This window comes from Pristiophorus japonicus, chromosome 2 (genome assembly GCF_044704955.1).
Source record: "Pristiophorus japonicus isolate sPriJap1 chromosome 2, sPriJap1.hap1, whole genome shotgun sequence".
Taxonomy (NCBI): Eukaryota; Metazoa; Chordata; class Chondrichthyes; family Pristiophoridae; genus Pristiophorus; species Pristiophorus japonicus.
In genome coordinates, this window is record NC_091978.1 from 307,305,328 (window position 1) to 307,449,506 (window position 144,179).

General features: G+C 50.0%; 1 protein-coding gene across 1 annotated transcript; it reads right to left on the reverse strand.

Annotated features, from left to right (window-relative positions):
- Positions 1-2,180: 2,180 nt before the first annotated feature.
- On the reverse strand, positions 2,181-88,192 carry ctso (cathepsin O). Its single transcript, XM_070865243.1, has 8 exons — positions 87,904-88,192; positions 72,652-72,769; positions 62,477-62,613; positions 32,553-32,720; positions 23,605-23,726; positions 18,231-18,394; positions 5,435-5,527; positions 2,181-2,984 (listed from the first exon to the last, which is right to left on the reverse strand). Exons 1-8 carry the CDS (start codon positions 88,123-88,125, stop codon positions 2,950-2,952), a joined length of 1,059 nt encoding a protein of 352 aa, XP_070721344.1. The 5' UTR covers positions 88,126-88,192; the 3' UTR covers positions 2,181-2,949.
- Between the last annotated feature and the right edge of the window lie 55,987 nt (positions 88,193-144,179).

Sequence of the window (144,179 nt, forward strand, 5' to 3'; positions counted from 1 at the left end):
CTTGCATGCATCCAACAGCACACCCTACAGACTTAAAAAAACTTTTATCATCTATTGCAGCAAGCCATTACTACAATAAAATCAAAAGAAACCCAGTCCAAATGCTTAAATCCAAACTTACCTGAAAGATGTGTGTGTCTATTTAAGAGGTACTAACATTGCCACTGTAGAGGTGAATCTCATTGAAACATATAGGATTCTGAGGGGGATTGATAAAATAGATGCTGTGATTGTTTCTCCTGGCTGGAGTGTCTAGAAATAAGGGACCAAGGGCTAGAATTTCCATAGCCTAATGCACGTTTTACCGTGATTTTTTTCGCATTAAAAGTGCTTTTGTTCTTAAAATGAAGTGCACAAAATTCCCCAAAGTCTAAGAATGGATTTTCAAAATATCGCCGAAAAGTGGATCACCAATGTGCAACGCGAAAAAAAAACGCACCGTTTGGCCATTCGGCGAACCCGTTCTTGGATGAAAAAAAACATACGAGAAAAGCAGGCGTTGCAGCCTCAGAAACATCTGAAAGTAGGAAGACCTGCAAAAAAGGTAAGTTAAAGTTTAATTTTTTTTTATTCTTTACTCAGTTAAAGGTCTTGTAAATGTTTTGTGATTTTTGATTTTTTGCAATTTTTTTTTGTGTTTTCTCCCCTCCCAGGGCCTGTATTTTTTGCCGTTTTTTTAACGACAAGCTTATTCTGGTGATGTTTTTATTCTTATTTATTCACTAAAATTACGTTATTTATCAAATAACAACAGGCTGGGGAATTTCTAGCCCTAGTCTCAGGATAAGCCTTTTAAGACTGAGATGAGGAGAAATTTCTGCACTTAAAGGGTTGTGAATCTTTGGAATTATCTGCCTCAAAGAGTTGTGGATGCTCAGTCATTGAGTATATTCAAGGCGGAGAGGGATAGATTTTTGGATACTAGTGGAACAAAGGGATATGGGGATGGGACGGGAAAGTGGAGTTGAGGTCGAAGATCAGCCATGATCTTGTTGAATGATGGAGAAGGCTCGAGGGGCCATGTGGCCTACTCCTGCTTCCAATTCTTATGTTAAAAATGAGGACCGAAATTAAACATTGCAGGGTATAACATATTTAGAAAATATAGAGAAGGAAAAAGGAGAGGTGGAGTAAGTGTACGCATTAGAGATAATATAAAGGCAATAGAAAAAAGTAACACAGCTATCAGTAAGACAGAAATAGAAATCATGTGGATAGAGATAAAAGATAATAAAGGATTAATCACACTAACAGGGGTAGTCTATAGATCACCTAATAGTGGAAGGGAGATGGTGGAAGAAACATGTAAACAAATTAGGGAAATTAGTAAAAAAACAAAGAATAATAATGATGGGGAATTTCAACTACCACAAAATTGGTCAGAGCATGCGGAGTCAGGGCACAAATCGCAGAATGGATAGTTATAGCTGGCTTCAAGATAGAAATAGCAGCAGGAGTAGGCCATTTCGCTCCTCAAGCCATTCCACCATTCAATATCATGGCACTATCCCCATATCCCTTGATATCCAAGGCTAGATCTATCAGGAAAGGTGAACAGACTGGGTCCCTTTTCTCTTGAAAAGAGAAGGCTGAGGGGTGACCTAATTGAGGTATTTAAAATTATGAAAGGTTTTGATAGAGTAAATACAAAGAGAATGTTTCCATTTGTGAGGAAGAGCAAAACTAGAGGCCATCAATCTAAGACAGTCACCAAGAAATCAAATAGGGAATTCAGAAGCATCTTCTTTACCTAGAGAGTGGTGAGAATGTGGAACTTGCTACCACATAGAGTGGTTGAGGCAAATAATATAGATGTATTTAAGGGGAGGCTAGATAAGCATATGATGGCGAAGAGAATAGAGGGTTATGCTGATAGAGTTAAATGAGGAACGATGGGAGGAGGCTCGAGTGGAGCATAAATACCGGGATGGACTAATTGGGCTGAATGGCCTGTTTCGGTGCTGTATATTCCATGTAATTCTACATAAAGTTGGCAAACAACATTTTTTTTTAAAAAAAGAGCATTGGAGTATCATAGTTTGTAAGGAATCCATTTTGGGAACAATCGTTGTTAATCAGCATAATTTTAATGCATTGTTTTACGTCACAAGGCAAAGTTTTGTCATTTTGTTCCCTCTTTCTGTGGAAATCTACTGTGCCCAACAAAGAAAGACCAACAAATGTGGTGCCCATAAAGTGCTTTTATTCATCAGACACCTTCATGGAAAATTAACACAAATGAAAACTATTTTGAAATTTAAAGGACTTCACATTTATTGTAAATATGCACATTCCTTGGCACAATGGCATGTATAAGAACATATTCAAGAAATATCATAAAATTTTATATCAGCACAAATTACTTGATGCAATCACAAGACTTACTGAACTATAATGTAAAAGTTTTCCCCATTTTCAATGAAGCACCTTTGGGGATTCTCAGATAATAAATGTTATGAATACTGACAAGTGATGCTAATACCTGACTAATTCAATGCAAAGGCATCTTGGTATAAATTTTCTGAGGCTTTTCCATGGTGAAGTAGCTTGCCTACTGTCAGTGCATATCATAAAATAGTGAGCTTTGCACTGATTCATTTTCTGATGCGTGCTGGACGTATGCAAGATTCCTCGCCACTAACGCCGGGTTCAGCGCATTTAAAGTGAAACCTTCCTGTGTCCAGGCTAACATGATCACTTGAGCACAGGTGGTATTGGGAAATTAGGTAGGTCAGAGCGCATGCCTCTAAGGGGACCGGCATGAATCTCCTCCATTGATTTAAGTGGATGGAAAATCCAGTGGGTCCCTTTATAGGTGTGCACTCTGCCAACCCAATTCTCCGATCTTCGCTGCAGACCGAGTATTATCACCCCTCAGACTCATATTCGTTTGGTAGTAAAAGGCTGTCTCGCAGACAGACCAATGTCCAGGTAACAACAATGTTCTTCTCACACAATCCCTACTGCAACTGAATCAGCAATGCCTAGGAGAGTAAAGACAAACAATATTGAGAGAAGTTTATTGAGAAACTGTATTTCCCATTCGTAATAACCTTCATTCTTTCATTTCAAATTATTTTCCTACTTCTTCCCACCCAAATGAAAATGAAAAGAAACTTGCTCAGATGACTTATTCAACAGATCTCTCTCTGGTCAGCTGCTTTGAGGACATATGGAATTGGCATTCTTTCTGCTCCTGGATGTTGATTCCATGTCAAAGGAATCAAATCTTATTGATATCTTGGAGCTCAACATGGCTTGTATTGTGGAACTGGGATTATATGGACACAGATGATTAGCACTGGGCTGTCAAGGGTCAAGTCACAGATTTCCCATCATCATGCTCCAGCTGCTTAGGCATGCATTTGAGCTGCAGCATGAGATGAAAGGATGACAATTCTAGTTCTCAACAGCAAGAGGGTACAGCCCCATTATTTATTTGAAGATTTCTGTAACAGCCTTTTAGGGAAGTATTTTACATTAAAAGTACCATCACCGGGGTGGGTGTTAATGGCGGGGAGAGTGGGGGGGGGGGGGGGAAACTGAGTGATGCACTTTGTTCAACACTATCCTATCACCTCTGGACCTAGATTTAAGTCCAACTGAGATTAGTGGGATGATCTTTCCCTGCCAGATGTAAGGGTCGCAAGTGAAATAAGTATGGACAGTGTCAATCAAGTTTCTGATGGAAAGAGCTCCAAGGACAAACCTATCCTTAATTTGGCACTAGGTCATAAGAACAGGTGGTGTGTGAAATGGAAATGTTTTCCTGAGGTTGATAATTGGGTGCAATTTGAGGGGATAGTACAGCAAGCTTTACTCTGATATTTCTGATTCTGCACTGCTCAGGTGTCAGCCTCAGCCCATTGGTAGCACTTTCACCTGAGTCAGAGGGCTGTGGGTTCAAGCCCCACTCCAAAGACATGAGCACAAAACCTAGGCTACCACTCCAGTTCAGTACTGAGGGAGTGCTGCATTGTTGGAGGTGCTGTCTTTTGGATGAGACATTAAACCGAGCCCCCGTCTGCTCTCTCAGCTGGACATAAATGGTTGCATGACACTGTACAACGAAGAGCAGGAGAGTTCTCCGTGGTGTCCTTGCCAATATTTATCCTTCAACCAACATCACTAAAACAGAATATCTGGTCATTATCTCATTGCTGTTTGTGGGACCTTGTATGCAAATTGCTTGCCATGTTTCCTACATTACAACAGTGACTACACTTCAAAAGTACTTCATTAGCTCTAAAGCACTTTGGGACATGCTAGATTTTCCTGTGATTACCGCCATTTTTGGATGTACTTGGAGAGGCCAATTGAGGAAAATCTCATTTTGAGCCCTAATGCTGAATTCTCGCAATTAAAAACAGCTATTTTTCTCTTCCCTGCTGGGGTCGGCCCTTTACTCCCATTGCAACGCTCTACACGCATATAAATGAAGGCTGGTCGGAATGGTTAGCTGCAGGACTCCATTTCCCTCCTGACTGTCTATTGGTCACTAGCAACAAAAATACTTAATGAAAAGAGGTATTGGAGCCAAATTGTAGTGGACCACAAATACTTTTTGAAGGCCATAGAATGTTACAGAAATGGCCTCCAGAAGGTTTTACAAGAAGATGCGTTGCTGTATGTTTGAACAAAGATCCTGTTTATTTAAATTAATTTTCGGGATGTGGGCAATTTGCGCAAGGCCCTGAAAAGATAGGCCAGAAGCCTCCCAAGGTGCCTTATCAGCCTGGCTCTCTGTTATAGGGTTCCTCGTTTTCCTCAAAGCAGAGAAGCAGGGGAAGAAGGCCTCAACTAAACCCCATTATTTGAGGGACAGAAGTCTGCTATATGGAACTTAAAAATACCTACCAGCTACATGCCAGGACTGCCTTCTGATACGGTGGCTGCCCTGCAGAGTCAGTAGCTGTGTGGGGGTTGCATTCATTGCAAAGGTCACCTACTCATGTCCTTCTTAGACCTTCTTTCCATGAGGCCAAATAGCTGGGATCTCCTTTGACAGATCACGGACACATAAGTCAAATGAAGTCTTTAATTTGTGGACTTGGTGGCATGAAGAACCACAAGTCTGACACAGAACAAAGAAAATCAGGTCTTGGCTCTTTCCGGTGCTACAGCTAGTTTAACACTGCTGTGACATCTGGTTTTCTTCCTTCTGAAATGAACTCCCAATAGAGGGCTTCAATGGCATTTCTACTTCACTATGAATATTTAATGATGTGGAAGGAGGAAAATTGGACTGGTTCTTAACAGGGTGACACTGTTGCAACTTTTGGCACTAAACTGAACAAGGATGAAAATCCAGTACTGAGTATCTGAAATAGGAAAATGTTGTATTCTAACATTCATTGCCTTGACTACAAAAATTCATCAAAGTACATTCCCCAAATTTCTATTTAATGAACTGCACACTGCATAGAAAACTTACCACAAACATTTTTTCCCATTTTGATGTATACATAGCCATCAATTCCCCATTTGGTTCCCCATGAATTCCGTACAATCCAGTAAGGAATATCACCTGTTTTCAAGAAAAAAGTGCCAGATGTTATTTTTATGTCACATTTGCCTAACTTGATTCATGGAAGCCAATATCCACAGACCACTAGTGTCAACCATTGCAGGACTGATCAAACATAATCAGAGCAGAACCTAAATAAGATTGCTTCCATATTGAGTACTATGCTTGTCTCTAACTTCAGTATGGAGATTTCAAGATATGTTGATGTAAGTAATTATGTGATATAAAAATTAATGGTTGGAAAATCATGGGATTTGTACCTGTGATTCCCCGTGATATGCTCTCTGTAAATACTGCCCCTCCTCTGGGAGCATAGGATCGGCTCAATATATTTCAATGTCATTAGAATTAAAAGCAATTGAGTTTTATTTTCAATGAAAACTATTTGAAATGTGCAGTTTTATTATTACATTTTAACAATTTATTATTTGGCCAGCAGCTTTAAAAACTCCATATTAAAATGAGGAATTAGGACAAGTATACCACTCAAAACTGTACATTTTCCAAAAGCACTGCATTATCCAATAAAGAACTGAAGTGGGTAGAGTATACTTTTACTGATGCTTACACACTATTAAGTGTAAAATCAAGTATTCAAACATTTGCAGAGCCAATGAGACATAAAACTGAAAATTTAAACAGGCATCATGATAAGTACTAAAATTAGCTTTTTAAAACCATGAATAAGAATTGATGGTATTCTGGTCAAGTTGCAACTGTGCATCAGTGATAATTAATGATTATTTTTGATATAAAAAAAGTGTTCTATTTTGATTTATGTTACTTTAAAGCAAACAATTCCGATGCCCCGATATTTACCATTAATAGAGTTAAAGGTGGAGGATTTCTGGACAGGACACCCTACAGGAATGAACTACAGGAGGTCTTGTAAATTTTCTCCCCGCCAGATAGCCAGCCAAATTGACAGAGTGACTGCCTATCGGGGGGGAAGCGGCCGGGAAGCAGATGGCATGTAAGTAGGAGATTGCAGGTTGTGGTGGGGCCGATTACAGGGGATGGTGGGAGTGGGACATGAGGCAGGGGTGGGGGGTGGAGCAGTTGGAGATTGTGGGTTTTGGGGTAGTCGAAGATCGCGGAGGGAATTGGACATGGGGGGTGGGCGAGTCGGAGATTACGGGGTGGAGAGCATTGGACATCGCCGTGTCTGTAAAGAGGTTAGTTTAGAAAGAGAGACTTACATTTATATAGCGCCTTTCATGACCACTGGACTTCTCAAAGTGCTTTAGAGCCAATGAAGTACTTTTTGAAGTGTTGTAATGTGGGTAATGCGCCAATTTGCGCACAGCAAGCTCCTATAAACAGCAATGTGATAATGACCAGATAATTTTGTTTTTATGTTATGTTGATTGGGGGATAAATATTGGCCAGGACACCCGGGATAACTCCGCTGCTCTTGTTCAAAATATAGGGTACTGGGGGAAATCGCACCTGCTCCTCCTGACCCACAAGCAGTACTGTAAATGCAATTACTTCATGGATTCGGCCCTCCTTTAACCTGCCGGGATTCCCGAGCCAAGGTAACCCTGGCCTCCATGGGACATAGCCTCCTTAAAAGATTTTACTGACTGACCCAACTTCTGAGAATCGATGGGTTGCCACCCACCCCCAACTCGCCTCCGTTAAAACCAGAAGTCCCACATCCGTTAAAACCGGAAGTGAGTGGGATGGGGTCAGGTTTCAGAATTAAATTTTTTTTATATTATATTATGTTATATTATATTAAGGGTAGCATTACTGCCAGTATTTAAGACACTATCTTAACAATGAAATTCCTGAAAACTTTTGCCGTTCCTGTAGTATGGCTATCAATTATTTAAGCTCAAATTCCACAGAATGTATAATATCTACAGACCAATAAAAATAAATAGCCAAACTGGAAGCAATACGGTGGAGGAGGATTTCCTGGAGTGCATAAGGGATGGTTTTCTAGACCAATATGTCGAGGAACCAACTAGGGGGGAGGCCATCTTAGACTGGGTGTTGTGTAATGAGAGAGGATTAATTAGCAATCTCATTGTGCGAGGCCCCTTGGGGAAGAGTGACCATAATATGGTGGAATTCTGCATTAGGATGGAGAATGAAACAGTTAATTCAGAGACCATGGTCCAGAACTTAAAGAAGGGTAACTTTGAAGGTATGAGGCATGAATTGGCTAAGATAGATTGGCTAATGATACTTAAGGGGTTGACTGTGGATGGGCAATGGCAGACATTTAGAGACCGCATGGATGAATTACAACAATTGTACATTCCTGTCTGGCGTAAAAATAAAAAAGGGAAGGTGGCTCAACCGTGGCTATCTAGGGAAATCAGGGATAGTATTAAAGCCAAGGAAATGACATACAAATTGGCCAGAAATAGCAGCGAACCTGGGGACTGGGAGAAATTTAGAACTCAGCAGAGGAGGACAAAGGGTTTGATTAGGGCAGGGAAAATGGAGTACGAGAAGTAGCTTGCAGGGAACATTAAGGCGGATTGCAAAAGTTTCTATAGGTATGTAAAGAGAAAAAGGTTAGTAAAGACAAACGTAGGTCCCCTGCAGTCAGAATCAGGGGAAGTCATAACGGGGAACAAAGAAATGGCAGACCAATTGAACAAGTACTTTGGTTCAGTATTCACTAAGGAGGACACAAACAACCTTCCGGATATAAAAGGGGTCAGAGGGTCTAGTATGGAGGAGGAACTGAGGGAAATCTTTATTAGTCGGGAAATTGTGTTGGGGAAATTGATGGGATTGAAGGCCAATAAATCCCCAGGGCCTGATGGACTGCATCCCAGAGTACTTAAGGAGGTGGCCTTGGAAATAGCGGATTCATTGACAGTCATTTTCCAACATTCCATTGACTCTGGATCAGTTCCTATCGAGTGGAGGGTAGCCAATGTAACTCCACTTTTTAAAAAAGGAGGGAGAGAGAAAGCAGGGAATTATGGACCGGTCAGCCTGACCTCAGTAGTGGGTAAAATTATGGAATCAATTATTAAGGATGTCATAAGCAGCGCATTTGGAAAATGGTGACATGATAGGTCCAAGTCAGCATGGATTTGTGAAAGGGAATTCATGCTTGACAAATCTTCTGGAATTTTTTGAGGATGTTTCCAATAAAGTGGACAAAGGAGTACCAGTTGATGTGGTATATTTGGACTTTCAGAAGGCTTTCGACAAGGTCCCACACAGGAGATTAATGTGCAAAGTTAAAGCACATGGGATTGGGGTAGTGTGCTGACGTGGATTGAGAACTGGTTGTCAGACAGGAAGCAAAGAGTAGGAGTAAATGGGTACTTTTCGGAATGGCAGGCAGTGACTAGTGGGGTACCGCAGGGTTCTGTGCTGGGGCCCCAGCTGTTTACATTGTACATTAATGATTTAGACGAGGGGATTAAATGTAGTATCTCCAAATTTGCGGATGACACTAAGTTGGGTGGCAGTGTGAGCTGCGAGGAGGATGCTATGAGGCTGCAGAGTGACTTGGATAGGTTAGGTGAGTGGGCAAATGCGTGGCAGATGAAGTATAATGTGGATAAATGTGAGGTTATCCACTTTGGTGGTAAAAACAGAGAGACAGACTATTATCTGAATGGTGACAGATTAGGAAAAGGGAAGGTGCAACGAGACCTGGGTGTCATGGTACATCAGTCATTGAAGGTTGGCATGCAGGTACAGCAGGCGGTTAAGAAAGCAAATGGCATGTTGGCCTTCATAGCGAGGGGATTTGAGTACAGGGGCAGGGAGGTGTTGCTACTGTTGTACAGGGCCTTGGTGAGGCCACACCTGGAGTATTGTGTACAGTTTTGGTCTCCTAACTTGAGGAAGGACATTCTTGCTATTGAGGGAGTGCAGCGAAGATTCACCAGACTGATTCCCGGGATGGTGGGACTGACCTATCAAGAAAGACTGGATCAACTGGGCTTGTATTCACTGGAGTTCAGAAGAGTGAGAGGGGACCTCATAGAAACGTTTAAAATTCTGACGGGTTTGGACAGGTTGGATGCAGGAAGAATGTTCCCAATGTTGGGGAAGTCCAGAACCAGGGGTCACAGTCTAAGGATAAGGGGTAAGCCATTTAGGACCGAGATAAGGAGAAACTTCTTCACCCAGAGAGTGGTGAACCTGTGGAATTCTCTACCACAGAAAGTAGTTGAGGCCAATTCACTAAATATATTCAAAAGGGAGTTAGATGAAGTCCTTATTACTCGGGGGATCAAGGGGTATGGCGTGAAAGCAGGAAGGGGGTACTGAAGTTTCATGTTCAGCCATGAACTCATTGAATGGCGGTGCAGGCTAGAAGGGCTGAATGGCCTGCTCCTGCTCCTATTTTCTATGTTTCTATGAAAGGTATCTAATGGTAGGGTTGCTAACAATAAAGGCAGTAAACTTTAACAGTTGAGGTAAATCAGGACACCGGAGACTCGGCGGAGCGGGCAGGATGGGGCTACTTTTTTCGGCGCCGTTTCCAGCGCGCAAAGTCGGCGCATTTAAGGTAAGTGCGCTGAAAAAAGGGGTTGGGGAAATTGGGCCCAATGTCTGAGTGCTGCAGTGGAAGCTTTGACTCCTGTCATGCAAGCTCAGACTGCTCTCATGCAGGCTCAGCTTGCTGCCATCGTGGCTGTGGTTACCAGTGTTGAAAGGGGCTTGCAGACTGTCACGGCAGTTCAGCAATCTGTGTGCCAACAGATTATTAGTATTGCTGAGGTGCCACCCTGGGGGAGTAGCACTGGCTACGTGGAGCACGAACCTGCTGCCCTCTCTCAGGATGATCATATTCATCCTCCCACCACTGCCACTTCGCTAGTTCGCCAGTTTCCTTGTTGTTGCCCATCAGCCAGTCAGTGACCGAGTAGGATGGGGATTTGGGGTTGTGTTCCGTGGAAGCATGGTCGAATGAGGTGGCAGCCTGTCCGGAGACAGGATGTGCTGGTTGCCTCCTCCGTTCCTCCTCTTCCTGCTTTCCCACCTCCTCCATGGAGGAATTAAGGGTTACGGGGAGCGGGCGGGTAAGTGGAGCTGAGTCCACGGCCAGATCAGCCATGATCTTGTTGAATGGCGGAGCAGGCTCGAGGGGCTAGATGGCCTACTCCTGTTCCTAATTCTTATGTTCCTCCCTTTGCAAGAAGCTTGTACACTTCTTCATTGCCTCTGCTCCCGCTCCCCATCATGCTGCAGGCCAAGGGGGATTAGAGCAACCATGACTGGGAGCAAGTGGTCTGACCAGAACCCTTAAAAGTCAGAACCAAGCCCTTCTCCATGTGCAGCACCACTCCCTGTCACCCCACCAACATTAAACAATACTGGAAAGCACCAAATACTTCTACAAAATTTCCACAGAGCCAGTAGAAATTAATTAGCAATTAACCTGAGTGTGGTTGATGATCCCTTTAAATATTGTTGGTGGGGGTCCTTGCTCCTGCTGGACACATGTTCAGCTGTGCGAGGTTAACACAAGTTTGAGGATCGAAATGGCAGTGCTGGCATCAAATTAGCATTGCACACTGATTGACATCACAATCTTCTGACCGTACATACTTCCAGCGCACCCTTCTAACGCTGGCCCTACCGCCCTCACCAAAATGGTGCCTGGCATGGTCCATACCAGAAGTCGACACGTGTGCGTGGATGCGATTTTTGACAGAAAATGGCACCCGTCGCGCAAAAAATTGGGTGCTACGGAGCCAAATTTCTATCCCACTTTCTTCCCCAGCAGTGGGAGGAAGAAACCTGTGGCTGACACCAGGAAGGCGTGGTTGGAGGTGGCCAAGGTCAGCAGCAAGAGGTCAGTGCCATGGATTCAGTGCAGGAAGTGCTTTAATGACCTAAGCAAGTCAGGAAAGGCGAGTACAGTTGCACATTCACCTACATCCTGCTGTGCACATCACCCCAACCCCTCACTTTGCCTTCGCAAGCCTACTCCATCACATCACTTCTCACATCCACTTACCTTGCACACACCCATCCTTCTCTTTCTAAGCACTTCCCCACATCCCCATCTATCCATGCACCACTTCCACTCACCATCGTCCTCATGTAATTTTATGCCTTTCCGTCAGTCACCCTCACCAATTGCTCTCCATCCATTGGGTGAACACATGCCGTTACTCTCAATCACAGGTCTGTTCTTTCCCTTGTTGCAGGAAAAAGAGCACCGAACACGAGTGAGAGGGAGAGAACCAGAGGTGTGCTTCTGCAGATTTGCCAGCACATAAATGCAGAGGAGGATTCGCTGGAGGTCAGTGGTGTTTTGGCATCCTTACCCATTGGAGATGGGAAGCTCCCAGCCAACTGGTGACATAATTATCATGCAGAGACCCACATATCATATAGCACTGTCATATTGACTTGATTTCAACAGCGAGTGAAATATGATCATCTTCATGATGATAACTTGCCACATTCTTACCTTGCCAGGACTAATTCACGTCTTTTATCTTCGACTGGACCTTCATGCGTGCAGCAGAAGTCGGGAGGAGGTCGCAGACGCTGATTATTCAGAGGAGCTGATTCCCTCTGAGGGTGCAGCGTCATAGGACTCATGGATTCCATGCTCCAGCTCAGATACGCAACAAATTGTATTTATATAGTGCCTTTAACGTAATAAAACATCCCAAGGTGCTTCACAGGAGCATTGTAAAACATTGACACTGAGCCACATAAGGAGATATTAAGGCAGCTCTTGGTCAAAAAGGAAGGTTTTAAGGAGCGTCTCCAAGGAGAGAGGCTGAAAGGTAGAGTGAGGGAATTCCAGAGCATAGGGCCTTGGTAACTGAAGGCACAACCACCATTGGTGGAGCAATGAAAATAGAGGATGCTCAAGAGACCAGAATTAGAGGAGAGTAGATATCTCGGACGGTTGTAGGGCAGGAGATTATAGAAATAGGGAGGGGTGAAACATGCAGGGATTTCAAAATAACGATGAGAACTTTAAAATTGCTTAATGTAGGTCAGCGAACACAGGGGCAGTGTGAACGGGACTTAGTTCGAGTTAGGACACAGGCAGCAGAGTTTTGGATGACGTCAAGTTTACGGAGCGTAGAACGTGGGAGGCGAGCCAGGAGTGCATTGGAATAGACAAGACTAGAAGTAACAAAGGTATGGATGAGGGTTTCCGCAGCAGATGAGCTGAGGCAGGTGTGAAGTTGGGTGATGTTCCTGAGATAGGAATAGGCGGTTTTAGTGATGGCGTGGATATCTGGTCAGAAGCTAGAGGCAACAAAGGCAATAATGAGGGCTTCCGCAGCAGATGAGCTCAAGCAGGGGCGACGTTCCGGAGATGGAAATAGGAGGTTTTAATGATGGGAGTAGATATGTGGTCGGAAGCTCATCTCAGGGCCAAATATGACACCAAGCCTCAAGACAGTTGCCAGGGAGAGAGATGGAATCAGTGGTTAGGGAACGGAGTGTGTGGCGGGGACTGAAGACAATAGCTTCGGTCTTCCCAATATTTATTTGGAGGAAATCTCTGCTCATCCAGTACTGGATGTTGGGCAAATAGTCTGACAATTTAGAGGCAGTAGACGGATCGAGAGAGGTAGTGGTGAGGTAGAGCTGGGTATTGTCAGCGTACCTGTGGAAACTCACACTATGTTTTCGGATGAATTTGCCGAGGGGCAGATATAGATGAGAAATAGGAGCGGGCCAAGGATCGATCTTTGGGGATCTCACACTTTGGTGGGACCATTTAGACATAATTGGGTTCTCATCTGCTGACTCACACATTACAAGTGAGCAAGAGCAGATGGTGGTGGCTGGCCAGAAGAGGAGAGTCTGCGTCGGAGGGTGCAGCCCTCTCCAAGCTCTGCTCAACTGGACACAGACACTGTATCCCAGGGGTTGTGGATGAAAAGGAGAATCATTGAGCAGCAGCAGAGAATGTGCAATGTACTTATTGGCTTTCCAAGCATGCCAACTATGATTACAGAGACAAAGGAGGCGAATGCCTCATGCATGAGTGAGTTGATTTCGTAGAGCATTGGGATGATGTGTTCTTCCAAGGATCGAGTGGCTAGCTCCGTAGAACATCGAATGCTTCAATCCAATGAGTCCATGCACCCGTTGATCACAACCATGCAGACTCTGGATGCTAACATATCTACCCACCTTAAATAGGATGACAGATACCTCAGTCTTGGTCTCACTGCGCCGCACTGATCTGCACCAAAGCACTCTCAAGCAGAGCGGTAGCTATGAAATGCAGCTGGGCCATGTGAAGGATGATGGCGAAAGGGGACATGGAATGGGGACTCCACTTCACTTCGTTCCCGATGCCCCCCCCCCCCAGTATGCTATCTCGTGTCCCAATGGCCCAGTCTGCCCCTGCACAGCTGCAGGTGGAGCAATCTTTGGCAGTGCCCTCAAGGGCTCCAAAACCCAGCGGTCGTCGACCAACAGCATCTCAGCAGTCAGAGCAGGGATCCGAGCAGCCTGTCTCCAGTTGTGTTCATGCCACAGGTGTTGCACCACATAGGCGAGGAAAGAAAATGAAAAGGAAGAGGAATGCTTCGTAGTTAGTTGTACAAAGGGTAGGCACATGGGTGTATGCTAAAATGTAACATTGTTTACATAGAAACATAGAAACATAGAAAATAGGAGCAGGAACAGGCCATTCAGCCCTTCTAGCCTGCACCGCCATTCAATGAGTTCATGGCTGAACATGAAACTTCAGTACCCTCTTCCTGCTTTCTCGCCATAACCCTTGATCCCCGAGTAGTAAGGACTTCATCTAACTCCATTTTGAATATATTTAGTGAATTGGCCTCAACTACTTTCTGTGGTAGAGAATTCCACAGGTTCACCACTCTCTGGGTGAAGAAGTTTCTCCTCATCTCGGTCCTAAATAGAAACATAGAAACATAGAAAATAGGTGCAGGAGTAGGCCATTCGGCCCTTCTAGCCTGCACCGCCATTCAATGAGTTCATGGCTGAACATTCAACTTCAGTACCCCATTCCTGCTTTCTCGCCATACCCCTTGATCCCCCTAGTAGTATGGACCTCATCTAACTCCTTTTTGAATATATTTAGTGAATTGGCCTCAACAACTTTCTGTGGTAGAGAATTCCACAGGTTCACCACTCTCTGGGTGAAGAAGTTCCTCCGCATCTCGGTCCTAAATGGCTTACCCCTTATCCTTAGACTGTGACCTCTGGTTCTGGACTTCCCCAACATTGGGAACATTCTTCCTGCATCTAACCTGTCTAACCCCGTCAGAATTTTAAATGTTTCTATGAGGTCCCCTCTCATTCTTCTGAACTCCAGTGAATACAAGCCCAGTTGATCCAGTCGTTCTTTTTAGGTCAGTCCCGCCATCCCGGGAATCAGTCTGGTGAACCTTCGCTGCACTCCCTCAATAGCAAGAATGTCCGTCCTCAGGTTAGGAGACCAAAACTGTACACAATACTCCAGGTGTGGCCTCACCAAGGCCCTGTACAACTGTAGCAACACCTCCCTGCTTCTGTACTCAAATCCCCTCGATATGAAGGCCAACATGCCATTTGCTTTCTTAACCGCTTACTGTACCTGCATGCCAACCTTCAATGACTGATGTACCATGACACCCAGGTCTCGTTGCACCTTCCCTTTTCCTAATCTGTCACCATTCAGATAATAGTCTGTCTCTCTGTTTTTACCACCAAAGTGGATAACCTCACATTTATCCACATTATACTTCATCTGCCATGCATTTGCCCACTCACCTAACCTATCCAAGTCGCTCTGCAGCCTCATAGCTTCCTCCTCGCAGCTCACACTGCCACCCAACTTAGTGTCATCCGCAAATTTGGAGATACTGCATTTAATACCCTTGTCTAAATCATTAATGTACAATGTAAACAGCTGGGGCCCCAGCACAGAACCTTGCGGTACCCCACTAGTCACTGCCTGCCATTCTGAAAAGTACCCATTTACTCCTACTCTTTGCTTCCTGTCTGACAACCAGTTCTCAATCCATGTCAGCACACTACCCCCAATCCCATGTGCTTTAACTTTGCACATTAATCTCTTGTGTGGGACCTTGTCGAAAGCCTTCTGAAAGTCCAAATATACCACATCAACTGGTTCTCCTTTGTTCACTTTACTGGAAACATCCTCAAAAAATTCCAGAATTTAGTTTCTGTTGTTTAGTTAAAGCATATATTGGGGTGGAAATTCGGTCGCACCTCAGTTGGGGTGGTGTCCCCTAAGAGTGGTAAATTTTGCGCCGGCAAATGGTTTGCATCTGCTGCTGCAAAATTCATCAGCTGGGCCTGGAGTTTGGTGCGGGGAGGCATTGCACACCTCATTTAGAGCATTAGTCCGGCTGAGCAAGGGAAAATCGAAGCGCCATAACAGAGGCCTGGGGGAGGAAAAATAACCTGAAAAAAAACCCAAAACATTCTCAATACATAGCTCACGCCACCATAACATAAATCGTTCCCCCCCCCAATATTTAAAAAAACAATCACACTTACCTGAGGTCGGCATTACTTACCTCACTGCAGCCGCTACAGCTCGGACCGCCAGCTTTCACAGACATTCCTACCAGGGCGGGCTAAGGGGTGCTATGGGTCAGGTAGCAACCAAAAGTCCAGCCGATGTCGCAACCAGGGTGTTGCATACCGGCTCACGTCTCCCAGGCGGTACTGCTCCATGCCCCGTCGATACCGACACCAAATGTCACGGCGGGGCACGGAAAGCTGGCTGCCTGGGCGCTCGTGCTTTCCGCTGCCATTGCCGCACCTCCGGGGCGCTAAGAGGGGCAGCAGAAGACCAAATTTCCACTCCATCAAGTTTATTTTTTGTACCACTTTCCCATCTTTCCTATTCTTGGTTGGTGGGTAGCAAGTCGCCTTTTGACTTGCTTAATGATGAATGGAAAGACATGCATGGATGGGGACCAATGGAAGGTTGTGCAAGGGCTGTTTGCATGACTGCTTTGTGTCAGTGGCATATCAGGAAGAGCGGCAATTGAATGTGCTTCTGACATCGGTCCACTTGTGCAACCCAAGTGAACCTTGCATTAATAAGGGCATCCCTGGCAGCAATATGAGCAGCTTGTGCTGCAGTGCCTTCTTCACCTTCCTCCACCTCATCATCTTCGTCTTCCTACTCCTTGTATTCTTCCAAAGAGGAATTGAGTTCTGCGCCTTGTTCCTGCTGCAGGTCCAAGCCTCGCTGCTGCGCTGAACACACCGACCATTCTGAACACCCTGGCTGTGCGTACTGAAGGGCGCCTCCAGATATGTCTGACGTCATCGCAGGTGCACTTGACACAATTGCCGACCCAGGCAAACAAGTCATCAGTTACCTGTCTTATGTATTTGTAGGCTGCCAACTGGGGGATCCTGGATGTGTCTCCTGCAGAGCCCTGGAAGGATCCAGAGGCTAAAATGTTGATGTGGTGACTTTAACAGTCAATGGTAACACATGGCCACCAGGTCCAGCAGGCAGCATGTCTTCTTCTGGGAGACTGCAGATGTCTCCCACCACCAGACGTGACATTCTGAGACTCCTGAGACACTGCTCTCATGACATGTCAAGGAACACAGTACTTAAATACTGTGTGTCGCAGGGAGTGCCTCCTGCGAGCTGCTCCCCTCTCTGCCACTCCCCTTTCCGCCCCTCTTCCCTCTCTGCCGCTCCCCTCTCCGCCGCTCCCCTCTCTCTTGTCTAGCTACAGGTCTATCAAGAGCAGGCTGCTGGTGCTGGTCGTATTGCTTCTTGTCTGAGGTCCAATCTAAGACAACCTAAGCGCCGCCAGTTCTGATGTGATTCAGGAAACGTCCAACATGTAGTAATCTGCTCTCAGTAAAAATACTGTGAAAAAACCCTTCCCCATGAGCATCTAAGAAAGCAGCTGTGAGCACCGAGTATTTATTGCAGTAGTTCCATGAGCTTGATTCAGCCCCCTCAATTGCCGTTGTCTTCTCACCTTGCCTTCACTAGCGAGTTTCAGGAAGCCCGGGAAACCAGTGATCCGTCGTTGAATTTGAAAATAAGTTGAAATATCACTCCAATTGAGTGATTAGCATATGTTATTCGGCAACCTGTCTCGTCCGAGGGAGTTGCGCATATGCAGCCTAACATACTTGAGTAAACGCGAAAGTTGGCGGGTTAGAGCCGACTTTCCGACAGCTCACATTTTTCCTGGTTTTAATACCACACCCAAACCCACATCCTCCTGCAGGATAAAATCCCCCCCTCTGTTTCTGGAGATTAGTTTTAAATTTACCCCCCTTCAAGCTCAGGTTCAATTGTTCTGGAAGAATCCTAAAAACAGTTTCCAGAATTTTCTTTCCTGTAAATCCTGTGTTTCTGTAGGTAACTGGAGATACTCTTAATTTGTATGCTGAAGAAACCAGGACTATTGTGGTTTCAGTGCTGAACTTCACAATAAATGCTTCCCATAATTGTACAGGGAGGCCCCTATTATGTAAAACATCAGTATCTTAGTAATGTTCTTCGTTGGCTACCTAATTTCTGACATCTGATTTAAATCATGGGAAGCATTTAAATCAGATGTAGAAAATTCGAGAAGCAACTAAGAACATTGCAAAGATACTGAGCTTTTACATAATAGGGGCCTCTCTATTATGATTTAGTTTTAAATCAGAACTGCAACCTCTAAATGGGAAGCAACTTGCATGTTTTAATCAAAATGGTTCCATATCAATAAACTGAAATATAGGAATTTCAGTTATGAAATTACATTTCACTTACCTGTCTTGTCATAACCAGTGATCAGTACTGCATGGTTCGATTTTTCTTCGGAACAGTGATGCTGTATAATGCCACCAAGATAGTCCTGCCAGCTGACTGCATCTACAACTGCCACTAAAGGACCCCATTCCAATAGCTTCTGCATCATAACTTCTTCACTGTATCTACATAGAGAAATATTTGCACAAATTAGATTTTTTTTTTTTAAATCTAGCATGTCAAAACTCATTGAGGCAAATCTAATCACAGAGAAGCTTCAAATTAGTATGTTGTTTCCTATGGGAGAAAATAAAATACTGTCCATTAAATCTGATGAGCTCCTTGCAATTAATCCGTCCCTCAACACAACACAGTGGCTCCATTTCTTGAATGTATTAGCATTTCCAGCTGCATTGAGCTCCTGTACACTGAACTAAAATAGGAAACAGAACTTTCAGGAATTATGGGCCCAAGTTTCCACATGATTTGCGCCTGATTTTTAGGAGCAACTGGTGGAGAACGGACTATCTTAGAAATCGCAATTCTCCACATTTTTTTTTCTGCAGTTCGAGTCAGGTAGAACAGTTCTACTTTGGAACAGAATTTTTTCTTCAAAAGGGGGCGTGTCCGGCCACTGACGCCTGATTTCAAAGTTTCCACAGTGAAAACGTACTCCAAACTAAAGTAGAATGGAGCAAGTGAAGATTTTTGTAGAACTGAAAAAACCTGTTCTACACATTAAAAAATTAGGCGCAGGTTACAAATTAGGTGTCCAGAACGAGGTGGGGGGGGGAGGGGGGGGAAGGGAACTCATTAAATTCTACAATAAATCCTTATTTATACTTCTACAAATATTATACAAATAAATCCAACCTGAATAAACATTTCTAAGCAAATAAAAGATTAAATGAACCTGTGTGAAAGTGCTTCAGGCACGGAGAATTCTGCAGTCAGCCTGAGGCACCCGTTCTTCCCGCGGGGGGGTAGGAGGTGCCCGTTCTGCCCGCGGGGTGGGGAGGGGAGGGGAGAGGAAGCGCCCGTTCTTTCCCGCGGGGGGGGGAGAGGAGGCGCCCGTTCTTCCCGCGGGGGGGGGGGGGGGGGGCGGGGGGGCGGAAGGAGACAGTGAGAAGGCTGCAGTGAGATGTGCTGATGGCAATGTGCTTTTATTAAAGAAATGTTCAAAAATTAAACAGCTACAAAGAACTACAAAAATGGCCGAGTGCCAATGTTTTTTTCTTACTGAGCATGCGCGAACGCTCCAACGCGCACGCGCAGAGTTGCCGGCAGGAAAAATACTAATTTAAATAGTACCCGCCCCCTCCCACTTACAAAATCGGCGCGAGTGTAGGCTCCGCCCCTCTGGGCACTGCGCCAGGCAGACAAGGAGCTGCAGAACGCTCCAGAATCGCGATTCTTTTTTTTAGGCGCCGTTTTAGGCGCGAAAAACGGGCACCCAGCTCGGAGGGGCGCCCGTTTTTTATCGTGTGGAAACTTGGGCCCTTTGAAACTAGACGTATAATCCTACATTAGTCACTACACTTCAAAAATACTTCATTGGCTATAAGGTGCGTTGGACCATCCTGAGGCATTACATAAAACTGATCAAAGAATGAACTTGCATTTAAGTGTCTGTTTTACACAGTAATTATTGTACATAAAGGAAAACATACATGGGTTAGGGGAATGGACAAATGCAATTTAATGTGGTTAAATGTGAGGGAATAGATTTGAGAGTAAAAAAAAATGAAATTACTTAATGAAAAAACACTTGATGGCGTAGATCAAGAGAGGCTTGAGGTTTAAAAATACAATTCCCTGAAAGTAACTACAGGTAGACAACGACGACAAATAGCATAAAATATAAGTGCTTCAGGAAGTCGGCTACAACCCGCCAGCTTCCGCGTTTAACCGAAGTGTGTTAGGCTACTTAAGTGCAACCCCCTTGGGAGAGGCAGATTGCCTATTAGCATATGCTACTTGCTCAATTGGAGTGATATTTCAACTAAATGGGTTCAATTATGAGGACAGTTTGCATAGAGTAAGCTTGTATTTCCGTGAATGTAGAAGATTAAAAGGTGACATTATTGAGACGTTTAAAATGATTAAAGGATTTGATAAAATTGCATCGATAGAAACTATTTGCTCTGGTGGGGGAATCCTGAACAAGGAGGCATAAACTTAAAATTAGAGCTAGGCCTCACAAGGAGAGTGGAAATCTGGAACAATTTCCCCAAAAAGGCTGTTGAGGCTAGGTCACTTGAAAATTTCAAAACGGAGATTGATAGATTTTTGTTGGGCAAGCATATTAAGGGATAAAGAACCAAAGAAAGACTTGCATTTATGACGCCTTTCACAACCACCGGATGTCTCAAAGCACTTTACAGCTAATGAGTGTAGTCACTGTTGTAATGTAGGAAATGCAGCAGCCAATTTGCACACAGCAAGCTCCCACAAACAGCAATGTGATAATGACCAAATAATGTGTTTTAGTAGTGCTGGCTAAGGGATAAATATTGGCCAATATTCTCCAATATTTTTGTAACTAATAAGCAAAAACGTTCAAAGAAAATGAACAAACCACAGTTGTTTATAATGCCCCCATGATTTTTCTCTTGGCTTGCAGCAAGGTCTTGGAAAGTAATCATTAATTCTTGGAGACTGCAGGAAGGCTAGCAACCCTAGGAGACAGTCAGGCATTCTTTAAACAAGAGACTGTGAGCACCAGCCTTGGTGCCCAGATCTCGCAGATAAAATACAGCTGGCCATAAACAAATAGGTAAGCCCATTTTTGAAGGAGAAGAGAGAGATTCAGTGAAATAGGTGGAATTTGCTTTGACTATTGCAGTGTACTTTCACTAGATGTCTGTAAATAAAGCAGCTGAACATTTCATATCTGGCCTTGTCTCACTAACTGCTTCTCAGTCAGCCTTGGGAAAAATTGGAGACGCACTGCTGTGAAAGACACAATATCCAGTTCAGATCAGTGTTACAGCCCTTGATTATACTATTGTACAATTAGATATTAGACAATGTGGACAAAAAGTAAAATGTGCAGATCGCTTACAGGAGTGATATCTAATATAGTGTTTTACCCTTTGTGCCAGATAATGCCTGCATTAAAAAAGCACAGAGGAATTTAATATGGCCACAATAAGTACAACAGCACGGGCCAGAAATTATACCTCATACTTACATAAATGTCAAGCTAATATTGACAAAAACATTTAGCAGGTATATAGTTACAGCTAATGTTGCATTTGCATTTGCAGAATTTACATGTCAATTTTCAAAAGGCATTTGACAAGTTGCCACACAAGAGGTTGTTACACAAAATTAGAGCACATGGGATTGGGGTAATATGTTAGCTTGCATTGAGGATTGGTTAACAGACAGAAAACAGAGTAGGAATAAACTGGTAATTTTCGGGATGGCACAGTGTAGCAAGTGGAGTGCTTCAAGGATCAATGCTTGGGCTGCAGCTATTTACAATTTATATCAATGACTAAGATGAGGGGACCGAATGTAATGTAGCCAAGTTTGCTGATGATACAAAGCTAGGTGGGAAAGTAAGCTGTGAGGAGGATATAAAGAGTCTGCAAAAGGATATGGACAGGTTAAGTGAGTGGGCAAGAACATGGTAGATGGAGTATAATGTGGAGAAATATGAAATTATTCACTTTGGTAGGAAGAATGGAAAAGCAGAATATTTTGTGAAAGGTGAGAGACTCATAGGCAGTCCCTCGAAACGAGGATGACTTGCTTCCACGCCAAAAATGTTGGTATGCAGAGGGATTTGGGTGTCCTTGTACACGAAGCACAGAAAGTTAACGTGCAGGTACAGCAAGCAATTAGGAAAGCAAATAGTACATTAGTCCTTTTTGCTATGCATTGGAGTACAAGAGTAAGGAAGTCTTGCTACAATTGTACAGGGCGTTGGTGAGAAAATACCTAGAGTACTGTGCACAGCTTCAGTCGCATTCCCAGGCCTCTCACCCCTCCACCCCCCACAACGATGATGATGAAGCCGGCCACTATCCTCTGGTGGCCGGCCGCAATCCTCTGGCCCCTCTGCCGATCCTCTGCTCCCCCCCCCGCCCCCGCCAATTCCCGATCCACAACTCGCGATCCCCGCTTGCCTGCCAATCCCAGATCTCTCCGATCCCCGACCACCCCTCATCGCCTGCCAATCCCTTGCCGATTCTCTCTCCCACTCTCTCAATTGCTTTCCCCCCCTCCCGATTGCCGACCCTCGCCAAGTCCCTCTCCACCCCCCAATCCCGATTGCTGACCAACCCTCCCACTGATCGCCAACCCCACTCCTGAAGATCCTGACTCCCCCCTACTGATTGCCAACCCCCCTCCCACCAATCCCCCACCCCCTTCCCACAATCCCTCCTCCAGACCGGCCCCTCGCAACTGAGGCCTGCCCGCCCGCAACCAGTCAGCCTCTCGGGGCTGCGGGTGGAAAACCAAGGCCGCACATTCAAATTAGGCCCTGCCGGTAAAATTAGCAGGGCCCCCGGGAAATCCACCCTCCCGTGTTTCCCTGCAGCCTTGGCCCCTCCCCGCTCCCTCCACGCCCACCTCCTCGAACACAATTCTAGCCATTGAGTAGAATGGCCCTATATTCTGTGGAGTTTAGCAGAATGAGAGGTGATCTCATTGAAGCATACAAAATTCTTGGAGGGCTTGACAGGATAGATGCTGAGAGGCTTTTTGCCCTAGCTGCAGAGTTTAGAACTCGGGTTCGTAGGGAGAGAAATTGTGTAGCGCCCCATTTAGGGAAAGTAACAGCCACGATGCGGGAGTTCCTGCGCCAGGTGCGGAAGTTCCATCCCACTTGGGATATTGGGGTTCATCAACAGCGCAGCGCTCAGGTGAAAAGTAGTTTTCTCCAATAGCGCCCCCATGGGGTGCTAACAGGAGGTGCAAACCACCAGAATTTTTCCCCCATAAGTTAAAGGGTCGGCCATTTAGTACTGAAATGAGGAGAAATTTCTTTACTTAGAGGAATTGAAATTTTCTTCCCCGGGTGTTCCATCATTGAATATATTCAAGACTGAGATAGATAGATTTTTGGACATTAATGGAATCAAGGGCCAAGAAGATCAGGGAAGGAAGTGGAGTTAAGATCGAAGATCAGCCATTATTTTAATCAATGGTAGAGCAGGCTTGAGGGGCAGTATGCCCCTGTCCTGTTCCTATTCCTTATGTTCTTGTGTTCTAATTCACAGAAATGCAGATTTTTTTTTTACTGCAATCAATTTCATCATAGATTTCACATGATTAAATTGATAGCAAATAAGTAAAGGTACTCAGCTCTCAAAAATAGTGTTCCAGTCATTTCAATTTTCTAGACAAGAAGGACCAAATGGACTGAAGGAAGCAGGATTACCTGAAGCTGTATGCTTTATAGCTTGTGATTGAAACACCAAATGTGGATCTTGGAAAATAGTGGCACATTCCAGTTTTTGCATTGAAAGGATACACTGACTCTTTCATTAGCTTTGCCTTGCTCTGTAAGTAAATAAGTTTATATTTTAGCAAAGGAACAGGATCAATAGGATCAAGACTACAAAATTCAAGGATGTTTTTTGGAAAACATGTTTGTTATATTTTGTCTTTAACGCTGCCTCAGTTTATCGAGCAGGCCACATTCTTTTGGTACCAGAAAAAATTCTCTTGCTCTTAATACAAAGACGAAAGCTTATCGAACAGAAAAGTTAACTCTGCTTCTCTCTCCACAGTTTGAGTATTTCCCGCATTTTCTGTTTTTATCTCTTGCTCTTAATAATTGGATTACTCTTCATAATCATTGCTCCCACAAATAGGAAACAAAAACAATATAATTTTATGTTGGGAAAGAGGTGCATTCAGTTAGTATTATAACTCCAGTTTCACAAAGTTCCACTGGCAAGGTAGAGTCTTTCTGGGTTGTGGGTTGTGAATTTGGGTGTGCAGGCTAGCATGCCTGATTTGTGGTGAGCTACGCTTTGTGGCTAATAAAAATCCTAGCATTTTAGAGACAGTTTGGTCTCCGTAGACCGTAATGTCATCCGGTGCACAGCACCCTGTTAACGCCCCGGATGTGATATTCGTTCCCGCTCCCTACAGCATTGCCGGGCATCAACAACGGCAGCTGCAGGAGGCATTGTTACCTCGGCTATCTACTTGGGGAGCAATATTTAAAGGCAGCAGTGGTCAGTTAGGGCAAACTTTATTGCTCTCCCAGTCTGGTACCTTCTGATTGCTTTTTACCCCGCGATTCCTCAGCCTTCCACTCTCTTACCGAATGCTTGGGCCCCGTGGCCCCACAGAGAGACCATTAAGATTATTTGAACCCATCATTGGCCCTTCCCTTTCAGCGAAGGAAGGAGCCTCTAAAGATGACAACACTGCACTGAACATGATGCAGCGCTCTGCCACTACTGCCCTTCTCACACACTTTAGCGCTCTCAGGGAAGTGGTAGCACTTGATTTAGTGCTGCACTTCCCTCTTGGAGCGCTAAAGCTGAAGATCCCAAGATCATCAAATCATTTTCACCTGCCGATACTTTTCCGCACCTTCAAAAGTTAGCGCCCCAAACGGGACGCTATGCAATTTCTAGCTCTGCCTTTTACCGTCTAGCCAATCTCTTAACCAGGATTTTAATTGCCTTGAGTTCCATGAGCTTTAATTTTAGCTAACAGTCTCTTATATGGAACCTTATTGAATTTGTTTTGGAAGTCAATATAAAATAAATCCATAGACATTGCCTTGTCTACTACTTTAGTTAGTTAATCAAAAAATTTGATTAGGTTCGTTAGACATGACCAACCCTTTACAAACACATGTTGGCTCTCTCTAATCAACTCAAATTTCTCTAAGTGCTCAGTCACTGTCCTTAATTTATAGATTCCAGTAACTTCTCCACAACAGATATTAGACTAACAATTCCATTCACAACTCCTCAGATAATGAAACAGTCCATGTCCGCATGCAGCAAGACTGGACAGATATGTGGCAAGTAACATTTGCGCCATACAAGTGCCAGGCAATAATCATCTCCAACAAGAGAGACTCTAACAACCTCCCCTTAACATTCAACGACATTATAATCATCAAATCCCCCACCAACAACATCCTGGGAGTCACCAATGATCAGAAACTAAAATGAACCAGCCACATAAATAACGTGGCAACAACAGCGGGTCAGAGGCTGGGTATTTTGCAGTGAGTGTCTCCTCTCCTGATTCCCCAAAGCCTTTCCACCATTTACAGGGCACAAGTCAGGAGTGCGATGGAATTATCTTCACTTGCCTGGATGAGTGCAGCTCCAACACACTCAAGAACTTGACACCATCCAGAACAAAGCAGCCCGCATGATTGGCATCCCATTCACCACGTTAAACATTTTGTACCATCTACAAGATGCATTGCAGCAACTCGCCAAGACTTTTTCAACAGCACCTTCCAAACCAGAATACAGAGGAACTTCTGCTTCCTCAGAACCTCCTAATACTGATAAGCAACTTCCAATTCCTTTCCAAGTTACACACTATCCTGACTTGGAAATATATCACAATTCCTTCATTGTCGCTGGTTCAAAATCCTGGAACTCTCTACCTAACAGCACTGTGGGAATACCTTCACCACACGGACAACAGGTGTTCAAGATGGTGGCCCACGATTACCTTGTCATAGCCAAGTAGGGATGGGTAATAAATGCTGGCCTGGTCAGCGACACCCACATCCCGTAAATGAATAAATAAAAAGGTCTATCGTTTCCTGTTTTTTCTCTCTTTCACCTTCTTAAATAATGGAAATTACATTTAAAACTTTCCAATCTAAAGGGACAATTCCTGAATTGAGAGCGCTTTGGAAGATTATGGTTGAAGAACCTACAATTTCCTCAGCTACTTCCTGTAACACCTTGATGTATGCAAGGGGATTAAAAAAAAATCACTCAAGTGGAGACAGACCAATGGTCACGAAAGTGGATACTGAAGGTAGTGAATTGATCCGACACATAAAATGGTCCAGATTAAAAGGGCTTATCACTATTACGACGTTTTGAGGAAGCAGGAGTTCCTCTGTATTCCAGTAGGGATTGTAATTGACCAATTATATGTAAAACTCGCTTATGCATGTAAAGCACGCTTATACACTTGCTTACTTTGGGTTAAGAGGGAAGCAGTAATGCCTGATGGTTAATGAACCATCCGTTTTATTAACATTAATACAGACTCGTGGAAGCGTACATATTCAGTACAGAACAAGGACACAAATGTTTGGGAACAAAGATTAGAGCAGCATGGGAACAGGATGGTATTGACTGGTAGTTTTGACTAGAGTTCTTGGGAGAAGGATAAGGAAGCACCACTCTGGAAAATAAAGTTAATCAACACGTCATGAGAAACTGAGGCAAAGTTGACACCATTAAATAATATATTCCAGAAGGGTGACTTGTGATGGGAGATGGACCGGTGGGGAAGAACTAATCAGAGCTAGTCTGATAAGAGTCAACAAACCAATGTAACTTCGTTGATAAACAGTAGGCCAATCGGTAGTTTTGTAGGAGGGTCGCACACCTCAGCAAATGTATAACCGTCATTACAAACAGTTGTTCTGAGAAGTGTTCATCGGATCCTTCCCTAGCATGCTTGAATAAAACCGGTTGAACCAAAGGTTTCGTCTGAGTGATTCCGTGGTCGCTATATGAAAGGCGGGTGTCGATTCCTTATGTCAAGGAGCCCACCTCAAGGAAGAGAAGTCTTCCTTTTATCCCAACAATGTAGAAACCATCAGGTCCTGGGAATTTGTCCGTATTTAGTGCCTTTATTTTTGTAATACTGTTTTCTTGTTGATGGTGAATTTAGTGTATTCCAATCCTAGATTCATTATTAATTTCCCTGGAATGTCAGGTATATTATCCATGTCCTCCAACTGTGAAGATTGACATAAGATGTCTGCCATTTCCTTATTTTCATTTTCAAAATTATACTCATCTATTTTTGAATGGACCACGTTACTCTAGAGTTTCCTTTTTCTTCTGATATACTTGTAAAAACTTTTTGGGTTACTCTCACCAAGTTTTGTTCACCATCACCACTGTGCTCGCTGACCTAATCTGGCAATGCCTCAATTTTAAAATTCTCATGCTTGTTTTCAAATCCCTCCAATAGACAGAAAGGATAGACAGAAAGGAAAAGGAGCTGGGGTAGTGTTGCTGGTTAAAGAGGAGATTAACGCAATAGTAAGGAAGGACATTAGCCTGGATGATGTGGAATCTGTATGGGTAGAGCTGCGGAACACCAAAGGGCAGAAAACGCTAGTGGGAGTTGTGTACAGACCAAATAGTGGTAGTGAGGTTGGGGATGGCATCAAACAAGAAATTAGGGATGCATGCAATAAATGTACAGCAGTTATCATGGGTGACTTTAATCTACATCTAGATTGAGCAAACCAAGTTGTTAGCAATACGGTGGAGGAGGATTTCCTGGAGTGTATATGGAATGGTTTTCTACACCAAGATGTCGAGGAACCAACTAGAGAGCAGGTCATACTAGACTGGGTCCTGTGCAATGAGAGGGGATTAATTAGCAACCTTGTTGTGCAAGGCCCCTTGGGGAAGAGTGACCATAATATGGTAGAATTCTTCATTAAGATGGAGAGTGACACAGTTAGTTCTGAGACTAGGGTCCTGAACTTAAAAAAAGGTAACTTCAATGGTGAATTGGCTAGGATAGACTGTCAAATGATACTTAAAGGATTGACGGTGGAGAGGCAATGGCAGACATTTAAAGATCACATGGATGAACTTCAACAATTGTACATCCCTGTCTGGCGGAAAAATAAAATGGGGAAGGTGGCTCAACTGTGGCTAACAAGGAAAATTAGAGTAGTGTTAAATCCAAGGAAGAGGCATATAAATTGGCCAGAAAAAGCAGCAAACCTGAGGACTGGGAGACATTTAGAATGCAGCAGAAGAGGACAAACGGTTTAATTAGGAGGGGGAAAACAGATACGAGAGTAAACTTGCAGGGAACATAAAAACTGACAGCAAAAGCTTCTATAGATATGTGAAGAGAAAAACATTAGTGAAGATAAATGTAGGTGCCTTGTAGTCAGAATCAGGTGAATTTATAATGGGGAAAAAAGAAATGGCAGACCAATTGAATAAATACTTTGGTTCTGTCTTCACTAAGGAAGACACAAATAACCTCCCGGAAATACTAGGGGACCGAGGGTCTAGCAAGGAGGAACTGAAGGAAATCCTTATTCATCAAAAAATTGTGTTAGGGAAATTGATGGGATTGAAGGCCGATAAATCCCCAGGGCCTGATAATCTGCATCCCAGAGTACTTAAGAAAGTGCCCCTAGAAATAGTGGATGCATTGTTGGTCATTTTCCAACATTCTATAGACTCTGGATCAGTTCCTATGGATTGGAGGGTAGCTAATGTAACCCCACTTTTTTTTTTAAAAAGGAGGGAGAGAGAAAACTGGGAATTATAGACCGGTTAGCCTGACATCGGTAGTGGGGAAAATGTTGGAATCAATTATCAAAGATGTAATAGCAGCGCATTTGGAAAGCAGTGACAGGATCAGTCCAAGTCAGCATGGATTTATGAAAGCGAATTCATGCTTGACAAATCTTCCAGAATTTTTTGAGAATGTAACTAGTAGAGTGAACAAGAGAGAACCAGTGGATGTGATGTACTTTCAAAAGGCTTTTGACAAGGTCCCACAAAAGAGATTAATGTGCAAAATTAAAGTACATGGTATTCGGGGTAATGTACTGATGTAGATAGAGAACTGTTTGGCAGATAGGAAGCAAACAGTAGGAATAAACAGGTCCTTTTCAGAATGGCAGGCAGTGACTAGTGGAATACCGCAAGTTTCAGTGCTGGGACCCTAGCTATTTACAATATACATTAATGATTTAGACGAAGGAATTGAATGTAATATCTCCAAGTTTGCAGATGACATTAAGCTGGGTGGCAGTGTGAGTTTGTGAGGACGATGGCAAGAGGCTGCAGGGTGACTTGGACAGGTTAGGTGAGTGGGCAAATGCATGGCAGATGCAGTATAATGTAGATAAATGTGAGGTTATCCACCGGTGGCAAAAACAGGAAGGTAGATTATTATCTGAACGGTGACAACGAGACCTGGGTGTCATGGTACATCAGTCATTGAAAGTTGGCATGCAGGTATAGCAGGCGGTGAATAAGGCAAATGGCATGTTGGCCTTCATAGCTAGAGGATTTGAGTATAGGAGCAGGGAGGTCTTACTGCAGTTGTACAGGGACTTGGTGAGGCCCACACCTTGAATATTGTGTACAGTTTTGGTCTCCTAATCTAAGGAAGGACATTCTTGCTATTGAAGGAATGCAGCGAAAGTTCACTAGACTGATTCCCGGGATGGCAGGACTGACATATGAAGAAAGACTGGATCGACTAGGCTTATTTTCACTGGAATTTAGAAGAATGAGAGGGGATCTCATGGAAAAAAATTAAATTCTGACAGGATTGGACAGGTTAGATGCAGGAAGAATGTTCCCGATGTTGGGGAAGTCCAGAACCAGGGATCACAGTCTAAGGATAAGGGGTAAGCCATTTAGGACCGAGATGAGGAGAAACTTCTTCACTCAGAATTGTAAACCTGTGGAATTCTCTACCACAGAAAGTTGTTGAGGCCAGTTCATTAGATATATTCAAAAGGGAGTTAGATGTGGCCCTTACGGCTAAAAGGATCAAGGGGTATGGAGAGAAAGCAGGAATGGTGTACTGAAGTTGCATGATCAGCCATGATCATATTGAATGGTGGTGCAGGCTCGAAGGACCAAATGGCCTATTCCTGCACCTATTTTCTATGTTTCTATGTTTCCGAGGCCTTGCCCTTTCCTATCTCTGTAATCTCCTCTAGCCCTACTACCCTCGGAGGTCTCTGCACTCCTCCAATTCTGGCCTCTTGCGCATTCTGGCCAGAGCTTAAGGAGGGAATTCCAGAGCCTAAAGCCTTCAGCTGACTAGGCCTTAAACCTCTGGAAATCCCTCCTTAAACCTCTCCGCCTCTTTACCTCTCTCTTCCTTGAAGACGTTCCTTATAATCTACCTCTTTGACAAAGCTTCTGGTCACCTGCCCTAATATTTCCTTATGTGGTTCGGTGTCAAATTCTCTTTGATAACGCTCCTGTGAAGCGCCTTGGGATGTTTTACTACTTTAAAAGGTGCTATATAAATACAAGTTGTCGTTAATCTTGATATCCCTTGCAAGATTCTCCTTCTATTCCCTTTTTGCAGTTCTTATTATCTTTTTGTTGTCCTTTGCTGTTTCTTATGTCTCTCCCAGTTCCCAGGTTCTACACTATTCTTTACACTTATTCTCTTTCATTTAGTGTTATGTTATCTCTCACCTCTTTTGTCAACCATGGCAATTTAATTTGTTAAATAGAATTTGTTCCCCTTAGGGGTATATACTCGTCCTGCATTAAGCTAAATTATTTTTTGAACACATCCCACTGTTCATCTGTAGTTTTACCCAATAACAGTTATGACCAGTTTGTTGTTTTCAGTCTCTCTCATATCCCGTTAAGGTTAGCCGTAACAAAATCTAGAGTCGACGCAGACACTCCAGTGCAGTACTGAGGGAGTACTGCTCTGTTGGAGGTGCTGCCGTTCAGATGAGACTTTAAATCAAGGCCCCGTCTGCTCTCTCAGCTGGGCTGAGATAATGGTATTATTTTGAAAATGCACGGCGTTCTGGCCAATATTTAGCCCTCAAACAGCATCACTAAAAAAACAGATTATCTGTCATTATCACGGTGCTGTTTGTTGGATATTGCTGTGTGCAAACTGGCTCCTATGTTTCCTATATTATAACAATGACTACATTTCAAAAGTACTTCATTGGCTGTAAAGCACTTTGGGGGTCCTGAGGCCATGAAAGGCGGTATATAAATGCAAGTCTTTCTTTCATCACAATTATTCTACTCAAAAGCACTTTCATGCTGCAGTATTTAATAAACAGCAAGAGAATTTTGAAAAACAATCAGAAGTTGTTGCATTCTTGTTTAGCATATAGCAATGATCAGGATTTGGTATATATTTCTGTTACTCCAGTAGTAAATGTAGTTCTTTTCTTCAAAAAAGGGAGAGGGTACATAATTTTCAGGACTCTGACAACAAATATTATGCTGATTGGAGAAACAGTAAAACTTTTCATCTGCATCTGCACAGCTCTGGGTAATGATATGGTGAATGCAGCTCAATTCACTCAGACTATTTTTTCTATCAATGCACTATAAACAGGGTGTAAAAATCAAATATTTGTGCTTGTTAAAGTGTTCTAAATGCAACAGTTTATACACTGCTGTGGTTTGTAACCACAATGACACCTATTAAATAGGGTTATGGCTTAAGGTGGTTTAGGAAGTTGGAGCAGCAAAATGTGAAACCATTGAACAGACATGTTTGAACAATCTTGGTGAATACAGTCACACTGCTGTGGAGAGGCAACAAGAGGAGGCACTCAGACCACCGGATGGTTAGCCAAGAGCTTATTAGCTTAGAGCATAAAGAATGGAACCAAGCATAAGCTAGGGAACTGCAGAAAAGGATAGATTTAAAAAATAACTTCATACTTATACACCAAGATCAAATAAATGTAGTGCGTTACATCCCAAATATTGCCAATCTTAGTTTAATGTGGTCACATATCATGCCCACACCTGCTGTTTCAATCACGGTAAAACCATTTGATTTGTTCATTTGATGTGGAAATTCACCCAGAGGCAACCAGATAGAGACATACAAAATAATGAAAAGGCTGCTTGTGTGCATAGTGATAGATCATCACTGACCAGGGGACATACAAACTATGTAAGAGTAGGAATAGAATGGATGTTAGGTCGTTCTTCTTTTCCCAGAGAGTAGTGAGCTCTGGAATGCCTGTCTGGCTGGTGACGTGGGTGTTGACTCTCTGCATGCCTTCAAGAGGGAGCTGGGCCAGTTATTGGCTGGGTCACAGATTGCATCATATAAAAGTTAAGTGAATTAACAATTAACATATGCACGGTCAATGTGATCTTGTTGATTGGCAGAGGAGGTCGGAGAGGAGTGTTTTTTTCCCTTATTGGCCTTGGGCTTCTAAGAACAGAAGAAATAGGAGCAGGAGTAGGCCTCTCTCAGGTGATTACATGACTGGGGGAGGGGAGGGGTTAGAAAATGTTTAGTTTGATACTCCAGTCATTATGAGTGTGGGGCAGGCTTAATGGACCAGTTGGTCTTTTCCTGCTTGCCATGTTCATATGTCCTATGAGGGCACTGGCAAATGATTGTTGCCAAAAAAGTTTTACCAACCTGACTTAGCCACATCAGGGCACTAATAGGTGAGCCACCATTGCAACCAGCATCCCTGTAAGAACAATCTATAACCTCTTGTGCGCTCAGCATCTCCAGTTGTTCCCCTTTGATTGCATATGAAGATTCAATACTCTCCACGACACTGAATGCCCAACATCCACCACACTATAACAGAAAATAAGCAGAAGTTAGTCCGATCGCTGAATAACCCAGCTTACTCTCAAGAGCAATCTTCATCATCTGTTTTACCCCACTTTCTATTAATGGTACTTTGATAGAAAGAAAAGAAACACTTGCAGTTATTTAGTGCCTTTAACATCCACCAGGCATCACAAAGCACTTTACGGCCAATTGAGTACTATTTGAAGTATAGTCACTGTTGTAATGTAGGAAACACGGCAGCAATTTGTGCACAGCAAGCTCCCACAAACAGCAGTGTGATAATGACCGGATCTGTTTCACTGATATTGATTGAGGGATAAATATTGGCTAGGACACCGGAGATAACTCTCCTGCTGTTCTTCAAAATAGTGCCATGTGATCTTTTACATCCACATGAGAGAGCAGACAAGGCCTTGGTTTAACGTCTCATCCGATAGCACCTCCAATAGTGCAGCACTCCCTCAGCACTGCACTGGAGTGTTAGCCTAGATTTTTTGTGCACAAGTTTCTGAAGTGTGATGCGAACTCCAACCTTTTGACTCAGAGGCGAGGGTGCTACCCACTGAGGCTGCCACAATAGACCTTGTAAGTGGCCTATTACTTTTTCTTGCACTAAGGAGGTCAAAGTAACAAAAATGGAATTGGCATCCAAAAACCTTTAGGATTTTCACATCAATTTTGGCTACATCAACATACACACCACAAGGCTGAATCATTGCCTCATCACTCCAGGAGTCTTTAAAAAAGAAGGGGGCACTACTTTATTTTAACTCAATAACTTTTGGAAATCCTTTTGTGTTACTTTTGGAACAGGAAATCCTTGGAAAAAAATCCTCTGGATTTTCTGGAAACGTTGGAGGCATTATAGGGAAACTAAAATGGTTAATCCTCTTGTGCTGGGAAGTGCTTTAGGAGACAAATGATTCAATCATTCTGGCACAGTTCATGTCCCTAAATTACATTGTTGATGCCAGAATGAGCTAAATTTGCTAAAGAAGTAACCCAATAGTATGACTAATGTGTTATGATTCTTGAACAAATAAGGCTAATAAGCTAGAATATATAAGATCTACTAATTTAGAATCAATCATTGGCAAAGAACTAGTAGATAATGGTAACAAAAACACATCATAGTGAGCAATTAATGTTTTATATCATTCTTTTTATTGAGCTGTAAGGAATAGAACATAGCAAAGTGCTGATTTTTTTTAAAGATTCAAGATAGAAGAGAATATTTCATGGAACACCAAACCTTGCAGTGTGCAATTTTAATTTTAAAAACATACCATGTGCTGGATTTAGGAATGTGAATAACCACCTCTACTTTAAGGTATCTTTGTGCTGCTGTAATTAATAAGTCCATTTTGGCAACTACAGCACTGCACTCTACAGTTCTTCTAATTTTCTAGCACAATATGTGCTGACGCCTACTGGATCTTTATACAACTGCTCTGCTAGTTGGAATGCTAAACCAGCACACTTTTCATGTCAAAAAATCTGCCGGCACGATGTAACACCCAGTCATAATAAAACAGCAATATTAAAAATTAAAATTTTCTTACCAATCATCTGTTTAGAAAGGGACTATTTTGTAGGTTGCAATATGAATGATTTTTTTTCTGCTAGTTCTTGGAAAACAAAAATTAACAACTTTTAAAAATGGCCCCTTGGGCAAGGTACCAGAGGGATGCCGGCACCCATGGAAATACCGTAGGTCAGGATTGGATGCCAGGGAAGGATCAGAGGCTGGTGGAAAGGGGGGACGGAGGATAAGTGGCCGAGAGGGAGAGGATGCAGGATCGGATAAAGGGAGGGGAGTGGCGGTGAAAGGGGGAGGGCAACGGCGGTGATCGGGGGGAGGGGAACGGCAGTGATCGGGGGGAGGGGAACGGCGGTGATCGGGCGGGGAGGGGGGAGTGGCGGTGATCGGGGGAGGGCAACGGCAGTGATCGGGGGAGGGCAACGGCGGTGATCGGGGGGAGGGGAACGGCGGTGATTGGGGGGAGGGGAACGGCGGTGATCGGGGGGAGGGGAACGGCGGTGATTGGGGGGAGGGGAACGGCGGTGATCGGGGGGAGGGGAACGGCAGTGATCGGGGGGAGGGGAACGGCAGTGATCGGGGGGAGGGGAACGGCAGTGATCGGGGGGAGGGGAACGGTGGTGATCGGGGGGAGGGGAACGGCGGTGATCGGGCGGGGAGGGGGGAGTGGCGGTGATCGGGGGGAGGGGAACGGCGGTGATCGGGGGGAGGGGAACGGCGGTGATCGGGGGGAGGGGAACGGCGGTGATCGGGGGGAGGGGAACGGCAGTGATCGGGGGGAGGGGAACGGCGGTGATCGGGGGGAGGGGAACGGCGGTGATCGGGGGGAGGGGTACGGCAGTGATCGGGGGGAGGGGAACGGCGGTGATCGGGGGGAGGGGAACGGCGGTGATCGGGCGGGGAGGGGGGAGTGGCGGTGATCGGGGGAGGGGAACGGCGGTGATCGGGGGGAGGGGAACGGCAGTGATCGGGGGGAGGGGAACGGCAGTGATCGGGGGGAGGGGAACGGCGGTGATCGGGGGGAGGGGAACGGCAGTGATCGGGGGGAGGGGAACGGCAGTGATCGGGGGGAGGGGAACGGCAGTGATCGGGGGGAGGGGAACGGCAGTGATCGGGGGGAGGGGAACGGCGGTGATCGGGGGGAGGGGAACGGCGGTGATCGGGCGGGGAGGGGGGAGTGGCGGTGATCGGGGGAGGGGAACGGCGGTGATCGGGGGGAGGGGAACGGCGGTGATCGGGGGGAGGGGAACGGCAGTGATCGGGGGGAGGGGAACGGTGGTGATCGGGGGGAGGGGAACGGTGGTGATCGGGGGGAGGGGAACGGCAGTGATCGGGGGGAGGGGAACGGCGGTGATCGGGGGGAGGGGAACGGCAGTGATCGGGGGGAGGGGAACGGCAGTGATCGGGGGGAGGGGAACGGCGGTGATCGGGGGGAGGGGAACGGCAGTGATCGGGGGGGAGGGGAACGGCAGTGATCGGGGGGAGGGGAACGGCAGTGATCGGGGGGAGGGGAACGGCGGTGATCGGGGGGAGGGAGGGGGAGAGTGGTGGTGATTGGGGGGAGGGGAACGGCGGTGATCGGGGGGAGGGAGGGGGAGAGTGGTGGTGATTGGGGGGAGGGGAACGGCGGTGATCGGGGGGAGGGGGAGAGTGGTGGTGATTGGGGGGAGGGGAACGGCAGTGATCGGGGGGAGGGGGAGAGTGGTGGTGATTGGGGGGAGGGGAACGGCGGTGATCGGGGGGAGGGGGAGAGTGGTGGTGATTGGGGGGAGGGGAACGGCGGTGATCGGGGGGAGGGAGGGAGAGAGTGGCGGTGATTGGGGGGAGGGGAACGGCGGTGATCGGGGGGAGGGGAACGGCAGTGATCGGGGGGAGGGGAACGGCAGTGATCGGGGGGAGGGGAACGGCGGTGATCGGGGGGAGGGAGGGGGAGAGTGGTGGTGATTGGGGGGAGGGGAACGGCGGTGATCGGGGGGAGGGGAACGGCGGTGATCGGGGGGAGGGAGGGAGAGAGTGGCGGTGATCGGGGGGAGGGGAACGGCAGTGATCGGGGGGAGGGGAACGGCAGTGATCGGGGGGAGGGAGGGAGAGAGTGGCGGTGATTGGGGGGAGGGGAACGGCAGTGATCGGGGGGAGGGGAACGGCAGTGATCGGGGGGAGGGGAACGGCAGTGATCGGGGGGAGGGGAACGGCGGTGATCGGGGGGAGGGGAACGGCAGTGATCGGGGGGAGGGGAACGGCGGTGATCGGGGGGAGGGAGGGAGAGAGTGGCGGTGATCGGGGGGAGGGGAACGGCGGTGATCGGGGGGAGGGAGGGAGAGAGTGGCGGTGATCGGGGGAGGGGAACGGCGGTGATCGGGGGGAGGGAGGGAGAGAGTGGCGGTGATCGGGGGGAGGGGAACGGCGGTGATCGGGGGGAGGGAGGGAGAGAGTGGCGGTGATCGGGGGAGGGGAACGGCGGTGATCGGGGGGAGGAAGGGAGAGAGTGGCGGTGATTGGGGGGAGGGGAACGGCGGTGATCGGGGGGAGGGGAACGGCGGTGATCGGGGGGAGGGGAACGGCAGTGATCGGGGGGAGGGAGGGAGAGAGTGGCGGTGATCGGGGGAGGGGAACGGCGGTGATCGGGGGGAGGGGAACGGCAGTGATCGGGGGGAGGGGAACGGCAGTGATCGGGGGGAGGGAGGGAGAGAGTGGCGGTGATCGGGGGAGGGGAACGGCGGTGATCGGGGGGAGGGGAACGGCAGTGATCGGGGGGAGGGGAACGGCGGTGATCGGGGGGAGGGGAACGGCAGTGATCGGGGGGAGGGGAACGGCAGTGATCGGGGGGAGGGAGGGAGAGAGTGGCGGTGATCGGGGGGGGAGGGGAACGGCGGTGATCGGGGGGAGGGAGGGAGAGAGTGGCGGTGATCGGGGGAGGGGAACGGCGGTGATCGGGGGGAGGGAGGGAGAGAGTGGCGGTGATCGGGGGAGGGGAACGGCGGTGATCGGGGGGAGGGAGGGGGAGAGTGGTGGTGATTGGGGGGAGGGGAACGGCGGTGATCGGGGGGAGGGAGGGGGAGAGTGGTGGTGATTGGGGGGAGGGGAACGGCGGTGATCGGGGGGAGGGGAACGGCAGTGATCGGGGGGAGGGAGGGAGAGAGTGGCGGTGATCGGGGGAGGGGAACGGCGGTGATCGGGGGGAGGGGAACGGCAGTGATCGGGGGGAGGGGAACGGCGGTGATTGGGGGGAGGGAGGGAGAGAGTGGCGGTGATTGGGGGGAGGGGAACGGCGGTGATCGGGGGGAGGGAGGGAGAGAGTGGCGGTGATCGGGGGGGAGGGGAACGGCAGTGATCGGGGGGGAGGGGAACGGCAGTGATCGGGGGGGAGGGGAACGGCAGTGATCGGGGGGAGGGGAACGGCGGTGATCGGGGGGAGGGGAACGGCGGTGATCGGGGGGAGGGGAACGGCGGTGATCGGGGGGAGGGGAACGGCAGTGATCGGGGGAGGGAGGGGGAGAGTGGTGGTGATCGGGGGGAGGGAACGGCGGTGATCGGGGGGAGGGGAACGGCGGTGATCGGGGGGAGGGGAACGGCAGTGATCGGGGGGAGGGGAACGGCGGTGATTGGGGGGAGGGAGGGGGAGAGTGGTGGTGATCGGGGGGAGGGGAACGGCAGTGATCGGGGGGAGGGGAACGGCGGTGATTGGGGGGAGGGGATCGGCGGTGATCGGGGGGAGGGGAACGGCGGTGATTGGGGGGAGGGAGGGGGAGAGTGGTGGTGATCGGGGGGAGGGGAACGGCGGTGATCGGGGGGAGGGAGGGGGAGAGTGGTGGTGATCGGGGGGAGGGGAACGGCGGTGATCGGGGGGAGGGAGGGGGAGAGTGGTGGTGATCGGGGGGAGGGGAACGGCGGTGATTGGGGGGAGGGGAACGGCGGTGATCGGGGGGAGGGAGGGGGAGAGTGGCGGTGATTGGGGGGAGGGGAACGGCGGTGATTGGGGGGGAGGGGAACGGTGGTGATCGGGGGGAGGGGAACGGCGGTGATCGGGGGAGGGAGGGGGAGAGTGGTGGTGATCGGGGGGAGGGGAACGGCGGTGATCGGGGGGGGAGGGGAACGGCAGTGATCGGGGGGAGGGAGGGGGAGAGTGGTGGTGATTGGGGGGAGGGGAACGGCGGTGATCGGGGGGAGGGGAACGGCAGTGATCGGGGGGGAGGGGAACGGCGGTGATCGGGGGGAGGGGAACGGTGGTGATCGGGGGGAGGGAGGGGGAGAGTGGTGGTGATTGGGGGGAGGGGAACGGCGGTGATCGGGGGGAGGGAGGGGGAGAGTGGTGGTGATTGGGGGGAGGGGAACGGTGGTGATTGGGGGGAGGGGAACGGCGGTGATCGGGGGGAGGGAGGGGGAGAGTGGCGGTGATTGGGGGGAGGGGAACGGTGGTGATTGGGGGGAGGGGAACGGCGGTGATCGGGGGGAGGGAGGGGGAGAGTGGTGGTGATTGGGGGGAGGGGAACGGTGGTGATCGGGGGGAGGGGAACGGCGGTGATCGGGGGGAGGGAGGGGGAGAGTGGTGGTGATTGGGGGGAGGGGAACGGCGGTGATCGGGGGGAGGGAGGGGGAGAGTGGTGGTGATTGGGGGGAGGGGAACGGTGGTGATTGGGGGGAGGGGAACGGCGGTGATCGGGGGGAGGGAGGGGGAGAGTGGTGGTGATTGGGGGGAGGGGAACGGTGGTGATCGGGGGGAGGGAGGGGGAGAGTGGTGGTGATTGGGGGGAGGGGAACGGCGGTGATCGGGGGGAGGGAGGGGGAGAGTGGTGGTGATTGGGGGGAGGGGAACGGCGGTGATCGGGGGGAGGGGAACGGCGGTGATTGGGGGGAGGGGAACGGCGGTGATCGGGGGGAGGGGAACGGTGGTGATCGGGGGGAGGGGAACGGCGGTGATCGGGGGGAGGGGGGGGGAGAGTGGTGGTGATTGGGGGGAGGGGAACGGCGGTGATCAGGAGGAGAGGAGCACCGGTGATCAGGAGAGGGGAGTGGCGGTGCACCGATGATCGGGGGGAGGGGAGCAGCGATCGGGGAGGGGAGCGGCGGTGATCCGGGGAAGAGAGCTGCGGTGATTGGGGGGGGGGGGGGTGCTCGGGAGGGGAGCGTCTTACCTCGTACTTAAAACATGAGGTCAGGAGGAGCTCCACTTTGTGTAAATAAGTTTTTAAAAAATGGATCTTTTTGGTAGCAGGCGATCACAAGCTCTGGTTTTACTGAGTGCAACTGGCTGGCTGACCCAGCTGGCAGCAATTTAGGTCCAGGAGGATGATCGTGTTGGGGTGCTGGTAGCACAGGGTGGCAGCAGCCCATATTATTCTTGTGGAATTCCTACCCTCACAAAACCAATTTGAAACATTTTGGTCCTCTTCGGCTGTACTGCTAGGTAAAACTGGACAGAGCATGCATGACGCACATTTCACCAAGCTGCTTCACAAAATAGCAATCAGTGTCCTATGGCCATCACTAAGCCTTAAATTGCTTACTAAATGAGAATATTGCCTGAAACAGACGGGTGTTCCAGCTGTCCAGCAATCGGCCCTTTGTGGGATGGCGATGGCCAGATCAGGAATGGCAATGGGGCAGTGAGTTCTTACCTGCTATTCCTGGGGTGTTACTACCCCATTTCCACAGGCAGAGACAGTGATCATTTCCCTTCTTGTCTCAGATCCTCCCCTACATATATCCACATCTATTAGTGTTAGGATGGTTCTATTCATTTGAGCTCAGCTTTGGGTGTCTACCAAGAATCCATTCTTTGGATGAATTTTACTGACAAGTCTACTGGTGAATCACTGAATGGGCAAGAAATTGCAAGGACACTACACCCCTGTCCTGCCCACACTTCCTATGGTCATAAGTACCAAAAAGGAAATACCCCATGTTTAAGGTCAGTCAAGTTCCAAATAGGCTGAGAGAGGTAACTTGTCCAATGTTAGAAATTAAATTATAGCCAGTCAGTTTTGCCTGCTAGAGACTGACCAGAATGAAAGGAAAAATTAAAAGTTAGCATCTGCCTACTATTCCTGACAGCTTAGCATGGTTTTGTTACTTTACATGTTAAGGGAACCATTTTAGAAGTTAAAAAGTAGTTTGTACTCTATGCTTCTATTCTTAAAGCTCAGGATCCCATATGCTTTAACTGCTTTTTATCCTGTCCAGTCATGTCTGTTCTGCAAAAAAAAAGCTTCTTTTACATTGAATTCATCTGACCAGATTGTTCATCAGTTCTGGTTATACAAAGATTGAAGAAGTGCAAACAAAGGTATGAGCAAACTATGCAATATCCAGATCATATGGCAAATTAACACAAAATCACACAGCACAGAAAGAGGCCATTCAGTCTATCTATGCCAACTCTTTCGAAGAGCAATCCAGTTAGTCCCAGTCCCCCGCTCTTTCCACATATCCCTGCAATTTTTTTCTCTTTCAAGGATTTATCCAATTCCCTTTTAAAGCTACTATTGAATCTGCATCCATCACTATCAGGCAGTGCATTCCAAATCCTAACCATTCGTGCAAAAAGGTTTTTCCTCATGTTGCCTTCGGTTATTTGGCCAATCACCTCAAATCTGTGCTCTCTCATTATTGACCCTTCAGCCATTGGAAACAGTTCATCCCTACTTAGTGTAACTAAATCCTTCATGATTTTAATCTCCTCTTAGCCTTCTCTGCTCCAATGAGAACAACTCCAGCTTCTCCAGTCTATCCACGTAACTGTATTCCCTCATCCCTGGAACCATTCTAATAAATCTCTCTGTATAATCTCCAAAGCCTTCCTAAATTGTGGTATACTGAATTGAACACAATACTCCAGCCGAATTAGTATTTTATATAGGTTTAGCATAACTTCCTAGCTTTTGTACTCTATGCTTCTATTTATAAAACTCAGGATCCCCTATGCTTTAACTGCTTTTTAACCTGTCCTGCCACCTTCAAAGATTTGTGCACAAATACTTCCAGGCCCTTCTATTCATGCACCCCCTTTAAAATTGTATGGTCTTTCCAACCAAAATGTATCACCTCACATTTTTCTGCATTGAATTTCATCTGCCATGTGTCTGCCCATTCCACTGGCCTGTCTTTGTCCTTTTGAAGTCTATTACTTCTTGAGGCTTTAAAATAACTTGGCAGTGGGATGAGCACCAGGATGTAGCATTAGAAAGGAGAAACAAGGTTCACAAATGATTGGGAGAGATAGATAGCACTAGCATAAGAATTGTACGTATAGTATTGGCAGGGTCAGATTAAGAGAGAATACCAGGAAGTTTAAGATAGGTTTACACTGCATGTGTGTAAATGCATGATGTGGTAAATAAGGTTGCAGGCTCAAATAGATACATGGAAATATAATATTGTGATGATAACGGAGACCTGGCTCAAAAAATGGCAGGATTGGATACTAAAAATTCCTGGATATAAGGTGTTCAGGAATAGAGCAGGAAAGAAAGGAGGTGGGGTGCCAGTATTGATTACTTAAAGTAGATAAGTGACCAAGAGCGGATGGGATGTGTCCTAGGATGTTGAGGGAAGTAAAGGTGGAAATTGCAGAGTTACTGGCTATGATTTTTCAATCCTCCTTGGATATGGGGGAGGGGGGCTTCCAGAGGACTGGAGAATTGCAAATATTACACCCCTGTTCAAAAAAGGCTGTAAGGATAAACCCAGCAACTACAGGCCAGTCAGTTTAACCCCGGTAGTGGGGGAAGCTTTTAGAAGCAATAATCAGGGACAAAATTATCACTTGGACAAGTATGGATTAATTATGGAAAGCCAGCATGGATTTCTTAAAGGCAAATCGTGTTTAACTAACTTGATTATGCCTTTTGATAAGTTAACAGTGAGTGTTGATGAGAGCAATGCGGTTGATGTGTTGTGCATGGACTCCCAAAAGGTATTTGATAAAGTGCCATACAATAGGCTTGCCAGCAAAGTTGAAGCCCATGGCATAAAAGGGATAGCGGCAGTATGGATACGAAATTGGCTAAGTGACAGGAAACGGAGAGTAGTGGTGAACGGTTGTTTATCAGACTGGAGAAATGTGGTGTTCCCCAAGGGTTGGTACTAGGATCACTGCTTTTCTTGATACAGATTAATGAATTAGACTTGGGTGTACAGGGCACAATTTCAAAATTTGCAGTTGGCACAAAATTTGAAAGTACAGTGAGTAGTGAGGAGGATAGTGATCAACTTCAAGAGAACATAGACAGGCTGGTGGAATGGGTGGACACGTGGCAGATGAAATTTAACGCAAAAAATTGTAAAGTGATATACTTTGGTTGGAAGAACAAGGAGAGGCAATATAAGGGTACAATTCTAAAGGGAATGCACAGACAGAGAGACCTTGGAGTATATGTGCACAACTCGTTGAAGGTGGCAGGGCAGGTTGAGACAGCGGATAAAAAAAAGCATACGGGATCCTGGGCTTCTTAAAGAGAGGCATAGAATTAAAAAAGCAAGGAGTTATGATGAACCTTTAAAAAACAGTGGTTTGGCCTCAACTGGAGTATTGTATCCAATTCTGGGCACCACACTTTGGGAAGGATGTGAAGGCCTTAGAGAGGGTACAAAAGAGGGTACAGGTATATAAAAAGGAAAAGAGTGTCTAAAGTAAATGTTGGTCCCTTAGAGGACGAAACCGGGGAATTAGTGATGGGGAACATGGAGATGGCAGAAACTCAACAAATATTTTGTATCAGTCTTTACAGTAGAGGACACTAAAAATATCCCAACAGTGGATAGTCAAGGGGCTATAGGGGGGGGGGGGAGGAAGTTACCACAATCACAATCACTAAGGAGGTGGTACTCAGGAAGATAATGGGAGTAAAGGCAGATAAATCCCCTGGAACTGATGGCTTGCATCCTAGGGTCTTAATGATGTATTGGTTGTAATTTACAAAAATTCCTTGGATTCTGGAAAATTGCAAATGTAATGCCCCTATTTAAAAAGGGAGGCAGACAAAAAGCAGGAAACTATAGACCAGTTAGCCTAACATCTGTGGTTGAAAAAATGTTGCCGTCCATTATTAAAGAAGCACTAGCAGGACATTTGGAAAAGCATAATTCAGTCAGGCAGAGTCAGCATGGATTTATGAAGGGGAAGTCATGTTTGACAAATTTGCTGGAATTCTTTGAGAATGTAATGAACAGGGTGAATAAAGGGGAACCAGTGGATGTGGTGTATTTGGACTTCCAAAAGGCATTTGACAAGATGCCACATAAAAGGTTACTGCACAAGATAAAAGTTCACAGGGTTGGGAGTAATGGGCCCAAGTTTTGGCCTCAGTTGCTCCTGATTTTTTGGAGCAACTGGTGTAGAACGGAGTATCTTAGAAATTCAAATTCTCAGCATTTAGTTTGCTCCAGTTCTAGTCAGTTAGCGCACAGTTTCACTTTGGAACAGAATTATTTTTTCAAAAGGGGGCGTGTCCGGCCACTTACGCCTGTTTTCAAAGTTTCGGCAGTGAAAACTTACTCCAAACTAACTTAGAATGGAGTAAGTGAAGATTTTTGTACGCTCGAAAAAACGTTGTCTACACTTTAGAAAATCAGGCGTAGGTTACAAATCAGGCGTAGGGAATGGGGGGGGGGGGGGGTTAAAGTGAAGTTTACAAACATTAAACACTTCAGTTTTACAAATAAAGAGCCATCATCAATAATAAATGATAAAAACATCAATAAATCAATCAAAACAAATCAATACATAAAACATTTTCTACTTACCGACTGCAGCACCGGGAGCCCTCCAACAGTGTCCTGGGATGCCCCCCCCCCCACCCCCAGTGTGTCTTTGTCAGTGTCTCTATCTCTCTGTCTGTCTGTGTATGTCTCTCACGCTCTGTCTGTCAGTGACTGTGTTTCTGACAACGAGGGGAGGGGGAGGAGGGGGGTCGAGGGAGAGAGGGGGGGCAGGGGGAGGGGAGGGAGGGAGGCAGAGGGGGAGAGAGAGAAGGGGAAGGGAGGGAGGAGAAGAAGGGGAAGGGGAAGGGGGGGCAGAAGGGGAAGGGGGGGAGGAGAAGGGGAAGGGGGGGAGGAGAAGGGGAAGGGGGGAGGAGAAGGGGAAGGGGGGGAGGAGAAGGGGAAGGGGGGGAGGAGAAGGGGAAGGGGGGGAGGAGAAGGGGAAGGGGGGGAGGAGAAGGGGAAGGGGGGGAGGAGAAGGGGAAGGGGGGGAGGAGAAGGGGAAGGGGGGGAGGAGAAGGGGAAGGGGGGAAGGAGAAGGGGAAGGAGAAGGAGGGGAAAGGAGGGGGGGAGGAGAGGGGGGAGAAGGAGAAGGGGGAAGGAGAGGGGGAGGAAGGAGAGGGGGGGGAAGGAGAGGGGGGTGAGAGGGAGTGGGGGGGGTAAGGAGAAGGGGGAGGGAGGCTGAACGGGCCGGGCCCGGCCTGGCCCAAGACTTCGAGCAGGGCCTGTCCCCAGCACCAGATTTACAGGTAGGTGGCGTTGGGTTGGGTCGGGGTCGAGTTGGGGGGAGGGCAGGTCGGGGTCAGGAGGTCAGGTCGGGGGGGTGGGGGGCGCGGAGGTAGGTCGGGTTGGGTCGGGTCCGGGGGGGTGGTCGGGAGCACGGGTCGGGTTGGTTCGGGGAGGGAGGGAGCGCGGGTCGGGTCAGGGGAGGCGGAGGGAGGTCGGTTCGGTTCGGGTCGGGGGGCGGGGGGGGGGAGGGCGGGTCGGGTCCAGTCCGGGGGGTCGGGTCCGGTCCGGTCCGGGGGCGGGGGGAGGGGGGAAGCGGGAGTCAGGTCGGTGTCGGTGTCGGGGTCCGGGGGCTGGGGGGAGGGAAGCGGGAATCGAGTCGGGTCGGGAGGAAGCAGGAGCTGGGCGTGGGAGGCAGCCTTATGCACGCAGCCCCAGTGAGGCCATTCGGCCAGGGCTAGGGGCTGAGTGCTTCAAGCCCCTCCCACACAGTTTAGCGCGCATGTACAGAGGTCCCGGCACTGTTTTCAACGCAGGGACCTAGCTCCGCCCCCTACAGCTTGTGCTGCGCTGCGCCCGACTCCAGAGGACCAGCAGGGAGCTGGAGAATCTGTAAGTTTTTTTTAGGCGCACTTTCTGGCGCGAAAAATGGCCCGAAACTTGGGCCCATCATATTAGCATGGATAGAGGATTAGTTAACAGAAAACAGAGAGTCGGGATAAATGGTTCATTCTCAGGTTGGCAATCAGTAACTAGTGGGGTACCATAAGGATCAGTGCTGGGACTCTAACTATTTACAATCTATATTAACGACTTGGATGAAGGGACCAAGTGTGACGTAGCCAAGTTTGCTGACGATACAAAGCAATGTGTGAGGATGACACAAAAAAAAACGCAAAACGACATAGACAGGCGGAGTGGGCAAAAATTTGGCAGATGGAGTATAATGTTGGAAAGTGTGAGGTTATGCACTTTGGCAGAAAAAAAATCGAAGAGCAAGTTATTATTTAAATTGTAAAGTGCTGCAGCACAGCAGGAAACACAAAAGGTTAGTATGCAGGTATAGCAAGTGATCAGGAAGGCCAATGGAATCTTGGCCTTTATTGCAGAGGAGATGGAGTATAAAAGCAGGGAAGTCTTGCTACAGTCATACAGGGTATTGGTGAGGCCACACCTGTAATACTGCGTGCAGTTTTGGTTTCCATATTTAAGAAATTGCCTACTCCTACTCTCTTATGTTCTTATTAAGAAAAGCTTTACAAGAGTGGTTCCAGGAATGAGAGGCTTCAGCTATGTGGATAAACTGAAGAAGCTGGGGTTGTTCTCCTTAGAGCAGAGAAGATTGAGAGGAAATTTGAAAGAGGTGTTCAAAATCATGAGCAGTCTAAACAGAGTAGGTGGAGAGAAACTCTTCCCATTGGTGGAAGGGTCGAAAACCAGAGGACACAGATTTAAGGTGATTGGCAGAAGAACCAAAGGCAACATGAGGAAAAACTTTTGTATGCAGTGAGTGGTTAGGATCTGGAATGCACTGCCTGAAAGGGTGGTGGACGCGGATTCAATCGCAACTTTTAAAAGGGAATTGGAGAAGTACTTGAAGGAAAAAAAAAATGCAGGGCTACAGGGAAAGGGCGGGGGAGTGGAAGTAACTGAAGTGCTCTTGCAAAGAGCCAGCATGGGCTCAATGGGTTGAATGGTCTCCTTCTGTGCTGTAACCATTATATGATTCCATACTATCTTCCTCACTATACTACACTACCAAGTTTTGTGGCATCTGCAAATTTTGAAATTGTGCCTGTACGCCCCAAGTCTAAGTTGTTAATGTTTATCAAAAGCAGCAGTGGTCCTAGTACTGAATCTTGGGGAATGCCACAATATACCTCCCTTCAGTCTGAAAAACAGCTATTCACAATTCACACTCTCTGTTTTCTAACCCTTGGTCAATTTTGCATGCATGCTTCTACTGCCACTCTTATCCCATGGGCTTCAATTTTGCTGACAAGCTTAGTATGTGGTACATTATCAAACGCCTTTTGAAAGTCCATATAGACAACATCAATTGCACTGTCCTAACCAGAGTGCTCTGCACATATTGGTCTTAAACAGCGTGACTGCAGTGCAGGCAGGTGCAGCAGGAGCGGCGAGGTCGGGGCGAAGGAGCAGCAAGAGTTCATAGAGGGATGTGATCGGGGCCCAGGAGAGGCGCGGGTTCAGGGCCCAGAAGAGGCGAGGGACCAAGGGCAGCACGGGCCTGCCCACATTGCGATATGTGTGCGCACTAGGTCCATGCAGCAGAGCAGGTCTCCAGTTGTCCTGTTTAATCCTTGCCACTGGACCAAGACCTAGCTCTGTCTGGCCTATGTGGTGGCTGGGGTGCAACGGCCACCACATGTTAAAAAAAATGCACGCACAGGCATCTTCCATCCTTCACGATTGAGTTTGGGGTCCAAAATATCAGGTCCTTCATTGAAACACCTGTGAACTTATCCCTTTTCAGCGTGGAAGCAAGTCATCCTCGTTTCGAGGGACTGTCTATGATATGATGATGATGCACTTTTAAACAGTGTTAAAGTTGAGAATTTGGAGAGAGTGGGAATTTGGAGCAGAGGGGGAAGGAGGGGCTGCTTTTTGCTTCAAATACTTGTAGTGCTTTGTGTTACAGGTAAATATTTAATTTCATCGACCTCGAACTTTAAGTAGATCTGTAGTTATTTAAAAAGTAAACAATAAGCCAAGTTAATTAAATACATAGGGGCCGAAATTGCCATTTTTTTTAAAGAGGCGGTAACAGGTCAGAAAGCTCAGTCGGGGCTGAAGTGCCGACATTTGAGAAATTGCCCTCCTTTATTTTTGTGGTCATGGATGCTACCGCCCTGCCTGTGTTCCCGGCCATCGACCCCATACCGATTGGCGGCAACCCCCTTTCTGTCCCGCGTGGGAAATTGACCCGTAGTAAATTGCCCCGCGGGAGCGGATCGACTATCGCTTGGTGTCCCCCGCTTGGGATACTGCTTGTGGCGGGGTATCGCATCCACCAATAAAGGGGAGGGTGCACTGCCGTGGCCGCCATTTTATTTTAATATTCGTCTGACTCCGAAGCCAGCCTCACAATTGCGGGCACAGGTTCGGCCGGGCCGCCAACAGGCAACCCGGCACCCCCTCTTAAGTACCGCGCTGCTGGCCCGGCTGAAACCCTCCCTGGTGGGCCCAACTAAACTTTGTGCAGAGCTTGCAGCAGTCCTCCACTTTAATTGAATGGCAGGCAGTGACTAGTGGGGTACCGCAAGGTTCAGTGCTGGGGCCCCAGCTATTTACAATATACATTAATGATTTAGACAAAGGAATTGAATGTAATATCTCCAAGTTTGCAGATGACACTAAGCTGGGTGGCAGTGTGAGCTGTGAGGAGGATGCTAAGAGACTGCAGGGTGACTTGGACAGGTTAGGTGGGTGAGCAAATGGATGGCAGATGCAGCCTTCATAGTGAAAGGATTTGAGTATAGGAGCAGGGAGGTCTTACTCAAGGCCACACCTTGAATATTGTGTACAGTTTTAGTTTCCTAATCTGAGGAAGGACATTCTTGCTATTGGGGGACAGCAACGAAGGTTCACCAGACTGGTGTCCGGGATGACAGGACTGACATATGAAGAAAGACTAGGCTTATATTCAATGGAATTTAGAAGAATGAGAGGGGATCCCAAAGAAACATATAAAATTCTGACGGGATTGGACAGGTTAGATGCAGGAAATATGTTCCCGATGTTGGGGAAGCCAGAACCAGGGGTCACAGTCTGAGGATAAGGGGTAAGCCATTTAGGACCGAGATGAGGAGAAACTTCTTCACTTATAGAGTTGTGAGCATGTGGAATTCTCTACCGCAGAAAGTTGTTGAGGCCAGTTCGTTAGATATATTCAAAGGGAGTTGAATGTGGCCCTTATGGCTGAAGGGATCAAGGGGTATGGAGAGAAAGCAGGAATGGGGTACTGAAGTTGCATGATCAGCCATGATCATATTGAATGGTGGTGCAGGCTCGAAGGGCCGAATGGCCTACTCCTACACCTATTTTCTATGTTTCTATGAGATCCCCTCTCATTCTTCTAAATTCCATTGAATAGAAGCCTAGTCTTTCTTCATATGTCAGTCCTTCCGCCCTGCTCCCAAACGACTTCCGCCCCTCAGCCGCCATGGATTGGGGTGGAGAAAAATAATTTATATCGGTAGGTGTGCCCCATTACGATCGGGTGGCAATTTCGGCCCCATAAACATTAATTAATTAAATAACTAAAACAGTGCAGATGGTGTGCTGCAACTGCAGCATGTGGGAGTTTGTGGAGAGCATTGTGACCCGGGACGACCACGTCTACACTAAGTGTCTGCAAGTCATAGTTGTTGAGCTGGAGTCCGAAGTGCAGACATGTGGGGCATGAGGCAATGGGAGAGTTATCCGGACACTTTGATCCAGGAGGTAATCACACCCCTTTGGTTAGGCAGTGGTTCAGGTCTGGTTAGTGGTCAGGGACAGGAGGGTGTGTCTGCAACTCATGCAGGTAAGGGGACCCCAGGTGCAGTGTAGAAGGAGTATTGGCCTTTGTCCTTATTCAACAGATATGAGATTATTGCCACCTGTGTGGATGAGGGAAATGTCTGTAGGGTAGATGAGCAAAATTGACCATGGAATATGGTACAGGAGGCCATTCAAGTGGGGGGAGTGAAAAGGAATGTTGTAGTGGTAGGGGAAAATATAGTGAGTAGGATAGATAATGTTCTCTGCAGCTGCGACCAGGAATTCTGTAGGTTGCGTTGTCTGCCCGGTGCCAGGGTAAAGGACATCTCCTCACGGCTAGAGAAGAACTTGCAGTAGGAAGAGGAGGATCCAGTCGTTCCTTCCGCGTAGGAAGTAACGACATAGCTACAACTGGAATGACGTTCTGCTGAGAGAATTTGAGAAGCTAGGGTCCAAACTAAAACACGGAGCCTCAAAGGTAATAATATATGGATTATTACCTGAGCCATGTGCAAATTGGCATAGGGACAAGCAGATCAGAGAGTTAAATGCATGGCTCAAAGAGTGGTGTGGGAGCAAATGGCTTGATCCATGGGGAACGAGCACCAGTACTTGGGAACGAAGGAACTGTTCTGTTGGGACAGGCTCCACTTAAACTGGGCTGGGACCAGTGTCCTGGCAAGTCAAGTAGTAGAGCTGAAGATGGGGCTTAAAACTAAAATGGGGGGAGGGGTCAAGTGAGGGAAAATGTAGAAATCTAAAAGAGAAATGTCAACGCAATGGAGCAGTGTAGCGATTTAGGCAAAGATGAGTAGAGTGTGACAGGAAGGGACAGAGGGGTCGAAATTTTGGTACGATCCATTTGGGGGCGGTAACCGATGGAAGGCGGGACTTCCTGCGCCTGCCGCAGAAGTCCTGCCCTGGCCACAAAATTGCAGTTAGCGCCCCTCACAAGAAGTGGAGCGCAATGTCGCGTGTTCCGCTTCCCTTTGGGGTGGGTTCAGGGACACTACTAGGGTGGGTTCTGCAGCGCTAATCGGCTTCTCCATGTCGCGCTGATAGGGTTCAATGCCCCTCCCCTTCTGTTAAAGGGGAGGGATGCTGCAAACTCTGCGTGGCCATTTTAAGGCCTCCACTGGGCCATCAAAGTGCCGTAGCCACAAGCCGGCAGCGAGACAGAATGCTGGGTTGCACGATGGCGGCCCAGACCACGTGACAGCAAAGCAGAATGAGCTGACGACGCACGGAGCAGCGCACCTCTCCTTTAACTTCCACCTCGAGAGCGGAGGTCGGCCCGGTTCACAATCCCGCGAGGCTGGCGTGGGCATTGCCTGTGGCAGCCTCGTGGGGTGCTGGACAAATTCCGCCGCGGGGCACTACCAGCGGGCTGCAGCGCTGCCACCTTTGCGCCTCCACTAATTCCTGTGAAATTTCGATGGTAGCGCAGTCCCCCCTCGGGCAAAAATAGTTTTGTGTCTAGTTAGTGCCCCAGGAGGTGCTAACGTGAGGCACAGAACCGGGAAATTTCAGCCTCAAAGAGTTTAACGCTAATGGTGCATCAGCGAATAAGGTGAAAGCAGGTAATAATTGTAAAAAGTTAAAATTAAAGGCTCTTTATCTGAATGCACGAAGCTTTCATCGCAATTTATCGACAAGAAATGAAACCAATCTAAATATAAACGAAACAGGAAAGGAGAGCATAGGAAAGACTAAAGGTCGTAGATGGCCTGGGAATAAACAGTTCATGGGGCCGGAGGTAATATAGTAGCATGGATAGAGGACTGGTCAACAGACAGAAATCAGAAAGTAGGGATAAACGGGTCATTTTCCAGTTGGCGATATGTAACTAGTGGGGTGCCACAAGGATCAGTACTTCGGCCTCAGCTATTTACAATTTATATTAATGACTTCGATAAAGGGACCAAGTGAAATGTATCCAAGTTTGCTGGCAATACAAAGGTAGGTGGGAAAGAAAGCTGAGAAAAACACAAAGAACCTGCAAAGGGATATAGATAGGATAAGTGAGTGGGCAATAACGTGGCAGATGGAGTATAGTGTGGGGAAAATGTGATGTTATTCACTTTGGTAGGAAAAATAGAAAAACGGAATAGAAACTATTAAATGTTGGTGTTCCGAGAGATTTAGGTGTCCTCATACAGGAAGCACAGAAAGTTAGCATGCAGGTACAACAAGCATTTAGGAAGGCAAGTGGCATGTTGGCCTTTATTGCAAGGGGGTTAGAGTACATTTTCTACCTATGATGCTCAGTCGTTGAGTATATTCAAGACTGAGATGGATAGATTTTTGGGGCTAGAAATTCATTTGTTGAGCGCCACCCCCCCATAGCACCATGAAATGGCGGCCGCTGCTCTTTCACTAGCTAGTGGCATGTCCCACAGTGGCCGCTATATTGTTCTCCCCTTTGCACTGCTGTTAAATGGCAGTGCCCTGCAAAACAAAATGACGGCATGATGACGTCAATCAGCGTGAAATGCCGACTTAACGTTATCTACACAAACTTCGACCCCAGCACTGAATTCAGCACTGGGTGCTAAGCACACCAAGTGAACTTGGTATGCAAGCACTGACAGTGGCAAAGTCTGCAGCTCTTAAAGGGACACACCGATCATGCAGAAAAGCTTGAATTTAAGGGTTTAGACTGGGTTTGAAGTGGTAGTTTGCTGCAGTCGTTTTTTTTTAAGTGTGATGGGTGTGCTGCTAGCTTGCAAGGGGTCAGATGGTAAATGAAGGCCTTTGAGAAGACAGAACATGCTGCAAATAGTCAGCAATTCATGCAAATCCGTGGAGAGAAAAACAGAGTTCACAGTTGCGATTTCGCCTACTGAGGCGGGCAACGTCGGTGATGGGGTCCAACCCCGTTCCTGTCTCCATCCCGGCCTCTCAAACGACTTTCCCCTGATTGGGCTTGTTAAGACCCCCAGTGCGGTTCCCGGCCAATTAAAAGGAAGCGGGTCTGCTGACATCATCAGCCGGTTTACTTAAAGGGACCATGGCCAACTTTATATTGACATTTGTCAGTGTTTTACAGCATTGAGGTGCACGGCTGCACCGAGGCTCTCCCATTACTCCCTCCATATGGTTATGGTTATAGAGGGAGTCAAAGCACACAGGGAGGTTCTCTTCCCTTCCAATGGGTGGAAGAGACCTGCCCAGGACACCAACAAAGCCTGGTTGCACATTGCACAGGAGGACACATGCACGGATGTCGTCAGGAGGACCTGGCTGCAGTGGCGCAAACCTTTCAATGATTTCAGTAGATCACAAAACGTTACTGCAAAGCTACACTCAACCTCATCTTGCTGTGCCACTCATCACATTCCCATCACTCTGCCTTCCCTACCCTACTCCTGCATATCCTTACTCACACCAACTCACCTTGCATCTCCACTCATCCCTCTCTATCTACATTATCACAGCCTCATCTCACTAGCCACCCTTCACACTCACCTCATCCTAGTGAAAGCATACCAACGAACAACACGTGTGGTTTCGCCAATGTTCATGTAAAGTTTCTGTTAATGTGTTGTCAAACATTGAAATCTTTATTTTCAACTTTGTCTTCTTGGACAGATTTGTGTGCACCTTTGGAAGGGGCTTAGTGAATTGCAGTGAATGGTGAGGCATACGGTACCCCACACATGGTGATGAGTGTGAAAGGAATGACCTGAGCATTGTAAGGATGCTTTATGGTGCTGGTGTGGGGTGATGCCAACCTGGCACATCATGTGGCAGCCAGGGTGTACAGCATCAAATAAAGTGAATCTGGCCATGGTGAGGCCATCCCTGTCCTCCCGGGCAGCAATGTGGTTAGGTGCTGATGCCCTGTGTCCTGTGCAGCATCAGTTGATTGCGAACAAGGTTGGTGTTGTTGGTGTTGTTGGTGCTGGCGGTGTTGGGGCTGAGCGTCGCGGGACTCAAGGGCATTAATACTGATGGAATAGATGGCAGCTGAAGTTGAGATGACAGAAGCGATCGGTCAATGGTGAGAGAGGTTGTTCCAATGAGATGAAACTGGATAGAGAGATTGCTCCAAAGAGTTGCAACCTCCATAAAGCTCAATGTGTCTTCCAAATGCAGTAAGCATCAGCTGTGAGATGGGAGCTTTTATAGCATATTTGGAGCTGTCAGGTAAAGAAATGAATAAATGGTCACACACCTGCCGACGTCCTTACCTGACGTGATCACTGAGCAGCGGGAACCTTGTGGACAACCTGGTAAAATGCTAAATACAGCTCAAAATTGGCTTTAGTAGCCTCTTAACAAGGTCTTAAACACCTAAATTGCCTCCCCCGTCATGTCGCGTCTGCTCAGCATTGACAGACCTGACATCTGGGAAAGTAGTGTGGTGAAGGGTTGACAGCGGTGTCCCGACACGTCTCAGGTCGATATGCCACCTGACCAACTGAGTATTGCCAGCATTTCATGCTGTCATTTCACATTCACAGCATCTGCTTGCAGAGGGAAGAGGAAAGCACAGACAAGGAAGACACAGAACAGGAGGAAGCCGAAGAAGAGGAATCAGGCGGAAGGATGCATCCCAAACAGCCCCTTTGTGGCCGGGATATCCGAGATGGAATCATCTGCCTGCGGTTGCACTAGCTGGGCAGACTGCTTCATGTTGTTGACCCACTGGCATTGAGCCGTGTGTGAGGCTAGTGGTACAGTTGGTTGGAGATGGCTTTTGAAGATGCATTCACTGATCTTGACCAATGGACTGAGGTCATGAAGCTTCTTTGGGCACTGAAGCCAGGTGGTGGGCCAACACTGCTGGCAGTAATGGCCTTAGTGAGGTACTCCCACATCATTCTTTCTGGAAGGCCTCCTGGCTCCTGTGGGTAGAGGGCCGCTCTTGCAGTGTTCACCCTTTGCTCAAAGCTGGAGTCCTGCGTGTGAGATCCTCTGTGCCCCCTCCCTGGCTTGCTGAGCCACTTGTGTTAGTGCTGAGGCAGTTTTCCCACTTGTTGAGGTTATTCAGTTTTAACATTGAATGTTCACATTTGGAACTTCTTTTAAATATCAAATATTTCTTAAGAGGCAGAAAGGGCTAAAAATGTATTGATTCACTGCATTTTATTTTGTATTGCGTCCATGTGCATGGCCCCTTTAATTCTCAGACATCTTCATTGCCCACAATTCCTTGCGAGCGCCACAGCTTTGCTCACATAGGCTTTGGGAAGTGGCAGCGCCGCACCTGGACAGGAAACATAGAAACATAGAAAATAGGTGCAGGAGTAGGCCATTCGGCCCTTCTAGCCTGCACCGCCATTCAATGAGTTCATGGCTGAACATGCAACTTCAGTACCCCATTCCTGCTTTCTCACCATACCCCTTGATTCCCCTAGTAGTAAGGACTTCATCTAACTCCTTTTTGAATATATTCAGTGAACTGGCCTCAACAACTTTCTGTGGTAGAGAATTCCACAGGTTCACCACTCTCTGGGTGAAGAAATTCCTCCTCATCTCGGTCCTAAATGGCTTACCCCTTATCCTTCGACTGTGTCCCCTGGTTATGGACTTCCCCAACATTGGGAACATTCTTCCTGCATCTAACCTGTCTAACTCCGTCAGAATTTTAAACGTTTCTATGAGGTCCCCGCTCATTCTTCTGAACTCCAGTGAATACAAGCCCAGTTGATCCAGTCTTTCTTGACAGGTCAGTCCCGCCATCCCGGGAATCAGTCTGGTGAACCTTCGCTGCACTCCCTCAATAGCAAGAATGTCCTTCCTCAGGTTAGGAGACCAAAACTGTACACAATACTCCAGGTGTGGCCTCACCAAGGCCCTGTACAACTGTAGCAACACCTCCCTGCCCCTGTACTCCAATCCCCTCGCTATGAAGGCCAACATGCCATTTGCTTTCTTAACCACCTGCTGTACCTGCATGCCAACCTTCAATGACTGATGTACCATGACACCCAGATCTCTTTGCACCTCCCCTTTTCCTAATCTGTCACCATTCAGATAATAGTCTGTTTCTCTGTTTTTACCACCAAAGTGGATAACCTCACATTTATCCACATTATACTTCATCTGCCATGCATTTGCCCACTCACCTAACCTATCCAAGTCACTCTGCAGTCTCATAGCATCCTCCTCGCAGCTCACACGGCCACCCAACTTAGTGTCATCTGCAAATTTGGAGATACTACATTTAATCCCCTCGTCTAAATCATTAATGTACAGTGTAAACAGCTGGGGCCCCAGCACAGAACCTTGCGGTACCCCACTAGTCACTGCCTGCCATTCTGAAAAGTACCCATTTACTCCTACTCTTTGCTTCCTGTCTGACAACCAGTTCTCAATCCATATCAGCACACTACCCCCAATCCCATGTGCTTTAACTTTGCACATTAATCTCTTGTGTGGGACCTTGTCGAAAGCCTTCTGAAAGTCCAAATATACCACATCAACTGGTTCTCCCTTGTCCACTCTACTGGAAACATCCTCAAAAAATTCCAGAAGATTTGTCAAGCATGATTTCCCTTTCACAAATCCATGCTGACTTGGACCTATCATATCACCTCTTTCCAAATGCACTGCTATGACATCCTTAATAATTGATTCCATCATTTTACCCACTACCGATGTCAGGCTGACCGGTCTATAATTCCCTGTTTTCTCTCTCCCTCCTTTTTTAAAAAGTGGGGTTACATTGGCTACCCTCCACTCCATAGGAACTGATCCAGAGTCAATGGAATGTTGGAAAATGACTGTCAATGCATTCACTATTTCCAAGGCCACTTCTTTAAGTACTCTGGGATGCAGTCCATTAGGTCCTGGGGATTTATCGGCCTTCAATCCCATCAGTTTCCCCAATACAATTTCCCGACTAATAATGATTTCCCTCAGTTCCTCCTCCTTACTAGACCCTCCGACCCCTTTTGTATCCGGAAGGTTGTTTGTGTCCTCCTCAGTGAATACCGAACCAAAGTACTTGTTCAATTGGTCCGCCATTTCTTTGTTCCCCGTTATGACTTCCCCTGATTCTGACTGCAGGGCACCTACGTTTGTCTTTACTAACCTTTTTCTCTTCACATATCTATAGAAACTTTTGCAATCCGTCTTAATGTTCCCTGCAAGCTTCTTCTCGTACTCCATTTTCCCTGTCCTAATCAAACCCTTTGTCCTCCTCTGCTGAGTTCTAAATTTCTCCTAGTCCCTGGGTTCGCTGCTATTTCTGGCCAATTTGTATGCCACTTCCTTGGCTTTAATACTATCCCTGAATTCCCTTGATAGCCACGGTTGAGCCACCTTCCCTTTTTTATTTTTACGCCAGACAGGAATGTACAATTGTTGTAGTTCATCCATGCGGTCTCTAAATGTCTGCCATTGCCCATCCACAGTCAACCCCTTCAGTATCATTAGCCAATCTATCCTAGCTAATTCACGCCTCATACCTTCAAAGTTACCCTTCTTTAAGTTCTGGACCATGGTCTCTGAATTAACTGTTTCATTCTCCATCCTAATGCAGAATTCCACCATATTATGGTCACTCTTCCCCAAGGGGCCTCGCACAACGAGATTGCTAATTAATCCTCTCTCATTACATAACACCCAGTCTAAGATGGCCTCCCCCCTAGTTGGTTCCTCGACATATTGGTCTAAAAAACCATCCCTTATACACTCCAGGAAATCCTCCTCCACCGTATTGCTTCCAGTTTGGATCGTCCCAGATCCCTCCAGCAACGCCACCAGGACGGCATTACACGGAAGGTGAGCGCTGCGCCATCTATCACCATGTCCCCAGAATAATTTCACTCGGTTAGCGTGGCGGTCATTTCTGGCGGCCGTCAACTGCATTTGCCGGCAACACCAGCAACTTTGCTGTTAAACACAAATTTTTCTCCCTTGAACTCTCGGAGAATCAAGGGATATGCGGACCGGGCAGGAAAGTGGAGTTGAGGTCGACGATCAGCCATGATCTTATTGAATGGCGGAGCAGGCTCGAAGGGCTGAATGGGCTTCTCCTACTCCTAAGTTCTTAGATAGAGTTCTAGAATAGGAGTGTAAAAAGATGGTTAAAAGTAAAGTGAGAAGAACAGCTATTAAAAGCGAGTTAAATTGTCTGTACAGCAATGCACACAGTGCCTGTAATAAATCAGGGGAACTGGAGATAATAATATATTGCGAGGAACCACATATAGTGGGGATTACTCAGACGTGGCAACAGAAAAATCAGAATTGGGTACAGGGTATAACATATTTAAAAAGATAGAGAACGAAAAAGGGGAGGTTTAATAGCTGTACTTATTAGAGACAACAAAATGACAGTAGAAAAAAGTGACACAGCTCGGTGTAAGACAGAAATAGAATCCAAGTGGACAGAGATAAATGATAATAAAGGATTTAAATTCAGTTAATTAAATTTTAAAAAAACTGGGATTAAAAAGCTAGTGTCAGTAATGGCAATTGTCATAAAAACCCACCTGGTTCACTAATATCCTTTAGGGAAGGAAATCTGCCGTCCTTACTATATGTGACTCCAGACCCACAGCAACGTGGCTGATTCTTAACTGCCCTCTGAAATGGCCTAGCAAGCCATTTAGTTGTAACAAACCACTACAAGCAACAATAATGAGAATAAAACCGGACGGACCACACGACATCAACCTCGGCACCGGCCCCAGATCGGACACAACAGCATACCCAGCTCAGTCGACCCTACAAAGTCCTTCTCACTAACATCTGGGGTCCTGTGCCAAAATTGGGAGAGCTGTCCCACAGACTAGTAAAGCAATAGCTTGACATTGTCATACTCTCAGAATCATAACTGTCAGCCAATGTCCCAGATTCCCGCATCACCATCCGTCGGTATGTCCAGTCACACCTGCAGGACAGGCCCACCCCAGGTGGCAGCACAGTGGTATACAGTTGGGAGGGAGCGGCTCTGGAGTCCTCAACATTGACTCTGGACCCCATGAAGTCTCATGGCTTCAGGGCAAGCATGGGCAAAGAATCCTCCTGTTGATTATCACCTTCCGCCCTGAACCAGTACTCCTGCATGTTGAACACCACTTGGAAGAAGCACTGAGGTTAGCAAGGGCACAAAATATACTTAAACATAGAAACATAGAAAATAGGTGCAGGAGTAGACCATTTGGCCCTTCGAGCCTGCACCACCATTCAATAAGATCATGGCTGATCATCACCTCAGTATCCCTTTCCTGCTTTCCCTCCATACCCCTTGATCCCTTTAGCCGTAAGGGCCATATCTAACTCCCTCTTGAATATATCCAACGAACTGGCATCAACAACTCTCTGCGGTAGAGAATTCCACAGGTTAACAACTCTCTGAGTGAAGAAGTTCCTCCTCATCTCGGTCCTAAATGGCTTACCCCTTACCCTGTGTCCCCTGGTTCTGGACTTCCCCAACATCGGGAACATTCTTCCTGCATCTAACCTATCCAGTCCCGTCAGTATTTTACATGTTTCTATGAGATCCCATCTCATTCTTCCAAACTCCAGTGAATACAGGCCCAATCGATCCAGTCTCTCCTCATATGTCAGTCCTGCCATCCCGGGAATCAGTCTGGTGAACCTTCGCTGCACTCCATCAATAGCAAGAATGTCCTTCCTCAGCTTAGGAGACCAAAACTGAACACAATATTCCAGGTGAGGCCTCACCAAGGCCCTGTACAACTGCAGTAAGACCTCCCTGCTCCTATACTCAAATCCCCTAGCTATGAAGGCCAACATGCCATTTGCCTTCTTCACCGCCTGCTGCACCTGCATGCCAACCTTCAATGACTGATGTACCATGACACCCAGGTCTCGTTGCATCTGCCCTTTTCCTAATCTGCCGCCATTCAGATAATATTCTGCCTTTATGTTTTTGCCACCAAAGTGGATAACCTCACATTTATCCACATTATACTGCATCTGCCATGCATTTGCCCACTCACCTAACCTGTCCAAGTCACCCTGCAGCCTCTTAGCATTCTCCTCGCAGCTCACACCGCCACCCAGCTTAGTGTCATCTGCAAACTTGGAGATATTACACGCAATTCCTTCATCTAAATCATTGATGTATATTGTAAATAGCTGGGGTTCCAGCACTGAACCCTGCGGCACCCCACTAATCACTGCCTGCCATTCTGAGAAGGACCCGTTTATCCCGACTCTTTGCTTCCTGTCTGCCAACCAGTTCTCTATCCACGTCAGTACATTATCCCCAATACCATGTGCTTTGATTTTGCACACCAATCTCTTGTGCGGGACCTTGTCAAAAGCCTTTTGAAAGTCCAAATACACCCAATCCACTGGTTCTCCCCTGTCCACTCTACTAGTTACATCCTCTAAAAATTCTAGAAGATTTGTCAAGCATGATTTCTGGGCGGGGGACTTCAATGTCCATCACCAAGAGTGGCTCGGCAGGACCACTACTGACCGAGTTGGCCGAGTACTGAAGGACATAACTGCCAGATGGGGCTGGCAGAAGGGGTGAGAGAACTGACACAAGGGTTAAAATCTATTTGACCTCATCCTCACCAATCTACCGGTCGCAGATGGATCTGTTCATGACAGCAGTGATCACCGCACAGTCATTGTGGAGACATAGTCCTGTTTTCACACTGAAGACACCTTCCATCATGTTACGTGCCATTTCTACTGTGCTAAATGAGATAGTTTCAGAACAGATCTAGCAGCTCAAAATTGGGAATTCATGAAGCACTGTGGGCCATCAGCAGAAGCATAATTATATTTTACTTTTAACCAAGTAACATTAACACCACACAGTGCCTGGCAATGACTATCTAAAACAATCTGTAAACTCATGGCCCGGCATATCACTCACTCTACCATTACCATCAAGCCAGAGGACCACCCCTGGTTCAATAAGGAGTGCAAAAGAGCAGCACCAGTAGCATCACCAGGCATACCTAAAAATGAGGTGCTAACCCGGGGAAGCTGCAACACATGACTACATGCATATTAAGCAGCGGAAACAGCATGTTATAAACACAACTAAGCAATTGCACAATCAACAGATCAGCTCAAAGCTCTGCAGTCCTGCCACGTCCAGTCATGAATGATGGTGGACAATGAAACAACTAACAGGAGGAAGAGGCTCCATGAATATCCTCATCCTCAATGAAGGCAGAGTCCAGCACGCAACTGCAAATGACAAGGCTGAAGCATTTGCAACCATCTTCAGCCAAAAGTGCCGAGTAAATGATCCATATCGGCCTCCTCCTCAGGTCTTCACCAGCACAGAAGCCAGTGTTCAGCCATTTCAATTCACTCCACATGATATCAAGAAGCGGCTGAGCACACTGGATACAGCAAAGGCTATGGGCCTGACAACATCCCGGCTGTCATGCTGAAAACTTGTGCCCCAGAAATAGCTCAGTTTCTAGCCAAGCTGTTCCAGTACAGCTACAACACTGGCATCTACCCATCAATGTGGAAAACTGCCCAGGCATGTCCTTGTTCACAAAAAGCAGGACAAATCCAATCCGGCCAATTACCGCCCCATCAGTGTACTCTCAATCCTCAGCAGTGAAGGAAGGTGTCGTCGACAGTGCTATCAAGCGGCACTTACTCACCAATGCCCAGTTTGGGTTCCACCAGGACAACTCAGCTCCAGACCTCATTATAGCCTTAGTCCAAACTTCCAGAGGTGAGGTGAGAGTGACTACCCTTGACATCAAGGCAGCATTTGACTGAGTGTGGCATCAAGGAGCCCTAGTAAAATTGAAGTCAGTGGGCATCAGGGGAAAAAGTCTCCACTGGCTGGACTCATACCCAGCACAAAGGAAGATGGCTGTGGTTATTGGAGGTCAATCATCCCAGCCCCAGGACAATGCTGCAGGAGTTCCTCAGGGCAGTGTCCTAGGCCCAACCATCTTCAGCTGCCTAATCAATGACCTTCCCTCCATTATAAGGTCAGAAGTGGGGATGTTCACTGATGATTGCAGAGTGTTCAGTTCCATTCGCAACTCCTCAGAAAATGAAGCAGTCCAAGGCCACATACAGCAAGACCTGGACAACATTCAGGCTTAGGCTGATAAGTGGCAAGTAACATTCACGCAAGTACCAGGCAATGACTATCGAAAACAAGCGAGAGTCTAACCACGTCCGCTTGATATTCAACGGCATTACCATCGCCGAATCACCCACCGTCAACATCCTGGGAGGGGGAGCACCATTGACCAGAAACTTAACTGGATCAGCCATATAAATACTGTGTCTACAGGAGCAAGTCAGAGGCTGGGTATTCTGTGGCGACTGTTTCATCTCCTGACTCGCCACATCTTCTTATGCAGCACCTCCATAATCCACAACCACTACCACCTAGAAGGACAAGGGCAGCAGGAGCATGGAAACACCACCACCACCACGTTCCCCTCCAAGTCATACACCATCCTTACTTGGAAATATATTGCCGTTCCTTCATCTTCACAGGTTTGAAATCCTGGAACTCCCTCCCTAACAGCACTGTGGGAGTTCCTTCACCCAAGGACTGCAGCGGTTCAAGAAAGCAGCTCACCACCACCTTCTCAAGGGCAATTAGGAATGGGCAATAAATGCTGGCCTTGCCAGCGACACCCACATCCTGGAACGAATAAAAAAAATTCACTTAACCTGTCGATATACCTCCTCACAGCTTACCTTCCCACCTAGCTTTGTATCATTCGCAAACTTGGATACATTACACTCGGTCCCTTCATCTAAGTCATTAACATAGATGGTAAATGGCTGAGGCTCCAACACTGATCCTTGCAGCACCCCACTAGTTACAGCCCACCGTTTATCCCTACTCTCTGTTTTCTGTCCTCTAACCAATCCTCTATTCGTGCTAGTATATTACCCCCAAGCACATGTGCCCTCATCTTGTGTAACAACCTTTTATGTGGCACATTATCGAATGCCTTTTGAAAATCAAATATACTACTTCCACTTGTCTCCTTTGTATCCTTATCTCCTTTTTAAAGAACGGTCACACTTTCCCTTTTCACAGAATTTTGAAAATTATAGTCAGAATAACAACTTAATATTACAACAGTGACTACACTCCAAAATAACTTCATTGGCTGGAAAGCACTTTGAGATGTCCGGTGGTCGTGAAACGCACTATATAAATCCAAATCTTTCTTCTTTATTGATTGGAAAACATTAGCGTGCGATCTGACTCGATCAGTTTTCTAGCTTCTCCAAAGAAATGGTTCAATGTCTGTACTGGCAGCATTACTGAAATGGTATTCATTAGAGAATTTTAGTATTTATCTGACTACAGTTCCAGCAGATTTAAGGAGAAAAGGAAACTTACAGATTCCTGATTTCGCACAGGTGTAACAACATTCTTGTCCCTCCAGTCAAATTTTGGTGGTAAAGCTGGACTCTTAGTATCCTTGGGAAATGATATGTATTTGGGAAGTTGCATTGATCTTGATCCCAAATATGTTGCTGCAGATGTAATTATAAAAAATTAATTTTTCCTACCTTCTTAATATCAGTTTTTAATAAAAATGTAAACATATAAATTTCAAAAATCCCACTACATTAGTCCTTATTTAGTTCTAAAGAAGTTACACAGTCGTACTTCCAAAAAGCAAATGGGGCAAAATTGCAACTTTTTTAGATACCTGTTAATGCCTCCAGGTGGCGTTAACAAGGCAGAAGAGAGTTTTGCCCAGGGAGCCCGACTTGATCCCGGAAAATTGCCAGGAGTTTGCGGATGCGCTTCCATGACAACGCCGCATCCCACAGTCAGCGCCCCAGACTGCCATGCAATCGGCGATGACATCATTACCCTTCACTGCCCCGCGGGGTAAATTGCCCAGCGGGCCGCAATGCTGGCGCGATCGGATGACCACATCAGCCTCGCGGATCGCAAAGTTTGCCGACATCCGCTCTTGGGACAGTACTTAAAAAGGAGTGCGCCAGCAGCCCATGTCGCCATCTTTACTAGTTAGCCGACTCTCGGGTCGGCAGCAATATGGCGGCCCGAGCATTGCCCGGGCCACCATCGTGCAGCCCGGCTCTCCGATTTGGGTGCTGGGCTGCAGGCCCGGTCCCACGCTGCCCTGGTGGCCTAGTGGAGGCCATCAGAGGCCTTGCAGAGTGGCAACAGCCCTCCACTTTAAGCGAAGGGGAGGGGTTTTGAAGTGCATCAACACTATGCAGAGCATCCACATAGCAATTCACTCACCACCCCAGTAGCGCCCCGGGAACCGCCCCTAAAGGAAGTGGAGCGTGCGAGATTGCGTTCCACTTCCTTTGAGGGGCGGTAAGCCCAATTCACTGGGGGATATGACTTCACCGCCGGTCGCAAAAAGTCCTGGCCCTAACTGGTTACCGCCCCCAATCGGGCTGCAGGACAATTTCGCTTCCAATGTTCTGCACGAATGCTTAACATGCCCATGCTACATACCCAGTTATGAGCTATTGTATTTTTATGCAGACATTGACCCATTTTAAAATGGAAGGCTTTAACAACTGTACAGAAATACACACAGGACTGTAGTATGAGCATATTGAGCATTCATGTGACCATCACTGTTTGGAGGTCCGACCCATATGTTCTGTGTTCAGTCTGGTAGTAGTTAGTCAAGGGATCCCAGTTTACACTTTAGTCAGTATGCATTACAGGCTACAGCACTGCAAGTAGACAAAGGGTAAAAGGCCACAGTTCTTATGGGTAGTATCTATCTCTGTGCCAGTTCTGAGCTTTTATCTGATCATTGTTTACTCAGCCTAGCAAAGAAGAGTGCTTGAAAGCAAGACAGAATATAATTATCTAGCACCACCTAGTGCTCCATGCATAAGTAGTATACATTCTCCTTTACACCATGCCATCAACTAGAGATGATGATTTGGGAAAAATTCAGAGCAACAGTAACCTTGGGGTGGGGCTTTTATTTATATTGCACCTGTAACGTAGTAAAATGTCCCATGGTGTGTACAGCACTGTTACAAGACAAAACAGATAAATTTGACACCAAGCCACAAAAGAAGAAATTAAGGCAGATGAGCAAAAACTTGGTTAAAGAGATAGGTTTTAAGGAGTGTCTTAAAGGAGGAAAGAAAGGCGGAGAAGTTTAGGGAGGGAGTTCCAGAGCTTAGGGCCCAGGCAGCTGAAGACACGGCCACCGATGGATGAGCAGTTATAATGAGGGATGTTCAAGAGGGCAGAATTTGAGGTGCACAGACATCTTGTGGGGTTGTGAGGCTGACAGAGATAGGAAGGGGCAAGGCCATGGAGTGATTTGTAAACAAGGATGCAAATTTTGAATCGAGGCGTTGTTTAACCAGGATCCAATGTAGATCAGAAAGCACAGGGATGATGGGTGATCGTGACATGGTGCGAGTTAGGACACGGGCTGCTGAGTTTTGGATGACCTCAATTTTACGTCGTGTAGAATGTGGGAGGTCAGCTAGGAGTGAGTTGGAGTAGTCAAGTCTAGCAGTAGAAAGGCACGAATAAGGGTTTCAGCAAAGAGCTGAGGCAGGGGCGGAGATAGGCAATGTTACAGAGGTGGAAAAAGGCGGTTTTAGTTATGCCGCTGATATGTGGCTGGAAACTTATTTCAGGGTCAAATGTGACACCTTCGTTGTAAACAGTCATATTCATCCTCAGATGGATGCTAGGGAGATGGATGGAGTCAGTGGCTAGGGAATGCAGTTTGTGGCGGGGACCAAAGGTAATGGCTTCAGTCTTCCCAATATTTAATTGGAGAAACTTTCTGCTCATTCAGTACTGGATGTTGGACAAGCAATCTGACAATTTAGAGACCAAGGAGGGGTTGAGAGAAGTGGTGGAGAGGTAGAGCTGGGTGTCGTCAGCGTACATGTGAAACTGACTCCGCATTTTCGGATGCTATCACCAAGGGGCAGCATATAGATGAGAAATAAGAGGCGGCCAAGGACAGATCCTTGGGGGACACCAGATGTAACGATGCGGGAGTGGGAAGAGAAGCCATTGCAGGAGATTTTCTGGCTACGATTAGATAGATAAGAATGGAACCAGGCGAGTGCAGTCTCACCTTGCTGGACGTTGGTGGAGAGGGGTTGGAGGAGGATGGAGTGGTCAACTGTGTCAAAGGCTACAGACAGGTCCAGGAGGGCGAGGAGGAATAGTTTACCATTGTTACAGTCACAAAGGATGTCATTTCTAACTTTGATGAGAGCAGTTTCGGTACTGTGGCAGGAGCGAAAACCAGATTGAAGGGAGTCAAACACTGAATTCATGGAAAAATGGCCATGGATTTGTGAGACGACAACACGTTTGAGTACTTTGGACAGGGAATGGAGGTTGAAGATAGGGTGATAGCTAGCAAGCAAAGTGAGGTCAAGGGGTTTTTTTTGTGGAAAGGGTGATACAGCAGATATGAAGGAGAGGGAAACAGTACCTGAGGAGAGAGAACCGTTAACAATATTGGCTAACATGGGAGCCAGAAAAGAAAGTTGGGTGGTCAGCAGTTTAGTGAGAATAGGGTCAAGGATGCAGGAAGTGGGTCTCATAGACAAGATGAGCTTGGCGAGATCAAGAGGAGAGATCAAAGAGAAACTAGAGAAAGATGTGAGTTTAGGGCTAGGACAGGTCAGAGCCTCAGATGAAGTTTGGCCCTGTGGGCTAAGTGAAAGAAGGGAACTCGCAGAGACAGCTGATTGGATGGTCTCAATCTTTGAGACAAAGAAGTCCAATTGCTCAAATGCCCAATTTTAGACAGGTTGTTGTATTTTATAGCCTCTTGAACACATTTAGTTCAATTTAACTCTATTTATTCTGGAGATCTCAATCAGTCATGTGCAGTTACAATGGTGTTCCTCATACAGCCAGTCTCTTGAAACAAATCGAGGGTGCTATACCTCCTAGCTAGAGGGCACTATACATTAAATTATTACACCTTTCCTTTCATAAGAATTAAAGTGAGCTTCAATATAAACTGGTAATTAACTTATGATTACATGAAGTAAATAACTACAAGTTTAACAAACAACAAGAACCTTGTCTTATTGATTCTTTATTCAAGTGTCCAGTATCCATGATTTCTTATTTCTGTACATAGTGTTCCAGGTATTTTGGTGTTGTGTGATTTCTGTTGCTTCGCCTCAAACTGGTTGTTTCAGTGGTGCTCTGTGCACTGGTCGCTTAGTCCCTTTATCAGTGCTCTGAGGGGAAATAACAGGCAACATCACACCAACTGAAGGCCTTGATAGTTCACCAGCACAACGTTTACTCGGTCGCCGCACAAAGACAAACATCCCAATCGCAAATGAACTACTCACACCAAGAATCATACACAACATCATTGTCAACAAAGAAAAGAACCATGCCAAACAATTCACGTGTTGTCATTGAAGTGCTGTTAGTTGGCTGTGTTGGTAGCGGATCGTCTGTGGGTGTCACTGAGATCTCTGGAGTTTCGATGAATGTCTCAGCGCTCTCTCAGATGTTTCCTATTTCTGCGATACTCACGGCCATCTTCTGTAATGACCTGATATGAACGAATGTCGACTTGTTTCTGAACCTGAGCTTTTTGCCACTCTTTGCTTTCTCGCGTTTGATTGAGTCTCACTGTTTCTGCTTCCTGCAGTGTAGGAAATGCTGTAGCACCTCTGTTGTAGTAGTGTGCTTGTTTGGCATGGTTCTTTTCTTTGTTGACGATGATGTTGTGTATGATTCTTGGTGTGAGTAGTTCATTTGCGATTGGGATGTTTGTCTTTGTGCGGCGACCGAGTAAACGTTGTGCTGGTGAACTATCAAGGCCTTCAGTTGGTGTGATTCGCCAGATGAGAAGGTTCATGTAGACGTCACCACAGTCTTTCCTTGTCTTTTGATTAAACGCTTTGCGAGCTTAACCGCGTTCTCAACCTTTCTGTTGCTTTGTGGATATTCTAGTGAGCTTGTTGCGTGACTGAATCCATATTCTGTGGCAAAGTTTGTGAACTGTTGAGAGTTGAAGGGAGGTCCGTTGTCGGATTGAAGCTTGTCTGGAATACCGTGGTTAGAGAAGTGTTTCTTGAGGTGTTTGATGATGACAGTGGCATCTTTTTTTCTGTGCAGATTGTCTATCTTGAAATAATCCAAGTAGTAGTCCACTGTGCATAAGTAGTCTTGGCCATCGAGTATGAATATGTCACAACCAATCATTTCCCAAAGTCTCTGACGGAGGTCGTGACTTATCAATGGATTTTTTGGTTGGCTCGATTGATAGGTGTTACATGTTTCACTTTGAGACATAGTCTTTTATGTCACTGTTCAGTCCTGGCCAGTAAACGGATTCTCTGGCATGTCGAAGAGTGCGCTCGACGCCAGTGAGCAGCATGAAGTCGCTGATGAATGTCGGATCTCAGGGATTTTAGTATGACACAGTGATAGCCTTTGAAGACTATGCCAACCTTTGTTGTGAGTTTATCACGAACTTTGAAGGATGCATGCGTTTTAGGTGGGCATTCATGTGTCATTTCTGGCCATCCCATTGTGATTTATGGGCTCAAAGTTGGCCAGGAGTTGCTCCGTTTTTTTGGAGCAACTTGATTTTTCTGGAGTATCTTAAAAATCCCCATTTTGCACATTCAATTTGCGCTAGTGTAAGTGAATTAGTTAGGATTTTTTTTAGTTTTTTTTTCAAAACGGGGCGTTACGAGCCACCTACGTCCGTTTTGGCCATTTAGGCCACTTTGGACAGCTAATAGTTGCTCCAAACTAACCTAGGCCAGCATATGTGGTCATTTGTGGCCGCACAGAAAACGCTTGCGGAGAGTTAAGAAATCAGCGCAGTTAGGTACATCGGAGACGATTCGGCCAGAGATGGGTGGAAAAGGAAGCGGAGAGGACCTTGCAAAGCACTAAACAAAGCGCAACAACATTCAAGAATCATAAAAATATTCAAGAAGAAATAAAAAATAAAACTAAGTCCTACCTTCCTATCAAAACTCGGCCTGGGAAGTCAGCGGGCCAGCTGGTGCGGGAGGCCACTCGGCCAGGGATAGGTGCGGGACGACAGGGAGAGCACAGGCCGCCGACATCCAAGCAGAAGAAAATGACTTCTAAGATAAACTGCCAACCTGCCAAAGGAGACATGGAACCTCTACTTCCACTGGGTATTTCATTGACTGACTCGCTGACTGACTCACTCTCGCTCTCCCTCTCTCTCTCTCTAATATGTCCTTACTATACAGTACAAGTGCACACGAGGCCCATACTAGAGAGAAGGTCATTCTGTTACCAGTAAACTTTATTAGCCAGCACTGAAATGATGAAGGTGGGTGGAGCTTCCCCTGGAAAGTCCAGGTTAGGAGTGTCTCCCACAAGTTCACCACCTAGTGGTCAGTGTTCTCACGGTGTACAACTTAGGTCAGTTTATACATGGATTACAATGACAGTTGAATACATGACACTCTCTCTCTCTCTCTGACTCTGACACTCTCTGACTCTGACTATTCCAGTGAACTTAGTTCTAGCCCAGTGCGTGTCGTGAGGCTACTCGGCCTGGGATACGGGCCGGACACATCGGGTCCCATGCTGCAGAGGTGCTACTGCGCATGCACAAAACCTCCAGTGCGCATGCGGAGAGCTGCCAGCACCGTTTTTCGCCCTAGCTCCGCCCCCTAATTGACAGACCATGCCGCACCAAGCCATGGGAGAGGCCACAGAGCGGCCAAAATCCGGAGACATCTTTTCGGTGCCGTTTTCAGCCCACAAAATTGCCGCATCTCGGATGAGTGCGCCGAAAGAACGGGTGGTCCATTTTGAGCCCGTAGTGTGGAGTCGCTTGCAGTTTACCTGTTGTAAGTTAGTCAGTCCTTGTTTGGAGAATGAGAGGGTGTCTGCTAGGTACATTTCTTTTCCTGGTTGATACTTTATTTCGATGTCATATTGGTTGAGCCGAATGAGCAGATGTTGTAGCCACTTGGGTGCTGCAGATAATGGCTTGCATCATTATGGCAACCAAAGTCTTATGGTCTGTCCATAGCATGATTTGTGATCATAAACATATTAGTGGTTTCGTTCCATTCCGAAGACTGAGGAAGCAGCTCCTTTTCGATTTGAGTGCTGAAGTGAGCGCTCTGTTTGCGTATGTAATTGGTTGTCCCTGTTGCAGAAGGACAAACCCAAGACACTTGTTCGAAGCATCTCCTTGACCTTCAGTTGCAAGTTTGGGGTCAAAGTACTTGAGCACCGGAGAAGCTGTCATGTGTTGTTTGATAGCTTCAAATGCTTTGTCTTGTTCTTCAGTCAATTTTCAGACTTTGTCTTTATGAGTAAGCCATAGCAGAGGCTCGCTGAGGTCTGAAAGATCTGGCAAGAATTTTGCAAGATAGTTTGTATTGCCAACAAAATGTTGTACACCTGCGAGATCCTGCAGTTTCTGCATTTCGTTGATTTCAGCCATTTTGCTTGTGCCAGCTTTCAGTCCATCACTAGACAGTATGTATTCCATGTATTTCACTTGGGAGCTCTTGTATTCAAACTTATCGAAGTTTAGTTTGATGTTCCGCTCTCTACATCTCTGCATGAATTTGTGTAAATTTGTGACATGATCGTGATTGGCCTCTAAGTGTCTCACCGCGTCCAGTGATCAAGATATCGTCTGCAATCTTGTGGACTCCATCTAGATCCTCGAGGTTTTGGACTAGCTTCTGCTGGAAGATTTCCGGGGCAGGACTGATGCCAAATGGCATTCTATTATATCGTCCCCATTAAGTCTGGAAGGTCATGAGGTAGGAGGACTGTGTGTCTAGTTCACATTGCAAGAAGCTCTCCTTGCAGTCTGCTTTAGTGAAGACCTTTACATTTGACATCTGTGGCAAGATGTCATCGATCACAGGAAATTGATAGTGTCCGCGCTTCAGGGCATTGTTCAGATGTTGAGGGTCGATACATACTCGTATTTTTCTATTTGGCTTTTGTACAGTCACTAGACCCAGTCCATCGGTTCAACAACTTTTGTGATGATTTGTCGTTTTTCCAAATGCTCAAGTTCCTCTTTCAGCGTTTGTTTGATTGTTATTGGCACCCATCTGGATGGCATTACAGCTGGTGTCAATGATTCATTTTCAAGATGAACTGTCCCTGACATGTGTCCATTCCCTTAAACACACCCAGATACGCATTGTTAACATGTTTTTTTGACGCTAGCGAGATGTTTGCCTTGTTCGTAGTTTACGATTCACGTGGTTCATTTATCACCATGATATTCTGATGCTGCACTTCTATTTGTTGTAGCTGTTGAGCAGTACGTGTGCCAATTAGTGGTGCACTTTGGCCCTCAATGATCACAAAGGGCTTGTTCTTTCTATTTTCCAGTGGCACATTACAAGTTCCTACCACTGGAATGGTTGCATGGTTGCCTTCTTGTGACAGTTAGATTCTTTTACTTTTAAGCAGTTAGGTAAGTATCTAAGAGGTAGCACATTGCATGTGGCCCCACAATCTATTCACATTTTTAGCATCTGACCTTTAATGGAGAAGGTAGCCATAATCTTGTTAGGATACTTTCTGTCAGCTTTGTCCTTGATTGTGTGATCAACTTTACCAAGCATCTTTACAGTCATGACTTCAAAATAATCATCACTGTCTTCATCGAGTACATGAACTTTTGACTTGCCCTTATATTTCAGCTTCTGTGTAGACTTCTGCCTCGATCCACTCTGCCTGCACTTTTGAGAAAAGTATTTTTGTTTGCCGCAACTTGTCTTCCCATATGCTGGGTATTTCGTTTTTGACAAATCATGTCTTTTGCCACAATATCTACAACTGTTTGTGAACTCTTTGTCTGAGAATTCTTTGTGTGTCTGACAGCTTTGACATCTTTAAAGTCTAAATCTGTTTTAGTGAGCTTCATGGATTTCATTTGCACAACTGTGGCCTCTTTAAAGAGCATCACACATTTATCTAGTGTTAGGCTTGATTCTTGCAATAGCCTTTTATGTAGAGTGTTATCTGATATTCTGTAGACTATGCGGTCTGTGATGAAATAGTCCCTCAAATTGCTGAAATCACATGATGATGCCAGCTCCCTCACTTTCATGAGCTATCAGTCAAAACGCTCATCCCCTTGTACACAGTTATTAAACTGGTACCATTCATAGATGTGATGTTGGTTTTACCTTTACAGTGCTCTTCCTAAAGCTTCAAAATAATCTCAATTTCCTGTTTGTCTTCCTCTGATTTGTAGGGAAGATTATTGTGGATATCTAGGGCATCTCTGCCAATGGCAGTGATAAACATTGCAACCCTAATTCTATCTGTTTTTCCTACAATATTTGTGATAATTTCACAGCTGTCCCACAGCTATTTGAAGTTTTCCAGATGGCTTTCAAATCGCCAGTCACCTGCAGTGGAGGTGGGAGGGGATTGTGCGCGGGAATTGGCACGTGGTGGTCATGATAGCTCACTACAGTTTAAGACTTTGAGTATGTCACATACTTGCATACAGTTCAAATAACCAGAGGACTAGAACAAGTCTAATAGTAAAAATATCGTGGCCATGCATTTCAACATAGAACATAGAAACTTACAGCGCAGAAGAAGGCCATTTCGGCTCATCGTGTCCGCACTGGCCGACAAAGAGTCGCACGGCCCTTGGTCAGCAGCCCTAAAGGTTACATATAAACCTATGAACAATGACGGAAAGGCAAAGAGCACCCAGCCCAACCAGTCCACCTCACACAACTGCGACACCCCTTTTACTGAAACATTCTACACTTCATCCCAACCGGAGCCATGTGATCTCCTGGATTTGTAGAAATACTTCTTCAATCAAGGCTTTACAATTTCTTATGCTACCTTAAGTTTACTTTAGTAATACCTCTAGATTACTCTACAAGCTTATGACTATTTATCGCCCTTCACGAATTCATGCGGAATGTGTACGAAGCACGCTCTGCACTGCACTGCATTGCTTAAGTTCGATATCGATCGGCTCGAAAAAGTCATACTTTTCCAATATTTCAATCGTATTTGACGAAAGATTGGAAGACTCTACTTCTGACACCATGTATTTTATAGTCTCTTGAACACACTCCAGAATAGAGTTCAATTTAACTCTATTCTGGAGATTTCAATCAGCCATGTGCAGTTAAAATGGCATTTCTCATACAGCTAGTCTCTTAAAACAGATCAATGGCACTAAATATCCCAGCTAGAAGGCGCTATACATTATATTGTTAACAGTTGTCAGGGGTAATATGCAAATAAAAGCTGATGTTCTCCTGCAATTATCAGTATGGAAAACTGCAAGAACAGTGAAACTAGGCTGCTCGTTTATGCTTCTACAAGAGCTTTGTGCCAAGTGGGTAATTACTATTTTGCATTATACATCTCTCCATCATAACCCAACATGCAGCAAAGGTTTCCTAACTTAACATTCAATTTGTTGAAGCTTAACTTGTCAATGGCACATTCAACTTTCATTATTCAAAATGTTCTGGTCCGAGCACAATAAGTTTAATGTTAATAGATTGGCTGTGTATTCAAATATTACAAGACATCACCTCTAAATTCTTCAGGCGGCAAATCAGAAAACTGGTTGATTCCATAAATAGCGGAGTCACGTCCATTCGACAAGTTTGAAGAAATAAGATTCATAGTATAATATCTCTGTGTGCTTTCCTAGAAAATAGAATATAGTTGTTTTCCATAATCAGGTCTCAGAAATGGAGCAATTTTAAACTATTGCTATTTTCCATAAGATCTAGGAATAAATCGATCTAAGTTTTTGCACAAATGCTCGTTCCCTTTTTTGGAAAAGCAGCTAAAAGTGATTAACTTTGGTCATTAAAATTATACAGTACTGATCTTTCAAATCCCTGAAGTATTTGTGACGTGGTTAGTTTTTTAGTGTTCAACTGATCATTGTTTTTAAGCTGGCAACATCAAGGAAATTCTAGTATGAGATTATAAATGGAGTGTTGTTTCTTTTTAAAATCGACATGCATCAAATATGATGCTTCTTAACCAAAGTAATTGCATTTTACTTCCAATGAATGAGATTTGACAAAATAAGCAGCACAGAATCAACCAACACTAATTTCAATCCAACAAGTATGAAACAAACAAGAATTAACTCAAAACTCTGCACAACGTACTTAAAACATTAATTATTAAATACTATTAACGATGTAACATGTTTTGGTGGCACTGGGTCACTTATAAATTATTCTGCAAAGCAGCCGATGACCCAATGATACATTCAAAAAGACCCCCATATAGAAAGAATGAGACAGAAGAACAAATATGTAGACAAATTGCTGAGAAGTGCAAAAATAATAGGACAGTAATAGATGGAGATTTCAAATATCTAAATATTAAATGGGATAGAAACAGTGTAAATAGAGGGCACAAAATACTTAAAATTCATCTGGGAGAACTTTTTTAGCCAGTACATAGCAAGCCCAACAAGAACGGGTGCAGCTCTGGACTTAATTTTAGGGAATGCAGCTGAGCAGGTGGAAGGGGCATCAGTGGGAGAGCATTTTGGTGGTAGTGATCATAATTCAGTTAGATTTAGCATTGTTATGGAAAAGGAAAAATATAGACCAGGAATAAAAGTTCTCAATTGGAGAAAGGTGAATTTTACTACGCTGAGATGTGATTTAGCAAAAGTGGACTGGAAACAGCAACTTGAAGGTAAATCAGTGTCAGAGCATTGGGAGGCATTCAAGGAGGAGAGAGTGAAGGTTCAGAACAAGTATGTTCCCACTAAGAAAAAGGGTGGAACTCCCAAATCTAGAGCCCCCTGGATGTCACGGGGCATAGAGGGCAGGATATGGCAAAAAAAGGAAGCTTATGTCAGATGCTGAGAGCTAAATACTGCAGAAAGCCAAGAGGAGTAAAGAAAGTGCAGGGGTGAAATTAAAAAGGAAATTAGGACAGCAAAGAGAGGGCATGAAAAAATATTGGCAAGTAAAATCAAGAAAAATCTAAAGATCTTTTATAAAGAGCAAGAGGATAACTAAAGAAAGAATCCTATTAGGGACCAAAAAGGTAACTTGTGTGAGGAGGCAGAAGACTTACTGAAGTTCTTAATGAATACTTTGCATCTTTTTCACAAAAGAGAGGGACGATGCAGACATTGTAGTTAAGGAAGAGGTGTGTGAAATATTAGATGAGATAAACATAGTGAAAGAGGAAGTATTGAGGTGTTTCGCATCTTTGAAAGTAGATAAATCGCGACGCGTGGATGAAATGTATCCCAGGCTGTTTAGAGAAGCAAGGGAAGAAATCGTGGCGGCTCTGACCATCATTTTCCACTCTCTCTGGCTACAGGTGTGGTGCCGGAGGACTACTAATGTTATACTGTTGCTTAAAAAGGGAGAAAGGGATAGACCAAGTAAATACAGGTCAGTCAGCCTAACCTCAGTGGTGGGCAAATTATTGGAAATTTTGAGGGACAGTATTAATTATCATTTAGAAAGGCACAGAATATTCAAGGACAGTCAGCGTGGATTTGTTAAGGCAAGATCGTGTCTAGTTAACTTGATTGAATTTTTGGATGCGATAATAAGGAGGGTTGCTGAGGCTGGAGCATTTGATGTAGTCTAAATGGATTTTAGCAAGGCCTTTGATAAGATTCCACATGGCAGACTGGTCAGAAAAATGAAGGCCCATGGAATCCAAGGAAAAGTAGCAAGTTGAATCCGAATTTGGGTCTGTGGCAGGAAGCAAAGGGTAATGGTCGACGTGTGTTTTTGTGACTACAAGACTGTTTTCAGTGAGGTTCCGCAGGGATCAGCACAAGGTCCCTTGCTTTTTGTGGTATAGATTAGTGATTTAACCTTCAATGTAAGGTGCATAATTAAGAATCTTGCAGATGATACAAAAATTGGACATGTGGTTGATACTGAGGAAGAAAGCTCAGGAAGCTGAGAAAGGTAGACTGTAGGAATATATCAATGGATTGGTCTGGTGGGCAGAACAGTGGCAAATGGAATTCAATGCCATGAAGGGTGAGGAGGGCTCACAAGGCAAGGGAATACACAATAAATGGTAGGATACTGAGAATGTAGAGGAACAGAGGGACCTTGGAATGCATGTCCACAGATCCCTGAAGGTAGCAGGATAGGTAGATAAGTTGGTTAAGACGACATTCAGGAAACTTTCTTTTATTAGCCAAGGCATAGAATACAAGAGCAGGGAGGTTATGCTTGCACTGTATGAAACACTAGTTAGGCCACAGCTACAGTACTGTGTACAGTTCTGGTTCATACATTACAGGAAATATGTGATTGCACTAAAGAGGGTACAGAGGAGATTTGCAGAATTTTAGCTATGAGGAAAGATTGGATGGGCTGTTTTTTTTTCTTTGGAACAGAGGAGGCTGAGGGGAGACGTGATTGAGGTGTATAAAATTATGAGGGGCCTAGTTAGAGTGGCTAAGAAGGACCTATGTACCCCAGCAGAGAGGTCAATAACCAGGGGGCATAGATTTAAAGTAATTGGTAGAAGGATTAGAGGGGAGTTGAGGAGCATTTTTTTTTAACCCAGAGGGTGGTGGGGGTCTGGAACACACTGTCTGAAAGGGTGGTAGAGGCAGAAACCTCATCACATTTAAAAAGTACTTGGATATGCACTTGAAGTGCTGCAACCTGCAGGGCTACGGACCAAGAGCTGGAAAGTGCGATTAGGCTGGATAGCTCTTTTTCAGCTGGCACAAGCACAATGGGCCAAATGGCCTCCTTCTGTGCTGTAAATATCTATGAAAAAATGTATCCGGTTACATCAAGAATGTGATCAGGTCTGCACTTAACTTTCTAAGTTTCAACTAGCTGAAAAATCAAACCTTGGAACTAGTTTTCACCTATTTTTTGGTGTGTTTCTTACCTCTGGAGCAGATGATAGGATTCCAGATATACCAGAAAATAGGCAAAAAGAAAAAAAGTGACAGAAAGTCAACATAGGGAATATTATTTAAGAAAAATATGTAGAAGTAAAAAGATAATAAATAAATTAGAAGAATGAGTCGGAAGAGACAAATGCTGAATAGAAATCAAGTTTTAAAACTATTTTATTTAAAATTGAAATTTCCGTCGTTTGTTTCAAAACTACACCTCAGGAACTGAAATCTCTTACAACAGGCCTCCTCAGGAAGCCTGTAATTTCCCAGAACTGCCAGAAGTTTATAAGTTAACATGGCATGTTCACTTAAATGATTAGACTACACATTGGTATCAAAAGGAAGTAACAAATGGGCCTATTGAAAACGTTACTGTAAATAAATTCTATATTTCAAAATATAACTCATCAATTCCTACTTGGGATGTTTTCCTATGTTAAAGGTGCTATATAAATGCAAGCTGTTATTGTATCTGTAAAGATCACAATTCGGAAGCATATTAACTATTTTCCCAGCAGTGACATTATGGAGATATCATCAAAAGCATTGACTCGGAATGAACATGCAAACAAGAGAATCGTTTACAAATCAGATAAATTCATAACATTAATCCTTCCAAGGAAGTAAATGAGAAACAAACTAGAAGGTTGTATTTAAGATAATTTGTACTGAAATGGAATAAAGAGACCTTTTTGTTCACAATATTCTATTCTTTTGCCTTGTTATCGAACTCCTCTTTTTTGTTTCAATTTTGCTCACAGTAATATCTATGAGTACAGAGCAATTTATTCATCTGATATTAAAAATTCTACATTTTTAAAATTCAAAAGATAAATCAAGTTTGAGGAGCAGTACATTAACTGAGCAGGTGATGGATTAATGGATGTACATGGTAATTAAGGTGCAGTTGGTTGTAATAGAGGGCACAGTGGTACAGGGCTACTATCATTATGCAGAATAGGACTGTGCACAGGCCAGATTAGACAGCTGCCTGTCCTGTCAATCAGTAATGGCCACATGAATCTTCCTAGCTGTTAGTCACCTTAAACCAGTTTCTTTCCCTATTGCTCTGCCAAGGGTTGAGGCTTTATCTCATACTCCAGGGTTATTCCTCTTTGGATGGCAAAAGTGAGCAACATGTAGCAATGGTTATGATTTTGGAGATGCTGTCAGAGCTACAGAATAGAACACCTATTTAATCTTTCAAAACTATGGACTCTGCTTGAACGTGACAATAGCATGCTCCAGCAGACTTCCGTTAAAGGAAATGAGCTTCATTATTCACTCGCTGTCTGTTTCTGGGTTTCTCAATGGGGTCAATTGCCAGCACTCCAGTGAGTATTCACAATCCTCTAGCAGTCACCTGACAAGTCTGCATGCTCCTTCACATAGTATGACAGATTGCTACAAAATGAAGGCATCGTGGCTGCTCTCTGAGCATTGTGCATTCACAGAATCATAGAATAGTACAGCACAGAAGGAAGCTATTTGGCCCATCGTGTCTGTGCCAGCTCTTTCAAAGAGCAATCCAGTTAGTCTCATTGCCCTGCTCTTTTCCCAAATCCCTGCAATTTTTTAAACTTTCAAGGATTTATCCAATTCCCCTTTAAAACTACTATTGAATCGGTCTCCATCGCCCGATGAGGCAGTGCATTCCAAATCCTAACCACTCATTGTGTAAAAAAGTTTTTCCGAATGTTGCCACTAGTTATTTTGCCAATCACCTTAAATCTGTGCACTCCGGTTATCCCTTCGGTCATTGGAAACACTTTCTTTTATTTACTCTATCTAAACCCTTCATGATTTTAAACACCTCTATCAAATTGGCTCTCAACCTTCTATGTGCTAAGGAAAAACCCCAGCTTCTCCAGTTTATCCTGATAAGTATATTCCCTCATCCTTGGAACCATTCTAGTTCCCTCTCGAAAGCCGTCACGTCCTTCCAAAATGATGTTGCCCAGAATTGAACACGGTACTCCAGCTGGGGCAGGACTTTTGTGTTTTATGTTTTATGTAGATTTAGCATAATTTCCTGGCTTTTGTACTTTATGCCTCTACTTATAAAGCCCAAGATCCCATATGCTTTACTAACTGCTTTTTTAACCTGTCCTGTCACCTTCAAAGATTTGTGCACACACACTCCCAGGTCTCTCTGTTCTTGCACCCCCTTTAAAATTGTACCAGTGTGTATGATCTCTCCTCATTCTTCCTACCAAAATGTATCACCTCACACTCTCTGCATTATATTTCATCTGCCTGTGCATTCCACTGGCCTGCCTATGTCCTCTTAAAATCTAGTACTATCTTCATCACTGTTTACTACACTCCCAAGATTTGTGCCATCTGCAATTTTGAAATTGTACCCTGTTTCCCCAAGTCCAAGTCATTAATGTATATCAAAAGCAGCAGTGGTCCTATTACAGAACCTTGGGGAACACCACAGTATACCTCCCTCCAGTCTGAAAAACAACCATTCACCACAACTCTGTTTTCTATCCCTTAGCCAATTTTGTATCCATGCTGCTACTGCCCCTCTTATCCTATGGGCTTCAATTTTGCGAATAAGCCTTTATCAAACTCCTTTTGAAAGTCCATATACACAACCATCAACTGCACTACCCTCACACCCTCTGTCACCTCATCAAAAAACTCAATCAAGTTAGTCAAACAAAGCTGTGCTGGTTCGTCTTTATTAGTCTATGCATGTCCAAATGGCTGTTATTTTTTCCTGGATTATTGTTTTGAAAAGCTTCCGCTCCACCAACATTAAACTGACTGACCTGTCATTATCAGGTTTACCCTGCTGCCCTTTTTTTGAGCAAGGGTGCAACATTTGCAATCCTTCATTCCTCAGGCACCACCCCTGTATCTAAGAGGATTGGAAAATTGTGGCTAGCACCTCCACAATGTCTACCATTACTTTCCTCAGCAACCTAGGATGCATTCCATCAGTATCCTTTAATACTGCTAGCCTTTCTGGTACCTCCTCTTTATCTATTTTTATCTCATCCAGAATCCCAGCAACCTCCTTGTTTATCATAGCTTTGGCAAAGTCCTCTTTCTTGGTAAACACTAATGCATAATACTCAAAGTAACTCAGCCGTACCTTCTGCCTCCACTAATAGATCTCCATTTGGGTCCCAATCGGCCCCACTGCTCCTCTGGCAACCCATTTACTGTTAATATGTCTATAGAACACCTTTGGATTCCCTTTTATGTTAGCTGCTAATTTATTCTGATACTTTCTCTTTGTCTCCCTTATTTCTTTTCATACTTCTCGTCTGTACTTTTTATATGCAGTCAGATTCTGACTTGTATTATCAAGTTAACATCTATCATACACTTCCCTTTTCTGCTTCATCCTACTCTCTAACTCCTTCATCATCAAGGGAGCTCTGGCTTTAGTTGCTCTCCCTTTTCCCCTTATGGGAATGTGCCAAGATTCTACCCGAACTATCTCCTCTTTAATGGCCACCCATTGCTCCATTACATTTCTGTCTGTCAGTTTTTGACTCCAATTTACCCAGACCAGATCCCTCATCAATTTGCTGAAATAAGCTCTCCTCCAGTTAAGTTTTTTTATTTTAGATTGCTCCTTGTCCTTCCCCATCTAACTAATTTAAACTATACGATACTATGATCACTATTTCCGAGATGCTTCCCGACTGTGGCTTTCTCCAGTTGACCCAATTTATTCCCCAGGACTAGATCCAGCAATGCCTCCTTCCTCGTTGGGCACTAAACATGCTGATCAAGAAAATTCTCCTGAAATTCCTCACCTTCTCTGCCCTTAACAGAATCATTGCCCCATTCAATACTGGGTAATTAAAGTCTTCGATTATCATTACTCTACAGTTCTTGCACCTATGAATTATTTCTTTGCAAATCGCCGCTGAAACCCTCATCCATGCCTTTGTCACCTCTAGACTTGACTATTCCAACGCATTCCTGGCTGGTCTCCCACGGTCTACCCTATGTAAACTTGAGGTGATCCAAAACTCAGCTGCCCGAGTCCTAACTCGCACCAAGTCCCGCTCACCCATCACCACTCTGCTCACTGACCTACATTGGCTCCCGGTTAAGCAATGCCTCGATTTAAAAATGTTCATTCTTATTTTCAAATCCCTCCATGGCCGTGCCTCTCCCTATCTCTGTAATCTTCAGCCCCACAACCACCCCCCCACCCCTCACCCCCAAGGTATCTGCGATCCTCTAATTCTGTCCTCTTAAGTATCACTGATTATAATCGCTCAACCATTGGTGGCCATGCCTTCTGTTGCCTAGAATCTAAGCTCTAAAATTCCCTGCCTAAACCTCTCTGCCTCTCTTTCCTCCTATATGACGATCCTTAAAACCTACCTCCTTGACCAAACTTTTGATCACCTGCCCTAATTTCTCCTTATGTGGCTCGGTGTCAAATTTTGTGTCTCAAACTATTCCTGTGAAGTGCCTTGGGAAATAGAAATATAGAAAATAGGTGCAGGAGCAGGCCATTCGGCCCTTCGAGCCTGTGCCACCATTCAATATGATCATGCAACTTCAGTACCCCACTCCTGTCTTCTCTCCATAGCCCCTGATCCCTTTAGCCATAAGGGCCACATCTAGCTCCCTTTTGGATATATCCAACCAACTGGACTCAACAACTTTCTGTGGTAGAGAAGTCCACAAGTTCACAATTCTCTGGGAGAAAAAGTTTCGCCTCATCTCGGTCCTAGATGGCTTACACCTTATTATTAGACTGTGACCCCTGGTTCTAGACTTTCCCAACATCGATAACGTTCTTCCTGCATCGAACTTGTCCAATCCTGTCAGAATTATATATGCTTCAATGAGATCCCCTCTCATTCTTCTAAATTCCAGTGAATATAAGCCTAGACAATCCAGTCTTTCTTTATATGTCAGTCCTGCCAATCTGGAATCAGTCTGGTGAACCTTCGCCACGCTCTCTCAGTAGCAAGAATGTCCTTCCTCAGATTAGGAGACCAAAACTGCACACAATACTCAAGGTGTGGTCTTATAGGAACCAACTAGGGGTGAGGCCATCTTAGACTGGGTGTTGTGTAATGAGAGAGGCTTAATTAGCAATCTTGTTCAAGGCTCCTTGGGGAAGAGTGATCATAATATGGTGGAATTCTACATTAGGGTGGAGAATGAAACAGTTAATTCAGAGACCATGGTCCAGAACTTAAAGAAAGGTAACTTTGAAGGTATGAGGCGTGAATTGGCTAGGATAGATTGGCGAATGATACTTAAGGGGTTGACAGTGGATGGGCAATGGCAGACATTTAGAGATCGCATGGATGAACTACAACAATTGTACATCCCTGTCTGGTGTAAAAATAAAAAAGATGGCTCAACCGTGGCTATCAAGGGAAATCATGGATAGTATTAAAGCCAAGGAAGTGGCATACAAATTGGCCAGAAATAGCAATGAACCCAGGAACTGGGAGAAATTTAGAACTCAGCAGAGGAGGACAAACGGTTTGATTAGGGCAGAGAAAAGAGAGTACGAGAGAAAGTTTGCAGGGAACATTAAAACGGACTGCAAAAGCTTCTACAGATATGTAAAGAGAAAAAGGTTTGTAAAGACAAATGTAGGTCCCCTGCAGTCAGAATCAGGGGAAGTCATAACGGGGAACAAAGAAATGGCAGACCAATTGAACAAGTACTTTGGTTCGGTATTCACAAAGGAGGACACAAACAACCTTCCGGATATAAAAGGGGTCAGAGGGTCTAGTAAGAAGGAGGAACTGAGGGAAATCCTTATTAGTCGTGAAATTGTGTTGGGGAAATTGATGGGATTGAATGCCGATAAATCCCCAGGGCCTGATGGTCTGCATCCCAGAGTACTTAAGGAGGTGGCCTTGGAAATAGCGGAAGCATTGACAGTCATTTTCCAACATTCCATAGACTCTGGATCAGTTCCTATGGAGTGGAGGGTAGCCAATGTAACCCCACTTTTAAAAAAAGGAGGGAGAGAAAACAGGGAATTATAGACCAGTCAGCCTGACATCGGTAGTGGGTAAAATGATGGAATCAATTATTAAGGATGTCATAGCAGCGCATTTGGAAAGAGATGACATGATCGGTCCAAGTCAGCATGGATTTGTGAAAGGGAAATCATGCTTGACAAATCTTCTGGAATTTTTTGAGGATGTTTCCAGTAGAGTGGACAAGGGAGAACCAGTTGATGTGGTGTATTTGGACTTTCAGAAGGATTTTGACAAGGTCCCACACAAGAGATTAATGTGCAAAGTTAAAGCACATGGGATTGGGGATAGTGTGCTGAGGTGGATTGAGAACTGGTTGGCGGAAAGGAAGCAAAGAGTAAGAATAAATGGGTACTTTTCAGAATGGCAGGCAGTGACTAGTGGGATACCGCAAGGTTCTGTGCTGGGGCCCCAGCTGTTTCCATTGTACATTAATGATTTAGACGAGGGGATTAAATGTAGTATCTCTAAATTTGCGGATGACGCTAAGTTGGGTGGCAGTGTGAGCTGCGAGGAGGATGCTATGAGGCTGCAGAGTGACTTGGATAGGTTAGGTGAGTGGGCAAATGCATGGCAGATGAAGTATAATGTGGATAAATGTGAGGTTATCCACTTTGGTGGTAAAAACAGAGAGACAGACTATTATCTGAATGGTGACAGATTAGGAAAAGGGGAGGTGCAACGAGACCTGGGTGTCATGGTACATCAGTCATTGAAGGTTAGCATGCAGGTACAGCAGGCGGTTAAGAAAGCAAATGGCATGTTGGCCTTCATAGCGAGGGGATTTAAGTACAGGGGCAGGTAGGTTTTAGTACAGTTGTACAGGGCCTTGGTGAGGGCCACACCTGGAGTATTGTGTTTTGGTCTCCTAACTCGACACAACCCGCTTTCCCACTAATCTTTGTGTCATCTCCAAATTTTGTTACACTACACTCTGTCCCCTCTTCCAGGTCATCTATGTATATTGTAAACAGTTGTGGTCCCAGCACCGATCCCTGTGGCACACCACTAACTACCGATTTCCAACCCGAAAAGGACCCATTTATCCCAACTCTCCGCTTTCTGTTTGCCAGCCAATTCTCGATCCATGCTAATACATTTCCTCTGACTCCACGTACCTTTATCTTCTGCAGTAACCTTTTGTGTGGCACCTTAATGAATGCCTTTTGGAAATCTAAATACACCACATCCATCAGTACACCTCTATCCACCATGCTCGTTATATCCTCAAAGAATTCCAGTAAATTAGTTAAACATATTTCCCCTTCATGAATCCATGTTGCATCTGCTTGATTGCACTATTCCTATCTAGATGTCCCGCTATCTCTTCCTTAATGATAGCTTCAAGCATTTTCCCCACTACAGATGTTAAACTAACCGGCCTATAGTTACCTGCCTTTTGTCTGCCTCCTTTTTTAAACAGAGGCGTTACATTAGCTGCTTTCCAATCTGCTGGTACCTCCCCAGAGTCCAGAGAATTTTGGTAGATTATAACGAATGCATCTGCTATAACTTCCCCCATCTCTTTTAATACCCTGGGATGTATTTCATCAGGACCAGGGGACTTGTCTACCTTGAGTCCCATTAGCCTGTCCAGCACTACCCCCCTTGTGATAGTGATTGTCTCAAGGTCCTCCCTTCCCACATTCCCGTGACCAGCAATTTTTGGCATGGTTTTTGTGGCTTCCACTGTGAAAACCGAAGCAAAATAATTGTTGAAGGTCTCCGCCATTTCCACATTTCCCATTATTAAATCCCCCTTCTCATCTTCTAAGGGACCAACATTTACTTTAGTCACTCTCTTCCGTTTTATTTATCGGTAAAAGCTTTTCCTATCTGTTTTTATGTTTTGCGCAAGTTTACTTTCGTAATCTTTCTTTCCTTTCTTTATTGCTTTCTTAGTCATTCTTTGCTGTCGTTTAAAATTTTCCCAATCTTCTAGTTTCCCACTAACCTTGGCCACCTTCTACGCATTTGTTTTTAATTTGATACTCTCCTTTATTTCCTTGGTTATCCACGGCTGGTTATCCCTTCTCTTACCGCCCTTCTTTGTCACTGGAATATATTTTTGTTGAGCACTATGAAAGAGCTCCTTAAAAGTCCTCCACTGTTATTCAATTATGCCACCGTTTAGTCTGTGTTCCCAGTCTACTTTAGCCAACTCTGCCATCATCCCACTGTAGTCCCCTTTGTTTAAGCATAGTACGCTCATTTGAGACACTACTTCCTCACCCTCAATCTGTATTACAAATTCAACCATACTGTGATCACTCATTCCGAGAGGATCTTTTACTTGGAGATCGTTTATTATTCCTGACTCGTTACACAGATCTAAGATAGCTTGCTCCCTTGTAGGTTCTGTCACATACTGTTCGAAGAAACAATCCCATATGCATTCTATGAATTCCTCCTCAAGGCTACCCCGTGCGATTTGATTTGACCAATCGATATGTAGGTTAAAATCCCCCATGATTACTGCCGTTCCTTTTTCATATGCCTCCATTATTCCCTTGATTATTGTCCGTCCCACGGTGAAGTTATTATTTGGGGGCCTGTAAACTACGCCCACCAGTGACTTTTTCCCCTTACTATCTCTAATCTCCCCCCACAATGATTCAACATTTTGTTCATTAGAGCCAATATCATCTCTCACAACTGCCCTGATATCATCCTTTATTAACAGAGCTACCCCACCTCCTTTCCCTTCTTGTCTATCCTTCCGAATTGTCAGATACCCCTGTATGTTTAATTCCCAGTCTTGGCCACCCTGCAACCACGTTTCTGTAATGGCCACCAAATCAGACCCATTTGTAATGATTTGTGCCTTCAACTCATTTACTTTATTTCGAGTGCTGCGTGCGTTAAGGTAGAGTGTTTTAATACTAGTTTTTAAATCATGATTTTTAGTTTTGACCCCTCCTGCAGCCCCTTATATTCATACATATTGTCCCTTCCTATCACTTTGTGGTTTACCCTTACCCCAGTGCTACTCTGCTCTGTTGCCTCCTGCCTTTTGCATTCTTTCTTGGGGTCCTGTTCATCTGAGCTCTCACCCACTCTAACTAGCTCAGAGCCCTCTCCCTCCGAATGGCGGTGCAGGCTCGAAAGGCCGAATGGCCTACTCCTGCACCTATTTTCTATGTTTCTATGTTTACCAAGGCCCTGTACAACTGCAGTAAGACCTCCCTGCTCCTATACTCAACTCATCTCGCTGTGAAGACCAACATGCCATTTGCTTTCTTTACTGCCTGCTATACCTGCATGCCTACTTTCAATGACTGATGTACCATGACACCCAGGTCTCGTTGCAGCTCCCCTTTTACTAATCTGTCACCATTCAGATAATAATCTGCCTTCCTGTTTTTGCCACCAAATTTATTCACATTTATCCACATTATACTGCATCTGCCATGCATTTGCCCACCCACCTAACCTGTCCAAGTTACCCTGCAGCCTCTTAGCATCCTCCTCACAGCTCACATTGCCACCCAGCTTAGTGTCATCTGCAAACTTGGGAGATATTACATTCAATTCTTTCATCTAAATCATTAATATATATTGTAAATAGCTGGGGTTAAAGGTGCTATATATAATACAAGTTGTTGTATCTGCTTGGCCGATTTTTGCAGGTGTGCCTGCCTTGCCGACATGTTATTGGCACCGGTGAGCCAATGTCCTTCGTCGATTACGAGCATTGTGCCAGTCACATATGATGCTGCCGGGCTCATGAGGTATCTCCTCTATCTCCTTCCCACTAATTGGTGGCCTATAACATACACTAAATATTGTAATAGATCCTTTATTATTTCTTAATCTCAACCAAATAGATTCTGTGTTATGACCCTCAAGGATATTCTCTCTTTCTAGCACTGTAATATTTTCTTTCATCAAAACTGCTACCCTGCCTCCATTTTTGTTCTTTCCTAACTTTCCTGAATACCTTATACCGAGAATATTAAGCATCCAATCCTCTCCCTTTACACTCAAGACAGAAGGGACATTGATTTAAAGCCTCATCCAGAGGACATGAAACTGTGGACACATTCTCTGGAATCTGAAAATATTTATATTCTTATAAAAAGGCACTGGGGAAGATGCAAAAAAGATTTACAAGGATGAGACCAGAACAGCTATCAGAAAAAACTGAACAAACTAAGTGTCTTTTCTCTAGGGGTGACCTAATATAGATCTTTAAAATTATGAAGGGGTTTGATAGGGTAGACATTGAGAAAATGTTTCCACTTGTGAGGAGCCCTAGGCAGCATAAATTTAATTTTGGCACGAATGAATCCATTAAGCAATGCAGGAGAAACTTATTTACCAGAGAGCAGTTAGAATGTGGAACGTGTTGCCACAAGAAGTAGTTGAGGCGAATAGCATAGATGAATTTAAGGGGAAGCTAGATAAGTACATGAGGGAGAAAGGGATAGAAGGATATTCTAAAAGGGCTAAATGAAGTAGGGCGGGAAAAGGCTCGTGTGGACCATAAACACCCGCCTGTTTCTGTGCTGTAAATTCAATGAAATTCGATGTAATTTTTATGGTCCTGAAACTAATTATGATCTGGATTATGACATTTTTTTGTTTCCTTGTATTTTCCATATTATTTTAGTCACATAATGTTCTTCTCTTCATCCATTTTCTTTTAAAAATCTGTTTGGCTGTTGTTTTTCCACACGATATTCTATTTTGTATTTTTACTGTATTTCTTTTTCATTAAAATGTTTTGATTTTCTTGGGTTTCACTTTCTGGTCCCATTTGCTCCTCGTCCTTGATTTTATTCCAATCTTTAGGTTTTCTTCTTCACCCCTACTTTGTCCTGATGTTCTGAATTTTGCCTTTTTCAGTCAAAAGTTAATCTTATTTTTTTAAATATTTGTCTAAATGCGTGAAAGTCATTTAATCTATCATTAACAATGAAGATTATTCACCTGAAGGGCTAAAACAGAGAATGCAATTTAGTTTTAAATATCCCCATTTGAGGAGAGTAAAGTTTGTGTTAAGGGGGAGGGCAAGAAACTATGGCCCGGAATTTGCAGTCAGCGGTGAAACAAAGGCATTCGCCTCTGGACCCGAAGAAAGCTGCCCACAAAGATCTTGCAGTATCTGTGGCGAGAAGTTTGTCTTTCTCGACGCACAAGTCAGATGAGTGTACAACAGCAAAATACTGCGGTGCTGGAATCTGAAATAAAACCCGAAAATGCTGGGAATCTCAGCAGGTCATGCAGCATCTGAGGAGAGAAACAGAGTTAACGTTTCTGGTCTGAGTCTCTTCTGCCTTACACCCTGTCACAGACCTTCCATTTTGTTCTTTCCTCCCCTCCCCCCTTCACTGCCTCTGCACTTCCTTAAGAAGCTGTTACATCTCGAACTTTTCCCGTTCTGACAAAGAGTCACAGATCTGAAACGTTTCTCTCTACAGAAGCTGCCTTATCTGCTCAGGTTTCCAGCATTTTCTGTTTTTATTTCAGATGAGTGTAGTGGGAATCTACCTATGTAACATCAACAAGCTGTCTAAGCATCCAATCACGGTGCAGAATTCTCAGAGACAGGGAACCAGGAAGTGATCAAGTTGCTTTTATTCAGACTTTTAAAAAATGTTAGAGAGAGCCAAACAAAGATTGGGGCTCTCAAATAGGGAAAAGGAAAACCTGAAATAAATATGAACAAACTTTAAAAAAAACATTAAAATATTCTTTTTAATTCCCTAAAAATTGTAATTTTCATCATTATGGGGAAACTTGACACTCTACAAGTTACTTAAAGTGATCTTGCATTTCAATAGGCTTGCAATCTACATCGCAGTTTATTAAGAACAAGCATCAGATTCCTTGTTACGGTCTGACTTTGGCAACTGTGCACAGAGCATGATAGGAGAGCAGGGGGGGAGAATACAGCAGACGGTGGCCCGATACTGTACCTGGAACACTTGATATTTGTGAATGAACTCAGGGCTCCCTGCCGCGTAGCTCCGGTTGTGTTTCGCCATAAACCACTGGAAGAGTTTCTCTGTGTGACCGGCAGCCGCCTCTCGGCTCTCGTTCCCCGGCTGCTGGAAATGGAGCAGCTCCCGGACACTGCAGCGTCCGGGGAAAGCGAGCTGTGCGCCGGAGAAGCACAGGAGCAGGAATGCCCAGGGCATGGTGCTGGTCTCGGAGAGCAGAGCGCAGACAAAGAGCCTGGTGAACTCTGAGTGTCAGCCAGGCTGCAGCTACTGACATCCGGACCCCGAGCTCCCAACAACATCCGTTGTTTTCACTTTCACTTTGACAGGCCTCCACTTTAGTGGGCCGAAGCTACATGCTCAATTGCAATGTTAACTTACCCCTACTTTTGTTCAAAAAACAATCTTAAATTCTTCTGGCATGTACCGCCTGAAAGTGTGATGGCAGAAAATTCAATAGCAACTCTTAAAAGGGAATTGGATATATACTGGAAAAGGGGAAATTTGCAGGGCAGTGGGGAAAGAGTATGGAAGTGGGACTATTTGGATGGCTCTTTCAAATAGCCAGCAAAGGCACCATGGGCCAACTTATCTCATTCTATGTATGATTCTATGTTCCTCAAAATTTTGAAAGGATCAGTTCTTAACCCTCGCCAGATCCATACATCCAATGCCTTCTCTTCCCCCGCCCCAATAATAAACATACTCTACGCATAATGGACTTCAATAAGGGATCATCATTGTTTTGGGAAGAGAAAATAATAAATGTCTTGATTAGGGAATAATCTAACTGCCTTTTCATATATGCAGTCCATGAGCATGCCACCCACAAGAACCATTTACAGCTAGGTTACAAGTGTTAAAAAACAAAGCGATTATTTCAGAGACATCAAATGAATATTTCAGATTCGACTTCAGAAATGAAGACTGAGCAAATTGCAGAACCAATCTCTTTGGTAAGGCACTTGAATCAGATGGGATTAAGCAAGATTAAAATTTATATTTAGGACTTACATGATGACAGGCTGCACCTGAGGGCTTGAGGATATCCAATGTTTTCCTGTGTACAAAAAAATAATTAGATATGAAGTCAGTAATAATATGGCAGTTTGTTTACAAAAGTACTTACCTACCAGTAGTGCTGCCAACCTGATCCTGATGCCACTAATCCATCCTGCAGATCAGGTCTCTAATGATCGAAGCATTTATTTTATGTGACGGGCATTCGAGCCACTCAATATAATTTCATTGGGCTCAATTTTCCACGGTCATTTGCGCCGTTTTTTTTGCGCGCACTATATTTTTGCCGTAAGTTTATAAATTAAAGTTTTCCCAAGGAATCTGTGCCAGCGAAACTGAGTTAGTTATGATTTATTTAGGTTTGTTTTCTTGACATCATAGTTACCTCATGTCTGCACCATTTCTTATCACTTTTCACAGTTTTCCCCTTCAAAATTCTACAAGGTCGGCGTATCTGGCCACTGCCGAAAAAACCTTCTGGTGAGTTAAGAGAAAGCAGCACACATTGAAAAATCGGCGCAGAAAGACACCATTGTTTTTCATCCAAGTTTTAGAGGGAGATAAGAACACTTTAAAAACATAATAAAGATTAACATTTTTTATCTTTCAACAGAGTAGATGGAAGTTTGATGGAATTCTGAACATTTCATTTTTTTTAACTCACACGCCACCACCAAACGTCTTCAAACAGGGCTGGAGGGTCGCAGCGTTGGCTGGCAGAATCGGCTCCACGCCCGGGCACAGGGGCTTCGGGCTTGGCTGCAAAACTAACCCGAGGGGAGGGAGGTGGCAATCAGAAGACTGCACTAGGCATCAAATGAGCCCGGGGGTGGGCTGGTGAAAGGTGTTGTTGAACGGGATCGGAAGAAATCACAAGACTGCAATGAGCCGGGGGGTGGGGGAGGAGGGAGGAGGTGCTGTTCAGCGTAATTGGAAGCAGTCTCAAGACTTCAATGAGTCCGGGGGTTTGGCGGGGGGGGGGGGGCGGCGGGGGGGCGGGAGGAGGTGCTGTTGAACGCGATCTGAAGAAGTCACAAGACTGCAATGAGCCTGGGGTGGGGCGGGGTTCCCGATCACTGTCATGTATCTTACATTATTATATATAACTGTATCCTAACATGATGTACATGATGTAATAAGATATGACCTGTAACCACCAGCATACCTGACCACCAGGGGTGCACTTGCAAGAGACATGTATATAAGGACAGGTCTCAGGCAAGTGCAGCATTCCAGAGCTGTGAAATAAAGGTGCAGGTCCTGAGTGACCTTGACTTCACTACATGCCTCGTGTGAATCTGTACTGAGGGGACAGGACTTTACAGTGGCGATGGGTTACGGGATTACAGAATCCACAGAATGGCGAACAATGGATCAGATGAAAAGTACAATGCTGGAGACAATTGGGAGGACTTTATAGAAAGGCTCCAGTAAAGCTTTGGAACCAAAGACTGGTTAGGAGACGACAAAGCAGACAAGAGAAGAGTCCATCTCTTGACCAGCTGTGGCTCGAAAACATACGCTTTAATGAAGGATCTGCTGGCACCCGAGAAACCAGCAAGCAAGTCGTTTGAAGAATTGAGCACACTGGTAAGAGACCACCTGAAGTCAGGGAGCAGCCTACACATGGCCAGACACGGGATCTACAACCACAGACGCTGTGTGGGCCAGAGCATACCCGACTTCGTAGCGGAACTTCGGAGGTTGGCTAGTTTATGTGAGTTCTCCGTTGAACTGAGGAGAGAAATGCTGAGGGACTTTTTCATTGAAGGAATAGGCCACGCAGGCATATTCCAAAAGCTCATAGAGACGAAGAACCTGACCTTAGAGGCAGCAGCACTGGTTGCACAGACATTCTTGGTCGGGGAAGAAGAAACGAGGTTGATTTACAATGCAGGTATGACAACATACGGAATATCGGAACAAGAAGTTCACAGCATTAAACAAGCTGCTACCCCCACACGCAGACAAAACCGGGAGAACAGGCTCTCGACAGCAGGCAGTGGCGCCAGAAGCCATCAAGGGCCACAGGAACAACTGTTCACATCTCATCAACCCACAATGCGAGCAATCAACTACACACTGAGAGAAGCTCAAGAGAGATCAGCCAGACACAGCTCATTCTTTGGGAACAATGGAAGCAATCTGTGCTGGAGATGTGGGGGTGGGCACTTGTCAAGGGATTGTCGATTTCAGCAGGCTGTTTGCAGGAACTGTGAATATACAGGGCATTTGGCCCGCATATGCAAAAAAACGGCAGCTCGGCTGGGGTGTGAATCGGATGGGTCGGAAAACGGACCAGAAGACGGTGGAGACAGTACCCGGGACACCAATGTACAGCGGGTCAACACGATCAATACCGCTACTCCTACAACAGGATGCCTCCTATAATGATGAGGGTCCTACTCAATGGGATATCTGTCAACATGGAGCTGGATACGGGAGCGAGTCAATCTCTCATGGGCGCTCAACAATTTGAACAACTGTGGCCGCATAAAAGAGACAGACCAAAACTCACAAGGGTCGACACCAAACTAAAGACCTCGACTAAAGAAATCGTACCAGTCCTCAGCAGCGCCATGCTCTCTGTCACACACAAAGGGACAGTGAGCCGACTTCCCCTATGGATTGTCCCCGGAGACCCCCCAGCACTGCTGGAGAGAAGCTGGCTGGCAAAACTAAACTGGAAATGGGATGATGTCCATGCCATGTCATTAGAGGAACGGACCTCCTGCTCAACAGTTATAAAGCGATTTGAACATCTCTTTCAGCCAGGTGTGGGCACTTTCAAAGGGGCCAAAGTCAAAATCTACATCACACAGGATGCTAGACCGGTCCATCACAAGGCCAGAGCTGTACCCTATGTGATGAGGGAAAAGATTGAACACGAACTAGACAGGCTTCTGCGGGAACCATTATATCACCTGTGGAATTTAGCGACTGGGCAAGTCCCATCGTCCCGGTCATGAAGCCTGATGGATCCGTACGAATCTGTGGGGACTACAAATCTACCATAAACAGAGTCTCCCTACAGGACCAGTATCCGCTGCCCAGAGCGGAGGATTATTTGCCACATTGGCTGGAGGTAAACTTTTCTCAAAACTAGACCTCACATCTGCGTATATGATGCAAGAATTGACCGAGGAATCCAAGTTACTAACCACCATCAACACACATCGAGGACTTTTCATGTACAATCGATGCCCATTCGGCATCAGGTCGGCAGCTGCCATATTCCAGCGCAATATGGAGAATCTGCTCAAGTCCATCCCAGGGACGGTTGTATTTCAAGACGACATACTTATCACGGGCAGGGACACCGACTCCCATCTCCATAATTTGGAGGAAGTACTAAAGCGGTTGGATCGTGTAGGCCAACGAGTCAAGAAATCCAAGTGCCTGTTGCTCGCACCTGAGGTTGAATTTTTGGGATGGAATCCGCCCAACAGAGTCCAAAACAGAAGCAATTCGCCTGGCAACCAGGCCCCGGAATGTCTCAGAACTGCGCGCCTTTCTCGGGCTACTCAATTACTTTGGGAACTTTATGCAGAACTTAAGCCTGCTGCTGGAGCCTCTCCACGTGCTACTCAGGAAGGGGTGCGATTGGTTTTGCGGGGACGCCCAGGAACGCGCCTTCAATAAGTCACGCAACCTTCTGTGTTCCAACAGTGTTTTGACTTTCTTTGACCCAGGTAAAAAGCTAGTTCTCACATGCGATGCGTCAGCGTATGGGGTCAGGTGCGTTTTGCAACATGTCAATAGTTCGGGCAAATTACAACCCATAGCTTATGCCTCCAGGTCACTTTCGCGGGCGGAGCACGGGTACGGAATGGTAGAGAAGGAGGCGCTCGCGTGCGTGTATGGTGTCAAAAAGATACACCAATACCTTTTCGGGGCCAAGTTCGCGTTAGAAACCGACCACAAGCCCCTCACGTCCCTCCTATCCGAGAGCAAGGCAATAAACGCCAACGCCTCGGCGCGAATTCAACGGTGGGCACTCATGCTGGCGTCCTACGACTATACCATAAGGCACAGACAACTGTGCCGACGCGCTCAGCAGGCTACCCCTGGCGACCATGGAAGGGTCTGATGAATAGGACTGTGAGATAGTCATGGCAATCAATGCATTTGAGTCCACAGGTTCGCCCATGACGGCTCGCCAAATCAGAGCCTGGACGGCCAGCGACCCCATGTTATCCTTCGTAAAAAGATGGGTCCTAACCTGTGACTGGGCAGAGGCTCGCGATGCCTGCCCCGAGGAATTAAAACCCTTTCACAGGCGCATGCATAAGCTATCATTACAAGCAGACTGCCTGATGTGGGGCAGCCGAGTAGTCATGCCTCTGCGAGGCAGAGAGGCATTTCTCCGGGAGCTCCACCGCGAGCACCCGGGGATCATTCTCATGAAGGCCATAGCCAGATCCCACGTCTGGTGACCTGGTATTGACACGGACTTGGAGCTCTGCGTCCGAAGGTGCACCATTTGTGCCCAACTCAGCAATGCCTCCAGGGAGGCTTCACTGAGCCCCTGGCCCTGGCCTACCAAACCATGGTTGCAGGTGCATGTAGACTATGCGGGCCCATTCATGGGCAAAATTTCCTCGTAGTTGTAGATACATTTTCAAAGTGGATCGAATGCACCATTTTAAACTCGAGCACAACCTCCACCACTGTGGAGAGTCTCACAACCATGTTTGCAACGCACGGAATCCCTGACATATTGGTCAGTGACAATGGTCCGTGCTTCACCAGCGCAGAATTCCAAGACTTTATAATTGACCACGGCATAAATCACGTCAAGACAGCACCGTTCAAGCCGGCCTCCAATGGCCAGACGGAGAGTGCAGTGCAAATTATTAAATAAGGCATGCTTAAAATCCAAGGTCCCACGCTGCAGGGTCGCCTGAAGCGACTGTTGCTGGCATACAGATCTCATCCGCACTCATTGACTGGGATCCCACCCACGCAACTGTTGATGAAAAGGACTTTAAAAACAAGGCTCTCATTAATCCTCCCAGACATGCACAAAATCATTGAGGCAAAGCGCCGAAAGCTGACTGAGTACCATGACAGAAATTCGAGGGGGAGATGGAATGAGATAGGGGACAAAGTGTTTGTACCAAACTATGGCAGGGGTCCCAAATGGCTTGCAGGGACAGTAACGGGCAAGGAAGGAAACAGGCTACTGGTAGTACAAATGGACAATGGTAAAACCTGCCGGAGGCATGGAGACCAAGTCAAAACCAGATTTACCAACAACACTGCGGAACCAGAAGCAGACTACAATGTGGAACTCGCACCACACCTGGTGGACAGACAGAGGGAACAACCTGAGGAAAGGGCAATCCCAACAGACAGCCCAGGCGAGTCAACAACAATCACACCAATCGAAACAGACAGCCCAGGCGAGATACCAGCAACCACACCCAAAGAAAAACAGACACCAAGGCAAACAACTGAACCACAACTCAGACGCTCCACGCGAGAGCGTAGACCACCTGAGAGACTGAACCTATAAAGACAATAAGACCTTGGGGGAGGGTGATGTCATGTATCTTACTTTATTATATATAACTGTATCCTAACATGCTATACATGACTGTAATAAGATATGACCTGTAACCACCAGCATAACTTACCACCAGGGGTGCACTTGCAAGAGAGAGGTATATAAGCAGAGGTCTCAGGCAAGTGTAGCATTCCAGAGCTGTGAAATAAAGGTGCAGGTCCAGAGTGACCTTGACTTCACTACATGCCTCGTGTGAATCTGTACTGAGGGGACAGGACTTTACACCTATTACATTGAAAGTTTTGCAAGTGCTGCTCTGCAGGTACATTGTCTAAATAATTTACATAGTGATGTCGCTAATGTATTACCCTACAGAAGTATAAGAGCTGGAGCATCGTGGTCCCCTGACCTGCGAGAGAACACCTCCGCAGGTCGGGAAGTTTCAGAGCTGCAGTGGCATACCGCTACAACTTCCAGCGCAAGCTGCTCCAAGTGTGCGACGGCTTCGAGGTGGGTGATTGGGTGATATCATCAGGACCCAGGTCGCTGTTTGGAGAGGGAGCAGGAGCATCGGCGGGGCCCTGGTAAAGCAGAGGAGCGGGAAGGACGTGGCGGAGGTGCAGTGAGTGATCGAGGCGGATGTACGGCAAGTGTTTTGTGGCGGAGGAGTGCTGAGAGATCGTGGCTGAGGTGTGGTGAATGTTTGTGGTGGAGGAGCAGTGAAAGATCGTGACGGAGTGCGGCAAATGAGGGTACGGGGTTCAGAAGAACCGAGGGTACGCGGCTCAGAAGAACCAAGGGCCCAGGGGCTAGCATGGGCCAGCCCACATTGCATATGTGCACGCATTAGGTCCGTGCAGCAGAGCAGGTCTCCAGTCGTCAGTTGCCACTGGATAAAGGCCTAGCTCTGTCAAACCCGTGTGGTGGCTGATGAGCACATGTTAAAAACATCCATGCACAATCATCTTCCATTCCTTCAATTGGAGTTCAGAACTGGAACATCGGGTCCTTCATTGAAACATTTATGAACTCATGTGGAAGCAAGTCATCCTTGTTTGAAGGACTGCCTATGATGATGGTAACCCTACAGAAATAGCTAAGCAGCTGCCTCAGGCCATGAAAGATTTATCTCCTTTATGTTGTAACAATTACAATTTTTTAATGATTGATAGTTCAAACCAGCACTTAATTGGTCATCAATATTTAATTGTTCCTTACATTTTGAACCATTTGTATATTAATTCTCAATCAAAACAGAGATCTAAGAAACACACATTCAGACAGGCTGTTTATCAGCCAAGCATTTGTCTACATTCCTTTTTTATCATACTGTTCAATTGCGTAGTGTTGTTAACCTACAACTTTCTATTTGATTCTTCAACCCTTTTGCAACTATAGGACAATAAAGTCTTCTGTGTAGTACATTAATGATCCAGATTTGCAAATGTTAAAGTTCTCAATTTTACAACACTCAGAACATTCTTTGCTGTTTCAATCTGTATAAGCCAATACAATCATTATTGCTACAAATATTTGTTGACTAATAAATCAGAAATGTATTTGATTTGAGACATTATATTTCACAATACAAATACAACAACCTAGTCATCAATCCATTTGTGTCAGGCATCTCTTTTGCAGTACTTTCAAGGAGGTTGCAGAGGTAGCATTAACATAGCACATAATGCAGGCATGAACAATGGAGCTTTTATAAATTTAGATTAAATGCTAGATTATACCCCCATAAAGGAATGTTCAAAAAGTTCCAGCCTTGGTATTCCAGTGAAACTAATGAAAAAAAAAATCAATCTCAAGATAAATATGGATGAGGAAGGCATCGAACTGTTTCTTAATGATTCCAGAATTTTCACCTTCAGTAATCTGCCTGGAAGTTCATCTCATTTGTTGATGATGCAGTCAATGCATCTCCAGCAATTGCTTCTCTTCCCACCTCAGGTCGGTTCCACTAGAGTCTCTTGAGTTACTATCCATGTCCCCTCTCCCTCCCTCTTCATCATCTAAATGCTGCCCTTCAGTGACATCATCCACGAGCTCATCAGCCAGACTAAATTATGACCTGGATTTCGCTATACTGATAATGGTGAGGCTATCAGCGCTCGCTGTTATTACTGGATAAAATTGACAGCATTTTCTGGTGTTCACACATGCACACTTAAACATGGAAATCTGGAAGTTGTTGTCCGTGATACCCTACCCAGTGATACAGGCTGCACTGTTGCAGTCTTTGCCAATCTGCACAGAGATCACTGTCATGGCATAAACGTCGGCTAATTACCCACGATGAACATAAGAACATAAGAAATAGGACTGAACGGCCCCACGAACCTGCTCCGCCATTTAATACAATCATGGCTGATCCAATCATGGACTCAGGTCCACTCCCCTGCCTGCTCCCCATAACCTCTTATTCCCTTATCGGTTAAGAAACTGACTACCTCTGTCTTTAACTGTATTCAATGTCCCAGCTCCCACAGCTCTCTGAGGCAGCGAATTCCACAGATTTACAACCCTCTGAGAGAAGAAATTCCTCCTCATCAGTTTTAAATGGGCGGCCCCTTATTCTAAGATTATACCCCCTAGTTCTAGTCTCCCCTATCATTGGAAACATGCTCTCTGCATCCACCTTGTCAAGTCCCCTTATAATCTTATACGTTTTGATAAGATCACCTCTCATTCTTCTGAACTTCAATGAGTAGAGGCCCAATCTACTCACTCTTTCCGCATAAGTCATTCCCCTCATCTCTGGAATCAACCTAGTGAACCTTCGGTGAACTGCCTCCAAAGCGAGTATATCCTTTCTTAGATATGGAAACCAAAACTGTATGCAGTAATCCAGGTGTGGCCTCACCAGTACCCTGTATAACTGTTGCAAGACTTCCTTGCGTTTATACTCCATCCCCTTTGCAATAAAGGCCATTGGCCTTCCTGATCGCTTGCTGTACCTGCATACCAAACTTTCCTGTTTCATGCACAAGTACTCCTAGGTCCTGCTGTACTGCAGCACTTTGCAATTTTTCTCCATTTAAATAATAATCTGTTCTTTGATTTTTTTTTTGCCAAAGTGCATAATCTCACACTTTCTAACATTATACTCCATCTGCCAAATTTTTGCCCACTCACTTAGCCTGTCTATGTCCTTTTGCAGATTTTTTGTGTCGTCCTCACACATTGCTTTGCCTCCCATCTTTGTATCGTCAGCAAACTTGGCTACGTTACACTCAGTCCCTTCTTCCAAGTCATTAATATAGATTGTAAATAGTTGAGATCCCAGCATTGATCCCTGTGGCATAAGAACACAAGAACATAAGAACATAAGAATTAGGAACAGGGGTAGGCCAACTAGCCCCTCGAGCCTGCTCCGCTATTCAACAAGATCATGGCTGATCTGGCCGTGGACTCAGCTCCACTTACCCGCCCGCTCCCCGTAACCTTTAATTCCCTTATTGGTTAAAAATCTATCTATCTGTGACTTGAAATCATTCAATGAGCTAGCCTTAACTGCTTCCTTGGGCAGAGAATTCCACAGATTCACAACCCTCTGGGAGAAGAAATTCCTTCTCAACTCGGTTTTATATTGGCTCCCCCGTATTTTGAGGCTGTGCCCCCTAGTTCTAGTCTCCCCGACCAGTGGAAACAACCTCTCTGCCTCTACCTTGTCTATCACTTTCATTATTTTAAATGTTTCTATAAGATCACCCCTTATCCTTCTGAACTCCAACGAGTAAAGACCCAGTCTACTCAATCTATCATCATAAGGTAACCCCCTCATCTCCGGAATCAGCCTAGTAAATCGTCTCTGTACCCCCTCCAAAGCTAGTATATCCTTCCTTATGTAAGATGACCAAAACTGCATGCAGTACTCCAGGTGCGGCCTCACCTATACCCCATACAGTTGCAGCAGGACCTCCCTGCTTTTGTACTCCATCCCTCTCGCAATGAAGGCAAACATTCCATTCGCCTTTCTGATTACCTGCTGCACCTGCAAACTAACTTTTTTGGGGATTCATGCACAAGGACATCCTCGCCGGCCGTCCGGACACGCCATGGCGCACCATCTTGCCGTCCGGAGGAGGCGGGGGTCCCCGATGGAGGGCACTCTACGCAGGGGTCCTCCCACTATTCATCGGGGACTTGGCCTGGAGGGTGGTGCACGGAGCAGTGCCGTGCAACAAATTTTTAAGCCGGTTCACGGACTCCCAGGCCGCCTGCAATTTCTGCGGTCTGGAGGAGTCCGTGTTCCATGTTTTTATTGAGTGCACAAGGTTGCAGCCCCTGTTCCATTATTTGAAGGGGCTGCTCCTGAAATTCTGGCTGCACTTCAGTCCCACTCTCCTGATCTTTGGGCACCCTGTGCGGAGGGGAGCGGGTAGGTCCGAAGGCCTCCTCGTAGGACTGCTCCTGGGCACGGCCAAGGGTGCCATCAGCCGGTCCAGGCAGCGGGCGGTCGAGGGGGTCGTTCAACCTGACTGCCTGCCTCTCTTCCGCTCTTACATCCGGTCCAGGGTGTCCTTGGAGATGGAGCACGCGGTGTCCACCGGTACGCTCGCGGCCTTCCGCGAGAGGTGGGCACCGGAGGGACTGGAGTGCATCATCACGCCCGGCAACCAAATTTTAATTTGATTTTACGTTTTAAAGTTAATTTGTTTTAATTGCCGGTGCTTTTAGTGTCCCCTTCCCTTTTATAGGGGGCACTGGGGAAAAATTGTGATTTTAGTGCCCAAAAAAAAAAAAAAAGAAAAAACACAAAAAAAAACACAAAAAAGGGGGAAAAAAAAAAAAGGGCCTTGTAAATGTCTGGAGTGTCACCCAGGTCGGGTGGCACCGTTTAATGTTTTATGTTTTCACAGATAAACTCAAAAGAGTTTCATGCACAAGGACCAATTGTGGAGCAGTGGAGGCGTGTCCTGCTCAGTTGGAGCTGTGAGCAGTGAGGGGAGCTGCTAGCAACTTTTGCTCCTGCCTGGAGAGCCCTGAGACCAGCCCAGGAGGAGAAGGAAGGAAGGGGCTTCACCACAACTTTAACCAGAGGGAGAGGAGGAGAACAGAAAACTTTTAAACAACTTTACCATTCTGCAAGGAGTTGGAGAGAGGGGGAAAAGACCAACAACATCCAGTGTGGAAGGAGGGAGACCCAACATTCTACAGGTGGGTGTGGGTGCATTTCCCCAAAAAGACTTTGTTGTATCGGTGGGGGGAGGAAAGAAGACCACTGAGGGCCGGAACATCGCGGGGGGTGTGTGTGTGTGTGTGGTAGTGTGCGTGGGGGCCGTGCTTACAACTAGGCCCCCCCCACAATTGGAACCCCCCCCACCCCGCACATTTGCCTAGCCTGGGATAGCTGGAGCTACCAGGCTGAAGGTTGTTGTTTTTCTCAATCACCCAATTAAAGATCGTTAGGAGTGCCTGGTGGCTCCAGCTACCCCAGGTGAAGACATCTTCTCCCCCCACCTGAAGACCACCCCAAAGACTTTTGTGTTTTGCCATCTGGGGAGTGCACCCACCCACAGCTGCGAGGGGAGACCTGCCCTCGCAGCCCCCCCCCTTCCCACCCCCCTCTCTCTTTCTCCGTTACTCTCTGTTTCTCCCCTCTCTCTCTGAGAGCCCTTTTCTTCCGAATTTTTAAAAAAAAAACCCAATTAAGACAACTGAGCAGAGGGAGCAAGGCCTCTCCCCAATTGTCAACGAGGGGAGAGGTGCCTCGTTAAGGGCTCCTCTGCTCAGTTAACATACGAGGCCATTAAAGACCATTAAGGCCTGTGACTTTGGGGTGGGTGTAGCCCTTAAAGGGACCCCGTGATGGCGACCCCATCCACGCCGGTGGCAGGGCCAGCAAGGACGTATGCGCAGGCGGTGTCCACATCCACGGCACCTCCTGCGCCACCCGCTGCCCTGCCACCGTTCAGACTTATAACCAGGAAACACGGGGTCAAGAGCTACACTCACCCCACAATGAGCATTGAGGAGTGCGTGCGGGCGATGGCTGGGGTAGTCGGCCCCTCGGCCATTGTCGCAGCCTCCAAGATGTCTGGGAAGGCCGTGTTCTTCCTGGGGTCGGAGCGGGCGGTGTCCCTGGCCCTTGAAAAGGGGCTCACGGTGGGCGGGACGTTCCTGCCGGTGGACCCTCTCGAGGCCACCGCGCAGAGGGTCATCATTTCAAACGTCCCGCCCTTTGTTTCCGCTGAGCTCCTCCTCCCTCACCTACAACAACTGGGGGAGGTAAGGTCAGGGATCAACCCCATACCGCTCGGCCTCAGGGAGAACAGCCTGCGCCACGTGTTCTCCTTCCGCCGCCAGCTCTTTGTCCGGCTGGCGCGGGAGGAGACGACGGAGGGATCTTTTAATGTGGTGCACGAGGGGACTGCCTACCGCGTCTTCTGGACGTCGGACGGCGTGCGGTGCCATGCCTGCAGGGAGGTGGGGCACGTTCGCAAGAACTGCCCCGCCTCCAAGGCCGCCAAACCACCGAAGGCGGCCAAGGCTGGCGCCGCCGCCACCCCTCCCCCTAGCTGCGTCCGCGTGCCGGGAGCCATGGGTGCGCGGGCATCGTCGGAGGCCTTTGTTTTCAGGGCCTCCGGCGGGGGGGAGGGAGAGCGTCCGAGCGGAAAGAGGGCGCGGAAGAAGGAGAAACATCTAGAGGCGGGTCCCCTCGGTGCGCCGGAAAGTCTGACCACCGCGCTCAGCCCAACCCAGTCACCGGCGAGCGCGGGGTGCCCCGAGCCCGTGCCCGGGCCCTTGAATAACACCACAGAGGGGCCCAGGCGCGGGCAAGAAAAGGAAAAGGGGGGGGCGGAGCGGGAGGCCTCGGCAGACATGGAGGTCTCCCTGACTCCGCACGCCCCCAGGAACAAAAAGAGGCACCGCCCCAATGAGGCGGAGGGGGAACAACATCCCTCCGCGGAGGAGGCGGTGCCCGCCGCGTGTCCCGCGTCCCCCACCAGCGCCCCCAAATTGCGCTGCAGGCGCGAGGAGTCTTTCCCCGGGGAGGGTGAGGCAGTCGAGGCTGCCCAGCCGCTGCCTCCTGGGGAGGGCGTGGAAGATCTGCCTGTCGTGGGGGGCGTGGGGCCAGTGGAAGAATGCGTAGCCGCCGGGTCGAGCGTCCCGGGGACCGAGGCGGGCGGGGCCGAAAAGGCCGAACCTGAGCCCGCCCAGCTATTATCCAACTTCCCCCGGGAGTCGCTCGACCCGGCAGAAATACAAACAAATAATTATGACACTGTAGATGCTGGGCCGGGGGGTGGCAGCGGGGAGGGGGAGGAACACCCACCCTCGCCCCTTACTTTGGAGCTGGAGCACTTGGAGGGCCTGGGGATTTTCTATGGCCGGGTCTCTCCTTGTTCTCCGGTTCCTGGGGCGGAGGGGGAACCCCTTCCGCTGTCATTTCCCGACCCAGCACCATTTTTAAAAGAGCCCAGTGGGGACTCCTCTGCCGACGATCCTGGGGGTGGGATCGGGGCAGTGCCAGGGCCGGTTGGAGCGGCCGGTTCATTTGCCGTACCTTGTGCGGTCGATGGGCCGGCTGCTGGCGGCCACCTCCCGGAGGAGGACGGGGACTCGGTGGGGGACGCGGGAGAAGAACTAGAGACCACCGCCAGGGAGGCGGTGGATCTGCTCGCGGCCGCCGCTGAGGCCCTCCTCATTCCTGCAAAGGAACTCCGGGACTTTTTGGCCCAGAGCCGGGGTCGCCGCGACCAAGCCCGACTGGCCCTGGAAAAATGGTCCGAGCCGGAACTGATCAAGGGGTCCGTCCGCGCCGCCGTCAAAACCTTGGCCGCGGGCGGGCCCTTGACAAAGGAGCAGCACCTTGAGCTGCGCGAGCTCGAGGGACTCCTCGCTGGGCTGCGGAGGGAGCGGAGTTCAACAAAAGACTCCGCTCCCTCCCCCACAATAGGTTAAGGTAGAGGTTGCACTATGCTTTTGCCATGAAGATAACCATAGCCAGCCTCAACATCAACGGCGGCAGAGGGGCACGCCGTAGATTTGACAATTTTTCGCTCCTGCGGGAGGGGAAATATGCGGTGTGCTTCCTGCAAGAAACCCACACCGTTCCGGGAGACGAAGCCACGTGGCTCCTGGAATGGCAAGGAGAGGTCCGCATGAGCCACCTCACCGCCATTTCTAGTGGGGTGGCCATCTTGCTGGGCCCGCATTTTCAGCCGGAGATCTTGGGGGTCGAGGAGCCCGTGCCAGGCCGCTTGCTGCACGTAACGGTTCGCCTGGGGGACGTGCCGCTCCATCTCGTGAACGTGTACGCCCCTCATCCCGGCCCGCAGCAGACGCGCTTCTTTGAAGAGGTGTCCGCTCTTCTTGGCTCCGTCGACATCGGCGACTGCATTGTCCTCGGGGGGGATTTTAACTGCACCCTCGAGGCGAGGGACCGCTCCGGTGCCCCGCAGTGCATGACGGCGATGGAGAAGTTGAGGGACCTGGTCGGGTCCTTCGACTTGGTGGACGTCTGGCGAAATCTCCACCCCGACTCCAGCGCCTTTACTTGGGTGAGGCCTGGAGTTGGATGGTCTAGAGTCGACCGCCTTTACGTGTCTCGGGCGTACGTTTCCTGCGTCCCGGCGGCCTCCATGCGGCCGGTGCCGTGTTCGGACCACCACCTGGTGTGGGCGGAGCTCGCTTCGCTCCGCGCGAGGACGGGGTCCGCGTACTGGCACTTTAACAACCGGCTGCTGGAGGACGTGCGGTTCCAGGACTCGTTCCGTCGATTCTGGTCCGACTGGAGAAGGAAGCAGGGGGGCTTCCCCTCCTTGAGGCTATGGTGGGACGTGGGCAAGGCTCACGTCCGCGTCTTCTGTCAAGAGTACGCGAGGGGGTCGACCAAGGGGCGGGCGGCCAGAGTCGGGCGCCTAGAAAAAGAGGTGCTCGACCTGGAAGCCCGTCTCGGTCAAGTCGTCCAGGACCCGGCCCTGCGGACGGTGTACGAAGCGAAGAAGGCCGCGCTGAAGGACCTGCAGCTCGTCGGGTCCCGAGGCGCGTTCGTGAGGTCGCGGATCCGGTTCCTGCGGGATCTGGACCGCGGCTCCCCCTTCTTCTACTCGCTGGAAAAAAGGCAGAGTGTCCGTAAGCAGCTCTTGACGCTGCTGGCCGACGACGGCTCTCTCGTCTCGGATCCGGAGGGCGTCAACAACAGGGTCCGTGAATATTACGGGGCTCTGTTCTCTCCGGATCCGTCCAGCGAGGAAGCGCGTAGAGTTTTGTGGGAGGACCTGCCGAAGGTCGGCCCGGAGGGCGCCGAAAATCTGGAAGCTCCGCTAAGCCTGGCGGAGCTGACCGGTGCCCTCGCCCGGCTCTCGAGGGGAAAATCCCCGGGGCTGGACGGGCTGACCGTGGAGTTCCACAGGGCGTTCTGGGACGTCCTGGGGAGCGACTACGCGCGGGTCCTGGGGGAAAGTCTGGCGACCGGGGAGATGCCCCTCTCTTGGCGCAGGGCAGTCATCGTCCTGCTGCCTAAGAAGGGCGATCTCCGCCTCCTTAAGAACTGGCGCCCGGTCTCCCTCCTCAGCACGGACTACAAAATCTTCGCCAGGGCGATGTCTGCTCGCCTTGGTGCCGTGCTGGACCACATGATCCACCCCGACCAGTCATACACGGTCCCGGGCCGGACGATCCACGACAACATCCATCTGGTCCGGGACCTCATCCATTGTTCCCAGGAGGCTGGTCTGTCGGTCGCCTTCCTATCCCTCGACCAAGAGAAGGCGTTCGACAGGGTGGATCACGACTATCTGCTCGGAACTCTGCGCGCTTTCGGGTTCGGGACGCATTTCGTCGCCCGGATCCGACTTTTGTACGCCGCCGCGGAGTGTCTGATTAAGGTTAACGGGTCCTTGACGGCGCCCCTTCGCTTTAGGAGAGGGGTGCGCCAGGGATGCCCCATGTCCGGCCAGTTATACGCCGTTTGCGTGGAGCCTTTCCTGCGCCTCTTGCGGACGAGGTTGACGGGACTGGCTCTGCAAGGGCCGGGCGTGGAGGTCGTCCTCTCGGCTTACGCCGATGACGTGCTCCTCGCGGTAGAGGATCCCGCTGACCTGCGGAGGATGCGTGAGTGCCAGGAGATTTACTCGGCCGCGTCCTCCGCCAGGATCAACTGGGAGAAATGTTCCGGACTCCTGGTGGGTCAGTGGCGGGTGGACTCCCTGCCGGAGGAGCTCAGGCCTTTTGCCTGGAGCACGACCCATCTCCTCTATCTGGGAGTCTACCTTAGCCCCGACGAGGGAGCCTGGCCGGCGAACTGGCAGGAGCTGGAGGCCAAGGTCGCCGCTCGCCTAGGGCGCTGGACAGGACTGCTCCGAGTGCTGTCCTACAGGGGTCGAGCGCTAGTTATAAACCAGCTGGTGGCCGCAATGCTGTGGTACCGGCTGGTCACTTTGACCCCTCCCCCTGCGTTTGTCGCCAAGATACAGAAGAAGCTGGTGGACTTCTTCTGGAACAACAGGAAGCACTGGATCTCTGCCGCGGTCTTGAGTCTCCCGCTTGAGGAGGGCGGTCAGTCGTTGGTGTGCGTCAGCGCCCAGCTCGCGACTTTCCGTCTTCAGACCCTGCAGAGATACCTTTACGTCGAGCCCCCTCCTAGGTGGTGTGCTCTGGCGAGGTATTTCTTCCGCCAGCAGCTCGACCTCAATTATGACACGCAGCTCCTGTTTGTGAACTTGGGGGGTGCCAGGACCGCCCTCCGGGAGCTGCCTGTCTTTTACAGGGAACTCATCAGGGTCTGGAACAAAGTCTCCACCAAGCGCAGCTCTCCACCGGCTGGAGTGGCGGCCGTCCTGCAGGAGCCGCTGCTCGGGAATCCGTACCTCCACGGCCGAGGTTTTATGTGGCGGTCGGAAGAGAGGGCTGTGGCTGGTGAGGTGACCAGGGTCAGGGACCTGCTCAATGGCGGAGGAGCGGGCTGGATGGCGCCAGTCACGCTGGCGCGGCGCCTAAATTCTGCCAACGTCCGCCGCGCGGCCGATGCCATCGAGTCGCTAAAAACAGCTCTGGGCCCTGACTCCGTTAGGTGTATCGAGGAGGCTCAAGCACGTGGGGAGATCCCGTCCGAACTGACCCCCGTCCGGACGGAATTCCTCATCGGCGCCAAACCCCGGAACCTCCCTCGGGGGCCGGCGCCTCACAACTTGAGCCGCCTCGGGGAAATCCCCTCCGTGCCTTTCAGTTCCGCGCGGAGGGGTTTCCTGTACGGGCTGCTCCTGCACACCCTCAACTTTGCCATCCTCGCCGGCCGTCCGGACACGCCATGGCGTACCATCTTGCCGTCCGGAGGAGGCGGGGGTCCCCGATGGAGGGCACTCTACGCAGGGGTCCTCCCACTATTCATCGGGGACTTGGCCTGGAGGGTGGTGCACGGAGCAGTGCCGTGCAATAAATTTTTAAGCCGGTTCACGGACTCCCAGGCCGCCTGCAATTTCTGCGGTCTGGAGGAGTCCGTGTTCCATGTTTTTATTGAATGCACGAGGTTGCAGCCCCTGTTCCACTATTTGAAGGGGCTGCTCCTGAAATTCTGGCTGCACTTCAGTCCCACTCTCCTGATCTTTGGGCACCCTGTGCGGAGGGGAGCGGGTAGGTCCGAAGGCCTCCTCGTAGGACTGCTCCTGGGCACGGCCAAGGGTGCCATCAGCCGGTCCAGGCAGCGGGCGGTCGAGGGGGTCGTTCAACCTGACTGCCTGCCTCTCTTCCGCTCTTACATCCGGTCCAGGGTGTCCTTGGAGATGGAGCACGCGGTGTCCACCGGTACGCTCGCGGCCTTCCGCGAGAGGTGGGCACCGGAGGGACTGGAGTGCATCATCACGCCCGGCAACCAAATTTTAATTTGATTTTACGTTTTAAAGTTAATTTGTTTTAATTGCCGGTGCTTTTAGTGTCCCCTTCCCTTTTATAGGGGGCACCGGAGAAATTGTGATTTTAGTGCCCAAAAAAAAAGCAAAAAAAAAAACAAAAAAAACACAAAAAAAACAAAAAAAAGGAAAAAAGGGCCTTGTAAATGTCTGGTGTGTCACCCAGGTCGGGTGGCACAGTTTAATGTTTATGTTTTGCAGGTAGACTCTAAAAGAGTTTCATGCACAAGGACCAATTGTGGAGCAGTGGAGGCGTGTCCTGCTCAGTTGGAGCTGTGAGCAGTGAGGGGAGCTGCTAGCAACTTTTGCTCCTGCCTGGAGAGCCCTGAGACCAGCCCAGGAGGAGAAGGAAGGAAGGGGCTTCACCACAACTTTAACCAGAGGGAGAGGAGGAGAACAGAAAACTTTTAAACAACTTTACCATTCTGCAAGGTGTTGGAGAGAGGGGGAAAAGACCAACAACATCCAGTGTGGAAGGAGGGAGACCCAACATTCTACAGGTGGGTGTGGGTGCATTTCCCCAAAAAGACTTTGTTGTATCGGTGGGGGGAGGAAAGAAGACCACTGAGGGCCGGAACATCGCGGGGGGTGTGTGTGTGTGTGTGGTAGTGTGCGTGGGGGCCGTGCTTACAACTAGGCCCCCCCCACAATTGGGACCCCCCCCACCCCCCACATTTGCCTAGCCTGGGATAGCTGGAGCTACCAGGCTGAAGATTGTTGTTTTTCTCAATCACCCAATTAAAGATCGTTAGGAGTGCCTGGTGGCTCCAGCTACCCCAGGTGAAGACATCTTCTCCCCCCACCTGAAGACCACCCCAAAGACTTTTGTGTTTTGCCATCTGGGGAGTGCACCCACCCACAGCTGCGAGGGGAGACCTGCCCTCGCACCCCCCCCCCCTTCCCACCCCCCTCTCTCTTTCTCCGTTACTCTCTGTTTCTCCCCTCTCTCTCTGAGAGCCCTTTTCTTCCGAATTTTTTAAAAAAAAACCCAATTAAGACAACTGAGCAGAGGGAGCAAGGCCTCTCCCCAATTGTCAACGAGGGGAGAGGTGCCTCGTTAAGGGCTCCTCTGCTCAGTTAACATACGAGGCCATTAAAGACCATTAAGGCCTGTGACTTTGGGGTGGGTGTAGCCCTTAAAGGGACCCCGTGATGGCGACCCCATCCACGCCGGTGGCAGGGCCAGCAAGGACGTATGCGCAGGCGGTGTCCACATCCACGGCACCTCCTGCGCCACCCGCTGCCCTGCCACCGTTCAGACTTATAACCAGGAAACACGGGGTCAAGAGCTACACTCACCCCACAATGAGCATTGAGGAGTGCGTGCGGGCGATGGCTGGGGTAGTCGGCCCCTCGGCCATTGTCGCAGCCTCCAAGATGTCTGGGAAGGCCGTGTTCTTCCTGGGGTCGGAGCGGGCGGTGTCCCTGGCCCTTGAAAAGGGGCTCACGGTGGGCGGGACGTTCCTGCCGGTGGACCCTCTCGAGGCCACCGCGCAGAGGGTCATCATTTCAAACGTCCCGCCCTTTGTTTCCGCTGAGCTCCTCCTCCCTCACCTACAACAACTGGGGGAGGTAAGGTCAGGGATCAACCCCATACCGCTCGGCCTCAGGGAGAACAGCCTGCGCCACGTGTTCTCCTTCCGCCGCCAGCTCTTTGTCCGGCTGGCGCGGGAGGAGACGACGGAGGGATCTTTTAATGTGGTGCACGAGGGGACTGCCTACCGCGTCTTCTGGACGTCGGACGGCGTGCGGTGCCATGCCTGCAGGGAGGTGGGGCACGTTCGCAAGAACTGCCCCGCCTCCAAGGCCGCCAAACCACCGAAGGCGGCCAAGGCTGGCGCCGCCGCCACCCCTCCCCCTAGCTGCGTCCGCGTGCCGGGAGCCATGGGTGCGCGGGCATCGTCGGAGGCCTTTGTTTTCAGGGCCTCCGGCGGGGGGGAGGGAGAGCGTCCGAGCGGAAAGAGGGCGCGGAAGAAGGAGAAACATCTAGAGGCGGGTCCCCTCGGTGCGCCGGAAAGTCTGACCACCGCGCTCAGCCCAACCCAGTCACCGGCGAGCGCGGGGTGCCCCGAGCCCGTGCCCGGGCCCTTGAATAACACCACAGAGGGGCCCAGGCGCGGGCAAGAAAAGGAAAAGGGGGGGGCGGAGCGGGAGGCCTCGGCAGACATGGAGGTCTCCCTGACTCCGCGCGCCCCCAGGAACAAAAAGAGGCACCGCCCCAATGAGGCGGAGGGGGAACAACATCCCTCCGCGGAGGAGGCGGTGCCCGCCGCGTGTCCCGCGTCCCCCACCAGCGCCCCCAAATTGCGCTGCAGGCGCGAGGAGTCTTTCCCCGGGGAGGGTGAGGCAGTCGAGGCTGCCCAGCCGCTGCCTCCTGGGGAGGGCGTGGAAGATCTGCCTGTCGTGGGGGGCGTGGGGCCAGTGGAAGAATGCGTAGCCGCCGGGTCGAGCGTCCCGGGGACCGAGGCGGGCGGGGCCGAAAAGGCCGAACCTGAGCCCGCCCAGCTATTATCCAACTTCCCCCGGGAGTCGCTCGACCCGGCAGAAATACAAACAAATAATTATGACACTGTAGATGCTGGGCCGGGGGGTGGCAGCGGGGAGGGGGAGGAACACCCACCCTCGCCCCTTACTTTGGAGCTGGAGCACTTGGAGGGCCTGGGGATTTCCTATGGCCGGGTCTCTCCTTGTTCTCCGGTTCCTGGAGCGGAGGGGGAACCCCTTCCGCTGTCATTTCCCGACCCAGCACCATTTTTAAAAGAGCCCAGTGGGGACTCCTCTGCCGACGATCCTGGGGGTGGGATCGGGGCAGTGCCAGGGCCGGTTGGAGCGGCCGGTTCATTTGCCGTACCTTGTGCGGTCGATGGGCCGGCTGCTGGCGGCCACCTCCCGGAGGAGGACGGGGACTCGGTGGGGGACGCGGGAGAAGAACTAGAGACCACCGCCAGGGAGGCGGTGGATCTGCTCGCGGCCGCCGCTGAGGCCCTCCTCATTCCTGCAAAGGAACTCCGGGACTTTTTGGCCCAGAGCCGGGGTCGCCGCGACCAAGCCCGACTGGCCCTGGAAAAATGGTCCGAGCCGGAACTGATCAAGGGGTCCGTCCGCGCCGCCGTCAAAACCTTGGCCGCGGGCGGGCCCTTGACAAAGGAGCAGCACCTTGAGCTGCGCGAGCTCGAGGGACTCCTCGCTGGGCTGCGGAGGGAGCGGAGTTCAACAAAAGACTCCGCTCCCTCCCCCACAATAGGTTAAGGTAGAGGTTGCACTATGCTTTTGCCATGAAGATAACCATAGCCAGCCTCAACATCAACGGCGGCAGAGGGGCACGCCGTAGATTTGACAATTTTTCGCTCCTGCGGGAGGGGAAATATGCGGTGTGCTTCCTGCAAGAAACCCACACCGTTCCGGGAGACGAAGCCACGTGGCTCCTGGAATGGCAAGGAGAGGTCCGCATGAGCCACCTCACCGCCATTTCTAGTGGGGTGGCCATCTTGCTGGGCCCGCATTTTCAGCCGGAGATCTTGGGGGTCGAGGAGCCCGTGCCAGGCCGCTTGCTGCACGTAACGGTTCGCCTGGGGGACGTGCCGCTCCATCTCGTGAACGTGTACGCCCCTCATCCCGGCCCGCAGCAGACGCGCTTCTTTGAAGAGGTGTCCGCTCTTCTTGGCTCCGTCGACGTCGGCGACTGCATTGTCCTCGGGGGGGATTTTAACTGCACCCTCGAGGCGAGGGACCGCTCCGGTGCCCCGCAGTGCATGACGGCGATGGAGAAGTTGAGGGACCTGGTCGGGTCCTTCGACTTGGTGGACGTCTGGCGAAATCTCCACCCCGACTCCAGCGCCTTTACTTGGGTGAGGCCTGGAGTTGGATGGTCTAGAGTCGACCGCCTTTACGTGTCTCGGGCGTACGTTTCCTGCGTCCCGGCGGCCTCCATGCGGCCGGTGCCGTGTTCGGACCACCACCTGGTGTGGGCGGAGCTCGCTTCGCTCCGCGCGAGGACGGGGTCCGCGTACTGGCACTTTAACAACCGGCTGCTGGAGGACGTGCGGTTCCAGGACTCGTTCCGTCGATTCTGGTCCGACTGGAGAAGGAAGCAGGGGGGCTTCCCCTCCTTGAGGCTATGGTGGGACGTGGGCAAGGCTCACGTCCGCGTCTTCTGTCAAGAGTACGCGAGGGGGTCGACCAAGGGGCGGGCGGCCAGAGTCGGGCGCCTAGAAAAAGAGGTGCTCGACCTGGAAGCCCGTCTCGGTCAAGTCGTCCAGGACCCGGCCCTGCAGACGGTGTACGAAGCGAAGAAGGCCGCGCTGAAGGACCTGCAGCTCGTCGGGTCCCGAGGCGCGTTCGTGAGGTCGCGGATCCGGTTCCTGCGGGATCTGGACCGCGGCTCCCCCTTCTTCTACTCGCTGGAAAAAAGGCAGAGTGTCCGTAAGCAGCTCTTGACGCTGCTGGCCGACGACGGCTCTCTCGTCTCGGATCCGGAGGGCGTCAACAACAGGGTCCGTGAATATTACGGGGCTCTGTTCTCTCCGGATCCGTCCAGCGAGGAAGCGCGTAGAGTTTTGTGGGAGGACCTGCCGAAGGTCGGCCCGGAGGGCGCCGAAAATCTGGAAGCTCCGCTAAGCCTGGCGGAGCTGACCGGTGCCCTCGCCCGGCTCTCGAGGGGAAAATCCCCGGGGCTGGACGGGCTGACCGTGGAGTTCCACAGGGCGTTCTGGGACGTCCTGGGGAGCGACTACGCGCGGGTCCTGGGGGAAAGTCTGGCGACCGGGGAGATGCCCCTCTCTTGGCGCAGGGCAGTCATCGTCCTGCTGCCTAAGAAGGGCGATCTCCGCCTCCTTAAGAACTGGCGCCCGGTCTCCCTCCTCAGCACGGACTACAAAATCTTCGCCAGGGCGATGTCTGCTCGCCTTGGTGCCGTGCTGGACCACATGATCCACCCCGACCAGTCATACACGGTCCCGGGCCGGACGATCCACGATAACATCCATCTGGTCCGGGACCTCATCCATTGTTCCCAGGAGGCTGGTCTGTCGGTCGCCTTCCTATCCCTCGACCAAGAGAAGGCGTTCGACAGGGTGGATCACGACTATCTGCTCGGAACTCTGCGCGCTTTCGGGTTCGGGACGCATTTCGTCGCCCGGATCCGACTTTTGTACGCCGCCGCGGAGTGTCTGATTAAGGTTAACGGGTCCTTGACGGCGCCCCTTCGCTTTAGGAGAGGGGTGCGCCAGGGATGCCCCATGTCCGGCCAGTTATACGCCGTTTGCGTGGAGCCTTTCCTGCGCCTCTTGCGGACGAGGTTGACGGGACTGGCTCTGCAAGGGCCGGGCGTGGAGGTCGTCCTCTCGGCTTACGCCGATGACGTGCTCCTCGCGGTAGAGGATCCCGCTGACCTGCGGAGGATGCGTGAGTGCCAGGAGATTTACTCGGCCGCGTCCTCCGCCAGGATCAACTGGGAGAAATGTTCCGGACTCCTGGTGGGTCAGTGGCGGGTGGACTCCCTGCCGGAGGAGCTCAGGCCTTTTGCCTGGAGCACGACCCATCTCCTCTATCTGGGAGTCTACCTTAGCCCCGACGAGGGAGCCTGGCCGGCGAACTGGCAGGAGCTGGAGGCCAAGGTCGCCGCTCGCCTAGGGCGCTGGACAGGACTGCTCCGAGTGCTGTCCTACAGGGGTCGAGCGCTAGTCATAAACCAGCTGGTGGCCGCAATGCTGTGGTACCGGCTGGTCACTTTGACCCCTCCCCCTGCGTTTGTCGCCAAGATACAGAAGAAGCTGGTGGACTTCTTCTGGAACAACAGGAAGCACTGGGTCTCTGCCGCGGTCTTGAGTCTCCCGCTTGAGGAGGGCGGTCAGTCGTTGGTGTGCGTCAGCGCCCAGCTCGCGACTTTCCGTCTTCAGACCCTGCAGAGATACCTTTACGTCGAGCCCCCTCCTAGGTGGTGTGCTCTGGCGAGGTATTTCTTCCGCCAGCAGCTCGACCTCAATTATGACACGCAGCTCCTGTTTGTGAACTTGGGGGGTGCCAGGACCGCCCTCCGGGAGCTGCCTGTCTTTTACAGGGAACTCATCAGGGTCTGGAACAAAGTCTCCACCAAGCGCAGCTCTCCGCCGGCTGGAGTGGCGGCCGTCCTGCAGGAACCGCTGCTCGGGAATCCGTACCTCCACGGCCGAGGCTTTATGTGGCGGTCGGAAGAGAGGGCTGTGGCTGGTGAGGTGACCAGGGTCAGGGACCTGCTCGATGGCGGAGGAGCGGGCTGGATGGCGCCAGACACGCTGGCGCGGCGCCTAAATTCTGCCAACGTCCGCCACGCGGCCGATGCCATCGAGTCGCTAAAAACAGCTCTGGGCCCTGACTCCGTTAGGTGCATCGAGGAGGCTCAAGCACGTGGGGAGATCCCGTCCGAACTGACCCCCGTCTGGACGGAATTCCTCATCGGCGCCAAACCCCGGAACCTCCCTCGGGGGCCGGCGCCTCACAACTTGAGCCGCCTCGGGGAAATCCCCTCCGTGCCTTTCAGTTCCGCGCGGAGGGGTTTCCTGTACGGGCTGCTCCTGCACACCCTCAACTTTGCCATCCTCGCCGGCCGTCCGGACACGCCATGGCGTACCATCTTGCCGTCCGGAGGAGGCGGGGGTCCCCGATGGAGGGCACTCTACGCAGGGGTCCTCCCACTATTCATCGGGGACTTGGCCTGGAGGGTGGTGCACGGAGCAGTGCCGTGCAACAAATTTTTAAGCCGGTTCACGGACTCCCAGGCCGCCTGCAATTTCTGCGGTCTGGAGGAGTCCGTGTTCCATGTTTTTATTGAATGCACGAGGTTGCAGCCCCTGTTCCACTATTTGAAGGGGCTGCTCCTGAAATTCTGGCTGCACTTCAGTCCCACTCTCCTGATCTTTGGGCACCCTGTGCGGAGGGGAGCGGGTAGGTCCGAAGGCCTCCTCGTAGGACTGCTCCTGGGCACGGCCAAGGGTGCCATCAGCCGGTCCAGGCAGCGGGCGGTCGAGGGGGTCGTTCAACCTGACTGCCTGCCTCTCTTCCGCTCTTACATCCGGTCCAGGGTGTCCTTGGAGATGGAGCACGCGGTGTCCACCGGTACGCTCGCGGCCTTCCGCGAGAGGTGGGCACCGGAGGGACTGGAGTGCATCATCACGCCCGGCATCCAAATTTTAATTTGATTTTACGTTTTAAAGTTAATTTGTTTTAATTGCCGGTGCTTTTAGTGTCCCCTTCCCTTTTATAGGGGGCACTGGGGAAAAATTGTGATTTTAGTGCCCAAAAAAAAAACAAAAAAAAAAGAAAAAACACAAAAAAAACAAAAAAAGGGGGGAAAAAAAGGGCCTTGTAAATGTCTGGAGTGTCACCCAGGTCGGGTGGCACCGTTTAATGTCTTTATGTTTTGCAGGTAAGCTCAAAAGAGTTTCATGCACAAGGACCAATTGTGGAGCAGTGGAGGCGTGTCCTGCTCAGTTGGAGCTGTGAGCAGTGAGAGGAGCAGCTATCAACTTTTGCTCCTGCCTGGGGAGCCCTGAGACCAGCCCAGGAATAGAAGGAAGGAAGGGGCTTCACCTTCAACTTTCACCCAGAGGGAGAGGAGGAGAACAGAAAACTTTAAACATCTTTATCATTTCTGCAAAGAGTTGGAGAGAGGGGGAAAAGACAACAACATCCAGTGTGGAAGGAGGGAGACTCTACATTCTACAGGTGGGTGTGGGTGCATTTCCCCAAACAGACTTTGTTGTATCGGTGGGGGGAGGAAAGAAGACCACTGAGGGCCGGAACATCGTGGGGGGTGTGTGTGTGTGTGGTAGTGTGCGTGGGGGCCGTGCTTACAACTAGGCCCCCCCCCACAATTGGAACCCCCCCCCACCCCCCCCACATTTGCCTAGCCTGGGATAGCTGGAGCTACCAGGCTGAAGATTCTTTAATCACCCAATTAGAGATCGTTTAGGATTGTGTGCCTGGTGGCTCTAGCTACCCCAGGTGAAGACGTCTTCTCCCCCCACCTGAAGACCAACCTAAAGACTGTGTTTTTTGTGTGTTTTGCCATCTGGGGAGTGCACCCACCCACAGCTGCGAGGGGAGACCTGCCCACGCAGCCCCCCCCCCTTCCCACCCCCCCTCTCTCTTTCTCCGTTACTCTCTGTTTCTCCCCTCTCTCTCTGAGGCCCCTTTTCTTCCTAATTTTAAAAACAAAACCCAATTAAGACAACTGAGCAGAGGGAGCAAGGCCTCTCCCCAATTGTCAACGAGGGGAGAGGTGCCTCGTTAAGGGCTCCTCTGCTCAGTTAACATACGAGGCCATTAAAGACCATTAAGGCCTGTGACTTTGGGGTGGGTGTAGCCCTTAAAGGGACCCCGTGATGGCGACCCCATCCACGCCGGTGGCAGGGCCAGCAAGGACGTATGCGCAGGCGGTGTCCACATCCACGGCACCTCCTGCGCCACCCGCTGCCCTGCCACCGTTCAGACTTATAACCAGGAAACACGGGGTCAAGAGCTACACTCACCCCACAATGAGCATTGAGGAGTGCGTGCGGGCGATGGCTGGGGTAGTCGGCCCCTCGGCCATTGTCGCAGCCTCCAAGATGTCTGGGAAGGCCGTGTTCTTCCTGGGGTCGGAGCGGGCGGTGTCCCTGGCCCTTGAAAAGGGGCTCACGGTGGGCGGGACGTTCCTGCCGGTGGACCCTCTCGAGGCCACCGCGCAGAGGGTCATCATTTCGAACGTCCCGCCCTTTGTTCCCGCTGAGCTCCTCCTCCCTCACCTACAACAACTGGGGGAGGTAAGGTCAGGGATCAACCCCATACCGCTTGGCCTCAGGGAGAACAGCCTGCGCCACGTGTTCTCCTTCCGCCGCCAGCTCTTTGTCCGGCTGGCGCGGGAGGACACGACGGAGGGAGATTTTAATGTGGTGCACGAGGGGACTGCCTACCGCGTCTTCTGGACGTCGGACGGCGTGTGGTGCCATGCCTGCAAGGAGGTGGGGCACGTTCGCAAGAACTGCCCCGCCTCCAAGGCCGCCAAACCACCGAAGGCGGCCAAGGCTGGCACCGCCGCCACCCCTCCCCCTAGTTGCGTCCGCGTGCCGGGAGCCGTAGGTGCGCGGGCATCGTCGGAGGCCTTTGTTTTCAGGGCCTCCGGCGGGGGGGAGGGAGAGCGTCCGAGCGGAAAGAGGCGCGGAACAAGAAGAAACATCTAGAGGCGGGTCCCTTCAGTGCGCCAGAAAGATTGACCACCGCGCTCGGCCCAACCCAGCCACCGGCGAGCGCGGGGTGCCCCGAGCCCGTGCCCGAGCCCTTGACCAATACCGCAGAGGGGCCCGGGCGCGGGCAAGAAAAGAAAAAGGGGGGGGCGGAGCGGGAGGCCTCGGCAGACATGGAGGTCTCCCTGACTCCGCGCGCCCCCAGGAACAAAAGGAGGCGCGGCTCCGATGAGACGGAGGGGGAACAACATCCCTCCGTGGAGGAGGCGGTGCCCGCCGCGTGTCCCGCGTCCCCCACCAGCGCTCCCAAATTGCGCTGCAGGCGCGAGGAGTCTGTCCCCGGGGAGGGTGAGGCAGTCGAGGCTGCCCAGCCGCTGCCTCCTGGGGAGGGCATGGAAGATCTGCCTGTCGTGGGGGGCGTGGGGCCAGTGGAAGAATGCGTAGCCGCCGGGTCGAGCGTCCCGGGGACCGAGGCGGGCGGGGCCGAAAAGGCCGAACCTGAGCCCGCCCAGCTATTTTCCAACTTCCCCCGGGAGTTGCTCGACCCGGCAGAGAATGAAACAAATAATTATGACACTGTAGATGCTGGGCCGGGGGGTGGCAGTGGGGAGGGGGAGGAACACCCACCCTCGCCCCTTACTTTGGAGCTGGAGCACTTGGAGGGCCTGGGGATTTCCTATGGCCGGGTCTCTCCTTGTTCTCCGGTTCCTGGGGCGGAGGGGGAACCCCTTCCGCTGTCATTTCCCGACCCAGCACCATTTTTAAAAGAGCCCAGTGGGGACTCCTCTGCCGACGATCCTGGGGGTGGGATCGGGGCAGTGCCAGGGCCGGTTGGAGCGGCCGGTTCATTTGCCGTACCTTGTGCGGTCGATGGGCCGGCTGCTGGCGGCCACCTCCCGGAGGAGGACGGGGACTCGGTGGGGGACGCGGGTGAAGACCTAGAGACCACCGCCAGTGAGGCGGTGGATCTGCTCGCGGCCGCCGCTGAGGCCCTCCTCATTCCTGCAAAGGAACTCCGGGACTTTTTGGCCCAGAGCCGGGGCCACCGCGACCAAGCCCGACTGGCCCTGGAAAAATGGTCCGAGCCGGAGCTGATCAAGGGGTCCGTCCGCGCCGCCGTTAAAACCTTGGCCGCGGGCGGGCCCTTGACAAAGGAGCAGCACCTTGAGCTGCGCGAGCTCGAGGGACTCCTCGCTGGGCTGCGGAGGGAGCGGAGTTCAACAAAAGACTCCGCTCCCTCCCCCACAATAGGTTAAGGTAGAGGTTGCACTATGCTTTTGCCATGAAGATAACCATAGCCAGCCTCAACATCAACGGCGGCAGAGGGGCACGCCGTAGATTTGACAATTTTTCGCTCCTGCGGGAGGGGAAATATGCGGTGTGCTTCCTGCAAGAAACCCACACCGTTCCGGGAGACGAAGCCACGTGGCTCCTGGAATGGCAAGGAGAGGTCCGCATGAGCCACCTCACCGCCATTTCTAGTGGGGTGGCCATCTTGCTGGGCCCGCATTTTCAGCCGGAGATCTTGGGGGTCGAGGAGCCCGTGCCAGGCCGCTTGCTGCACGTAACGGTTCGCCTGGGGGACGTGCCGCTCCATCTCGTGAACGTGTACGCCCCTCAGCCCGGCCCGCAGCAAACGCGCTTCTTTGAAGAGGTGTCCGCTCTTCTTGGCTCCGTCGACGTCGGCGACTGCATTGTCCTCGGGGGGGATTTTAACTGCACCCTCGAGGCGAGGGACCGCTCCGGTGCCCCGCAGTGCATGACGGCGATGGAGAAGTTGAGGGACCTGGTCGGGTCCTTCGACTTGGTGGACGTCTGGCGAAATCTCCACCCCGACTCCAGCGCCTTTACTTGGGTGAGGCCTGGAGTTGGATGGTCTAGAGTCGACCGCCTTTACGTGTCTCGGGCGTACGTTTCCTGCGTCCCGGCGGCCTCCATGCGGCCGGTGCCGTGTTCGGACCACCACCTGGTGTGGGCGGAGCTCGCTTCGCTCCGCGCGAGGACGGGGTCCGCGTACTGGCACTTTAACAACCGGCTGCTGGAGGACGTGCGGTTCCAGGACTCGTTCCGTCGATTCTGGTCCGACTGGAGAAGGAAGCAGGGGGGCTTCCCCTCCTTGAGGCTATGGTGGGACGTGGGCAAGGCTCACGTCCGCGTCTTCTGTCAAGAGTACGCGAGGGGGTCGACCAAGAGGCGGGCGGCCAGAGTCGGGCGCCTAGAAAAAGAGGTGCTCGACCTGGAAGCCCGTCTCGGTCAAGTCGTCCAGGACCCGGCCCTGCGGACGGTGTACGAAGCGAAGAAGGCCGCGCTGAAGGACCTGCAGCTCGTCGGGTCCCGAGGCGCGTTCGTGAGGTCGCGGATCCGGTTCCTGCGGGATCTGGACCGCGGCTCCCCCTTCTTCTACTCGCTGGAAAAAAGGCAGAGTGTCCGTAAGCAGCTCTTGACGCTGCTGGCCGACGACGGCTCTCTCGTCTCGGATCCGGAGGGCGTCAACAACAGGGTCCGTGAATATTACGGGGCTCTGTTCTCTCCGGATCCGTCCAGCGAGGAAGCGCGTAGAGTTTTGTGGGAGGACCTGCCGAAGGTCGGCCCGGAGGGCGCCGAAAATCTGGAAGCTCCGCTAAGCCTGGCGGAGCTGACCGGTGCCCTCGCCCGGCTCTCGAGGGGAAAATCCCCGGGGCTGGACGGGCTGACCGTGGAGTTCCACAGGGCGTTCTGGGACGTCCTGGGGAGCGACTACGCGCGGGTCCTGGGGGAAAGTCTGGCGACCGGGGAGATGCCCCTCTCTTGGCGCAGGGCAGTCATCGTCCTGCTGCCTAAGAAGGGCGATCTCCGCCTCCTTAAGAACTGGCGCCCGGTCTCCCTCCTCAGCACGGACTACAAAATCTTCGCCAGGGCGATGTCTGCTCGCCTTGGTGCCGTGCTGGACCACATGATCCACCCCGACCAGTCATACACGGTCCCGGGCCGGACAATCCACGATAACATCCATCTGGTCCGGGACCTCATCCATTGTTCCCAGGAGGCTGGTCTGTCGGTCGCCTTCCTATCCCTCGACCAAGAGAAGGCGTTCGACAGGGTGGATCACGACTATCTGCTCGGAACTCTGCGCGCTTTCGGGTTCGGGACGCATTTCGTCGCCCGGATCCGACTTTTGTACGCCGCCGCGGAGTGTCTGATTAAGGTTAACGGGTCCTTGACGGCGCCCCTTCGCTTTAGGAGAGGGGTGCGCCAGGGATGCCCCATGTCCGGCCAGTTATATGCTGTTTGCGTGGAGCCTTTCCTGCGCCTCTTGCGGACGAGGTTGACGGGACTGGCTCTGCAAGGGCCGGGCGTGGAGGTCGTCCTCTCGGCTTACGCCGATGACGTGCTCCTCTCGGTAGAGGATCCCGCTGACCTGCGGAGGATGCGTGAGTGCCAGGAGATTTACTCGGCCGCGTCCTCCGCCAGGATCAACTGGGAGAAATGTTCCGGACTCCTGGTGGGTCAGTGGCGGGTGGACTCCCTGCCGGAGGAGCTCAGGCCTTTTGCCTGGAGCACGACCCATCTCCTCTATCTGGGAGTCTACCTTAGCCCCGACGAGGGAGCCTGGCCGGCGAACTGGCAGGAGCTGGAGGCCAAGGTCGCCGCTCGCCTAGGGCGCTGGACAGGACTGCTCCGAGTGCTGTCCTACAGGGGTCGAGCGCTAGTCATAAACCAGCTGGTGGCCGCAATGCTGTGGTACCGGCTGGTCACTTTGACCCCTCCCCCTGCGTTTGTCGCCAAGATACAGAAGAAGCTGGTGGACTTCTTCTGGAACAACAGGAAGCACTGGGTCTCTGCCGCGGTCTTGAGTCTCCCGCTTGAGGAGGGCGGTCAGTCGTTGGTGTGCGTCAGCGCCCAGCTCGCGACTTTCCGTCTTCAGACCCTGCAGAGATACCTTTACGTCGAGCCCCCTCCTAGGTGGTGTGCTCTGGCGAGGTATTTCTTCCGCCAGCAGCTCGACCTCAATTATGACACGCAGCTCCTGTTTGTGAACTTGGGGGGTGCCAGGACCGCCCTCCGGGAGCTGCCTGTCTTTTACAGGGAACTCATCAGGGTCTGGAACAAAGTCTCCACCAAGCGCAGCTCTCCGCCGGCTGGAGTGGCGGCCGTCCTGCAGGAACCGCTGCTCGGGAATCCGTACCTCCACGGCCGAGGCTTTATGTGGCGGTCGGAAGAGAGGGCAGTGGCTGGTGAGGTGACCAGGGTCAGGGACCTGCTCGATGGAGAAGGAGCGGGCTGGATGGCGCCAGACACGCTGGCGCGGCGCCTAAATTCTGCCAACGTCCGCCACGCGGCCGATGCCATCGAGTCGCTAAAAACAGCTCTGGGCCCTGACTCCGTTAGGTGCATCGAGGAGGCTCAAGCACGTGGGGAGATCCCGTCCGAACTGACCCCCGTCCGGACGGAATTCCTCATCGGCGCCAAACCCCGGAACCTCCCTCGGGGGCCGGCGCCTCACAACTTGAGCCGCCTCCGGGAAATCCCCTCCGTGCCTTTCAGTTCCGCACGGAGGGGTTTCCTGTACGGGCTGCTCCTGCACACCCTCAACTTTGCCATCCTCGCCGGCCGTCCGGACACGCCATGGCGTACCATCTTGCCGTCCGGAGGAGGCGGGGGTCCCCGATGGAGGGCACTCTACGCAGGGGTCCTCCCACTATTCATCGGGGACTTGGCCTGGAGGGTGGTGCACGGAGCAGTGCCGTGCAACAAATTTTTAAGCCGGTTCACGGACTCCCAGGCCGCCTGCAATTTCTGCGGTCTGGAGGAGTCCGTGTTCCATGTTTTTATTGAATGCACGAGGTTGCAGCCCCTGTTCCACTATTTGAAGGGGCTGCTCCTGAAATTCTGGCTGCACTTCAGTCCCACTCTCCTGATCTTTGGGCACCCTGTGCGGAGGGGAGCGGTTAGGTCCGAAGGCCTCCTCGTAGGACTGCTCCTGGGCACGGCCAAGGGTGCCATCAGCCGGTCCAGGCAGCGGGCGGTCGAGGGGGTCGTTCAACCTGACTGCCTGCCTCTCTTCCGCTCTTACATCCGGTCCAGGGTGTTCTTGGAGATGGAGCACGCGGTGTCCACCGGTACGCTCGCGGCCTTCCGCGAGAGGTGGGCACCGGAGGGACTGGAGTGCATCATCACGCCCGGCAACCAAATTTTAATTTGATTTTACGTTTTAAAGTTAATTTGTTTTAATTGCCGGTGCTTTTAGTGTCCCCTTCCCTTTTATAGGGGGCACTGGGGAAAAATTGTGATTTTAGTGCCCAAAAAAAAAACAAAAAAAAAAAGAAAAAACACAAAAAAAACAAAAAAAGGGGGGAAAAAAAGGGCCTTGTAAATGTCTGGAGTGTCACCCAGGTCGGGTGGCACCGTTTAATGTCTTTATGTTTTGCAGGTAAACTCAAAAGAGTTTCATGCACAAGGACCAATTGTGGAGCAGTGGAGGCGTGTCCTGCTCAGTTGGAGCTGTGAGCAGTGAGGAGAGCTGCTAGCAACTTGAGCTCCTGCCTGGAGAGCCCTGAGACCAGCCCAGGAAGAGAAGGAAGAAAGGGGCTTCAACACCAACTTTTATCCAGAGGGAGAGGAGGAGAACAGAAAACTTTTCAACTTTACCATTCTGCAAGGAGTTGGAGAGAGGGGGAAAAGACAAACAACATCCAGTGTGGAAGGAGGGAGACTCTACATTTCTACAGGTGGGTGTGGGTGCATTTCCCCAAACAGACTTTGTTGTATCGGTGGGGGGAGGAAAGAAGACCACTGAGGGCCGGAACATCGCGGGGGGTGTGTGTGTGTGTGGTAGTGTGTGTGGGGGCCTTGCTTACAACTGGGCCCCCCCCACAATTGGAACCCCCCCCCACCCCCCCCCCAATTGCCTAGCCTGGGATAGCTGGAGCTACCAGGCTGAAGATTTTCATTAATCACCCAATTAAAGATCGTTAGGAGTGCCTGGTGGCTCCAGCTACCCCAGGTGAAGACATCTTCTCCCCCCACCTGAAGACCACCCCAAAGACTTTTGTGTTTTTGCCATCTGGGGAGTGCACCCACCCACAGCTGCGAGGGGAGACCTGCCCTCGCAGTCCCCTCCCCCCCTTCCCACCCCCCTCTCTCTTTCTCTGCTACTCTGTTTCTCCCCTCTCTCTCTGAGGCCCCTTTTCTTCCTAATTTAAAAAAAAACAAAAAACAATTAAGACAACTGAGCAGAGGGAGCAAGGCCCCTCCCCAATTGCCAACTAGGGGAGAGGTGTGCCTCATTAAGGGCTCCTCTGCTCAGTCATTATATAAGAGGCCAATAAAGACCATTAAGGCCTGTGACTTTGGGGTGGGTGTAGCCCTTAAAGGGACCCCGTGATGGCGACCCCATCCACGCCGGTGGCAGGGCCAGCGAAGACGTATGCGCAGGTGGCAACCGCTTCCACAGCACCTCCTGCGCCACCCGCTGCCCTGCCACCATTTACACTTATAACAAAAAAACACGGGGTCAAGAGCTACACTCACCCCACAATGAGCATCGAGGAGTGCGTGCGGGCGATGGCTGGGGTAGTCGGCCCCTCGGCCATTGTCGCAGCCTCCAAGATGTCTGGGAAGGCCGTGTTCTTCCTGGGGTCGGAGCGGGCGGTGTCCCTGGCCCTCGAAAGGGGGCTCACGGTGGGCAGGACGTTCCTGCCGGTGGATCCCCTCGAGGCCACCGCGCAGAGGGTCATCGTGTCGAACGTCCCGCCCTTTGTTCCCGCTGGGCTCCTCCTCCCTCACCTACAACAACTGGGGGAGGTAAGGTCGGGGATCAACCCTATACCGCTCGGCCTCAGGGAGAGCAGCCTGCGCCACGTGTTCTCCTTCCGCCGCCAGCTCTTTGTCCGGCTGGCGCGGGAGGAGACGACAGAGGGGTATTTTAATGTGGTGCACGAGGGGACTGCCTACCGCGTCTTCTGGACGTCGGACGGCGTGCGGTGCCATGCCTGCAGGGAGGTGGGGCACGTTCGCAAGAACTGCCCCGCCTCCAAGGCCGCCAAACCACCGAAGGCGGCCAAGGCTGGTGCCGCCGCCACCCCTCCCCCTAGTTGCGTCCGCGTGCCGGGAGCCGTAGGTGCGCGGGCATCGTCGGAGGCCTTTGTTTCCAGGGCCTCCGTCGGGGGGGAGGGAGAGCGTCCGACCGGAAAGAAGGCGCGGAAGAAGACAAAACATCAAGAGGCGGGTCCCCTCAGTGCGCCGGATAATTTGACCACCGCGCTCAGCCCAACCCCGTCACCGGCGAGCGCGGGGTGCCCCGAGCCCGTGCCCGAGCCCTTGAACAACACCACAGAGGGGCCCGGGCGCGGGCAAGAAAAGGAAAAGGGGGGGGCGGAGCGGGAGGCCTCGGCAGACATGGAGGTCTCCCTGACTCCGCGCGCCCCCAGGAACAAAAAGAGGCACCGCCCCAATGAGGCGGAGGGGGAACAACATCCCTCCGCGGAGGAGTCGGTGCCCGCCGCGTGTCCCGCGTCCCCCACCAGCGCCCCCAAATTGCGCTGCAGGCGCGAGGAGTCTTTCCCCGGGGAGGGTGAGGCAGTCGAGGCTGCCCAGCCGCTGCCTCCTGGGGAGGGCATGGAAGATCTGCCTGTCGTGGGGGGCGTGGGGCCAGTGGAAGAATGCGTAGCCGCCGGGTCGAGCGTCCCGGGGACCGAGGCGGGCGGGGCCGAAAAGGCCGAACCTGAGCCCGCCCAGCCAATACCCAACTTCCCCCGGGAGTCGCTCGCCCCGGCAGAAAAACAATTTAGTGGTTTTAATGACACTGTAGATGCTGGGCCGGGGGGTGGCAGCGGGGAGGGGGAGGAACACCCACCCTCGCCTCTTGCTGTGGAGCTGGAGCACTTGGAGAGCCTGGGGATTTCCTATGGCCGGGTCTCTCCTTGTTCTCCGGTTCCTGGGGCGGAGGGGGAACCCCTTCCGCTGTCATTTCCCGACCCAGCACCATTTTTAAAAGAGCCCAGTGGGGACTCCTCTGCCGACGATCCTGGGGGTGGGATCGGGGCAGTGCCAGGGCCGGTTGGAGCGGCCGGTTCATTTGCCGTACCTTGTGCGGTCGATGGGCCGGCTGCTGGCGGCCACCTCCCGGAGGAGGACGGGGACTCGGTGGGGGACGCGGGAGAAGAACTAGAGACCACCGCCAGGGAGGCGGTGGATCTGCTCGCGGCCGCCGCTGAGGCCCTCCTCATTCCTGCAAAGGAACTCCGGGACTTTTTGGCCCAGAGCCGGGGTCGCCGCGACCAAGCCCGACTGGCCCTGGAAAAATGGTCCGAGCCGGAGCTGATCAAGGGGTCCGTCCGCGCCGCCGTTAAAACCTTGGCCGCGGGCGGGCCCTTGACAAAGGAGCAGCACCTTGAGCTGCGCGAGCTCGAGGGACTCCTCGCTGGGCTGCGGAGGGAGCGGAGTTCAACAAAAGACTCCGCTCCCTCCCCCACAATAGGTTAAGGTAGAGGTTGCACTATGCTTTTGCCATGAAGATAACCATAGCCAGCCTCAACATCAACGGCGGCAGAGGGGCACGCCGTAGATTTGACAATTTTTCGCTCCTGCGGGAGGGGAAATATGCGGTGTGCTTCCTGCAAGAAACCCACACCGTTCCGGGAGACGAAGCCACGTGGCTCCTGGAATGGCAAGGAGAGGTCCGCATGAGCCACCTCACCGCCATTTCTAGTGGGGTGGCCATCTTGCTGGGCCCGCATTTTCAGCCGGAGATCTTGGGGGTCGAGGAGCCCGTGCCAGGCCGCTTGCTGCACGTAACGGTTCGCCTGGGGGACGTGCCGCTCCATCTCGTGAACGTGTACGCCCCTCATCCCGGCCCGCAGCAGACGCGCTTCTTTGAAGAGGTGTCCGCTCTTCTTGGCTCCGTCGACGTCGGCGACTGCATTGTCCTCGGGGGGGATTTTAACTGCACCCTCGAGGCGAGGGACCGCTCCGGTGCCCCGCAGTGCATGACGGCGATGGAGAAGTTGAGGGACCTGGTCGGGTCCTTCGACTTGGTGGACGTCTGGCGAAATCTCCACCCCGACTCCAGCGCCTTTACTTGGGTGAGGCCTGGAGTTGGATGGTCTAGAGTCGACCGCCTTTACGTGTCTCGGGCGTACGTTTCCTGCGTCCCGGCGGCCTCCATGCGGCCGGTGCCGTGTTCGGACCACCACCTGGTGTGGGCGGAGCTCGCTTCGCTCCGCGCGAGGACGGGGTCCGCGTACTGGCACTTTAACAACCAGCTGCTGGAGGACGTGCGGTTCCAGGACTCGTTCCGTCGATTCTGGTCCGACTGGAGAAGGAAGCAGGGGGGCTTCCCCTCCTTGAGGCTATGGTGGGACGTGGGCAAGGCTCACGTCCGCGTCTTCTGTCAAGAGTACGCGAGGGGGTCGACCAAGAGGCGGGCGGCCAGAGTCGGGCGCCTAGAAAAAGAGGTGCTCGACCTGGAAGCCCGTCTCGGTCAAGTCGTCCAGGACCCGGCCCTGCGGACGGTGTACGAAGCGAAGAAGGCCGCGCTGAAGGACCTGCAGCTCGTCGGGTCCCGAGGCGCGTTCGTGAGGTCGCGGATCCGGTTCCTGCGGGATCTGGACCGCGGCTCCCCCTTCTTCTACTCGCTGGAAAAAAGGCAGAGTGTCCGTAAGCAGCTCTTGACGCTGCTGGCTGACGACGGCTCTCTCGTCTCGGATCCGGAGGGCGTCAACAACAGGGTCCGTGAATATTACGGGGCTCTGTTCTCTCCGGATCCGTCCAGCGAGGAAGCGCGTAGAGTTTTGTGGGAGGACCTGCCGAAGGTCAGCCCGGAGGGCGCCGAAAATCTGGAAGCTCCGCTAAGCCTGGCGGAGCTGACCGGTGCCCTCGCCCGGGTCTCGAGGGGAAAATCCCCGGGGCTGGACGGGCTGACCGTGGAGTTCCACAGGGCGTTCTGGGACGTCCTGGGGAGCGACTATGCGCGGGTCCTGGGGGAAAGTCTGGCGACCGGGGAGATGCCCCTCTCTTGGCGCAGGGCAGTCATCGTCCTGCTGCCTAAGAAGGGCGATCTCCGCCTCCTTAAGAACTGGCGCCCGGTCTCCCTCCTCAGCACGGACTACAAAATCTTCGCCAGGGCGATGTCTGCTCGCCTTGGTGCCGTGCTGGACCACATGATCCACCCCGACCAGTCATACACGGTCCCGGGCCGGACGATCCACGACAACATCCATCTGGTCCGGGACCTCATCCATTGTTCCCAGGAGGCTGGTCTGTCGGTCGCCTTCCTATCCCTCGACCAAGAGAAGGCGTTCGACAGGGTGGATCACGACTATCTGCTCGGAACTCTGCGCGCTTTCGGGTTCGGGACGCATTTCGTCGCCCGGATCCGACTTTTGTACGCCGCCGCGGAGTGTCTGATTAAGGTTAACGGGTCCTTGACGGCGCCCCTTCGCTTTAGGAGAGGGGTGCGCCAGGGATGCCCCATGTCCGGCCAGTTATACGCCGTTTGCGTGGAGCCTTTCCTGCGCCTCTTGCGGACGAGGTTGACGGGACTGGCTCTGCAAGGGCCGGGCGTGGAGGTCGTCCTCTCGGCTTACGCCGATGACGTGCTCCTCGCGGTAGAGGATCCCGCTGACCTGCGGAGGATGCGTGAGTGCCAGGAGATTTACTCGGCCGCGTCCTCCGCCAGGATCAACTGGGAGAAATGTTCCGGACTCCTGGTGGGTCAGTGGCGGGTGGACTCCCTGCCGGAGGAGCTCAGGCCTTTTGCCTGGAGCACGACCCATCTCCTCTATCTGGGAGTCTACCTTAGCCCCGACGAGGGAGCCTGGCCGGCGAACTGGCAGGAGCTGGAGGCCAAGGTCGTCGCTCGCCTAGGGCGCTGGACAGGACTGCTCCGAGTGCTGTCCTACAGGGGTCGAGCGCTAGTTATAAACCAGCTGGTGGCCGCAATGCTGTGGTACCGGCTGGTCACTTTGACCCCTCCCCCTGCGTTTGTCGCCAAGATACAGAAGAAGCTGGTGGACTTCTTCTGGAACAACAGGAAGCACTGGGTCTCTGCCGCGGTCTTGAGTCTCCCGCTTGAGGAGGGCGGTCAGTCGTTGGTGTGCGTCAGCGCCCAGCTCGCGACTTTCCGTCTTCAGACCCTGCAGAGATACCTTTACGTCGAGCCCCCTCCTAGGTGGTGTGCTCTGGCGAGGTATTTCTTCCGCCAGCAGCTCGACCTCAATTATGACACGCAGCTCCTGTTTGTGAACTTGGGGGGTGCCAGGACCGCCCTCCGGGAGCTGCCTGTCTTTTACAGGGAACTCATCAGGGTCTGGAACAAAGTCTCCACCAAGCGCAGCTCTCCACCGGCTGGAGTGGCGGCCGTCCTGTAGGAGCCGCTGCTCGGGAATCCGTACCTCCACGGCCGAGGTTTTATGTGGCGGTCGGAAGAGAGGGCTGTGGCTGGTGAGGTGACCAGGGTCAGGGACCTGCTCGATGGCGGAGGAGCGGGCTGGATGGCGCCAGTCACGCTGGCGCGGCGCCTAAATTCTGCCAACGTCCGCCGCGCGGCCGACGCCATCGAGTCGCTAAAAACAGCTCTGGGCCCTGACTCCGTTAGGTGTATCGAGGAGGCTCAAGCACGTGGGGAGATCCCGTCCGAACTGACCCCCGTCCGGACGGAATTCCTCATCGGCGCCAAACCCCGGAACCTCCCTCGGGGGCCGGCGCCTCACAACTTGAGCCGCCTCGGGGAAATCCCCTCCGTGCCTTTCAGTTCCGCGCGGAGGGGTTTCCTGTACGGGCTGCTCCTGCACACCCTCAACTTTGCCATCCTCGCCGGCCGTCCGGACACGCCATGGCGTACCATCTTGCCGTCCGGAGGAGGCGGGGGTCCCCGATGGAGGGCACTCTACGCAGGGGTCCTCCCACTATTCATCGGGGACTTGGCCTGGAGGGTGGTGCACGGAGCAGTGCCGTGCAATAAATTTTTAAGCCGGTTCACGGACTCCCAGGCCGCCTGCAATTTCTGCGGTCTGGAGGAGTCCGTGTTCCATGTTTTTATTGAATGCACGAGGTTGCAGCCCCTGTTCCACTATTTGAAGGGGCTGCTCCTGAAATTCTGGCTGCACTTCAGTCCCACTCTCCTGATCTTTGGGCACCCTGTGCGGAGGGGAGCGGGTAGGTCCGAAGGCCTCCTCGTAGGACTGCTCCTGGGCACGGCCAAGGGTGCCATCAGCCGGTCCAGGCAGCGGGCGGTCGAGGGGGTCGTTCAACCTGACTGCCTGCCTCTCTTCCGCTCTTACATCCGGTCCAGGGTGTCCTTGGAGATGGAGCACGCGGTGTCCACCGGTACGCTCGCGGCCTTCCGCGAGAGGTGGGCACCGGAGGGACTGGAGTGCATCATCACGCCCGGCAACCAAATTTTAATTTGATTTTACGTTTTAAAGTTTAATTTGTTTTAATTGCCGGTGCTTTTAGTGTCCCCCTTCCCTTTTATAGGGGGCACTGGGGAAAATTGTGATTTTAGTGCCCAAAAAAAAAAAACAAAAAAAAAAAAAAAGAAAAACACAAAAAAAAACCAAAAAAAAAGGGGGGAAAAAAAGGGCCTTGAAAATGTCTGGAGTGTCACCCAGGTCGGGTGGCACCGTTTATTGTTTTTATGTTTTCACAGGTGAACTCAAAAGAGTTTCATGCACAAGGACCCCTTCCCTTTTATAGGGGGCACTGGGGAAAATTGTGATTTTAGTGCCCAAAAAAAAAACCAAAAAAAAAAAAAAAAGAAAAACACAAAAAAAAAACAAAAAAAAAGGGGGGAAAAAAAGGGCCTTGAAAATGTCTGGAGTGTCACCCAGGTCGGGTGGCACCGTTTATTGTTTTTATGTTTTCACAGGTGAACGCAAAAGAGTTTCATGCACAAGGCCGGTGCCGTGTTCGGACCACCACCTGGTGTGGGCGGAGCTCGCTTCGCTCCGCGCGAGGACGGGGTCCGCGTACTGGCACTTTAACAACCGGCTGCTGGAGGACGTGCGGTTCCAGGACTCGTTCCGTCGATTCTGGTCCGACTGGAGAAGGAAGCAGGGGGGCTTCCCCTCCTTGAGGCTATGGTGGGACGTGGGCAAGGCTCACGTCCGCGTCTTCTGTCAAGAGTACGCGAGGGGGTCGACCAAGAGGCGGGCGGCCAGAGTCGGGCGCCTAGAAAAAGAGGTGCTCGACCTGGAAGCCCGTCTCGGTCAAGTCGTCCAGGGCCCGGCCCTGCGGACGGTGTACGAAGCGAAGAAGGCCGCGCTGAAGGACCTGCAGCTCATCGGGTCCCGAGGCACGTTCGTGAGGTCGCGGATCCGGTTCCTGCGGGATCTGGACCGCGGCTCCCCCTTCTTCTACTCGCTGGAAAAAAGGCAGAGTGTCCGTAAGCAGCTCTTGACGCTGCTGGCCGACGACGGCTCTCTCGTCTCGGATCCGGAGGGCGTCAACAACAGGGTCCGTGAATATTACGGGGCTCTGTTCTCTCCGGATCCGTCCAGCGAGGAAGCGCGTAGAGTTTTGTGGGAGGACCTGCCGAAGGTCGGCCCGGAGGGCGCCGAAAATCTGGAAGCTCCGCTAAGCCTGGCGGAGCTGACCGGTGCCCTCACCCGGCTCTCGAGGGGAAAATCCCCGGGGCTGGACGGGCTGACCGTGGAGTTCCACAGGGCGTTCTGGGACGTCCTGGGGAGCGACTACGCGCGGGTCCTGGGGGAAAGTCTGGCCACCGGGGAGATGCCCCTCTCTTGGCGCAGGGCAGTCATCGTCCTGCTGCCTAAGAAGGGCGATCTCCGCCTCCTTAAGAACTGGCGCCCGGTCTCCCTCCTCAGCACGGACTACAAAATCTTCGCCAGGGCGATGTCTGCTCGCCTTGGTGCCGTGCTGGACCACATGATCCACCCCGACCAGTCATACACGGTCCCGGGCCGGACAATCCACGATAACATCCATCTGGTCCGGGACCTCATCCATTGTTCCCAGGAGGCTGATCTGTCGGTCGCCTTCCTATCCCTCGACCAAGAGAAGGCGTTCGACAGGGTGGATCACGACTATCTGCTCGGAACTCTGCGCGCTTTCGGGTTCGGGACGCATTTCGTCGCCCGGATCCGACTTTTGTACGCCGCCGCGGAGTGTCTGATTAAGGTTAACGGGTCCTTGACGGCGCCCCTTCGCTTTAGGAGAGGGGTGCGCCAGGGATGCCCTATGTCCGGCCAGTTATACGCCGTTTGCGTGGAGCCTTTCCTGCGCCTCTTGCGGATGAGGTTGACGGGACTGGCTCTGCAAGGGCCGGGCGTGGAGGTCGTCCTCTCGGCTTACGCCGATGACGTGCTCCTCGCGATAGAGGATCCCGCTGACCTGCGGAGGATGCGTGAGTGCCAGGAGATTTACTCGGCCGCGTCCTCCGCCAGGATCAACTGGGAGAAATGTTCCGGACTCCTGGTGGGTCAGTGGCGGGTGGACTCCCTGCCGGAGGAGCTCAGGCCTTTTGCCTGGAGCACGACCCATCTCCTCTATCTGGGAGTCTACCTTAGCCCCGACGAGGGAGCCTGGCCGGCGAACTGGCAGGAGCTGGAGGCCAAGGTCGCCGCTCGCCTAGGGCGCTGGACAGGACTGCTCCGAGTGCTGTCCTACAGGGGTCGAGCGCTAGTCATAAACCAGCTGGTGGCCGCAATGCTGTGGTACCGGCTGGTCACTTTGACCCCTCCCCCTGCGTTTGTCGCCAAGATACAGAAGAAGCTGGTGGACTTCTTCTGGAACAACAGGAAGCACTGGGTCTCTGCCGCGGTCTTGAGTCTCCCGCTTGAGGAGGGCGGTCAGTCGTTGGTGTGCGTCAGCGCCCAGCTCGTGACTTTCCGTCTTCAGACCCTGCAGAGATACCTTTACGTCGAGCCCCCTCCTAGGTGGTGTGCTCTGGCGAGGTATTTCTTCCGCCAGCAGCTCGACCTCAATTATGACACGCAGCTCCTGTTTGTGAACTTGGGGGGTGCCAGGACCGCTCTCCGGGAGCTGCCTGTCTTTTACAGGGAACTCATCAGGGTCTGGAACAAAGTCTCCACCAAGCGCAGCTCTCCGCCGGCTGGAGTGGCGGCCGTCCTGCAGGAACCGCTGCTCGGGAATCCGTACCTCCACGGCCGAGGCTTTATGTGGCGGTCGGAAGAGAGGGCTGTGGCTGGTGAGGTGACCAGGGTCAGGGACCTGCTCGATGGCGGAGGAGCGGGCTGGATGGCGCCAGACACGCTGGCGCGGCGCCTAAATTCTGCCAACGTCCGCCACGCGGCCGATGCCATCGAGTCGCTAAAAACAGCTCTGGGCCCTGACTCCGTTAGGTGCATCGAGGAGGCTCAAGCACGTGGGGAGATCCCGTCCGAACTGACCCCCGTCCGGACGGAATTCCTCATCGGCGCCAAACTCCGGAACCTCCCTCGGGGGCCGGCGCCTCACAACTTGAGCCGCCTCGGGGAAATCCCCTCCGTGCCTTTCAGTTCCGCGCGGAGGGGTTTCCTGTACGGGCTGCTCCTGCACACCCTCAACTTTGCCATCCTCGCCGGCCGTCCGGACACGCCATGGCGTACCATCTTGCCGTCCGGAGGAGGCGGGGGTCCCCGATGGAGGGCACTCTACGCAGGGGTCCTCCCACTATTCATCGGGGACTTGGCCTGGAGGGTGGTGCACGGAGCAGTGCCGTGCAATAAATTTTTAAGCCGGTTCACGGACTCCCAGGCCGCCTGCAATTTCTGCGGTCTGGAGGAGTCCGTGTTCCATGTTTTTATGGAGTGCACAAGGTTGCAGCCCCTGTTCCACTATTTGAAGGGGCTGCTCCTGAAATTCTGGCTGCACTTCAGTCCCACTCTCCTGATCTTTGGGCACCCTGTGCGGAGGGGAGCGGGTAGGTCCGAAGGCCTCCTCGTAGGACTGCTCCTGGGCACGGCCAAGGGTGCCATCAGCCGGTCCAGGCAGCGGGCGGTCGAGGGGGTCGTTCAACCTGACTGCCTGCCTCTCTTCCGCTCTTACATCCGGTCCAGGGTGTCCTTGGAGATGGAGCACGCGGTGTCCACCGGTACGCTCGTGGCCTTCCGTGAGAGGTGGGCACCGGCGGGACTGGAGTGCATCATCACGCCCGGCAACCAAATTTTAATTTGATTTTACGTTTTAAAGTTTAATTTGTTTTAATTGCCGGTGCTTTTAGTGTCCCCTTCCCTTTTATAGGGGGCACCGGAGAAATTGTGATTTTAGTGCCCAAAAAAAAAGCAAAAAAAAACAAAAAACACAAAAAAAAAACCAAAAAAAGGAAAAAAGGGCCTTGTAAATGTCTGGTGTGTCACCCAGGTCGGGTGGCACAGTTTAATGTTTATGTTTTGCAGGTAGACTCTAAAAGAGTTTCATGCACAAGGACCAATTGTGAAGCAGTGGAGGCGTGTCCTGCTCAGTTGGAGCTGTGAGCAGTGAAGGAAGCAGCTAGCAACTTGTGCTCCTGCCTGGAGAGCCCTGAGACCAGCCCAGGAAGAGAAGGAAGGAAGGGGCTTCACCTTCAACTTTTATCCAGAGGGAGAGGAGGAAGCAGAAAACATTTCAACAACTTTACCATTCTGCAAGGAGTTGGAGAGAGGGGGAAAAGACCAACAACATCCAGTGTGGAAGGAGGGAGACTCTACATCTTCTACAGGTGGGTGTTGGTGCATTTCCCAAAAAGACTTTGTTGTATCGGTGGGGGGAGGAAAGAAGACCACTGAGGGCCGGAACATCGCGGGGGGTGTGCGTGTGTGTGGGAGTGTGTGTGGGGGCCTTGCTTACAACTAGGCCCCCCCCACAATTGGAACCCCCCCCACCCCCCACATTTGCCTAGCCTGGGATAGCTGGAGCTACCAGGCTGAAGATTGTTTTCTTAATCACCCAATTAAAGATCGTTAGTAGTGTGTGCCTGGTGGCTCCAGCTACCCCAGGTGAAGACATCTTCTCCCCCCACCTGAAGACCACCCCAAAGACTTTTTGTTTTGCCATCTGGGGAGTGCACCCACCCACAGCTGCGAGGGGAGACCTGCCCTCGCAGTCCCCCCTCCCTTCCCACCCCCCTCTCTCTTTCTCTGTTACACTGTTTCTCCCCTCTCTCTCTGAGAGCCCTTCCTTCCAAATTTAATTCCAAAAAAAAAAAAAAAAAACAATTAAGACAACTGAGCAGAGGGAGCAAGGCCTCTCCCCAATTGCCAACTAGGGGAGAGGTACCTCGTTAAGAGCTCCTCTGCTTCAGTCTTTTAGATAAGAGGCCTAATTAAGACCATTAAGGCCTGTGACTTTGGGGTGGGTGTAGCCCTTAAAGGGACCCCGTGATGGCGACCCCATCCACGCCGGTGGCAGGGCCAGCGAAGACATATGCGCAGGTGGCAACCGCTTCCACGGCACCTCCTGCGCCACCCGCTGCCCTGCCACCTTTCAGACTCATTACTGAAAAACACGGGGTCAAGAGCTACACTCACCCCACAATGACCATCGAGGAGTGCGTGCGGGCGATGGCTGGGGTAGTCGGCCCCTCGGCCATTGTCGCAGCCTCCAAGATGTCTGGGAAGGCCGTGTTCTTCCTGGGGTCGGAGCGGGCGGTGTCCCTGGCCCTCGAAAAGGGGCTCACGGTGGGCGGGACGTTCCTGCCGGTGGACCCTCTCGAGGCCACCGCGCAGAGGGTCATCATATCGAACGTCCCGCCCTTTGTTCCCGCTGAGCTCCTCCTCCCTCACCTACACCAACTGGGGGAGGTAAGGTCGGGGATCAACCCCATACCGCTCGGCCTCAGGGAGAACAGCCTGCGCCACGTGTTCTCCTTCTGCCGCCAGCTCTTTGTCCGGCTGGCGTGGGAGGAGACGACGGAGGGGTCTTTTAATGTGGTGCACGAGGGGACTGCCTACCGCGTCTTCTGGACGTCGGACGGCGTGCGGTGCCATGCCTGCAGAGAGGTGGGGCACATTCGCAAGAACTGCCCCGCCTCCAAGGCCGCCAAACCACCGAAGGCGGCCAAGGCTGGCGCCGCCGCCACCACCCCTCCCCCTAGTTGCGTCCGCGTGCCGGGAGCCGTAGGTGCGCGGGCATCGTCGGAGGCCTTTGTTTTCAGGGCCTCCGGCGGGGGGGAGGGAGAGCGTCCGACCGGAAAGAAGGCGCGGAAGAAGGCAAAACATCAAGAGGCGGGTCCCCTCAGTGCGCCAGATGATTTGACCACCGCGCTCAGCCCAACCCCGTCACCGGCGAGCGCGGGGTGCCCCGAGCCCGTGCCCGAGCCCTTGAACAACACCACAGAGGGGCCCGGGCGCGGGCAAGAAAAGGAAAAGGGGGGCGCGGAGCGGGAGGCCTCGGCAGACATGGGGGTCTCCCTGACTCCGCGCGCCCCCAGGAACAAAAGGAGGCACGGCTCCGATGAGGGGGAACAACATCCCTCCGCGGAGGAGTCGGTGCCCGCCGCGTGTCCCGCGTCCCCAACCAGCGCCCCCAAGCTGCGCTGTAGGCGGGGGGAGTCTGTCCCCGGGGATGGTGAGACAGACGAGGCTGCCCAGCCTCTGCCTCCCGGGGATGGTGTGGAAGATCTGCCTGTCGTGGGGGTCGTGGGGATCGCGGAGGAATGCATTGCCGCCGGGTCGGGCGTCCCGGGGATGAGGCGGGCGGGGCCGAAGAGGCCGAACCTGAGCCCGCCCAGCCAATACCCAACTGCCCCCGGGAGTCGCTCGACCCGGCGGAAACTGAAAATCAGGTTTTTAATGAAACTGTAAATGCTGGGCCGGGGGGTGGCAGCGGGGAGGGGGAGGAACACCCACCCTCGCCTCTTACTTTGGAGCTGGAGCACTTGGGGAGCCTGGGGATTTCCTATGGCCGGGTCTCTCCTTGTTCTCCGGTTCCTGGGGCGGAGGGGGAACCCCTTCCGCTGTCATTTCCCGACCCAGCACCATTTTTAAAAGAGCCCAGTGGGGACTCCTCTGCCGACGATCCTGGGGGTGGGATCGGGGCAGAGCCAGGGCCGGTTGGAGCGGCCGGTTCATTTGCCGTACCTTGTGCGGTCGATGAGCCGGCTGCTGGCGGCCACCTCCCGGAGGAGGACGGGGACTCGGTGGGTGACGCGGGAGAAGAACTAGAGACCACCGCCAGGGAGGCGGTGGATCTGCTCGCGGCCGCCGCTGAGGCCCTCCTCATTCCTGAAAAGGAACTCCGGGACTTTTCGGCCCAGAGCCGGGGTCGCCGCGACCAAGCCCGACTGGCCCTGGAAAAATGGTCCGAGCCAGAGCTGATCAAGGGGTCCGTCCGCGCCGCCGTTAAAACCTTGGCCGCGGGCGGGCCCTTGACAAATGAGTAGCACCTTGAGCTGCGCGAGCTCGAGGGACTCCTCGCTGGGCTGCGGAGGGAGCGGAGTTCAACAAAAGACTCCGCTCCCTCCCCCACAATAGGTTAAGGTAGAGGTTGCACTATGCTTTTGCCATGAAGATAACCATAGCCAGCCTCAACATCAACGGCGGCAGAGGGGCACGCCGTAGATTTGACAATTTTTCGCTCCTGCGGGAGGGGAAATATGCGGTGTGCTTCCTGCAAGAAACCCACACCGTTCCGGGAGACGAAGCCACGTGGCTCCTGGAATGGCAAGGAGAGGTCCGCATGAGCCACCTCACCGCCATTTCTAGTGGGGTGGCCATCTTGCTGGGCCCGCATTTTCAGCCGGAGATCTTGGGGGTCGAGGAGCCCGTGCCAGGCCGCTTGCTGCACGTAACGGTTCGCCTGGGGGACGTGCCGCTCCATCTCGTGAACGTGTACGCCCCTCATCCCGGCCCGCAGCAGACGCGCTTCTTTGAAGAGGTGTCCGCTCTTCTTGGCTCCGTCGACGTCGGCGACTGCATTGTCCTCGGGGGGGATTTTAACTGCACCCTCGAGGCGCGGGACCGCTCCGGTGCCCCGCAGTGCATGACGGCGATGGAGAAGTTGAGGGACCTGGTCGGGTCCTTCGACTTGGTGGACGTCTGGCGAAATCTCCACCCCGACTCCAGCGCCTTTACTTGGGTGAGGCCTGGAGTTGGATGGTCTAGAGTCGACCGCCTTTACGTGTCTCGGGCGTACGTTTCCTGCGTCCCGGCGGCCTCCATGCGGCCGGTGCCGTGTTCGGACCACCACCTGGTGTGGGCGGAGCTCGCTTCGCTCCGCGCGAGGACGGGGTCCGCGTACTGGCACTTTAACAACCGGCTGCTGGAGGACGTGCGGTTCCAGGACTCGTTCCGTCGATTCTGGTCCGACTGGAGAAGGAAGCAGGGGGGCTTCCCCTCCTTGAGGCTATGGTGGGACGTGGGCAAGGCTCACGTCCGCGTCTTCTGTCAAGAGTACGCGAGGGGGTCGACCAAGAGGCGGGGGGCCAGAGTCGGGCGCCTAGAAAAAGAGGTGCTCGACCTGGAAGCCCGTCTCGGTCAAGTCGTCCAGGACCCGGCTCTGCGGACGGTGTACGAAGCGAAGAAGGCCGCGCTGAAGGACCTGCAGCTCGTCGGGTCCCGAGGCGCGTTCGTGAGGTCGCGGATCCGGTTCCTGCGGGATCTGGACCACGGCTCCCCCTTCTTCTACTCGCTGGAAAAAAGGCAGAGTGTCCGTAAGCAGCTCTTGATGCTGCTGGCCGACGACGGCTCTCTCGTCTCGGATCCGGAGGGCGTCAACAACAGGGTCCGTGAATATTACGGGGCTCTGTTCTCTCCGGATCCGTCCAGCGAGGAAGCGCGTAGAGTTTTGTGGGAGGACCTGCCGAAGGTCAGCCCGGAGGGCGGCGAAAATCTGGAAGCTCCGCTAAGCCTGGCGGAGCTGACCGGTGCCCTCGCCCGGCTCTCGAGGGGAAAATCCCCGGGGCTGGACGGGCTGACCGTGGAGTTCCACAGGGCGTTCTGGGACGTCCTGGGGAGCGACTACGCGCGGGTCCTGGGGGAAAGTCTGGCCACCGGGGAGATGCCCCTCTCTTGGCGCAGGGCAGTCATCGTCCTGCTGCCTAAGAAGGGCGATCTCCGCCTCCTTAAGAACTGGCGCCCGGTCTCCCTCCTCAGCACGGACTACAAAATCTTCGCCAGGGCGATGTCTGCTCGCCTTGGTGCCGTGCTGGACCACATGATCCACCCCGACCAGTCCTACACGGTCCCGGGCCGGACAATCCATGATAACATCCATCTGGTCCGGGACCTCATCCATTGTTCCCAGGAGGCTGGCCTGTCGGTCGCCTTCCTATCCCTCGTCCAAGAGAAGGCGTTCGACAGGGTGGATCACGACTATCTGCTCGGAACTCTGCGCGCTTTCGGGTTCGGGACGCATCTCGTCGCCCGGATCCGACTTTTGTACGCCGCTGCGGAGTGTCTGATTAAGGTTAACGGGTCCTTGATGGCGCCCCTTCGCTTTAGGAGAGGGGTGCGCCAGGGATGCCCCATGTCCGGCCAGTTATATGCTGTTTGCGTGGAGCCTTTCCTGCGCCTCTTGCGGACGAGGTTGACAGGACTGGCTCTGCAAGGGCCGGGCGTGGAGGTCGTCCTCTCGGCTTACGCCGATGACGTGCTCCTCACGGTAGAGGATCCCGCTGACCTGCGGAGGATGCGTGAGTGCCAGGAGATTTACTCGGCCGCGTCCTCCACCAGGATCAACTGGGAGAAATGTTCCGGACTCCTGGTGGGTCAGTGGCGGGTGGACTCCCTGCCGGAGGAGCTCAGGCCTTTTGCCTGGAGCACGACCCATCTCCTCTATCTGGGAGTCTACCTTAGCCCCGACGAGGGAGCCTGGCCGGCGAACTGGCAGGAGCTGGAGGCCAAGGTCGCCGCTCGCCTAGGGCGCTGGACAGGACTGCTCCGAGTGCTGTCCTACAGGGGTCGAGCGCTAGTCATAAACCAGCTGGTGGCCGCAATGTTGTGGTACCGGCTGGTCACTTTGACCCCTCCCCCTGCGTTTGTCGCCAAGATACAGAAGAAGCTGGTGGACTTCTTCTGGAACAACAGGAAGCACTGGGTCTCTGCCGTGGTCCTGAGTCTCCCGCTTGAGGAGGGCGGTCAGTCGTTGGTGTGCGTCAGCGCCCAGCTCACGACTTTCCGTCTTCAGACCCTGCAGAGATACCTTTACGTCGAGCCCCCTCCTAGGTGGTGTGCTCTGGCGAGGTATTTCTTCCGCCAGCAGCTCGACCTCAATTATGACACGCAGCTCCTGTTTGTGAACTTGGGGGGTGCCAGGACCGCCCTCCGGGAGCTGCCTGTCTTTTACAGGGAACTCATCAGGGTCTGGAACAAAGTCTCCACCAAGCGCAGCTCTCCGCCGGCTGGAGTGGCGGCCGTCCTGCAGGAGCCGCTGCTCGGGAATCCGTACCTCCACGGCCGAGGTTTTATGTGGCGGTCGGAAGAGAGGGCTGTGGCTGGTGAGGTGACCAGGGTCAGGGACCTGCTCGATGGCGGAGGAGCGGGCTGGATGGCGCCAGACACGCTGGCGCGGTGCCTAAATTCTGCCAACGTCCGCCACGCGGCCGATGCCATCGAGTCGCTAAAAACAGCTCTGGGCCCTGACTCCGTTAGGTGTATCGAGGAGGCTCAAGCACGTGGGGAGATCCCGTCCGAACTGACCCCCGTCCGGTCGGAATTCCTCATCGGCGCCAAACCCCGGAACCTCCCTCGGGGGCCGGCGCCTCACAACTTGAGCCGCCTCCGGGAAATCCCCTCCGTGCCTTTCAGTTCCGCGCGGAGGGGTTTCCTGTACGGGCTGCTCCTGCACACCCTCAACTTTGCCATCCTCGCCGACCGTCCGGACACGCCATGGCGTACCATCTTGCCGTCCGGAGGAGGCGGGGGTCCCCGATGGAGGGCACTCTACGCGGGGGTCCTCCCACTATTCATCGGGGACTTGGCCTGGAGGGTGGTGCACGGAGCAGTGCCGTGCAATAAATTTTTAAGCCGGTTCACGGACTCCCAGGCCGCCTGCAATTTCTGCGGTCTGGAGGAGTCCGTGTTCCATGTTTTTATTGAGTGCACGAGGTTGCAGCCCCTGTTCCATTATTTGAAGGGGCTGCTCCTGAAATTCTGGCTGCACTTCAGTCCCACACTCCTGATCTTTGGGCACCCTGTGCGGAGGGGAGCGGGTAGGTCCGAAGGTCTCCTCGTAGGACTGCTCCTGGGCACGGCCAAGGGTGCCATCAGCCGATCCAGGCAGCGGGCGGTCGAGGGGGTCGTTCAACCTGACTGCCTGCCTCTCTTCCGCTCTTACATCCGGTCCAGGGTGTCCTTGGAGATGGAGCACGCGGTGTCCACCGGTACGCTCGCGGCCTTCCGCGAGAGGTGGGCACCGGAGGGACTGGAGTGCATCATCACGCCCGGCAACCAAATTTTAATTTGATTTTACGTTTTTAAGTTTAATTTGTTTTAATTGCCGGTGCTTTTAGTGTCCCCCTCTCCTTTTATAGGGGGCACTGGAAAAAGGAAAAATTTGATTTTAGCGCCCCAAAAAAAAAAAAAAAACCAAAAAAAAAAAGGGGCCTTGAAAATGTCTGCTGTGTCACCCAGGTCGGGTGGCATGGTTTTAATGTTTTATGTTTCTGCAGGTTAACTCAAAAGAGTTTCATGCACAAGGACCCCCAGGTCCCTCTGCACTGCAGCATGTTGTAATTTCTCCCCATTCAAATAATATTCCCTTTTGCTGTTTTTATTCCCAAGGTGGATGACCTCACACTTTCTGACATTGTATTCCATCTGCCAAACCTTAGCCCATTCACTTAACCTATCTAACTCTCTTTGCAGCCTCTCTGTGTCCTCTACACAACCCGCTTTCCCACTAATCTTTGTGTCACCAGCAAATTTTGTTACACTACACTCTGTCCCTTCTTCCAGGTCATCTATGTATATTGTAAACAGTTGTGGTCCCAGCACTGATCCCTGTGGCACAACAGTAACCACCGATTTCCAACCCGAAAAGGACCCATTTATCCCGACTCTCTGCTTTCTGTTCGCCAGCCAATTCTCTATCCATGCTAATACATTTCCTCTGACTCCGTGTACCTTTATCTTCTGCAGTTACCTTTTGTGTGGCACCTTATCGAATGCCTTTTGGAAATCTAAATACATCACATACATCGGTACACCTCTATCCACCATGCTCGTTATATCCTCAAAGAATTCCAGTAAATTAGTTAAACATGATTTCTTCTTCATGAATCCATGCTGCGTCTGCTTGATTGCACTATTCCTATCTAGATGTCCCGCTATTTCTTCCTTAATGATCGTTTCAAGCATTTTCCCCACTACAGATGTTAAACTAACCGGCCTATAGTTACCTGTCTTTTGTCTGCCACCTTTTTTAAGCAGAGGCGTTACATTAGCTGCTTTCCAATCCGCTGAGTCCAGAGAATTTTGGTAGATTATAACGAATGCATCTGCTATAACTTCCGCCATCTCTTTTAATACCCTGGGATGCATTTCATCAGGACCAGGGGACTTGTCTACCTTGAGTCCCATTAGCCTGTCCAGCACCACCCGCCTAGTGATAGTGATTGTCTCAAGTTCCTCCCTTCCCACATTCCTGTGACCAGCAATTTTTGGCATGGTTTTTGTGTCTTCCACTGTGTAGATCGAAGCAAAATAATTGTTTAAGGTCTCAGCCATTTCCACATTTCCCATTATTAAATCCCCCTTCTCATCTTCTAAGGGACCAACATTTACTTTCGTCACTCTTTTCCGTTTTATATATCTGTAAAAGCTTTTACTATCTGTTTTTATGTTTTGCGCAAGTTTACTTTTGTAATCTATCTTTTCTTTCTTTATTGCTTTTTTAGTCATTCTTTGCTGTCGTTTAAAATGTTCCCAATCTTCTAGTTTCCCACTAACCTTGGCCACCTTATACGCATTGGTTTTTAATTTGATACTCTCCTTTATTTTCTTGGTTATCCACAGGTGGTTATCCCTTCTCTTACCGCCCTTCTTTTTCACAGGAATATATTTTTGTTGAGCACTATGAAAGAGCTCCTTAAAAGTCCTCCACTGTTCCTCAATTGTGCCACCGTTTATTCTGTGTTTCCGATCTACTTTAGCCAACTCTGCCCTCATCCCACTGTAGTCCCCTTTGTTTAAGCATAGTACGCTCGTTTGAGACACTACTTCCTCACCCTCAATCTGCATTACAAATTCAACCATATTGTGATCACTCATTCCGAGAGTTTTTTTTTACTAGGAGATCATTTATTATTCCTGTCTCATTCCATAGGACCAGATCTAAGATAGCTTGCTCCCTTGTAGGTTCTGTAACATACTGTTCTAAGAAACAATCCCGTATGCATTCTATGAATTCCTCCTCCAGGCTACCCCATGCGATTTGATTTGACCATTCGATATGTAGGTTAAAATCCCCCCTGATTACTGCCGTTCCTTTTTCACATGCCTCTATTATTCCCTTGATTATTGCCCGCCCCACCGTGAAGTTATTATTTGGGGGCCTATAAACTACGCCCACCAGTGACTTTTTCCCCTTACTATCTCTAATCTCCACCCACAATGATTCAACATTTTGTTCATGTTTATGTTCTTATGTTCTTCTGGAAGTCCAAATACACCACATCCACTGGTTTCCCTTTATCCACCCTGTTCATTACATCTTTAAAGAATTCCAGCAAATTTGTCAAACAGGACTTCCCTTTCATAAATCCATGCTAATTCTGCCTGACTGAATTATGTTTTTCCAAATGTCCTGCTACTGCTTCTTTAATAATGGACTCCAACATTTTCCCAACCACAGATGCTCGCTTTAAAAACAGCTGAAAAAGTTGGGGCTTGTTCAGTCAGGAGAAACTGAGTTTTTAATGACATAGTCAGTGATAATTACTGCTGAATAACCTCTCTGGCCCTGAAAAATTAATTTGACAAGTGTGGAGTTTCATGCCCTAAGATTAATAGTGCAGATTTAAAAATAAAAAAATGAAATATGCAAACCATTCGAGGAAAGAGCAGAATAATCAGTGGAATGTAAGTTACAAACTGGCACTGTACTGAAACTGGGCGAAAGTGAAGCTAGGACACTTCCTTTGTGCAGTGCTGAGGGAAAGTTTAAATGAGGCTGACAGAAGATAGTTTTCGAGGCCAATTTTCCACATTGCCGATTTTTGGCGCGGTTGTTTAGAGGTACGTCCGATCTTTTTAGTGGCCAACTGAGGCAAAAAAACATTCCAAGTTTCGCCGGAATAAACTTTCATTTTGGAGCGGCGCAGATAGTCCTTAAGCTCTATGGGTGGAGCTTAAGGTCTGTGCCAAAAAACTGAGGTTGCCAGGGTAACAAGGGACACACTGAAGGGCTGAGACTGCAAAGTGAAACATACAAAATGCAGCAAGACAGATGCAGGTACATATTACTATTGCAAAGATCTCTTCATTTCTGTTTATTGGAAGATTATAGTGACCAGCTATCATACTCTGCATTATTATTTCTATAATTTTAGATGTAACAGTCGCAATAAGATGAAAGTCATTCCACACATAATCACTACTTTTTTGTAGAGCCCCGGTGCCGCTGCTATCTCAGGTCAAAAGGCCCCCCCGCCCCCGTTGCCGGTGCTGCTGTTCTCCCAGACCGAATGGCCCCCTGCCGGTGCCGCTGCTATCCCGAGCCGAAAGGCTCCTCGTCCCAGGTGCCGGTGCCATTCCTATCCCATGCCGAAAGGTCTCCCCCCGCCCCGGTGCCGTCTTCAGCTCCGCTAAAACAATGGCATCTTCTTTGCACCGATTTTCTCTTCTCTGCGCCGATTTTCTTAAGAGCAGCTAAGGTGTTTCAGAACGGTGCATTGCGCCGTTTTTGAAAACATCCTAGTTGGCCAAACTCGCTTAAATGGCCAGAAATGGTACACCCGGCAGGTTCCGCCCCCAGTGACGTCAAAAAATCGGGAACTAAAAAAATCGGCCGTAAGTTGTTTAGGATTGCGCAGAAACTTTGGCGAAACTTGCAGATTTTAGTCTGCTCCAAAAAAAAACAGCATAGGCCAAAAAATCGGCGCAGAATGGTGGTGAAAATTCAGCCCAGAAGTTCCAGTTTTAATTTCCAGTTATCGAAGGATGGTTCTTCCATCATGCAGTTTGCTGATTCCATCAGTTTAATCATTTTTTTGTCGCTTTGATTGAAACTGAAATAAAATTGGGCAATACGAGATAAAAATGGCCTGAGTGGGTTTAAATTAGGCGCATTTTTAATGACAGAGGCCAATATTTCAGTGGGAGACCGGAGAATCCTTGCTGAAATGCTACCCCCAACACACTAGTTGAGCATGACCGGTGTTATAATAACAAAGGATGAATTTGAGAGAAACCTAGGATTCTTACTAGATAGTGCAGAGAAAAGACATGAGCCATCTCTCGTGTCAAAAGTCTGAATAATAAGGAAACACTGGAGAAGTTTGGGCTTTTCAGCCTTGAAATGAGGTGCCGAGAGTTGATAATGCCACTGTATGGCTTTAATTAAGAGTATTCTTTTCAAATAGTGCTTTGCTTCAAAAACTTGGAAATCCCTCCCTAACAGCATTGTGGGAGCACCTTCACCACACAGACTGTAGCGGTTCAAGAAGGCAGCTCACCACCACCTTCTCAAGGGCAATTAGGAATGGGCAATAAATGCTGGCTTTGCCAGTGACACCCACATTGCGTGAATAAGTAAAAAAAATGACAGTTTGATTGTTTTAATTGTTTGTTCTGGAAACTTCTTCAGTCTACACACCAAGAACTAGGCTAATAGGATATATACTCAATTTTAGCAATAACTTCTGCCACTACTTAATAAAATATTTATTATTTGTCCGATCATAAATATTTCATAATTACTTTTTCTGTAGAGATCAGTTTATTCTTTTATCAATGTCAGCATATTCTAAATCGCTTTTTCTAACCTTGGAACTATTCAGCTGATTGCCCGATTATAATTTGCCTTTTTCCAGACCTCTATTAAGTTAGAATATTAAATCATTTGTCTACAGTTGCTAGGCAAAAGCAATCTCATGCAGGTTCTGGAAATTCTTTATAATAAAATACAGCAAGTACATACTGTTGCTAATGGAGAGTTAGAAAAAACATACCACATATGAAATAATAGAGGGCTGATGCAATTATATGGCAAGTTTCTTGGAAGGCTTTGTGAATGCAATTACTGAAGACAATCAAAACCCATCTGAAAGGCTTGACACTTACAAACACCTTTAAAAGAGCATATAAGGACTGTAAGCATCGAACCCCTAAGGATCTGGACATTGCGTTTTAATCCCCAATGATTTGCATTTTAATATTTTTCACACCACAGAAAAAGCTGGAAACTGTATGTGGGAGGGGCCCAGGTGCTGCTCCATGTTGGGCAGGGGATCTGGGAAGACAATGACCAAGATAAGGCAATTCATCGCAGGTGGACCGTGTTTTGTTAAGCAATGTGAACTCGTCAAGTGAACTGATCAGTGATCGAGCCATTACCTGGATGAGATATCAGAACAATAGAAAGCCATTAAGCCCAGACTGCTCGGAAGCGAAACCCATCACTGGAAAAACAGGAAACCTCGAAACAAAGGAAGAAAACTTTATTGAGCTGAAAGCAGAAGACACACCCACAGGAAGTCTCGCCTCAAAACAAACTTTATTCAGCCTGAAAGGAAGGACAGTATTGGGATATAAAAGAGGCCGTGTGGCCACCCTCTCTCTCTCTCTTGCCTCGTTGCTTCACCTC

Excerpts from the sequence above, each read along its gene's own strand:
- ctso (XM_070865243.1), bottom strand. The coding sequence starts at position 88,125 with ATGCCCTGGGCATTCCTGCTCCTGTGCTTCTCCGGCGCACAGCTCGCT. Across the intron at positions 32,721-62,476 it reads CTGTGCGAAATCAGGAATCT|TGTGGTGGATGTTGGGCATT; the intron begins GTAAGTTTCCTT and ends TTTCTGTTATAG. Across the intron at positions 18,395-23,604 it reads TATAAAGCATACAGCTTCAG|ATACAGTGAAGAAGTTATGA; the intron begins GTAATCCTGCTT and ends TTCTCTATGTAG.